The sequence below is a fragment of the Pelodiscus sinensis genome, chromosome 1 (assembly GCF_052426305.1).
Source record: "Pelodiscus sinensis isolate ZL-2025 chromosome 1, ASM5242630v1, whole genome shotgun sequence".
Classification (NCBI taxonomy): Eukaryota; Metazoa; Chordata; order Testudines; family Trionychidae; genus Pelodiscus; species Pelodiscus sinensis.
Genome location: NC_143052.1, coordinates 269437932 through 269582110, shown reverse-complemented (window position 1 = coordinate 269582110; position 144179 = coordinate 269437932). Strand labels below are relative to the sequence as shown.

The 144179-nt window shown below is 42.8% G+C and overlaps 2 protein-coding genes across 5 annotated transcripts; both read right to left on the bottom strand.

Moving 5' to 3' along the window:
* Positions 1-649: 649 nt before the first annotated feature.
* On the bottom strand, positions 650-3143 carry LOC149525739 (endogenous retroviral envelope protein HEMO-like). The gene has a single exon (XM_089775431.1). The coding sequence runs from the start codon at positions 2419-2421 to the stop codon at positions 766-768; it is 1656 nt and encodes a 551-aa protein (XP_089631557.1). The 5' UTR covers positions 2422-3143; the 3' UTR covers positions 650-765.
* A 25502-nt stretch (positions 3144-28645) lies between these two features.
* On the bottom strand, positions 28646-129075 carry RBM26 (RNA binding motif protein 26). 4 transcript variants are annotated; one of them, XM_075918835.2, is made up of 22 exons: positions 128683-129073; positions 112200-112318; positions 104786-104922; positions 103543-103631; positions 102431-102648; positions 99208-99468; positions 95400-95639; positions 93683-93823; positions 93148-93288; positions 91918-92029; positions 91144-91303; positions 85733-85897; positions 83062-83193; positions 78666-78737; positions 77295-77423; positions 74290-74364; positions 71419-71589; positions 66055-66159; positions 52026-52235; positions 47376-47462; positions 41521-41634; positions 28646-30690 (listed from the first exon to the last, which is right to left on the bottom strand). In XM_075918835.2, exons 1-22 carry the CDS (start codon positions 128751-128753, stop codon positions 30601-30603), a joined length of 3039 nt encoding a protein of 1012 aa, XP_075774950.1. In that variant the 5' UTR covers positions 128754-129073; the 3' UTR covers positions 28646-30600. The 4 variants fall into 4 exon arrangements, 3 of the variants coding, with proteins under 3 accessions (XP_075774950.1, XP_075774951.1, XP_075774952.1); XM_075918836.2 differs by lacking the exon at positions 66055-66159 and having other exon boundaries at positions 29771-30690; positions 128683-129075; XM_075918837.2 differs by lacking the exon at positions 77295-77423 and having other exon boundaries at positions 29771-30690.
* Between the last annotated feature and the right edge of the window lie 15104 nt (positions 129076-144179).

The window sequence follows — 144179 nt, the reverse complement described above, 5'->3', positions numbered from 1 at the left end:
AGACACTACAAAGGACAGGACAGAAATTACACTAATAAGTCACTTACAGGTACCATGAAACCCTTTGGTTCTCTGAGCTCTTATTAAATGCATGCAAAATAGACACATAGCAGGTATATATTCTCACCCCTGCGTTCCAGACTTGGCGTGGCCAGCGTCTTTCTCTCAATCCCTCGGGAAGAAGTAGGGCGAGGTTGGGCGTCCCACAGACCTCGGGAGACAATCAATACCTGCCAGCAGGTATAGATGATTGGAGCTCAAATAGGGTGGGCTGCTGAACCTCTTTTATACCCCTTGGGTCATGTAGGCTTCTTCCTGGGCTCAAGTGGCCATTAAGGAAAAATGGCTTTGAACGCCAAGTTTCCCACGAAGGGTGCAAAGCATAATTTACACCTGGGAAAATGCAGACAATGGGCACCTCTGGTATGTGATGGGCGAAGATTCCTCTCCCGAGACAGTGCAGGCGTGTCAATTACTGATACTAGCCATCACGGCGACGGGAGGCCTCCCAGTCGTCAGCTAGCCCATCTACTGTCTGGTTTCTGTTTATGGTAGAATAAGGGACAGGCACCACACCTGCGTTCCCAGGGCATCAAAGGCTGACTGCCTTTCTCTTGCTCTCTGGGGGGGGAAAACAAGATGGGGCTCGTGGAAAAACAAGATGGGGTTTTGTCTGGCTACATTCCACCCCCTTGACACGCCTCACTATGTCTCAGAACGCAAGATGGCGGTGATGCCAGCACCTTTTGCCCTTCTTGGAGGAAGCTAAAATCGCCCTATCGGCAGGGTCTGATCAGATAATTTTGGATCAAGGGATTGATTAGGATCGCTTCCCAACGCCATATATCGGACCTGTACAGAGGAGGTAGCAGTGTACACCAAACGCTTAACAATACATAGAAGCATGCAGCAAGCAATTACAACAAGTAAAACGGTTAATATAGTATTTACAATAGAGTGAAGGAATGGAGTTAACGAAAATCCTAGGTGTTGGGCTAGCCAATCTAGCCATGAGGCTTTTCCATCCTCAGTTACAGCATGTAGTACCTTAACAGCGCCCTTTATAGCGAGTACATCTTGTTCAATTTGTCCTGATTTATTTACATAGAAGCAGCAAGATTGGTTGATTACCGCACATACTCCCCCCTGTTGGGCCAAAACTGCATCCAAGGCTATTCTGTTCTGCAGGGCAAAACGGGCTACTGATTGAATTTGCTCGTTAAGCAAGCCCAGAGCATCTGCAGTGTGGTTGAGTGCCTGTTCTATTTGCCCAGATACATTTACTATTGCCTTCTCTAGCTCAGCTACTCCAAGCCAGGGCAGGAGCGCACGGACGAACTGGTGGAAGCCTGTGGGACGTATTATAAGGGGATTAGTGGAAAACCTTCGTGGTGACCGGTGTAAGAAGCTCCCAAGATTAGTAATACCAGGAGCCATAATGTGAGGGTGTACAGTGAGTCCCCCAGGGGCAGCGTGCCCCATTGAGCAGCGCCCCATCCAATTCAGTGGCAGATACTTGTAGGCTTTCTGCCCGCAAATGAAAAAGAGTCCTGGCTCCTCCTTCAGAATGGGGGAGTAGGGTCCCTTATACCACCCTGTTCCAGTGGGTCCTTTCTTTGGGGTATGGTGGGTAGCACAGTAACTATCATTAGCAGCTGTGCAATGTAAGGCAAGCAGCAAATCCTGTAGGACCTGGTCCGCTGCAAAAAGCTCTGTCCTAGCGCACTGGTTTGGGAGTAGGGTATTACTGGTTACCAGTGTGGGGTTGTATATTTGACCGGTGTTAGGAATTATGAATAATGACTGATTGTACCAGGCTTTTCCCTCCAGGTATTGGCTGAAGTTTAGGGGAATAATGGTGACATTGCTAGATAGTGGTGTGCCACTGTGGGAGATATTATATCCCCCGCACCTTAAGGGTTTTTGGTGGGTTGCACTGGGATAGACATCCCAGACCTTTAATTTCTTATTAAAACTTACTATGTGGGTGCACTGCTGATCCCCTAACCACCCGAGGTGAGGTCCTGTACCATTTTTGTTCTCAAAGCAGATGGGGTATACTTCCCTAGAGGTTCCTGTTATATACTCCAGAGGTTGACCCCATAGTGTAGGTTGCCATTGTCCATGCCACCCCCAAGTTCCCTTCCCAGAGTCATTTAAAAGTTTGTAGTCGCTGGAGCTGCTGTCATCAAACCAGGCTGGTCCCCACTTGAAAACGTTGCTCTTGTTCCACCAGTCATTTAAGTTTAAAGGGACAAATTCAACTCCCAGTCCTGTGGGGGAACCTAGCAGGGTACATATCCAGCAGTTTGTAGCATCGGCTGCAGAGGCAATAGTCTGGATAGCATTCCTGAGAGGGTGCTCTGGTACAGCGGAGATCGCAGTGATTAGGAGAAACAGCAAAGCTCGATCCGGAGTCATGCTGCGTCTTGAGTTGGGTAATGAGGTATTGTTCTCTTGTTAACTCCTTCCCTGCAACAAAACAAAAAGTCAGCCGGTCTTGGATACAATCCAAGCCTCAGAAATGGTTAGTGGCAGTTTGTTGGGGTTTGCAATAATCCAAACGCCCTTGTTTTTATAAGACTGAAGTACACAGGTATGTGTGCCCAGGCTGGGGTGTTTGACCACAACAGTATCCCCAGGGGCATATTTGGAGTCCGTTAGTGGTGTCCCTGGAGTCAGAGAGGCTTTCCTTGTTGGGAAAAATCCTTTGCTAATTGGGCTACCCGTAGGGGTTTGCCGATTGTTTAGCCGTTGAACCACGGCATCCAGTCTGCCTCCCCAGGTTCCCTCTGTAGGCTTAAGGTGGTATTTTAGCAGTCCATTCCATCTCTCAATTATGCCATTGGACTGAGGTCGGTATGGGAGGTGAAAGGTCCATTGGACTCCATTCTGGAGAGCCCACTCCTGGACAGGCTTGTTTTTAAAATGTGAGCCATTGTCAGATTGAATTTCCTGAGGTGTTGGGACAAGTGCAATTAGGCGATTCAGTCCCATAATTGTGGATAGTCCTGTTGCTAAACGAGTAGGGTAAGCGAACCCTATACCTGAGATGACTTCCACTCCTGTGAGAATGTATTTCCACCCTTGCCTGGTGGTGGACAATGGACCCACATAATCGATCTGCCAGGTCCCCCATAGCGTTTTCCCATCCTTTAGTTTGGCAAACCGTTGTCCTTCCGTGATATGCCTCCTGGTCTCAGCACATGTAGTGCAGGCTTGCACTAAATCCCTAGCCTGTTGGTGGGTGATGGGCCACCCCCTGATATGTGCCTGCCTCACCAGCTCCTCACTCCCCGTGTGTCCCAGATTTTCATGCAGCCAGATGTATAGGCGTTCCCAGTCCACCTGGGTAACAGAGATCTGTGCTGCTTCATCAGCTAGGTTATTCAATTGTGCAGTCGGGGTGTTATTCTTTTGGTGTGCTGACACATGTCCAATACTTAGGGGTTGCTGGGTGGCATGGTGGTATATCCACTTCCAGTACTCTAATCCCCATACGGATTTCCCTCCTATTTCCCAGTGGTTATTTTTCCAGTTAGTTATCCACTGGGTGGCTCCTGCCCATACAGCATAGGAGTCCGTATAGATAGTACTAGCACCTGCTTCACAAGCCAGCTTGATTGCTGCTAGTTCTGCAAGCTGAGCTGATCCGTCCACATCGGTGGTTAAGGGTGTGGTGGAATTGTCTGCTGGAACGGCTGCAGCCTTTCCTTTCCATCTCCCTTTAATCAATTTAGCACTACCGTCTGTGAACCACACTCCCTCAGGGTGAGATGGGTCAAATGCAGCGGCGTTTTGAATGGGAGAGGGCTGTGGGGGCAGGTGATATTCATTGGGCATTCCTACCCTCCACAGAGACTCCTTAATCATAGTGGGGTTCTGTGCGGAGTCTGCACCACCCACCCTGTAGTGTATGTACAGTGCCCATTTCTGGGTGGTCATTTTCTGTGCTACTCCTGGCGGCAGCTCCTTTCCTTCCAATATGGGCTTAATAATTGGAAGGGGAGTGTGTATGGTTATAGCGCGATTTTGTGTTAGCTCCTCAGTCTCCCTTAGAGCAGTATAGGCTGCCAGGAGCACTTTCTCATAGGGAGTGTAATTGGCTTGCGATCCCTGCCATGACTTTGAGCCGAATTGTATGGGGCGGCGGGGTGCAGTTTCACTCTCTTGCCATAGGGCATAAGACATTCCCGTAGCTCCTATGGTGAGATACACGTGGAATGGAGCATCGGGATGGATTGGACCCAGAGCTTGGTATGTGTGTATTTCGTTTATTAGCTGCCGCAGCGCTTCCTCATGTACAGGGGTCCATTCCCAAACAGAACTTTTCTTTAGCAGATTATACAGTGGTCGGGCAATTACAGCAAAACCGGGCACATGTTTTCGCCAAAACCCTAAAACTCCCAGAGTTTGCCTTAGTTGGGACTTGTCCCCAGGTGAAGGTGCCTGGCTCAGTTCCTGTACAGTGTCATCAGGCACAGACCTCCGCCCTCCCATCCAGACAGCACCCAGGAACTTCACCTCATGAGAGGGACCCTGGCACTTATCTGGGGGTAAAGCTAACCCAAGATTTTCTAAGGCAGTCTTTACTAAGTCCACAGCTTGCTGCACTTCTTCAGTAGTGTCCCCTCCTATTAGGATATCATCTATATATTGCAGCATTTGGATACTAGGTGGCATGGTTAAACCATCTAGGACCTTTGACAGTGCCCCATGGCAAATAGTGGGGGAATGTTTGAACCCTTGGGGCATACGTGTGAAAGTGTATTGGACACCCTTCCATGTAAAAGCAAATCTGTTCTGGTCTGCAGGCTGTAAAGGGACCATGAAAAACATGTCCTTTATATCTAGCACAGCTAGCCATTGCTTGTTCCAAGTTTGTATGGTATTTACAATGCTTGCTATGTTGGGGACTGCTGCTGTTAGGGGTCCTGTGTTACTGTTTAATTTTCTGTAATCAATTGTGAGCCTCCATTTACCATTAGGTTTCTTTACTGGCCATACCGGGGAGTTGTAAGGGGAGTGAGTGCGAATTAAGACTCCCCTTGTTTCCAGATCTTTAATTAGCTCAGTGACAGGCACTACAGCTTCAGCTGGGACATTGTATTGTTTTACATGAGTCACAGCTGATGGTGGGAGAGCAGGAGCTTGGGCTAGTAACCTGACACTATAAAGAGGAACTTTCCCCTCCTCCAGGATTGTTGTGCTGGGTTTGCAGCCAGCTCCGAATGCCCACCTTTCCCCACCAATGATTCCTTCCTTGCCCTTTAGGATGTCCATGCCCAGTATATTGGCATTCCCAAGTATTAACTCATGTTTCCTGGGCTGCTGGTAGGGGTTTAAAGGGATATCCAGTTTTACTTTGACCAGCGGGTAAGACACAATAGTGCCGTTTACTCCTGTAACCAAAACCTGCTTTCGGCCAGAAGGTGGAGGTCCAAGAAAGTTTTCTCTTTTAATCATGGATAATTGGGCTCCAGTGTCTACCAGGAAAGAGACAGCAGTCTTATCATTAACTGTTACTAAAATCCGGGGGTCGTTGTTAGGATTTTCTCTCTCTGCCTGCTCAAGTTTACTTATACAGAGAGAGATTGGACCCCCGCTTGTTAGTTTCCCTGGTCAATTTCAACAAGCGGCAGCAGCTCATGTAGTTGCTGCCTTAGCTGTGCATGAGGAGGGTCAGAGCTGATGTGGGGAGCACTAGGAGTTACTGCTGCTTTCTCCTGCTCAACTCCCTTTGAGGCAGCCAGAAGCTTTAGCTTATCGGTTGCCAGCCCATGTAATAGATCTCGGGTGAACCCTAGATCCAAGCACCGTTTCCACAATTTAGTCCTAAATTCCCTCTCCTGTGGTGTTACTTCGCGTCTAGGCCTAAAGCCTTCCTGCTTGCTTCTATAATCTCCTTTTAAATTCCGCACCTTAACTTTAACCTGCGGTGCCTCAGTTTCCCCAAATTCTCGGAGATCCCGCAGCATAAAATCAAATAAGTCTTGATAGGTCATGCGGTGGTCCTGAGCATGATTTCTTGTGGCTAGTGCTATAGCCTTATAGGATCCGGGAGCCCCTTTTAGCACTGGTCTTAAATCTCCTGTCACTACCTGTTGTTCCCATGGGCTCTCTTCCTGCCTCCCATTTTGGGGACCCCCTTGACGGAGCATAGCTATTATAGCAACAGTTTGTAGGGCTCCTCTAAGTTCATCCCCATTAATCCATGGGATTCTAGTGGGTTCACCTCTGTCAGCGTGGTGAATTCCCCGAGCCCATCTACAGGCAAAGGTCCAGATAGACTTTGGACCCTCCTGATTCCTGGGGCTAAGGAATACTCCTGCACCCAGATTTACCCTGCCACACTCCCGGGAGGACAGTTGGGTATGGCCAGCTCCTGTGTCCCATATCCTAGCTAGCCACTCTATCACCCCTTCCCCAGGTCTCTTGGCAAATTCGTCCTGGATCTTTCTCAACTCTGCAGGCTCATAACTGCGAGTAGTAATTCGGGTGGGTCGGGATTCTGTCCTTTTGCTAGTGGAGGGGTTATCTTCATCAACCTCACTCTCATCTTTCTCAGTTAGGTCCTTTTGGTATGTGATGATGGGTCTCATGTGGACAGGGGGATTCCCTAACTCAGGGGAGGTGGGACACTCATCATCGGAGGAGTCCCAGATGTCTCCATCCCAATCCTCCGGATCTACCCAGAGAGCAGCCTCTACTTTGGCTTGATTAATTTTTCGGGGCTTGCTCTCTAATCTCGCTCTCCTTTCTGCTCCCTCCCTTTTTATTATTGGAGCAAGACGTTGTTCTAATTGGTGCACATCATTGCTCAGCAAGCGCGCCCGGGTGTCTAGGTTCTGGCAGCGCCGCTCTAGCTCATCCCTCTCCTTCTGTACCCTTTCAAGCTCCATTTCCAATTTTAAATGGCTTTTACATGCTGTCTGCAGGGCACCTTTAAATAGCCAAATGCATGCTCCTTTCCCCTTTCCCCTTTTCATTTTACAAGCAGTTCTCCAGTTACAGAACTGCAACCACAGTTCCTCAGGGTTTCCCCACTCCTCTTCTAACATTTCTTTATCCCATTTAGGGTCAGCCCAACCTTCCTGGGCGAAGCTCTTTTCTACCTTGCTAAAATCAGTGACAGGCTTCATGCTGCTGTATTTTGAACCGATATCACAAATCCTGCCGACTACGCCAATTCTGTCAGCCGACGGTCAGGGCAGTGTGTGCGTGTGTGTTATACCCAAGTCTTCAACTGCTGAGACAGAGTCTCGTTGCAGCGGGCAGCCTAGGAGGCTGGAGGGCACCCTGAAAAGTAGTTTAACGTCCGTGACTTTACTGCTAGGACCGAGGTCCCGTCGCAGAGGGTAGCCAAACAGGCTAACAGACGCCCCAGTGTGTACAGGAAGAGCTTATTACGCTTCAGATTTCAGCTGCTAGAATTTCATAATTCCTTCGCAGCGGGCAGCCTCGGGGAGACTGAGAAGCGCCCCAACTGAATTTTGCCACCTGGGTGTGACACAAATTCAAACGCCCAAGCTCTCCCTATATCTGTCCCTTTATGACCGGCTGAAGTTCTTTTGTTTGTGTTCGGTTCGGGTACAGCAGCACGGGTTCAAGTCAGAAGCTTGACACGCACTGGCTTATTTATAGGAGAAAGAAAGAGAAAAGAAATAAAGAAACTTGGTTCAGTGTATATAGATATATATATTTTATAAGTGAATGAGGGCACCCCACTTGTTCCCAAAGTTTATAGCAAAATCACCTTACCAAAGGTGATTTACAATAGAAATGAAGCAGTTTGACTTTAAGAAACTATAATAAAGTAACTAACTTACAACAGAGAGACAATTAGAGTGTACACATAAAGAAAAACACATTGCAGGTACAATTCTCACCCCTGCGTTCCAGACTTGGCGTGGCCAGCGTCTTTCTCTCAATCCCTCGGGAAGAAGTAGGGCGAGGTTGGGCGTCCCACGGACCTCGGGAGACAATCAATACCTGCCAGCAGGTGTAGGTGATTGGAGCTCAAATTGGGTGGGCAACTCAACCCTCTTTATACCCCTTGGGTCACATGGGCTTCTTCCTGGTCTTAAGTGGCCAATCAGGAAAAATGGCTTTGAATGCCAAGTTTCCCACGAAGGGTGCAAAGCATAATTCACACCTGGGAAGATGCAGACAATGGGCACCTCTGGTATGTGATGGGCGAAGATTCCTCTCCCGAGACAGTGCAGGCGTGTCAATTACTGATACTAGCCATCACGGCGACGGGAGGCCTCCCAGTCGTCAGCTAGCCCATCTACTGTCTGGTTTCTGTTTATGGTAGAATAAGGGACAGGCACCACACCTGCGTTCCCAGGGCATCAAAGGCTGACTGCCTTTCTCTTGCTCTCTGGGGGGGGAAAACAAGATGGGGCTCGTGGAAAAACAAGATGGGGTTTTGTCTGGCTACAGACGCCCACCTCGTATTTTCGTCTTTCCTAGGAATTGAGGGACCGGCCCTGGCCTGACATGCTGGAGTCGAGAGGCACAGAAGGGGGTAAAAATGGTACCTGGATGTGGTCCTCTGTCTTAAGTGTACACATAGAAAGAGTAAGCTGTTACTTGGTACCATTATTTCTATTTTTCTATCTTTATCTTCTTTGTAACCATTTTTAAGACCTATATTTTGCTAATAGTTAAGAAATAGAGCAATAGCCATTGTAACCATATGATTTATAAGCTTCTTTAATAAACCTGTAACTGTTTAAGCTTTAACCTGACTCCTTCAGTTGCTGTAACAGAACCAAGCACAATTTAAAAGAACTTCAGCCGGTCTAAAGGGACAGTTATAGGAAGAGCTTGGGCGTTTGGATCTGTGTCACTCCCAGGTGACAGGACCCACTGGGGCATCTTTCAGTCTTTCCTCAAGGCTGCCCGCTGCGAAGGAATTATGAAATTCTAGCAGCTGAAATCTAAGATGTAATAAGCTCTTCCTATATAACGGGGCGTCTGTTGGCCTGCTGGCCACCCTCTGCGATGGGACCCCGGTCCTAGCAGTAAAGGCACGGACGTTAAACCTTTTCTCGGAAACATACACACACACACTGCCCTGACCGTCGGCTGACAAATGGACAGGAGGCAAAAATACCAGACAGTCCGGGTCAATATCGGACACCTAGCAACCCTATATCTATGCCATCTTTGCACTTGTCTTGTCCTTAGGATGCTACAGACTGATCCAGGACCCCATATAAAGGTACTATAAATTATATCACTTCACAATGACACCTTGTAAGAATGCTGGTGGGGATTGCTCAAATGCAGTATGGGTTTGACCACACCCTCAACATGCCCTCTGCAATAAGAGAGGCTAGTAGAGCCAGCTATGCCAGATTCAAACCACACTGGGATTTTCATAGCAGGGATATTCCACAGCTGCCCATTTGAGGAAGCATCCTAGTGTAGCCCAAGGTCCAGTGTGTTTCAGCAGCAGCCCTGGGAACTACAAGTTGTGGACTACAAACTGCGGCATGTTGGGAGAACTTCCTGGTTCCCACCAGAATGTGCCCTCTGCCCCAGCAGGGTCTCAGCAAGGTCTGTGCTAGAAGCAGCACACAGGCTGCATGCTGAGAGAAGGGGCTGCTGAACAGTTTTCCTCTTTTATGTTTTTTACAGAATAAAGCCTGTTCCTGGTGATTTGTTGGAGTGGGTCTGGTCTGAGGTGCACTCACACATACACAACGCAGAGCACACCAAGCAGCCTCAGGCCTACCCCTCCCCACCCCAACGGTGTAAGAAGTCACACGCTTCCCCTATGCTGAATAACCTCACACTGGGCTAGCCAACAGGAGGGGTTACACTAGTTTTTTTGTTAATCTGGTGGAAGTAGGTTTTAGCACAGGGAACGCTCAAGCCTATAAAAGCTATACACCAATTTTTAATTAGTCTGACCCACTCGCTTTGTATTCATGGGCACTGGCTAAATGTAGGACTGGGAGAGGTAAGCCCCTAACCCCAGACCTTCTGCCCACAACTCCACTCCCACCACAGGGGCAATCCTCCAGCCCTCACACAGGAGCCTCCCCAGCCCAGAGAGGGCATGTGGCCCCAGCCTCCCCAGTGCCCATAGGGAAATTGCACTGTCCCAGCATCAGCATAGATGAAGCCGGGCAGTTTTGCAGACACAGAAAGTGTTCTGGGGATGGTGTGTGGGCAAGGCCACACCTGGCAGTTTGAGAAGGCATTGTCGTTGCTCCAGCAGGGGTCATACGTAATGCTACTTATAATTCTCCAGGCTTAGACTCTGCACTAGCACTTTCTACAAGTTATTTTGATTGTTTTGTCAATTATATCCAGTGGGATCTTAATTTCAAAGCCATTGTCCTGAATCAGCTTTACTAGATGCAGTCACAATTTTAACAAAATTATTTGCTGTTCATATTTGATCATTACTTTTTTAGACATCTGGACATAGTTTACAACATTTCACAGGTCCCGACGATATTTATAAGAACAATTATGTGCAACACTGAGTCATTGTTCACATGTACAGTCTGTTATTAAATATAATATGCTCTACAACTATTGTGATAGTGAAATTCTATGGCTTGTGTTATGCAGGAAGTCAGGCTAGATAATCATAAGCCCCTTCTACCTTATAGTCTATGAATTTCAGGGACTTAAAGTTATGGTTTAGCATACCTTCAGCTTGAATTGCCTTATTACTTAACAAAAAGGGAAAAAAGGAAGCAGATTCACGCTCACAATATAACCCAATCAGTTGACCAACATTTTATCTGTAGGATGTCTTTGTTAAACCATTTCTTTAATTTAAAAAAGTGAAGACAATTACATCATACCTATTTATTTGCTACACACAGATCCAGAGAGAACATATATGACCAATCTCTACTGTAATAATCTTTTTTCAATATTTGATAATATGATTTTTCCCTTTGCATTCTTGGATTAAGCTGTAACCAAGACTTATAAAAGTGGAGGGACAAAAAAGGCCTTATATCAGTGAGCATGTGGTGTTTGGCAGGGAATTGTTTTTCTTTTACATACTAATTAATTTCCACAAATGGATTTACCATCTGTAGCAAAACAAAAGTGCAGTTAATGGAAGTTTGTTTATTCTGCTAGCCCGCCGCAGAGACTGAGCAAAGGGACAATGGTTATTTTCCCAGGTGGACCTGGGAAAATGAGAAAATCCCTGTGAAATACACAAAGGTACTAACAGACGCAGAGGAAAGAATTGTTGTTAACCAAACATCAATAGCTATCTAGTAGCAGGATAAATGAAAGTGGTACATTTTATTGGCGCTAAGGGAAAACTGCACAACATCTAATACTTTTCCAAAATTTTAAACAAATTATTTTAGGCTTTGTTCTAAATCTTTGTGTTAGATTTCTTAAAACAATATAGCAAAATTAGAAGCAAGAATGTTTAAGGAAATAGTTTAAAAATGAAAAATAGGTTTGTTTGTTTGTTTTTTTTCAAAAACTAAGTACAATGTCGGTCCACCCACGGAACAAACAGAAAGAAGCTCAAGCTCTGAATGTCTTTTGTCCCCCACCTGGCTCTCGGTTTTGTCCCCAAATTCCAACTTCCAATTTTTTTATTTTACAAACTGGATATTTGCCTTAGGTTTCACTGACCCAAAGATGTCACTAGTCAAAATCTTTTCCAGATTTATATTATAATCTTGCAGGGAAGATAAACGGCTGTTCCTTTGTGAGAATGTGAGAAAACCTCCAAGTCTGTTACTTGGAGAAGAACCTTATCCTATTTCTCAGCATTCATTCCCCCCACCATCAACACAATGTATTCTTTAGACTTGTCACTATCCCTAAACTCAAAGAAAAATGCTTATAATCTATGGTAGTCCTGGGGGACTGATCCTTCCCCCATCTTGTGTCTCTAATATCCTGGGACTGATACAACTACAACCTTGAAAACTGGAGTCTGATCTCATTTTGTAAGCTACGAGACTATCAGAAATGACAAATTCCATGATTTTTTGTGACCTTTGTGAGTTCAGAACTTCAGCCCGTCAGCCATGGGCAGCAGGTTTTAGACTGTCAGACTTCTCCTTCCCCAGGAAGGCAATGAGGCTTGGGATCTGCAGGACAGATCAGCTACAGATATTTTAATTGGATTCCTAATCTTCTCTTGGTCCATTTAAATAGGCCTAACATTGCTCTAAAAAGCTTTTGGGACTGGGAATATGTTAGATCAGAGACCACCTCTACCCAATCCACGATCCACAAAAATTTGTTCATTCAGGAAATTGCAACTACCAGGAGTCAGGTTGAAGCTGGGAAGACCAGGGAAGCAAGGTGCTCACTATAAAGAGGCTAGACTAGGGAATAACTTTTAAATGAATATCAGACTGATCCAAAATCTAATCTTCAGGAATAATGCAAGCCAACTTTTTGTGAACAGCTTTCCCACAATTATGAGATTTAAAATAGCTGGCACTTCCTAGTTTCTCAGGAGATGAAGGTATAGAGATTGGAATATATTAATGGCTCGCCAGTTCCTCCATTCTGCATTTCTTGTCTAGAATTTGTTCATGTCCTTCAATTTTCTCTTATGGTATTGACATACTATGGTGATTGATCCCTTTTAAACCCCCTAAATATAACAGAATATCTACAGATCAGGAATTACATGGAAAAATCATGTGTGTATTTTATATATTGTAAGCAAATGGTGGAGTCAAGAAAGAGGGCAAGCATGAGCTGAGCAATGGAAAGCTGTTCAGACATGTTACGTTTTGAGGAGGGATTTGAAGGAGACAATTAATATGGCATGACTCACCATAGGCAAGAAAAATGTTTTGGGCACAGGGGATGGTACATCACAAAAGAGAGAGACACATCTGTATGAAAAGACAATCTGGAGTACCAATGTGGCACAAGAAGGACTATATGACTAACAGGAACTAAGTGAGGGGTGCCATTAGCCTCTTGCAGCAGGTCTAGAAAGACACAACTAGAGACCACTCTTCCAGTTTAGACAGTTGAATTATGAGGGTTAAAAGACTTGTGGGCTCTGGTTCCCCAGCGTTACAAGCAATATCATTGCTAAATGGATCTGCTTTCTTCTGCTCCTTCCACAGTCTAGGCCAAATTGTGAAGTTCTTCTTCGGTCCTACTTGGTAACTTTGACCCAGGACTAGTCCCTCTGAACCTTGCTTTGAATTGAAGAAAACAAAGACATAATAAAAAAACTGTTATATTTTCTGTCCACCCAAAATACTGCCACTTTTATCTGTAGGGAATTTGTTTTTAACTATATATACAGACAATTATAAGGTCAGCATGTATCAACAGCTTTACTGAAAACATAAAACAAAATCTTGTGTTACCCCATAGTTGAAGAAACAAAAACGGACAATTTAAAATGTAAATCTACAAAATCAGTAAAACCCATTTTATCCTGCAATACCTTTAACTTTAAGTATATGTGTAAACACTTAAATATAGACAAAACAGAAAAATGTTGAAAGCTAAAAATGCAAAACAAGGAAACGATAGAAGGCAAACACTCCAAAGGCAAATCAGAAAAATAAAAATCCTTATTTTGCCAAATACACACAGATTGTACAAGCCCTAATTAAGGACAATAGTCTTCACATTCAAAATGGGGTGTGTGATTGTGACATTCTTTATAGAGAATTTCCCTACTTTGTTAGATTTTTTAATGATATTCTTAACTATTGGTATGCTACAATGCAGTTTTCCAGACAAAGGCACATTTGAAGTATATCCACTGTAGATACCACAATGATAGATAACGTGGATGTTAATGGCATTTTCACATAGTAAATCTCAGATCACAGCTTTTTACTGATGTTTGCCACCATTTCAATTAAAAAAAAAATCTAACCAGCACTAGAAATTATAGTTTTAATTGGTGACACGGCAACATACAATTATGAGAAGCAAAATATAAACTGTATAGGTAAATTACAATACAGTGAATTAAAACAGAAAGAGACAATAGCAGTTACAAGCATGTTTGAAAAGAGAAGTCACATAACTAATATGATTTAAAAAAAACCCAGATAATACATATAAATACTTGATACAACTCTGTCATACTTCAAAAGGATCATATAACAACAAATTGCTATTTAAGATGAATACAGAACATATGCAATAGCCTGTGATAAATTATCCAAGCATGAGAATTATTTTAAGACACTGTGCAATTGTAAACAGAAAATCTGAAAAGAACTTTCCATTTTGTTACAAAGCATGTTGCAATTGTATGCAATCCAACTCATACACATTTTCAAGGGTTATGGGAAAACAAGATAAGATAGCAAAATACAAAGGCATATGCCAGTACAAGACCGCAAAATCAATTTAAGGAGTGCAACTGCAGTTGTCTTTCCCAGGTTTTTAATTATGTGTTTGTTTGCCATGGTGGCCTAATTTAGTCAAGTAGATGAGCCAACATTAAAAGCTGGTAGGAGAGGTAAGTAATCCCCAGGGTGGGCTGTTTGTGCACAGAGTTTAAAAGCTACATGTACAGAACCAGAAGCCAAGGCAAATTTGAGAAGGGGGTCCCACATGATAAACAGTGAAAAGCCAGCAAATCAAATTTTTCACAATTAGTTGAACAACAACTGTGACAGGTTCAGCGCTTAGCATTTTCATTTGTGTGCTCAAATTTGGTTATCTGTCCTCTTTTATGCAAATGTGATGTGACAGGAGAAGCTGGGAGCACTCATGCAGGCCGATCACTCACAACAGGGGCTAGGTCTGTACAGCTGAGAGGCCTGGATTAAATGGACTGAGTGCTGATGGATAAATGACATGAGCATTGCTGAAAGCCTCATGAACTGATTTAAAACTTCTAAAGGAGGATGCCCAGAACATAAATTACACTTTATATACTGTATCCTAAACTGTAAAAAATACAGGAAAAAACCCATAAACTGCTACCAATGAATACCAGCATTTATATTTTAGTTAAACCCCACATGCTTATTTGCTCATTAAGAAACAAAAAAAGTTATGACAACTGCCTGTAATAATTGTTTATGCATCTTTCTGAGTATATTGTTCACTGTGGAATTTTCTCATATGTGCAGAGGCCCAGAAAGCAAATTATTTAATTAAATCATTAAACGACTTTGATTTACTGGATTATGTCCATTGAAACACATGCATTAGTACACAATACATTCACACCCTGTATGTGTAAGTGGCTTAGCAAAATAAAAGATTGGTCAGTGAATTCTACAGAGCTCCTGATGATACAATAATTAATATGACTCATAATATCAGAATGAATACTTATACATGAAGGGATAAAGAATCATAAAGGAAGGAATTTTCTAGGTATGGCTCCCTCTTGTTGGCAAATTGGAAACTGCACAGCAGTGAATAATTAAAAAATCTTGCTGAGTGCACTGTGGTTTTCTTTATGCTGGGTGAATTTTAAAGACGGCTCATGACTTTTTTTGGTTATCTCCTCTAAGAGGGTGGATCACTAGTGTGGCCTGAGAGCAGAGATTGTCAGGAATTTCCCAACTGTTTTGTTGGAAAAAAATTCATTGGAAGAAACTTTTCACTGGAGCATACTAGTTTACATTGAAATTTTATCAAAAAAGTTCTCAGTTCCAGGGTGGAATTTCTGAGAGAATGGGGATCTTTTTCATCTTTTAGTGAAAAAACTAAAAGATGGCTGGTCCTGATGAAAAATATCTCAAATCATGAAAATTGTCATGCCATGGGGAAACTATTTCCCATTCAACTCTGACAGTCACCCAAGATTAATGTTAAGAACATAAGTAAGGATGGGACAATTTAAATATAATGGTTTGTTGTTTTCACTTCAAATTTAAGTTGTGCATTTAACTTGTCTTCTTCCAAACTAATTTCAAGAAGTTCATAATCCACTTCACACTCCTGATTAAGTGTAATAATGGTTATACTTCTCTCTTTCTGGGCAATTTACATGGCTAATTGCTCTTTGCACATTAGAAAATCTCAACCATGACCATTAAATTTTACTATAGCTTCTGAATATTCACAGTTTCAAAATTGCACATTATCAGCTTCGTGAATCACAAAATGAAAAGTGCATAATACTTTTTTTAATAAAAAGTGGAGTAATTCGATTTTGCCCTCACCTATAGCCATATAAATTAGAAGCAATTCCACTGAAGTCAATGAAATTAAACTGGTGCAAGGCATGGCATATTCAGTGTACTTTGAACAAACTTGAATTCCCTGTCAACTAAATCAGACATGTCAAACTCAATTGTAGAACAAAGAAATTATTTTGTTAGTCATCTATGGGTTTGAGTATATATTGAGCACTCTATTTATCAGAGCTCTCCATAGTCCTGCCACTCCCTCAGCCAGACAGTCACCCATGGACTTCTGAGATCTCCAGAGGCACCCGAGCTGAGATTTTCCTGCAGTCTTTCTATATGGCTTCCCTGGCCACAATTGGTTGCTTCTTCCAGCGGACACTGTAGGCTCCTTGGAGGACTTTTCTATAGCTAGGAGTATTTGCTGGGATGGGGTATGGCAAGGCCATAAGCCTCCACTACAGGGCTCTGAGGTCTGGTCCAGCCCATCACAGGATGTAACAATGCGAAGGGAGAAAAATTGATTTCTGTAACCTCTGATGATAGGATGCAGGAAGGGAGGTTTAGGTTGGACATTAGAAAAAACTGTCAGGATAGTTAAATTCTGGAATAAACTGCCCAGGGAGATTGTGGAATCCCCATCACTGAAGATGATCATCAGGGATTGTTTAATCTAGATGTTGCTTGGTCCTGCTGTGAGTGCGGGGGACTGGACTTAATGACCTCTCAAGGTCCCTTCCAGTGCTAGTAGTCTATGATTCTATGATTGAAAGGTCTAGTCTGCTTCTAAGACTGCACAGAGAACAGTACCCAGTGTCATGGAGATAACTTTGACATTTAAGTATCTGGAAAATATTTGCCCAGGGGCTTTGGGAACTTTTATCCACATTATCAGTGAACTCTGAGCTCTACATTTGGTCCAGACCACAGGGAGATCAACAAGAAACTAGGGGAAACAGATCAGGAAGTCTGGCACCATCACCAAAACTACTGCACCTTATATTTCCAAGATGTACTGGTTTCCTTTCACATGAATCTCACTTTCTCCTCATTCTCTAATTTTTCTTGCATACAGATAGAATTTCTAAAGTTTTATTTCACATTTTCCTTCTGTGAATGTGTCAGAGGTGTCCTAAGAGAGGTCGGTAGAGAGTCACATTTGTTTCAGAGGTAGCAAAACCTTTGTTTCTCAAACAGCAGGATCTTGTAGGTTAGAGGGAAAGGAGAGAAGCCATGGCAGAGGGGGGAAAAAATCCCGAGATGTGCACGTTTTGCTATTTGAGACAGAAAGACTGGGACTGAAAGCAACAAGATACCTTTGAGACACATTCATGAAGACTGAAATTTGCCTCATCAACCTTCCGAAACAAAAAAGGCCAGGAAACCCAGCTCTGGTTTTAGAATGGCAGTTAGCAATTTGATGAGAATAATCTGAGACAAATCTGTGTGCTGCTATGAAAGGGTCTACACTAATTACACACGAACTCTTTCAAAAACTATTAAGCTTACTTGTAGTAGATAAAAATAATCTTGTGGAATTTTTTAAGGAGCTATGATCACCTAGTATTTGTTAATTCAGGATGACTCCAGAGAGCAATTCACAAGTTTCTACATTTATATTTTTAAGGTCATAAAATGTGAACTTTAGTAACTGTTACAGCTAATCAAACTGCCATCAATCCTGCTTCTGACTACTGTAGCACCCGCAATTATCTTTAAGAATTACCTTAAAAAGCTTACTTACAGCTATCACTTAAGTATTCAATCTTATAAAGCTGTCACCGATATCCCATACATTGTCAATTTTAAAATATTCCACTTTGTTTTCCTGTGTTACTTGCTTATGCCCATACTATTTAAAATCTGAACATATTAAAACTAAAGCTCTTTCTCTCTCTAAAATAACAAGATCTCATAAAACTTTGTATATAATTTAGTGTTTTAGGGGAGGAGAAGAAGGGAAGGAGAAAAGAAAGAGATAAAAAGGCAGGCAAACTAAAAATACAAAGTGTCCTGAAAGATGTAGTGACAAAACAAAGTCATATGCGGACACACGACATAGGGGATACACAGTCATACTTCAAAAATAGAGAAATGTTTACATAGCTTTTAAATATTTATTTAATATAAAAATAACAAATATCCCAATATCAAAATAAAGTGATACAAGCACTTTAGTAGTAAGTTAATACAAGGTTGCAAATGCTAACTTATAAGTGAATGACATTGTAGTAACAAATTGCAATGGTGATTTCTCATGTAAATTACATTTTGTGATTAAAAATATTCAACTATAAAAATGTTACCTCATTTTATCATGTTTTAAAGATTCTGGTGAGGACAGCCTCCTACACCCAAGTTGTTTTCCTGCAATTCATAGCAGGAAACATCTCTTCCTACCACTAGGTTCACTAATTGGCAACAGTAGCTAGCTTTCTGTTACCCTCATCACGGAAGACAGAAATCAGCACCATTCTTATTGCTCTGATCTCTCTTTCACTACACTTTTATTTTCAGAAAAAAGAATCTGGAACCACTCACTTCTTCTAGTATCAATAAAAAAATAAACAAGTGTAAATACACAATATGAGGCCAGATTATGAAAACTGGGAAATCAAAATTTCCAGGCCAAAAATTACATCTTTTAGGTTACCAGATTAAAAAATTCCATTCAGGTGGGTTTTATAAATTGACAAAGCAAAATTTTGTTAAAAGAAAAAATGTCAGTAGTTTATAGACCTGTGCTCAGATTTCTTTACATCAGAAAGATACTAAGAATTTACTTCGCACCTTAGTGAAAAAATTTTTTTTTCAGAAACATCGCTAGAGACAGAAGCAGTGTTAGCTCCTTTCTCCATTCCATATAAACATTCCTTACCAACTTTGAAAGACTACCAGTAGATCTAAAGACTAGGCTCAGAATCTACAGTAATTGAATCCTTTACTTATTTACTGAAACTTCCAACAAGAATCTCATTTATGTTTTTTAAAATCACAATAAAAGTATGATATAATATTCCTTTGGTCAGCAATTGTCAACTTTTTCCATTTTGCAGTCTTATGTCAGGAGAAGAAATGCGCTTCTGTCCATTTAGCCACAGAAAAGAAAGATAGTCATGACCTCCTGGTTAAGAAATCAGCGTGCTCTGGGCACTGGAGCCATACAGTAAGGTATCAAGCCACTAGACAGTCTCAATACAGCTGAACATAGATTCTGAACACTGGGCCATCTTGATTTTATTCTGGCAAATATTAGGGCTGCAAGATATAAAGTATGATCCAACATTCTCCTCAACTGTATGTGTATGAGCGATTTATTACCAAGAGCAAGTTATTCGCAAGATCTTCAGGACTGCAATTACTGAACCATGGCAAGTCAAACATTTGTTTGTGGGAGATTATACAGGAAATTATTTATGTCACATGAAACAGGCTCTCAAGTAGGAACAAACATTACCATAAGGATTCCCAGGCATATTTATTAAAATGGAAATACCATATGATCACAGAAATGTGGGAAACTCGCTAGTGAACTGACCTCTGAGAACTCCAACTGCACTACATATAATGAATGTTATCTGTGGTGGTCTTTGGGAGCAAATAAGGCAAAGTCAAAAACTCAAATCAGTGCAGTGAACAGAAATGCTCTGTAAGCAGAAATAAGCGTTACCAGGGAAGCTCGTTATTCTTGGACACCCAAGCTGAGATCACCTTTTGCCATACAAACTTTATTACTAACAGTACATCTTACTGAGGCATCCAATCAACTTGCTGGATGTTGTAAAATAAAATAAAACAGATAAAACATATTGAAGCCACCTTACAATATTAACTAGAATACCAGATTATTTTATCCCTATAGTTTGGTAAATTAAATAAATACGTTCTGCTTCACTACTGATGGATATGGCAGGAAAGGAGACTGACAGGAGCTGGGTACTTCTACAACATCACCTAGCACTGTTCCAGAGAACTCTGACTAGTTTAGGCATTAACTACTCCCTCATGGAATCTCTGAGCAAGGTTAGATTGTGGAAAAAATATCTTAGTTCTGTTTATATTACACCTAACCCTTGCCATCAGTGGTGCTGTTGCTTTGGTGGTGTATTATACATTCAATTTTTGCTTTAACCCTGGGGCATGTATTGCACAAATGAAGAGGCGATCTTGAAAAGACGCTAACACTTAATGAATGTGTACATAAATATCTACATACCTGATTTATTTGGATCAAGAAAAATATCACCCTGGTGATGAATCTACAATTTCATGCCCAACAGCAAAAGGTAAGAAAACTGTAACTGAAAGATGAGATCACTCATGACTCCTTTAAAGACAATCTCTATTCTGTAACTCTAGACAGATTTTCAAACGTTCTGAGGTCATGTTGCATGGTACATATTTGGAACTTAAAGGTTAGAGATCAGTAGAGACCCAGGTTACATAAAAACAGCACCATCTGAATGAATTCATGTAATCTTACAGCATAGTGCAACTCCAGTAGAAGAATCACTAGTTAATGGTCATTTAGTAACTGGTTCTTCAAGATGTGATACAGATGTGTATTTCCACATAGAAGTGTAGAGGCAACTGAAGAAAGGGCTAATGGTACTAGAGGTCTCATGTTCTTTGGTCTTCTGTAGAGATAAAGTACTAGGAGCAGAGGCTTTGTTAGACTCTATTGCAATCAATGTAGAAGAGCTGGTTCTCTCTTTACCACCTCTGTTCAACTGACAGTACTGATTTTCTGGAGCCTGAACTCAAGGTTCTTAGGTATAGTGGTGGGAGAGATTCTTGAGGAACCTGCAGCCTTGTTTGTACTGAGCCGAATACTCAGTGAATGCTGAGGCTCTAGACCTGGCCTGGGATGATGTCTCTATGGTAGATTCTCTACCTAAGGGATCTGAAACTCATTCCTAGAGATTATTTGAAAGGATTCCAGCAATTTCAACTTTGAAGCTCAAATGCAGTGTTCTGCTGAGGAAGTTGATGTGGTCAACCTACCTAGGAGCCATTATGCAGGAGAGAGATTCCTGGTCTGAAGTCAGAAACTACTCAGAGAAAACTCTCCATCCAGAACTAGAAGAAGTTTCAGTTCCTGGTTCTTTCTGACCCTCAATTGTAATTTGAGGCAGAAATGACACTTTTGAGGGACATGTGATTCCTTGAGAGAGTAAACAGTGGGAATGTCCTTCATTGACTGGGACAGTCGCTTGATATGAAAGAAAATAAACCCAATTTCAATTCCCCTGAAGAAATAAAAAAAATGGATGGCAACAGCTGGTATCCAAAAAAGAAAAACATGGCTTTTAGATGGGGGAAGAGGGAGAGAAAAGGTTTAGAGTTAAACTAAAAGAGAAGAGAGAAGGGATTACTACAACTATGGAAACTCTAGGTACTAAACCCTATACAAACAGGGGAAAGTATACAGCTGATATAATATAAAATTGGATGCTGCTCAAGTTCTGTCTCAGACTGACAGTTTAGAAAGAACTGATTGGTTCATCCATGCAACATTATATAGCTCTGGTTAAGGACATGGGACCAAGAGAACTCATGCATGGCCAAATGGACACTGCTACCCAAAATCTCTGACACGTAGGGCACGAATACACCTTCAGTGGAACATACCTAGGAACACTACCTGAAAAAAGAATCACACTAACAGTAACTGATCTTTCTTCCTTTTTCAAGTAAATGCAACTATATATTCCATATAGATAATGCACAAGCAGTACCATCCCTGGAGACTACCTAACTGCAGGACTGTCTTACCAAAACTTTCATCTGCTCTGGCAGATGTGATAACGGCACAGTGGTGCGAAAATATATGTATGGACAGCCACTCAACAGCCCTGCAAATGTCCAATATTAAGAAATCACTGAGGAACATTATGGACATTGCTTGCACGTTCATAGAATGAGCTTATACCTGCTGAGGAGGCAGAGCTGAAACTATTTCATATGAAGTCTTGATACAAAATATTATCCATGTAAAGTACTGAGACCACTTGAGCCGCACATCACACGAACAGGCCAAGCAAAGCATGCAACAGTTTAGTCCTGTAGAGATAAAAGGATAGACATAGCATGATATATCTCTGGAGATGAATGCAACTTAGGAGAGAACACAGGTAACGATCACACCTGGTTCAGATGTAACTGACAAACCACTTACGATAATTTTGGGTGAAGTCATAAAGTCACCTTGTCCTTGGAGAATCACATGTAAGGAGGCTATGCCATCAGTCTGTAACTCTCACTCTGCCCTACAGATTACTGTTACCAGGAACACAGTATAGAGGAACCAGCTCTCAGACTGGAGAATGGCAACATTAGGCACTGAGCCAGAGACCCCTGTACGAACTGCTAGATGACTACCAATCAAGGCATTCCCAGAGCTCCATTAATAGCCCTTAATGTGGGTCAGGTGATGGAGAGCAGCAGGAGGAGGAAGATACTAACCTAGACATCAAGGAGTCCCAGGCTTCAGAAGATAAAGGTTGGAGCCAGCCTTGAGGCTGCGAGCAACTGCTCTGCCTAATCCATAGCCCAGAACTAAGAGAACTGTCACTGATGGCAGAACTGGTACTGCTTGGCATCAAGTACACTTCATTATTTCAGGGGCAAGAAGCAGTGCTGACCCCAAAATCAGCAGTGGTACTGAGGTGACTGTTGACAATGAAGTGAAGGGTGGTGATTTCTCCACAGTAACATCAGCAATACCAACAGTAGGATAGTGAGCAAGTTTATGGTGCTAATGTGGTCCTATGGGCCTGACACCAGCCACATTTTCACTGACCGGAAGGGAAACACTGGTGTGCAGTGCTGACAGATCCACTGGTTCAACAGTCCATCCAGACAATGGTACTACAAACACAGCCTTGGAAAAGTCCTGGACCCAGGAAGGGGCCAGGGCAGAAAAGCAGATGTCCATCGCCTCCTGGTACATTATTAGCACAGAAGCAGATAGCGCTGACATCGCCCTCATAGGTACTGGACTCCACAGACATGTCAGGGCTGCAGCCAGAGTTGATGAAACAAGGTGACACACACCCGTTGTACAGTACTGGGGCAGCAGTTAACAGGACCTGTTCCATCCTGTCAGCATTCACACAGTTCCATTCTGCACTTCTTCTGGAGGAGGCAGGCAAGTCTTCACACACACTGAAGCAGCCTCAGTTGGTCCTGAGAAACCTTTTCCTTGGCACACTCAACAGAGTGACTCCACTTCTTTGAAGAGATGCTGGATCCTGAGCACAAAACAGCAGTACTCCCAGAACCCAAGACTAGCCTCCAATCCAATGGAAAGGCCAAAGCAGACTGTATTGTTTGTTCAAACAGGTGCTACTTAGATGAAGATTCCTCATCATCAGAATCCATTTTATGAATGAAATCAAACTCTACTCCTTGTTATGTGGCTCATTGTTGAGTATCTTCTAATGACAATCTTTAAAAACTGATGAGGGCATCACCAGGGAATAAACTAATTCCAACACTCCACTAATGAAATGTATAAAATTTAAAAAGTCATCAGAGAAAAGAGAAAAATTGGGAGGTTAGGAAATAGAGCTCCAAATCCAACCCTGGATACACAAGGAACTAAAGGAGGTCAAGGCTGGGACCACCTATAGAGCCAGAGGATGGAATATGAGAATGATGCCTGGACATCACTTCTTACAGGTACTGCTAGGTGAAGTGCTTCAGTGCACTGGGCATGCACACCCCTAAATGAATTCAAGACAGCATCTACTAAAAAAATTGGTATTTCATACCTGAAAATTTGGTTCCTGTAAATTGCTTTGCCCCAGTCCCAGCAAATAGTTTAAAAACCAGCTCCCCTCGCAGACTGGCTGCCTGTCACCCCGTGCTGCTTCCTCTTGATAAAGAGGCAGCAGCGCGGGGTGACAGGAGCCCCTGTCCAGGGGGAGTCTGAGTTCCCGGACCTAGCGTGAGCTGGAACTGAGCCTACCCACCTGGCTCCTAATACACTTTAAATGCAGAGCTGCAGCGCGGGTAGGTCCCAGATCCTATGCAAGCCGGGACTGAGCTAGGCTGCCTGCCTGCCCAGCTCCTAACACACTTTAAATGCAGAACTGCACCAGTGGTAGGTCCCAGAGCAGGACTAAACCAGGCTGCTGACCAATTTGCTAAAAATGTACTGGCAAAGGGCGGGGGTGAATGAGCACAGTGTATAGCATTTACCGATAAACTTTTGCTTAACGGTTAATCAACTATACTATTACGTCCCTACTTGAAATGTGTGTGAATTATTTATGCTCAACTATCTGTTCCACCTTGTATTTAGGTCTGGTTCTGAGTACGTTTCACAAAGCCGAAGAAGAGATCTGTGTAAACTTAACAGCTTGTCTGTCTCACCAATAGAAGTTGGTCAAATAAAAGATATTACCTCATCCACTTTGATTCTCTAATTTCCTGGGACCAACATGGCTACACCAAACTGCACATATAAACAGATCATATTTCTGGCTGGGATGTGACTTTAGTTCTGCACTCCCTGAATATGTACCCATTCCAGAGCTGTCTGACAGCAGATGAAATAATCTGTTTACAAAAAGCCTGGACAAATGGGAAGCAATAGCTTAACCTATTATCTTACTGCAGTCTTCATCAAAGTCTCAAGAAAAATACAATAAATTAATTTACAGAAAGGAAGAAGGTGAGTGGAGGGAAGGCAGTGTGGGTCATCCTGACAGATGGAAATGCTTCTCAATCTTATCCAGATTTAAGTGTGTAGGACTACACTCTATCCTTTGCTTTACAAGCACGAGTAACCAGTGCTCATTCACAAAAAAAAATTCTGTTGCCCTGGTAGCGATGGACACACTCTTCTGCAAGAAATGCAAATATTAGCACGAGCAAGAAAAGCTTGAAATGACAGCACATTGCTTTCAGTTTTTGGCTGTTTCACTTGTGTACACATAGTGCCCTCTAGCATTCAAAGGAAAAAGTGCTGCACCTCATCAATCCAAAAAATAAATATATAAAAAAGTTTCACAATCTCAGAAGGAAACTTGAAAATGTTTTGAAAGAACAGGATGCTGTAATGGAAACAACATTTTCCCAGCTTTTATACAGAATTGTCCTGCAGAGCTGTTCCCTGAAGGCATTTCAGAACTTTTCTATACCCTACCTATAGCAGATCTGAACTAACAAGATGCATATTCTTGCCATAAGAATATAGACTTTTAGATGCAATCTGAACGCATTACATAAAGACAAATGTGTGTCAAATGTCTTGTATTTCCATACACAGAAGAGAAAATTTAGTCCAAACATTTTTTTATTAAATAAAATACCGTATAAACTCAGGACTAATCTGTGGTCTGTACAATATGTGAAACATGGTTTACATCACTGGAGAGCAAATTATTGTATAAAGAGGTTTACTTTGCCTCAAAGAGAGGTGACCTTCCATATATCTTAAGATGATTTATCCAAATTCTTTTCCTAATCTGGAAGTACTTTCTTCTTCCTTTACAGTTAGAAGGGGGCATTATAGAAGCCTATGAAAACCATGAGTCACCATTTATTGATAAAACAGACAAATTGCTTTGATGCTCTTCCAAGGTCTGAAAAGAACTAGCTTCACAAATGACTAAATATTAGATATGAAACGCACTTCACAGTGAATTGTTAAAGAAAGTCCTACCATTGCTTATTAAGAGGGCTCTCACACCTCTAATTCAATGGTCTCCCTGTTTTTCGTTATGAGATTTGGTGATATGAACACCCTTCCTCTGTAGCATTGGGCACAGATCACAGCTGAAGGACTCTCTGCATGTTGGGTCCTTCAAAGTATTTGAATGCTTCAATATCTTTGATATAGGTGAGAGGATTACTCTAAGAGGGGTGGTTGAGATTCTGTGGCCTGCACTGTGCAGGGGGTCAGACTAGATGATCATAATGGTCCCTTCTGACCTTAAAGTCTATGAGTCTAAGTCTATGAGTCTATGAGAACAGATCTGCGTTTTAGAAGAAAATAAATTGTGGTCAAGCTTCCAACACACACACAAAAAATCACATGTGAGTAAGCAATCTACAACAAAGAGGTGTTGTGAGAATTAGTCTTTGTAAATAATACTGAATAAATGAAGTAAGTACTATTAGTCACTTCACAATAAACATTTTTCCAATATATGTACTAAAAAGGCTGAAGTAGAAGGGAAATAGCTGCAATATACACTTCATTTTAAAAAGAAATCAAGTCTGAAGAATTACTTCCTCCATTTTGTGCATTTCCATCTGTTGATAGGAAAGGGGTAATATACTGTTCATACACCTGTGCAGTTAACATTGTAGGATGTAATCTTGCACAATCGTGGTCACAAAAAAGAAAAAAGGTGAATTACTCTATTGGAGTGTGATGGAAATCAGGAACACAACGTTACGTCAATAACACAAAGTAATTCAGGTTCAGGTAATATGCAGTTTCCAAGACATCACCAGGCTCTTGGCATTACAAGCCCACTAGAAAAATGAAATCCTGACTCATCTGGACAAAGAAAAGAAAAAAAAATGCAATATTAACTTTCAAGTTTAGGTGCTGATTATGTAATAATAATAGTGCCAAAAAGCTTGCACACTGTGAATTTCAAAGCAATTATCTATTGGAGAAAATATAAACTTAAACGACTTGCAAAACGTTTGTTTGACAATTCATTCACTAATGATTCAGTTAGTTTTAAATGGTTGAAGTGAAATTTATAAATGCAAATTCCATGATATTTGGTGGATAGATTCAAAATATGGTTAAGAATAAAATGATAGATGCAGAAAGAAATATTAAAGATAAAATCTTGTGACACAGAAAAGTTTCAATTTCTTTGACATTCATTTCCTGTTACCCAACTTCAATAGTTTTCCCATTTTCTTTCTTTTAACTCAAAATTTGCATTGAGTTACATCTTTGTATTTTTCTGCCGTAAGTCCTTTGTTGTCTAACATCTACAAGAAAGAAAAGTTTACCTTTTCCTTTAGAAGTTGGGAAAAGTTTCCTGGAAAAAACTAGGCAATCATTCTTGGTGTTTCAGATTAGCAAAATCCATCTGTAGAACTGTTAGATACAAAATAGGGCAATTTAGCTAAGCACACATGCATATATGAGCAGAATCATATTCAGGAGGATCAACCCAGTACGGAAATGAAAATTGTGAGACTGCTGGGTTGTTTGATGTAAAACACAAGGCTGCTCTACAAGAGAGAGACTTCTAGTGATGACTTTCAACAGTTATCAGACTGTGTAAAGGGACAAAGAGGACTCTGGTGGTAGGCAATAGGCAGGAACCAAGAAGATGGCAGACATACATGGTATATAGGTTGGAGCAAACTATAAGGTGTCTTAAAACTAAAAAGGACCACTTCAAAAGGATTCAGAAATAAACAGGAAACCAATTTAGATTGTGGAAGGGTCTATCTTCTTTTATGCTAAACTATACTTATTATAAGTTGTACCTCTCTGGTTTGACAACATCCATGGGCCACTAGGACCACAGATGTTGCTGGACCAGAGAGCCCAGCAGCTGGAAACAGTGACCAGCTGGGAGTTTGGTGGCAGAGGAGTGGCAGCCAGGAGCCTAGCCTGGGGCCAGGAGTACAGCTGGGCCAGAGCTGGGATCAGAGCTGGATCTGCTCGGGCCAGGAGCAGAAACCAGTAAGCCAGGGTCAGGAGCCAGGTCAGCAACAAAAAGGGAAACCTGGATGCTCAACTGGGAGGCTGGCAGCCCGCTTGAAGAGACTGGAGACTAGTAGCAGAGGGGCCAAAATTGATCTCCCCTGGTCCAGCAAACTCCCTTGTTTAGGACCAGTCAGGTCCCAAGGATGCCCGACGAGGGAGGTCCAACCTGTATTATAATTGGGAGCTGCTGGGCACTAAACACAAACAGTGGCATTCTCTAGTTGGGGGATGAAATAGCGGTGCTTGTTTCTTTAATGTGTGTGAAAGTGGGCTGAAGCTCTGTTACCCTGGTATAATTCAGGAACTGGAAGGAATGTGACAGAAAGGCAGAGTACAAATACACTACAGCAACAATTTTTTTCAACTGCATTCTAGTTCTGGAGGCACAACATTCTAAGTTATTCACAGGAAGACTATATGTCTAAAGGGATTAATAGGAAATGGAATCTCACACAGACTTGTAACTCAAATGAAGTCACTCCAACTGAGCAATAACCAAAAGTCCTGACCATCAGATAATTAGGTGAAATAACAGTTTCAGCTTCTTTGAAAATGGATCAATATAAAAAAAAACTACACCGTATCACCATCACTAATTTGCATTATGGGTGGAAGTCAATAAAGAGGAAGATTATACCATCATAGAACAAACTACTCAATCTAAGGAACATGCACACTCCTCAATCTGTAGTACCTGATATGTAGAAAAACACAAAACTTGAGTCTCCCAACATTTCAGTCCAGCATCCTTCAGACTGGGACTCTTCAGAAGTACTAAATTTAAAAAGTAAAAATTAAAAAGTTTGTATATACTCAATGAAGTAGAATAGCTCATTCAGTGTGCTGGAGAGAGAGAGATCTTAAATTACTTTATTTTGCTTGAGGCTCAGTAAAAAAAAAGTTATGACAAACATTAAAAGTTATCAGAAATCAAAGCAGACAATTATGAAATTTCTGTATAAATTTAAGTTCTATAAAAAATGATAGAACACATTTTTGCAACGTGTGCATACAGAGTAAGAGAGCACACATGCATGCAGTATGAAAAAGAACCGGAATTCAGGCTTACAGAACTAACCCATTTCTCCCTTCAAAAAAATACCCTCAGAACACAGAACTAGACAGCTACTCTCAGAGACCAGACCCTCTTACCTCAGAAATGGTACTACTTCTACTTCCCTTCAACTCTTATCTTATGAATAAAAAGGCTCCTGGAAGAATAATGATGTTCCAAGAAAAGTCTTACAAAGTGGTAATTTGCTCCCAATTAAATGAAGAATATACAGTGGAAAAATATTATAAGATCCCAACTACCACCTCTGCACCTGTCTGATGAGGTGTATTTATATTACACTTATTTGCAGGCTCATCGATACACAAGGATTCCAATAGCTGATATGCGTACAAAAGACCTAAGGAGGAGACAAAAATCTACTTCAAGGGATGTGAAATACTTTCTTTTTGGGTGTAGGAGTTTACTTATTTCTACAGGGTTAAGTCTTAGGGTGTTTCCCCTTTCGAGAAGAGAAGGGCTGCAAGCCTATGAAATCAATGCAGAACATAAGCTCAAAGTTCTATTAACATTTCCCATATTTATAAGTTTTAAAAGCTAATTGAACAGACCATAGTATGGACTGGTCATTTGCCAAATGTAGTTTTAAATACAAAAATTATTTACAAGGTCAAAGGAGATTAATGTATAGGCTTAAAATTCTTAACACTATAATACCTACCATTCATTTTTCTTAATGTATTGTTCTATGTTACATTTCTTTAGTGCATATATCTTCATGGGATCAAGTTTTCTTGTACAGGTCCATAGTATATGCATACAAATGGTCTTCTTATTCGTGAAAAGTTATTCTATTTGAAGCAGTTTTGATTTGAATTACATTATCAGTTTTAAAATTTAAAATAGGTTTCCAAGGTTTTTACGCAGCAAAATACAATTATATAATCACCTAAACAGGAGACTTCGCAGTTCAAGTTATTGTTTTTTATATATTCAATATAATATAGTTGTAAAAAAAGACAGTGATTATAGCTCCTTTTGTGAATATGGGGGTGGGGTCACACCATTTGGAATGGTCTTTCTTTCCTTTTTTTTTTTAAACCATTATCAAGGACCATTGTCTTAGCTTTTTTGGTTATTGCTTTTTTTTTTTCTTTTCTTTTTCTTTTTTTTTCTTTTCTTTTTTGAAGACCATTCCATTTCTTTATTTTTTTAAACATCTTAAAGTCATAAGGACTTATATGCAAAGCAGTCATACACTGTATCATTAAAACCCATACGTAAAATACGTACACAAATCCAACAAAAGGCTAGTACATAGTAAAGCCTAAGCATACTACTATGCAATATTATGAATACATAACTTTAGAGACTTCAGTTTAGTACTGTTATCTATTCATTTCTGAAAACATTCACAAAGATTTTAAATGCAAATTTTCATTCCATATCTGGAATGGAACAAAAATTACCTATGTTATAACAACTCTTGGTCTTTTTTTTTTTTTTTTTGACCAATTCATTAAATTACAAAGAATCCAAAGAATTCTCTAACTCTCAGTAGAAGTATGTAATAAAAACATTGCATATGTTCCTAATAAGATGTCTTTAGCAATCATTTACTGAAACAACTCAAACATGAATCGCGCAAAATACAGGATTGATCAGCTGCTTTTCATCTATTTCTGAAATCCAACTTCATCACATTTACCAAAAAACTTTTAGTACAAACACGCAAAAGTACATTAGGTAATACTAATGCAATGCAGGTACAGTTCCAGCACTTTCTCTGATCAGCTGAATCATCTTCTCCATGAACGAGATTCATTATCCTCTTCCTCTTCATCATCATCTTGAAGCAATGAGTCATCAACCAAGGATTCTTCCTGAAACTTTAAAAGAAAAATTTGTTAGGCTTCTTTTCAGAGAAATGAAAACCGACTTCTGCTACACAGAGTTTAATGTGAACAAAGATTTTATGCAGACATTCCCTTTCTTAATGTGAAAAAGAGAAAACAAATATTTACTTCTAACCCTTTTTTTCCCTTCAAGATGAGTTCATGAGCACGCTCATGGTACTGCACACCAGGTGGCACCTAAAGGTTGAACCTTCTTTAAGCAGTGCCTGCTGATGTACATGTGCCCTCCCCTCTTTCTTCCAATCCCTCATTCTTTGATGGGTCTAATCTTTCAGAGGATGAGGCTACATAAGCTGCACTGAGCCCTGTACTACTTCAGTTCTGAGGATATGTCTACACTGCAATGTAAGCTGAAAGTTTAAGCTCAAGCCTAACCCCCTTTACATCTAACACACAAATTGCACTAATCCAAGGCTCACATGAGGATGGAGAGGTAGAACCTGTGTCAAGGGTTCAAGTCCTACTGTTTTGCAGTTTGGAGACAGTCCCACTGGACTCACATTCTAACAGTTAAACAAAAACATCCCACAGCCTCAAGGGGCGACTGCCTTTGTCTCTCAACAGCCAAGTTTGGTAGACAGTCAAGTGTTCCCACACTAACCAACAAAAAAAGGCTAGAGCTGACACATTTTTGACGGTACTAGGAAGCCTTGGATATGAGTGGCTGACATAGTGACCCACAATGCAGTACAAAGGAAGGAGTCCCAGTTTGGGACCCAGAGTTCAACATTTCCTAATTTCAGTTTACGAACGAATGTTGACATCCTATCCCTATTTTAAGAAATCCAGAGTCTGGTAACTCTAATTCTACTAACAGTGAGCTTACATTACAGTATAGCTATAACCTGAGAAAGAAGAAAGGTGGGGCTGAATTGTGACTGTGAAGAATTATAGAAGTCTGGTAACAAGTAAGTAAACTTCATTTCCTCTTTGAGGGATCTGCATATTCCTACTTAGCAGAAGTTTGAAAAGTAATGCTGAAAAATTCTAGTCATAGGAATGGAGTCTTAATCAAGTAATAATTGAAACACTGCTCTCTCAAATTTGGCAAAGCTCCACAAGAAAAATTAAGTGTTTAGTGAAAATGTGCACTGGCTTGCAAGCAGTAGCCTTGCAAATTTCCCAAAAAAGAATATGTTTGAATAAAGCAAAAGATGCTACTATAGCTCTAGCAGAATGAGACACTACAAACAGCTTAGGAACTTCAGGTAACTCATAACACTGAAAAATTCCTCGTTTAACTCACATGGAAAATCATTTGAATGGACATGCTATGATTCATAATCATTTGCCTAAGAAACACTCTAGATGGATTCCTAAGACTTTTAGTTCTATCTAAATAGTATGCAAGATCCCACCTAGCATCTCAAGCATGAAAAAGACTACCCTTTATTAACATGAGCTTTCAGAAAGAAACTGCTCAGTCACTATCATTACATTCTTAGAGTGGGTTCAAGAACATTTGTAAATGTCAGGTTAACTATCAAGGCACGTGCCTTTCTGCATGTGATTATCAGTGATACAATTAAAATAAAGAACATGGTTCAAAGGATGACTTCATAAGCACAGATGAGTCCAAATTAAGATCCCAAAATGGACAGGATCCTTTCGAAAAGCATGTGTTATATAACTCAGACTCCTAAGGTCAGAAGAAAGCATCATGATCATCTAGTCTGACCTCCAGCACATTTGCAGGCCACAGAAGCTCATCAACTCCTGAAATAGACCCCTAACACCTGGCTGAGCTACTGAAGTCTACAAATAACGGTTTAAAGATTGGAAGTTACAGAGAATTCACCATTTATACCTGTTAAACCTTAAAGTGGCCCATGACCCTGCTGCAGAAGAAGGGTGAAATATTGCCCTCCTGCCCCCCCCCCTTGCTCCCCAGGGATGCAATCCATCTGGCCTGGGGAAAAATTCCTTCCCGACCTCAAATAATGGCAGTTAGACTCTAAGCATATGGGCAAGACTCATCAGACAGATATCTGGGAAAGAATTCTCTGGAGTAACGCAAAGCCCTCCACACCTAGTGTCCCATCTCCAACAGTTGGCAATTTTTGTTACTGCCAGTCATTGATGGCATGTGATCCATTGGGGACTCTCTCATCATACCATTCCCTCAATAAACTATAAGCTCAGACAGGGTGCTACCCCACTACGCCCCTTGGAAGGCTGTTTCAGGACTTCACACCTCTGACAGAGAAACCATCATCTAATTTCAAGCCTAAACTTGTTTATAGACAGTTTATAGAAGTTAGTTTTTGTATCCACAATGGGGCTTAACTTAAATAACTCCTCCCTCCTTCCTATTTATCCCTCTAATATATTATAAAGAGCATCATCAGCCTTCTTTTGGTTAGGCTAAACAAGCCAGTCTTGTTACATAAGGCAGGATAATCTCAAGAATGAAAAATCTAAGTAGCCCTTGTCCACACCTGTTCCAGTTTGAATTAATTTATCAAACATAGGAGACTGGAAGTGCACGCAGTATTCCACATGAGGTCTCACCATTCCTTGCATAATGGTACTAACCCTGTCTCTCCCTTGATACATCCTAGGACTGCATTAGCCTTTTTCATGGCTGTATCACACTGATGACTCAGTTTATCCAGTGATTAATCAATACATCCAAGGTCTTTCCCCTCCATCACTTCCTCTGGTTGTAAAGAGGCAAAGTGACCACGAACATAAAAGTTTTTCAGTATATTGTCTTAAGATTCATGGCAGCATAATAGTATGGACATATTGAAGAATCGTTAGAGCTATTAAAACATGAGGGCTGCGTCTAGACCAGTGGCCCCACCCCGGGCATGCAGCACAGTTGCGGCGCCAGTCCCGGGAGTGCGGCGCCTGGGTGGCCCGGCGCCCAAGCACGTGCGCGGCCCCGCCCCCGGGTGTTCGGCCTGTGAGAAGCCTCGCCCCAGGTGCCCGGCAGCCCCAAAAGGTTGGGGACCACTGGTCTAGACTGGCATGATTTTGGGCAAATATTTTTAATGGAAAAGTTTTTCCGTTAAAAGTATTTGCGCAAGAGAGCGTCTATACTGGCATGTGCCTTTGTGCAAAACATTTGTTTTTGTGCAAAAGCATCCATGCCAGTGTAGATGCTCTCTTGCGCAAGAAAGCTCCGACGGCCATTTTAGCCATTGGGCTTTCTTGAGCAAGAAATTAACGTTGCTGTCTACACTGGCCCTCTTGCGCAAGAATACTTGCGCAAGAGGGCTTATCCCTGAGCGGGAGCGTCAGAGTATTTGCACAAGAACCACTGATTTTGTACATTACAATGTCAGTGTACTTGCGCAAATAGTCGTGGCCGGTGTAGACAGGCGGCAAGATGCAGCGGAAGGCGTACATCTTCTGGTCTTCAAAGTATCTCTATTTTTATGTTGTCAGCTATAGAGAAAGTTAAACTTCTTAAAAAATAAATTACATTTCAGAGCTTTTGCTCAAGTGGCTCTTCATATTTCCATATAGGGATACTATCCCACCTCGTGACACCTCATGTAAAACCTTCTTCAAACAGTATGTGCTGAATTGCACTTGTGTTCCATGCTATTTCTCCGTATCTGTGAATGTTCTGAGAATGAAGCTATGTAAGCAGTGCTGTGTCCTTATACCACCTCAGTTCTTTTCAATCACAGTGGGAAAGAGAAGTGAGCTGCCCTGATCCTTCAGATGCAGGGCATTCTAAATTCCTTGTTTGATTTATAGTTGTTTATCTCTAGTACAGTTAGTGGGAAATATGTTACAATATAGATAAAGTATACACATAGCAAGGTAAGTTCCTTTGTGTTATGGAAGAACTGCAGAACAAACACAAGAAAGATTTTAGATTCGTTTGGCACTCTGCCGTTTTCTGGATATTGTACAAAGCACATAAGGCTTTTGAAATGTCTGGGCAAGGTACACTAGCTCTCTGTTGTCCACCATTGCTAAACTAACTTCAAGAACCTATAAGAATAGGCAGACCATGCTGTCAGTTACTGTTGCTCAACAAAGCTCTGTCCACTAAACCGTACAGCTCTGGAAGTTCATCAGAACAGCAAAATGACTGATTTGGCTTTGGTAGATTTCCCAGAAAGGAGACCTCAACCTGTGCAGGGCTCTGATCCTCTGAAGAAAGCAACGCAAGCTTCAAAAGGCATTGGAGAGAGCCTGTCAGGCCAGTCGAGGAACCTAAAGCTGTGATGGTTGCAGATGCATCAAAACAGAAGTTCATCAGTTCTACAAGTGACCTCGCCTCCTGAATGAAAAGAGGAGTGAAGGGGAAGAAGAATTCTTTCTCCAGATCCACGTATGCCTTCTCTCAAGACTCTAATAGGATCTCTGGGAAGATCTCTCATCCTTTGTTCCCTCTTCAAACTCCATTTTCCCTAACCAATTTGATGATATCCATACCCAAGAACCTCTTGCTTCTCCTTCCATGTATGTGTTCCCAGATTCAAGCTACTGGAGAGTCTAGCATCTACCGTCTTCCTATCCCTATTGAGCTCTGCCAAAATAATTTTCAAATTATTCTCTTCACAAACAGAGAAGTGAAGATTCCTTTGAAAAGGATCCAGTGGCCTGTTAGTCCTCTGATCTGGTTCCTCCATTCATCAGTGCAGACAGGAGTACCTGATTCCACAAAAATTGAAATTCAAAACAAGAAAAAGGGGCTCCTCTTTTGAACTAGAGCAATTATATTTATCACCGGACAAGCACATGTGTGTGGCTTTGGTATCCTCCCCTTCTGAGGATGCCTCCATGCTTTTGAGGCCTGTATGGTGGACATGCTGAACTTGCCTTGGGTGACTGTGGAATAGATCTTCCATACTGTATTTTAGGAGTTACCTTCATGAATAAGAGATCACTTCATATTTTGGATGGCTGGCAGTAGCCTGCTAAGGCCATTTGGTCAACTGCTGCTTCACAGAATCATAGAATTACAGAACTGGAAGGAACATCGAGAGATCAAGTCCTGTCTTCTGCACTCATGGCAGGACAAATCTGTGTCTAAAAAGGTAGTCTACCAGACGCCACACAATGCACTCTTATTTCCACATTCATATTTACAATATGCAAAAACACAAATCACGGATGGGGGCAGCTGCTAGTAACAGGTTTATGTCACGAAAAGATCATTCTACCCTACCGGATAGAAAGGGAAGGACGATATCTGCATTTGGGAGAAAAGTATTCTCTTCCTTTTCTCTGGAAATCAAGAGTACCTAGTTACCACGCAGTGATAGCTTGCTATCACTTCCACCTGAAGAGGAAATAAGACTTTGTGCAAGAGCTGCAGAGAACAAATGGAGACTGGCTAAAGCTTTTCTTACAGAAGGATATGTAGTAAAGCATGACCATAGGGCAGTGGTCTCCAATCTTTTTGCACCCAAGATCACTTTTTAAATGTCAGGACAAGCCAAGATCTACCTTACCCCTTCCCCAAGACCCCACCCCTTCCTTGAGGTTACACATTCTCAGGGTATGGCTACACTGCCGCTTTTTTCTGATCCTTCTGTTGTAAGAGGTTTTTCGACATTTGGCCCATCTAGATCTAGAAAGATAGAATACCAAAATTAAAATGAAAGAGTGAGATGAATTTCAGAGAAAATGTAATGATTCAAATGGGGGGTATGACTAGAAAACTAGTGTCATTATACCTACTCCAACAAAAAGTGGACATTAATAATCTCATGACAAAGTCGACAGGATCTATATTTAAGTCTCATCCAACAGACTAAAACTATTAAAATCCACTGCCTAATGTCATTCTGGGGTGCTGGTTCAGTACTATCTATGGAATCACCTAACCACCTTTTTTGTCAGATAGGGTATTATTTGTGCCCTCCAAACATTCAACTTGCCTGGCCCTCTTAAGTCTTACATGAGCTGAAGTCAGTCATGAGGCAAAACCGGAGGTTCGCTATATCTGTTATGGATAATGGAGCTTGTAAAAAAAGTCATGAATAATTTGGTGAACTGAGTGTTCATACATACAACTGAGACAGTCAGGTATTTTCAGTTTACATGAGATGTGTGCATGGAAGTGAGAACCATTTATTATAGAAACAACTAACAATTTCTATTATTGGTTGGGATAATTCCGAAATTGAAAGGAAAATGTAACGTAGAATCTTTCATGCAATTTGATGACCACTGCATTTTCTGAAATGTTATTCTAGATTTTGTCTACTTAGGAATACAGCATTATATTTCAAATACCCATAAGTGCATAGGCTAGAAGTAATACAGAAGTTCTCTCAAAGGAAAAGCTGACATTTAAGGAAAACAAAATGCTCTAAAGATTTTTGATTGAAAATCCATTATTTATGGGAATTTATTAAAGGAAAGAGGGGACTAGTTCAGTAATCACTGGAGAGAATGTAAATTAATGCAACCTGGTTAAGTAAAGAGGATAAAAGGGCAAGTTAAGAAGGGATGGGGGGGCGGGGGGAATGGCATAAGAAGTTAGATTGCTTAAAACATACATATACCAAAATCATCCTGGTATGGATATAATATGGGTAAAAGACTACCCAGTTGGAAAACTGAACAGAAGACACTGAATATAAGATTTCACGAACTATTCCAGCAATGGATAGTAGAAAAATTTTAGGAAGCATACAAAAGCAATGAATCAGAGCAGCAATGGGAAATCTAAAGTATTGAGTAGGCCACATCAGTGGCCTTCCTTTGTCTCAGTAGATTGCAGCGGTGGGCAACCTGCTGCCCGTGGCCCATTGGGATTTCACCTGCAGCCCACACACCCCATTCTTGCTCTTTTCTCCCATGCCTTTTGTGCACTGGGGCACTGAAGCCACACACTGCCTGCTCTTCCCTCCCACTTCCAGAGCACCATCAATCTGCTGAATGGCGCTCCATTCCTGCTCGTCCTCCTCCTCCCCTCTCCCACAGCTTGAACAGCCGAGAGAGAGAGAGAGGGAGGAGTAGTAGTAAGTGAGGGGCTTCAATGCCCAAGAGATGCATGGGGGAAGAAGAGCAGACGGAGTATGCAGGCTACAGGTAGAATCCCAGTGGGCTGCATGAAGCTTGCACCAATGAACTAGAGCTTATGTAAGAACAGATTTGATAGAAGACATGCCTCTAACTTCCCTTCTATATTGGACATTGGATTGATGTCCAAAACAGGACTTAATGTCAGACTTAAAGGGAATATTGGGGAAAAAACTTTGATTAAAACAATAACACTGCAATGGATGGGAGGGATACTATGGATGTTAAGTAAGTAATTCATTAATAGTGCAGCAGGGGTAGCTCCCGGGACACAGCACAAGCCAGGACTGAGCCAGGCTGCTGGCCCATTGGCTCCTAAATTACTTTTCATGCAGAGCCGCAGTGGGCGTAGCTCCCAGGCTCCGGCGTCAGCTGGGACTGAGCCAGGCTGCTTGCCTGCCGGCTATCAAATTACTTCTCATGCAGAGCCACAGCGGAGTAACTCCCAGGAGCTAGTGCAAGCTAGGACTGAACCACGGTACTGGCCAGTCCACTAAAAAATTTACTGGCAAAGCCCGGGGAATTGGGAGGCTGTGTGAAGCCAGTAGCATTAACAAATAAGCATCCACTTATCAGTTAACTGTTTAGCTGGCTACACTATTACATCCCTAAGGGGTACTACCCTTTTCTAAACATCCTGGCATTCAGTAACTAAAGGGTTAAACCCAGAATAGAGGGTAGCCAGAAAGTGCTGACAGGGAGCCAGGAGAGCCAATGGGAAAAGAGGGAAAGATTTTTTAAATGAAATAGATTTTGCCTGTTTCAATTTTCCCTTTGTGTGTGAGTTTAGAGCAGGAGCTGGGGAGAGAAAGATGGACTGAACCAAGAATAAAGGCATGCATTTTTTTAGTGATATCTATGCCTAAGGAAAGACTGAACCCTGGAATAAAGGTTATGTAAGTGGGTCAGGTTATTTTCTTTGTATTTAGTTTGGTTAAACTCATCTACTTAACGTCTCTGTACAGTGTAACTGAAAGTGAATCCCAGAGAAGCAATTCTCTATACTTTAACTTTTTTTAGTTGCTCTGTAACACCTAGCAAGCAAGTATGATTTACCAAATATATCTTTTTTGTTTTGTTAATAAAATCACCTTTTTAAGTCTACAATCTAATTCCTGTGTCCATATGGCTAAACTGATGGTCACCTATTAAGATATTACAGTTTGTTTTCAAACTCTCCTAAAGGGGAGTTAAGTGCTCAGGGTTACCCCACAGGGAGAAGTTCTCAAGAGCAACTTCCTGACTTAAAGGGTTTTTTTGCATTTGCATGGTGCCACCGTCCATCCAAGGTCAGGGAATCCGTGGCCTTGGGTAGTTTTAAACAGAAGCCTTTAGTGGCAAAATATTTCAAGGTCTTTTGCGGGCTCCCACCTTTTGTACTTGAAGTGCCAGAGTGGGGAACAACCTTGACCAATGCAAAGGATCACCAAAAATTAACTTCCAAGTTGTTAGTTCAGACCCAGGAAAATGAATATCCTGCATCACACCTTCTCTACTTTTGACGATGATAAGTTAGAGAAATCTCACCCATTCACTAAGCTTTCCAACAGTTTGTGAATTATGTTCACAGGAAAACACCAACATGTAGCTAGCTGGTCTCAACTTTTTTTCCCTACCAGTCACAAAGTAGGTTAAAAAAAATATATATAAGAAAAAAAAACTGCACCTTTACAGGAAGCAAAATTCTAGTAGCTCTCCACAACAAATCAGTTTTGGAGGAAAGACATTAATCAAGTCTCACATTATACTTTTTAGTTATAATGTATCAGAATATTTAAAAACAGAAATGGGAAAGATCTAAGACAAAAATAACTGAGTTGGTGGAGTGTTGAAACAGACCTAATTTGAAGGAAAAAAATAAAGTAAAGCTTAAAAAAAATCAAAATTCTAGAAAGCCAAGAAATGCAAAAAGAGATTACTTCATAATTCAGGTGGCTTATAATTATCTCCAATTATTGTCTTGAGCATGAACCATGAGTTCCCCTGAATGTTTGTATGCAACAGTGCTGTTTTGATAAATTCCTAAATAAAGCATCAACATTTTGTTCTTTGCTGTGAAAGACATTACTCCTGATAGAAGAGGATGGAGGATTTAAACCAGTGACTAGCAACCTGTGACACCCCTGTCTGCCCCTCTTGTGCACTAGGGCACTGGACCCCCCTGCATTTCCTACTCCCCCTCCCCCTGCACTTTCGGAGCACCAGGATTCCGCTGATATGCTTTCTGTTCCCACTCCTTCTCCCTCCCAAAGTTAGAAACTCATAAATTAGCTGTTCCACTGTAGAAAGTGCAATGGCGCTCCAAAAGTGCTGGGAGGGAGGAGGAGGAGGAGGACATGTGGGGTTCCAGTGCCCCAGTGCACGAGAAGTGTGTGGAGGAAGGGGAGCACACAGAGGGTCCCATGGGCCTCAGATGGAGCCCCAATGGGCCCCGGGCTGTTGAAGCCCTGTTATGATCAGAAGGAGTGCTGACCAGCACCCAGTGACTAAGTGGTTAACTCAGGTACTTAGAAAAGGTGTCAGCTAGGGTAATCAGTAGGGCAATCAGCCAATAACAATGCAGGTAGGAATTTCAAACAGGAAAAGATGGTTTTTTCCTCTCTCTCTCTCTCTCTCTTTCCTTTGTTTGAGAGCAGTTTTCTCCAGGTATTGAGGGAGACAGGAGATGTGTTCCGTCTCGAAGAACTGACTTATTGAAATGTGTAAATAGGGAAAAGTTCAGACAGTCAGGGTTTATTCTTTTCCTTGTTTGGAAATCATATCTGAGCTAGCTAATTGTTTTTCTCTATTATAACTAAGGCTTACAGCTCAGGGAATTTCCCTGAGACAGAGTCGGAGACAGAGACACACAGACAGAGAGCAAGCGACTGACTATCTCAAATTGTGGCTATTTTCCACCTAGCCAATTTTCTATGCTTCCAGCAATAGGTATCTTTTAATAATAAAAGTTTTCTTTTTATTCTAATTAACCGGTATTGGTTGATTGTTGTGTCCTTAGGACTAAGTAACTAGTTACAAGGACAAAGTCCATTGTTGTCTGTGGATTCCCTCTGTTTTTCCCAACTCCAAGCAAAGCGGAGGTTGGGGGCAGGGAAAGAGCTTTACCTTAGGGAAGGGATTCCCAAGTGATCTCTTCCCTGATTTTCTTGGAATCACTTGGGTGGTGGCAGCAAAGAACCAGTCTTGGGTTTTGTGTCTTTTTTTTTTTAATCTCAGGACTGAGATTGAATACATTGTCTTTGGGAATTACGCATAGTGTCAGGTTGGGGGATGGAGCTGTGTCAGGCCCACTGAGATGAAAGGCCACTCACTATTCACGGTTGCCCATGACTGACTTAAATGAACAATAGCAATGGCAGTATGGAGAAGGCTAGCTTAATAGTAGTACAGACAAGAAAATATGTATTAGGTGATCAAACTAAAAGCTACATCTCAATGTCAAGTGACAGAAAATAGACGGCACAGCAGAAGTTGGCAACCTTCAGCACTTGGCCCATCAGTGAAATCCACTGGCGAACGGAGAGATATTTTGTTTATGCTGACCACCTGCAGGAATGGCCTCATAGTTCCCAGTGGCCACGGTTTGCTGTTCCTGGCCAATGGGAGTGCAAAAAGTGGTGGCCTTCAGCCCAGGCAACTTCTCTCATGATCTGCCAATACATTACTCTAATGGGTTACAAGCTGATTGTTACCAACCTCTGTGGTACAGGAACAGACTTGAAATCAACAGATGATGTCTACATTTAGAAAGAAATATATATTTATTCATCTTGTCAGAAAAATCAAAAGAAAAGGCTAACTTACTTCCTCTTCATCTGGTTCAGTTTCTTCTGTTTCAACAGCAGACATATTGGTAACTGGCTTATTCCATGCTAACTTCAAATCCTGTCCTTTGAATCGACATCCATGAAGAGCAGCCTGAAGCAAGTTAGAAAGTTGTTAGTTTCACATTATTTTATTTCCCTTTCAGTTGATCAGAGATCAAAAGTAAACAAACACTAAGCATTCACTGGAAAAAAAGTTACTTTTATGCATTTATAAAACTGATCTATGAGCAATTAAAGAGTTTAAAATTACATAAATTTAATAAATACACCATTACAGTGTACAGATGTAGTGTTAATCAAAATGCAAGTAAACAAAATAAGCTTAGCAACTAATTAATCAATTCACAATGTAGATAGCACAGTTATGAACACCCTACTGTATTGTGATCTGTGTTTCACACCCTTTAAAGATTGGTACAAATTGAAAAAACATTTAATTCACTTACTACAAGAACTCAAGCATTCCACAAACACAAATGATTCAATGTAACAAAAATTAAACTTTGTGATTATAACTTATTCTACTGGAAAATGTTCCACTTTGTCCAAACCTTTGTAATTGAAATGTAAAAATTTTATCTTATGGGATATTCATGCCTTTATTCATGCCTTTCTAAGTACCAGATGCATTAAGTGGCTGCTTTGGAAATAGTATGTTCAAATTAAAGTAACATGAACTAGCATAAATCAGCGTTAGCAACATTCCAAAATAACTGTCATGGTCACAAAAGATTTATAGTACAATCTGAAAGTACAGCATAATGTGAAATGTAGAAACAATTACATGTTCAATGACATCTGAACATGAATTGTGTGATATTGAAGTCCCCAGGTATAAATTTTAAATCTGTACATATAAATTTATGATAAATTTAAAAGATTCCATGCCTATTAAAATGCAGCTCAGGAGTTTTTTGTTCATGGTCTCATCACAATGTCACCCAACTAGAATTTTTATAAGTACTTATACATGACATTTAGGTTCAGAAACAACTTGTAATCTTTTGAAGAAATTACTGCTACATAAAAATGCAACATTTTACAGCTAGGGAATCCTATACTCGCTCCCAGACTATAATGTCCACCACCATAAAACTTAAGCTTTTTTTCTGTCAAATGTAAATTATTAGTTACATTTTCTTCTGAATAAACTGCAAAGCTTTTTTGATTCAACTAGTTTTGCAACTAATCTTCATTACTAATCACTACACTTAAAACCTGATTTACTAACAAGCACCAAACAATCTGAAATCCAACATGTTTTTGAATTATGAAATTAATCTGATTGTCTTGGAAAGTTCTAGATTTAGTGAATGTGGGAGGGAACTATGCAACAGCAAATTCCTATTTCAATAAGTTCAAATGTCTTCTTTCCATCATTATGTAAGAATATTGCCATATGAGCTTACAGTGAAAAAGGCTCATAATGTTTACTGTACGGGTGGAGTTTATGTTCAGTTAACATTATATGCACTTTATATTGCTTACATATAAAAACGGTGTTAAAAGAACATTAACAGTACCAAATCAAGCATTCAAAATTAAGGCTGTGAACAATCTGGCTCCCTTGTGAGTATACTTTATGATATAGACTTTTGTTACACGGTGATATACTTTTTTCCCCACTGGATCCTTGCTGTGTTCAGTGGACAGCTGCATGACATGAAATAAATGAACTATTCAATATTTATTTTTATCATCAAGGTGATAAAGTGTCTGAATTCCAATTGACTGAAGCAACTGAATCAGGTGGTTGTACATATTGTTATTGTATATAAAAGTATAACAAGATCTTTTATTGGTCCTAGTCTAAAGATTAAACTTGAACTGGATAGTCATTTTGAACTATGTGTACAGATCATGGTATATGTTTACATTATAGTGTAGAAATAAAGCTGTGCTCATAATCTGTACTATAATATTCAGCTCCACCTTGCAACAGGCAGTTGGTCAGCTACACAGGGAAAGGCTAGCTCTAAGCACCTAGCAACTTTACACTCCAGGAAAGCACAGGTGACAGGACATTAAGTTAATGCAAAAACACTGAAACAATTTGATACTGAAAAGAAAACCCCAGTCTGGGAAAATGAAGAAAGGATGGAATTTCCCTCACTACAACTCACCATAATCTGAGAAATTTAAAACATAACAAAACACCACTGTTGAACACTGCTAAAGGGAAAGAGGTTTGAAGTGAAAGCCCCTCCAGAGCTGAAGAATAATTTCAAAAATGTCTTATTGAACCCTTGATCTCTCCTTTGGCCTATGGCAGGGATGGGCAATAATTTTTGACAGGGGGCCATTTCAGAAAATTTTAAGTGGCCCTGGGCTACTCCAGAAGGGGTAGGGGTAGGACTTTCCCGTGCTTCCCCGCCCACAGACCCTAACTGGTCTGCGGGTGGGGAAGAACATGAAGTCTTTACCCCTGATCTCTCAGACAGAACCACCAGTTGTTCAGAACAGCTGGCAGTTCCCTCTAGGCACCTATGTCCCTGGCAATGGGAGGAGACTTTGTACGCTCTCCCCACCACCCCCATGTCAATCAGGGCCTGGGAGCAGGGGAAGCATGTGAAGTCTGCCCCCGCCCTGCAAGGGAGCACTGCACTTACGGTCATCCACCAGCTGAGCAGCAGGTGGCAGTTGACTAAGTGTCAAGGCCCTTGCAGGGCGGGAGGAAACTGCATGCTTCCCTCTCCCCCAGGATTTGGGGGCGAGGGGAACATGCAAAATCTCCTCTCGCCATGCCCTAACCCTGCAAGGAAGTTGAGATTCAACTGCCAGGGCTGACTCTAAGCACCACATACTCCTCCATCCCTAGGCCCTGATTGGCAAGGGGGTGGCAGGACCTCCGTGGGCCAGATCAACCCACTTGGTGGCCTGAATCTAGCCCATGGAGGCCCTTTTGCCCACCCCTGGGTTATGGGGTAATTTGTGAACCTGAGCAAAAGCAGTAAATAACTTGTATTAGAAAAGGGATATTAATCTACTAGGTAAATGTAAAATATGAGGCTGTGTCTATGTTTAGTTTCTCTACAACTTGAAAGTGTTTATTTCCTTTCTATCTTCATCTTTGAACCTGTGATTTTTCCATTAAATAAACATTTATTTTTACCCCAATCGGGCCCATGTCGGGCAAATGGTGCATAGGGTGTCTCCAAAAGAGAAACAACAACTGGGGTGCAGGTTTCATTCCTGTGGGAATGACAAACAAGATGTGAAAAATCAGCCTCTGGTACTTAAGAGCCTGAGGAAGATGGATCTTGAGAGATTCAGAACTGGAAGGGCTACTGAAGTCATGCCGTGGTGAGTATTTAAACCACAGAAAGTTATATGACAGATGGTAAGCACACACCTGGACTGGTTTGAGCGATTCCCCAAAACCTCAAAAATGCATATGTCCCTAGATTTGTCTCTTTGGCAATCTCATTGTGAACATTTCCTAACTTTTGAACACTTGATTTTTACTTTACAGGTCATTTCCTAAATTTTTGAAACAACAACATTAGATCCCATTACATAGAATCATATTTACAATATATAGGTCATCACTAAGTGCGCTTCCTATACATTCTAACATACATACCAGTCCTATGCATTTCTATAGCTCTATTATAATATCTAAACGCCTCTATCTTTAATGTATTTATCTTCAACACCAGCTAGGTAAGGAAGTACAATCATCCTCATCTTACAGTTGGGGAACTGAAGCACAGAGGGAACTTGTCCAAGTTAGGGATGTTGAAGATTAATTGACTATCCAATAAGCATTTGATTATCGGATAGTCTTTTTACTAGTCGAGTAGTCAATTCCCCCTGCCTTTGCTGCCTCTATGAGGCAAAAAAGGGGGGGGAGGGTATTTCAAAGTGGTAGTGCTGCACTGCCACTTTGAAACCCCAAGCCACCATTTCAAAGGGGCAGCCGATCAGCTGTGCGGTGGCTGCTCCTTTAAAACGCCGCCTCCACGCATTTCAAAGGAGCAGCAGAGGAGCCCAGGGTCAGCTGGGGACTCCCCAGCTGATCCTGGGTTCCGTGCAGCATTTCCCCAGAACCCGGAGTCAATTGGGGAGTCCCCAGTTGATCCCTGGTTCCAGTGCGGAGGGGAGCCCAGGATCAGCTGGGTTCCATGGCAGCTTCCCTTTTGAAACGCCAGGGGCAGCATTTTAAAGGGGCAGCTGCCGTGGAGCCCAGGGTCAGTTGGGGACTCCCCAACTGACCCTGGGTTCTGGGGAAATGCTGCATGGAGCCTGGAATCAGCTGAGGGATTCCCCTGCTGATCCTGGGCTCCATGGCTTTGAAATACACAAGAGCCCCCGCTGGGGACCAGTGTGCATATCAAAGCAGGCATCTGTGTGCAGACGGGAGTCAGTGGGCTTTACCTCTGGCCCTGGGATGTAGGTGAGTTCCGCATTCCTTCCTTGAAATGTACAAGAGCCCCAGCTTATTGACTAGTCGACGGAAATTCCATCGACTAGTCAATTAACCACATTTTAACATCCTTAGTCCAAGTACAAACAGAACATTTGTGGCAAAGAGGAGAACCTTACTTTCCTGATTCTCGTTTCCTAAAGCACTACCCTGGCATGCTTCCTCCCATTTAGTTAAATTAACATTTAGTAATTTCATTACATGTTTAGAAAACAGTAATATTTATGAACAACTTTCATACTGATGCGTTACTCCCTCATCTGGCACCCTTGGGACCTGATTGGTCCCAAATAAGACGATTCGCCGAACGAGGGGAAGTCCCTCCCAATGTGGCCCCATGTTGCCCCCAGCTAGGATTCCAGTCCAGCCCAGCCCAGCCACTGCCTACCCGGCTGTGGCTGTTCAGGTTGGAGCTCTGTGCCTTCTGCCGAGGCCAGAGCTCTGTAGCTGTTGCTCCTAGAGCTCTGCGGCTGCTGCCAGCCTCCTGCTATCACCCAGACACAGGGGCCAGAACTCCCTGCTGTGCCACCTTTCCCTCTGTCAACACGGGGCTCCTGGTTGAGTCGCTACTTCTCTCTCCCCCTACCACTCCTGCTCTGCAGCCCAACCTCCTTATACCTATTGGACCAAGGATGTTGCCACACTAGAGTCCCTGTTAAGAGAGGGACAACCTGTACCATAAGCAAGCATTATAATTTCATTTTAAAGTGAACTTTATATTCTGAGTGTATTAAATGTGAATGCATGGTAAACAAAGAATAATGCATTCGTTCCCACATTAAATTTCAATAATCACAATATGTATAATTTTTTAGAAATGTTGTCAAATTAAGAAATCAATTATATATATCCAAAACAAACTTCTGGGACTGGATTTACCCTACAAATTCCCAAGAAATCAAATTTCTATAAAATAAGGGTCATGGGAAAAAGTACATAAAGAAAATCCATTCTATAACTTGTTTCATGATTCTGCATTTCTGATATAAACTAGTGAAAAACAATCAGGCTGTTTGGATCTGAGCTAACTCTTGTGGGCAAAAATAGGAAACAATGAACAGATAGGGTCCTGTCAAATCAAGACTAACTCATGAATTTGTCACTGAGGGGGATGTCTTGACTCATGCAATATATATGTTATACTTTTAAGTAGGTCAGAATTTCCTTCTTCTTAAAAGATTTCAACTAATATGCTGGTTTGAAGATTTTTTGAAAAATATGTTACTCAATTTCATCTAAAATCAAGCCTCTGTGTTTGTCAGCTGCCTCTTTGATAAATAACTTAAAAGGAGTCACCACGAACTTCAACTGCTTTGAAATTACGCTTAATTCTTAAACTGAATTAAATTTAAGTATAGCTACTATGAGATCTTTTTAAAGTATGAAAGTATGAAGAATATACTTACGGCTTCTGCTTCTGCTCTTGTCTTAAAAGTAATCACTGCATGAAGAGAAGAATCATCTATCTGGCAATCTTCAATTTCACCATATTGCTTTCAACAAGAGAAAATGTAAATTAATTGAACTGTCCCTCTTCTACAAAAATGCTATATTAAAGGATCACGTTAACTTGAAAATTATATAGAACCTGAAATGATGCACACTTAAAAGACCTTAATAGTTAACTTATCTTTGTGAGAAACACTATATAATTTTTATATTCTCTTCTAAAACACTGAACACTATAGTATTTGGACTCCCTTATACTAATGTAACGTATAAACATGAATCATAGCTCTCTTTCTTCATCAGAGCCGGAGACTCAATCAATCTCTTAGAAAAATGTCTGCATGAAGACTCAAGTCACAATGTTTCCAGGTGAGAAGACTCAAATTCCGTCCTTATTTTCAGTGACAGCAAGTTCTAGAATGGAAGGTAATCTACCAAGAAAGCTCTGTGCTGGTGCCTAATTAAGCGTATCTTGGGGCTCCATCACAAACATCTCAAATGATCAAATCTGAGAAGATGGTGTGCATCTAGATATGGTCTCAGATTACGGATATCAGGCCTGCTCAAGGATTTATAGAAGAGCAGATAATATGCATACTAACACAAACTACATGACAAACTTAAAACAAAAAATTGCTGAGCAAGTGAAATATGATCTCACCATATTTTCCCTCAAGTGGAAGTATTCTGGTCTGAAACAAAGTTTCAAACACATACGAAAAAAAATAAACACTTATGTAGAACTCCATCGGCTACATGACCAAATTCCAAAGGATTATGCACTATTTTTTTAAAAAATATCATAATATTGATGTGTGTGTGTGTGTAAGGATTTTTAAAAATAGTGTATATGCCTTTAAATATTCAGCAGCACAAAAGGATGGATTTTAAGGGGTTTTTCCCCTTCCAACTGTTATCAAATTAAATTGTTACAGTTTGCAGGAACTAAAAGGGGGACAGAGGTCATAATATTATTTATTGAGTGGCTGTTGAAGTTCAAAATTCAACTGTTATAATGCTTAAAATGCAAAATGTCTACATTGCTTGTCAAAAATATACAAACCAATATCCTTACATAAAACAAATTCTCAATCAGTATTTTTCTTCCTTAGCCTAATTTCCACTGGCTCATACGTATATGGTAAAACTGATGTTTACCTATGTTTACATATAAAAATCTAATTCTTCCAATCAGGTATTATCATGTGCTGCCTAGCACCAGCAAATTACACTCAACAACCAAAATTAGACCAAAGTATTATGATATATGTGAGATTAAATTACTACGTGTACAGGCAGAACACAGTAGGGTCCTAATGTACACTAAAGCCCAAAATCTCTGCCATGGCAAGGAACTGATTGAGATACATCAAAAAGAAATTGACAAGTGAGTCACATCCATGCTGCCTAAGGAGCAAGAAAACATCCAAAGTCAATTGCCAATCTGATACTGGAGAAAATTCCTTCCAACTCTCTATATTCCTGAAATACTTTTATTAAGAGAAATTTAAATTAGTTATAGGTGACACTATCAACAATTAAATCTTTTAAAACAGAGAAAAGCCAAGTGATAGGAGATGTGAACAAACCAATGCCCACACAGCATGTTTCCACGGTCAGATGCAGACTCCACCTCTTTACAAGGAGATTATTTTTGTCCCCAGATGAGGAGACACTAAACACAGTACATTAATCTACCCCGTAGAAGAAGGCAAAATCTTAAAGGTGACCTGGCAAAGGTTTTTTTTGTTATTTTTTTTAATAGCACTCATGTCCACTTATATTTTTAAGTCCTAATAGATTTTTACCCACCACCGCCCAAAACAAGTCTTTTCTTCCATCTTTTATTCTGCCTTGAAGTTGGTACTTTTCAAATACATGCCTTTACTTTGGCAGTTTGTGTAACTTTTTTCTGTAAAACAATGACATGACAAACCCCGGTTTAAAGATATGTTCATTACAGACTACAGAGTTCTCTCCTCCTGCCCCAAACTATCTGTACAGAGAGGCAGCAATTTATCTGTGTTAAAAATACAATCTAGCAGAGTGTAAATTAAGTGAAATTATTATTTGCATCTGCTTGCAATACATATAGCACTGATGTAAGAGGGGTTGGCACTCAAGTTCTCTCACTGGTTTCTCCAGAGGAAAGGGGCAGAGTTTTTTAAAGTATGATAAAAACAGAGGCAAACACAGCTCTTCATAGATATTAGTTGGAATTAGTTAAAAAAGAAAAATCAAACAAACTTTAGAGGCCAACTATAACCACAACTCCAGTAATATCAGCAAATATTCAGCCTTAACATATGCACACAGGTTAAATATGAGGCTAATTTTCCAATATATTAATACCAAAAGTGGTATAATCATTATTAATTCTGATTCATATTTGTTTTAATGCTTAGGAGAGGGATTTAAAATACTTTGTTTTAACTGAAAATCTAAATGTAATATTGACTAAAGAGTCTTACCAATGATCCCATAATAGCCAATGTTCCAATAATAATAAAAAGTAATTTCAATACATCTTGTATTCAAAATAATTGTCTGGACTCATCTTTGAGAGTTCTGTAACACTGATATATAATTCGTTTCACAAAATGAGCATGTTTCTCCTTCATTGCAGGCTTGAAGAGAAGAGACATGGACGCTTTTTACCTCTTGTTTGACTTACAGTCCACCTACATTGTATGCATATGTAACATACTACTGACAAATATAAACCCAGTATCAAATTTTGAACTGCAGACCTAAAATTAAGAAGCTAGTAAAAGGCTGTATTAAAGGAATTCTGGCTCGGCCTGCATGCCATTTTGGTGACAGAGTTTTGGGAGAGGTACTAAGATCCTGAAATAGTTGTACAGTTCTGGTCTGTACTGTCAAACTCCAAAACTCCAAAAAATTGGGCACAACTCACTGGAACAGGACTGTCAGGCATAAATGAAGTTGAAGTAACTGAATCTCAAAAAAGGATATTTTTGCTCTGTTTTGTTGCAAAACAGATGTCAGTTGAAACCAAGACATTGTAGCTATGGAATTCCTTGTAGCTATAGTGTTCTGTGGTTTAGACTACCTCAAGAATTGGTCCAAGATTTTTTTCATTCTTTTCTCCTTCAGTTCTGGCAAAAGCACATTATCAGTTATTTTTCTTACTATTACTACCTCTCTAGTAGTAGCTTGCTAGGGAACTGAAGAATGGACAATCGATAAAAAAAAATACCCTCCAGATTCTCTCCCCGGTGTGCACAGCATCCACATAAACAACAGGAAACAAGTTAGAATCACTTCTGATTCTTTCCTTTTTCTCCTATGCTGCTTTTTTGTGCACAGGCATATTATGTTATTCAGCTGTTTCTAAAGATATCACCAGATTGAGATAAATTCACTTTTTTCCTTTCCTCACCTTGTCTGAAGACCTTCCATAGTTTAGAAACAGGATGCTCTTTTAAAAGAGAATCTACAGGCAGTCCCCGGGTTACGTACAAGATAGGGACTGTAGGTTTGTTCTTAAGTTGAATTTGTATGTAAGTCGGAACTGGTACATATTGTAGGGGAAACTCTAGCCAAACATTTTTTTTAGTTTTGGATAGCATAGGGAAAGGTTAACTCCCCTCTAATGTTTGTTTTGCTGTCTGTTCCCCTGTTCAGAAAATTTCACATCTATTTCTGTCCCTGTGACAAACTCAGGACTAAAGGAGTAACTCATCAAATACCAAACAGCTCTGCACCATGCTTTTAGCTAATAGCTTTATTTCCACACACCACCCAGGGTTCTAGGAGGAGGGTCCTTTTTTGTTAACACAATGAGGCCAGCACTTTGTTTGTTTTGGTGGAGTCTTTGTTTGCCCAGGGAGCCCAGTATGTATAGGGGGAGGAGGGGCGGAGAGGCTGCTTTTGTCTGCTGTTCGGCAGCCTGTTGCTCAGGGGAGGGGGCAGCCTGTTGCTGGCAGGGGGGGAGGGGGAAGGCGTGCAGGATGCGAGGCCGCGGGGTGGGGGGCAGCGGGCGTGGGGAGGCACTTTTCCTCTGCCCGGCAGCTCTGTGGGATCCCTGTCCCTGTGGCCAGCTGCTGCAGGCAGAGGCCAGTTGGAGCCAGCTGAAGAGGAGGAGGAGGTGGATTCTAGGACCCAGGTGAGTGAGCCCCGGGGACGCTGCTGCGCTCCGGGAGCCCGGGGCATGTATAGAGGGGAGGAGGGGCAGAGAGGCTGCTTTTGTCTGTTCGGCAGCCTGTTGCTCAGGGGAGGGGGCAGCCTGTTGCTGGCAGGGGGTGGGGGGGGCAGCGGGCGTGGGGAGGCACTTTTCCTCTGCCCGGCAGCTCTGCAGGACCCCAGTTGGAGCCAGCCCGAGGAGGAGGAGGATCCTAGGACCCAGGTGAGTGAGCCCCGGGAATGCTGCTGCGCATGTGCGGGAGTTGCCTCACCCCGTTCGTATCTAGGGATCCGACGTAAGTCGGATCCACGTAAGTCGGGGACTGCCTGTACTTTAATATTCCTTGGGGTTAATTAAATATTGGATTCTAGTTCATCAGAATCAGCCGTAAGAAATTTTCCCCTACACTAACTCAAAATACCTACATCCAAAGAGAATAAATACTCAAGTTATTACATACCGCAAAATGAGGAAGAAGATCTTCTCTGTCACTTTCTGTGAATGCAGAAATTTCCAGTGCCCTAGGTCGATGATCCACTACTGCATGAACTGAAACCCCTCTTCCACGACCCCGACCTCGTATTCCTCTGCCTCTGCTACGTGATGCACCTCGACCTCGTGCATTAATTCCTCGACCACGACCTGAAGAAAGAATTCCTCGTTTGGCAGCCTAAAAAGTTTAAACATGTATTATGTACATATTAATATGCAATTAAAATATAATCCTGTTCCAATCACAACCTTTGCTTAATGTCAAATTCTGAAGATTATACTTAGCAAGAGTAACTGACCTAAGGTGTGTGTGTGTTTTTTTTTTTTTTTTTTTTTTTAAGATGACCCTCTTCAAATTAAAATCACATTTGTCCTCAGAAAGCATTGTGAATGCCTTTATGATTTTGAAAAAAAGAAACCATTCTCTGCATTGTAACGGTTACATGAGATGTGCTGCAAATGGCTTTCACTTAAGTATGTGAATGTACTCCATGTATTTCATACAGAGAATCCCATGTAGCAGCAGCTATCACCATGTACCCTTTATTGCTTCATGCTAAAGGTATGGAGCTGCCCTGACACTCGAGCTCCTTCACACCAGCATCATGAAGAATACAATCTAATACAGACATGCAGGAGAGAAAGTCGTGAAACAGACATGTTCAACACATCGTGAAGAACAACACTTACAATGCAGATAAGTAATAATTTTTTCTTCATTGAGTGCTAGTACATCTATTCCTCTTAGGTGGCTCCCAAGTGATGTTGGGACAAGGAATCTGAAGAGAGACTGCAGGACTGTTCTTCCAAAGTTTGAGTCAATTACAAGAGGCCCCCTACTTGCGACAGCCTGAATTCTGACTCTCCCCACTCCCTGCACTTACAACCATTTTTGTAAGTGCGGAAGGGGCCCAAAACCTCTTACATCCTCAACCTGTGTTTACGACAGCGCATGGCGCCTATTGTAAATGAGGGCTCAAGTTACAATGCCCCCGACTTGTGACGCTTCTCCAGGAACCAATCGCGTCACGAGTCGGGGGCCTCCTCTATACAGGTAGCAATAATCACATGATACTTGGTAAAAGTATGCACGGATGCCCAGGTTGTTGTCTTACAGATGTCTTCTACAACTCTCAAGAAGGCAAAGGAAGTTGCTTGAGCTGTGGTGGAATGAGTTGACACCTTTGAAGGAGATACAGTATTTGTTAAATCATAACTTCTTGTTATAAACTGTTATCCAGTAACAAAGTCTCTGAGCTGATGTCATCTGCCCTTTCATTCTATCTGTACAAAAAGACATGGAGATTAGCTAAATGATTTAGTCCTGTCTATATAAAAGGACAACACACATCAGATGTTTAACATATGGAGCCTTCCCTTGTCTTATGAGTATGAGGCTTAGGGGAAAAATGTCAGTAAATGGAAAGCTTGATTAAGGTAGAAGTTAGACATCACTTTTGGAATAAATACTGGGTGTACCCTGATGAAGACTTTAAAAGGAAACCGTATACAAGTGATCCCACCATTAAAGCCTGCAGCTCATCTACTCTTCTTGTTCGTGTAACAGCCACCAAGAAAGAAACTGGCTGACCGGTAGGTTAACAGGCAGGCTGTTAAAGGCTCAGCGGTCCCATTAAAAACTGTCAATACAAGGCTCAAATATCAAGGTGGAATCAATTGTTTAACTGGAAGATGGGGAGCGGGAGGAAGAGGAATACATTCTGTTTACCTCCTTCAAATATTGAACCACCAAGAGTCAGAGAATTCCAAAGACATGTATAGGAGGATGGTCAGTGAAGACAGCAGTTAAATGTTCTCTTAATGAACTAACAGACAGGTCAGATTCTTTAAGATGAAGAAGGTAATCCAAAAATTCCTGTATATTTCTGAGGGAAAGTGGTTATGAGCCTCTGCTCAACATGAGAAAACTCAATTTAAAGAAGTAAGCTCCCCCAATAGACAGTTTACAGCTGGTCAAAATAATATTTTGGACTACGTTAGACCAACTCTTTTCCCTGTTGTCTAGATAAGCTGTCATATGATCTCTGCCTGGATTTGGTTGTTAATAGTGATTGTACAGAGAGTCTGTGTAGATATGGGAAAAAATATATTGCCTCAATCAAATATGGGCTACCTCTACCCAATTCTGTTTCATTTTGAGTAGGAGTGGTACTTGAGGAACTGCATACTTCAGAGTTGATTTCCAATGAAGGAGGAAATCACGTGAAAGCATATGGACTCAGACTTCCTCTAAAACAGAGCTGAAGGCTCTTTCTGTTCTGTATTTTTGTGAACTGGTCCATATGGATAATCGAATACTTGCAAAAATTAAATCTGAGTATGTTACGCCTCTCATGGCCAGTTGTGATCCTCCTGAAAAGTCCCAGTGAGGTGGTCTGCTAGGACATTCTGAGCTCCAGGAGAAATGCTGACAGAGTGATTTTATTCTGGATGCAGGAGTAACATACAACAGTATGGATATGTAACTTCCTTGCCTCTTGACATACTCATCCATGTCGTCTCATCTTGGAGGAGTTGGATAGTGTATGCTTTGATTCAAGATAGGAAGACTTGAAAAGCTTTGTGTACGGGTCATAGCTCTAATATATAGATGAGAAGTGATGTTTCTTTCTTTGACATACAATTTGGTTACGTCTACACTGGCCAGTCTTGCGCAAGAACATATGGAAATGAGATGCAGCAATGAATCTTGCCGTTCCTCATTTGCATACTTAATGAGCCACCATTTTTGTGCAAGAAAAAAACCTAGACTACCCTGCTCCTTCTTGCGCAAAATGGTGGCTCATTAAGTATGCAAATGAGGCATGGCAATATTCATCTGGACAGTGTAGATGTAGCCTTTATGTTTGAGGCTTCCAATGAGATCCTTACTCTAAGAGGGAAGCATCAGTAGCTCAAGTCATGGATGGAAAAGGAATTGAAGAGAACAGCACTGCTCTATAATCACTAGTGGGATTCTTCCACCTCTTCAGTAAGGTAAGCATCCTAGAAGTTATGCCAGCTATCATGTCCAACAGATGATTGGTTGGGGGTTAAACAAACAACAGCCAACACTGTTAACATCTGAGAAAGTCTACAATGCCAAGTCAGTACAGGATGTGGTGTACTCCAAGTCTCATACAAGATGTCATTGATGTGTTGGGGTAAGATTGTAGACTCCTGCACAGGCCCAGGATGACTTGAAATGTGTTGTGAGGCAGGCATGCCATTGCCATTATAAAATCAACATTTCCTCCTTCCGCCACACAGTAAACTAGATTATTTGAATGGAAATGGAAAGTAATTTGTTTTGGTTTTTTAACAGGTCCTGCTGAACAAATAAAGATTGAATCTGCAAAATGCTGATTTCCATCTGATGCCTAGAACTGCTGCAGACCAACTTACTGTCCAGATAGGTGACTAACTTGATGTCCAGCCTCCTGAGGTGCCATGCCACATGTTTTTTCTTGGGGCAAACGGAAGGACAGTACATTAGAAAAGTTGGTCCAAAATCAAAAGTCACAGAGACTTTCTGTGGTCTGGTTCATTTGCCACATGAAAAAAATATCTTGGACCTCAACAGCTATTAGGATGTAGAAATAGGACAATTACTGCGAAGGAGGATATGTGAAACAAGTTTGTCCCTGAAGAGAGACTTCAACTGGACTGTGTCACTGGGACTTGTCTACATGAACACGTAGCTCATAGTGCTGACATATAAATCTCCCCTGAACAAGCCAATCTATTTTGCTTTGATACAAAACAGATTAACATGTACTGTAAAACTTTTAATGCATGGCAATAGGAACCACATCAACACTTACAGCCTAGCAGGATAGCGAGGGGTGGGGTTACAACCCCGTTTACTGTAAAGTAAGTATTTGTGTAGATAAACTCCCTGCCCCCTAATACTTAGGAGTCAGTGTTGTGAGGTAATGGATTTCCAAGCACCAAGAAAATTGCTCAATTTGTCCCCAAAAGGAAAGGGAAGAAAAAGACAGACCTTATATTACTGGTATGTTTCTATCTTGCTGGCAGTTAAATGGACTGCTTCAATCCTGCTAACTGCTGTTTAGTCAATTACTAAGAAGCATATTATCATAAGTCACCTCCTCCTTTATGATGTGAGATGCTTTTTGGCAGAATATCTGGGTTGGTAGAAATGTTGCCATAGTTGTTGCTGTGGTCTATATTGCTTCATTCAGGGGTCTGCCATATAGATCCCTATTGAACTGTCTGTCAAGTGAGTCCTTAAGGCTATGTTAGACCTAATTTCCACTCTTATCTGTCAAAAAGACTGAGGACTTGCCCATTGAGGAATATGCAATGATCTCTTGCACTTCTGCAGAAATGCCCAGGTTCTGAGGCCAAATCAAATCTCTTCATACCATCGTGAAACAGTTTTTAGGAACAAGAGCCCTGAATGCATCCAGAAGTCTGCCCACTAGTTTACTCATGGAGTCCCTCTACATATACTCATATTTAAATAGACGGAGCTAGTGGTTAGATATGTACAACTATAAATTCAAGTAGGACTATATTTTCCTGCTAGTTTCATTAGTGTTTTTTCTTTTGGTACAGTGAGCAAATGACTTGGGAACCAGCATTTATGTGAGTTGTGATTACCAGGAAGCACAAGGTGAAATGTAAATAAAATTGCTCATAAGCCTAAACAGGGACCTAAAAACATTCATCAGACCTCTTCGCTATCAGTTCAAGAGTCTTGGCAAGTTTTTATTAGCGCCTCATTAACAGGCAGGATATTCTAGACACCAGCAAAATATCACAATTTGCTCTGCTTTTCTAATAAAAACAATAAGAGAGGTAGCTGAGGTAGTCTGATCTTACTAAAACAAAAAGAAAAACTGTGTAGCACTTTAAAAACTAACAAGATGGTTTAATAGGTGATGAGCTTTCATGGGCCAGACCCACTGGCCCATGAAAGCTCATCACCTATTAAACCATCTTGTTAGTCTTTAAAGTGCTACACAGTTTTCCTTTTGTTCTAATAAAAACAGGCATTTATCTCTGGATTATCACAATATTTAGTGCAATTTCCCTATACCTGTGTTCATAGAGTAGAGACTGAAATTGTAATGTTTCATACAATTGAAATTCCCTCCAAACCACTCGGCCCTAATAAGCTCAGTCACTATGGCTGGGTGTGGAGGCTAATATGTGCAGAGGTGCTTCAAAGCTGAAGCATCAATAAGCATATTTTACCAACAGTTTTTATGGGAGTAAGGCAAGTAATTTTTTTAATGTATCTTTTCCCTTCCCTTTTGGTAGTAAATCTACTGGGACATCAGTCTGTTTTTATTAGCAACTGCTGCCATTGCAGCCTCAAGTGGTGCCCCCTCCACACCAATGGAAGATAGAATCAGACACTATGAAAACTGGAAGGATCTTGAGAGGTCATCAAGTCCAGTCCCCTGCCCTTATGGCAGGACCAAGCACCATCTAGATCAGCAGTGGGCAATGATTTTTCAAGGAGGGGGGGGCCACTTCATGAATTTCAGAAGTGGTCACGGGCAGCTCCAGAAGAGACGAGGCCAGAGACTTTGAGTGCTCCCCCAATCACAGACCCTGACTGGCCAGGGGTGGGGAAGTGTGTGAAGTCTTGTGCACAGCACCTAGAAAGAATAGCTGGCAGTTCCTTCTAAGTGCCGTGCACCCCGGCGGTGTGAGGAGATTTCCCGTGCTCCCTCCAGCCCTAACTGGCCTGCAGGTGGGGGAAGCATGTGAAGTCTCCTCCCGCCCCTGGAAAGGAGAAGAGACTTTGTCTCTCAATTAGCCTGGGGATGTGGGAGCGGCAGGGTGGCCTCGGGCCAGATCCAGCCCTCCGAGGCCCCTTTGCCCAACCCTGATCGATGTTGATCTAACCTGCTCTTAAATATCTCCAAAGATGGCGATTCCACAATCTCCCTGGGCAATTTATTGCAGTGTTTAACCATCCTGACAGTTGGGAAGTTTTTCCTAGTGTCCAATCTAAACGTCTCTTGCTACAATTTAAGCCCATCGCTTCTTGTCCTATCATCTGAGGTCAGAAGAGCAATTTCTCTCCCTCCTCCTTTTAACACCCTCTTCGGTTCTTGAAAACAGCTACCATGTCCAACATTCCCTCTAAGCTGTATGACAGCTTAGAGAAGATCCAAAGAAGAGCAACAAAAATGATTAAAGGTCTATGTCACGGGCTGACTCTCCAGCCTGGTGCCCCCAGCCGTCCGCCCTGTGAATTAGCTCTCTTCCCTCGCTGGACGCCTCTCTCTAGGTGGTGTCTCCCTGCATTTCTCCTTGGTCACAGCGTCCTCCTCCAGACACTGCCCTCCAGCAGTGCCCTCTCCGGTCTCTCTGCATCCCCTTCCAGGGGTGGGGTGGACTTGCTGCCCCACCAGGAAGCCTCCTGCTTCCCCAGCAGTCAGGTCCCTGCTACTCTCTGTCCAGAGCCACAGTCAGTTCTCCCACTCCCTCCAGGAGTCCTTCATTATACAGCACCCAGCTGGGCCCTAATTGGCAAGACCTGCCTCAGCTGGGGCTTTACTCTCAGCCCTTGCTCAGGGCTGGGGTTTGCCCTTAAAGGGCCAGTGCAGGGCAAGTGCCCTGTCCCAGTCTAGAAAACATAACCTATGAGGGAAGACTGAAAGCATTTGGCTTGTTTAGTTTGAAAATGAGAAGACTGAGAGGGGACATGATCAGTGTTCCCTCTAAGCTGCATGGCAGCACAGATTCACAGGTGATAAATCAGCCCTGCCTAGTCAGGCTCAGGGCTCCTGCATGGAGCTGACTGACTAGGCAGGGCTGATACAAATCCTGTGAATCTGTGCTGCCAAGCAGCTTAGAGGGAACACTGATCATGTCCCCTCTCAGTCTTCTCTTTTTCAAACTAAAAAAGCCAAATGCTTTCAGTATTCCCTCATCTAGACCTTTAATCATTGTTGTTTCTCTTCTCTGGACCTTCTCCAATTGCTCCACATCTTTCTTGAAATGTAGTGCCCAGACATGGACACAGTACTTCAGCTGTGGAAGAAGGGAAGAATGACTTCTTGTGTCTTGCTCACAACATTCCTGTTAATGCATCCCAGAACCACATTTGCTTTTCTTGCAACAGTGTCACACTGTTGGCTCATATTTAGCATCTGATCCACTATTTCCCTTAGATCCCTTTCAGCAGTATTCCTTCCTAGACAGTCACTTCCCATTCTGTGTGTGTGCAACTGGTTGTTCCCTCCTAAGTGGAGTACTTAGCATTTATCCATAATAAACTTCATCCTATCTCAGACCATTTCTTCAGTTTTCCTAGATCAGTGGTCATCAACTTCTCAGCCCAAGATCACCTTAAGATAATCTTGTAGATAAACAGTCTATTTTTTAATTTATGCTAGCTACATCTAAAACTATGTATATACAGTAATAAAATATGTTGAATTTATACTACGCAAATCTTAAATCAAGTATTTATAATTATACATTTTGTTCTCTATTCACCAAGTCTCAGTGTGACACCTATAACAGAACATTAGCTGCCAGTGCCTTGAAGTCTGGGTTGTAGTTTGAGATTGCTAGTCATATATAGTCCGTCAGATGGGCATCTGGCACATAGATGTGATGCTTGGATTTGATTACCTTCATATGGGAGAATGTTGCCTCACAGAGGCATGTGGAGCCAAAATAAGCCTTCACTTTGAAAGCATATGATGACAGAAGCAGGTATTTTTCTCTGTTTACAAGTCTCCAAAAATCCCTGTCCTTTGCTCTGACTTTCAGTTCAATATCATTTCACATAGTAATTATCTCAATATCAACTCACTGCTTTGTGAATCTAACACCTGATGGAATTTGGTAGCCAACCTGCCAATGTCTTCTACTTGAAGGAATGGATTCAAGACAAAAATGACGATTTGTTTCAGCACATTTAATTCCTGAAATCACCTCTGAATTCCTCTGCTAATTTCCTCAGATGTGCACAGAAGTTTTCTGGGTGGAACCATTTGTGTCTCTGATTTCTTCCAGTATTCTCTCCAGACTCCGGAAGTGATGCAGAATTTTATTCTTAAATTGGGAAAACCGCAGGCCCAGATTCAATTTCAACACATTCACAGCACTGACCATATGTGCTAAGTCTGTCCTTTCCCTGCAGTTCACATCTCAGCTTGTTCAGTTTTGATGTTGTGTGTGTTAGGAACCTGAAGTCTAGCAACCATGCACTGTCTGACAGCTCACTGCACACTCCATTCCTTGATTTAAGAAAAGTGTTGATTTCAGGCATCAGATGTAAAAATCTTTGCAGGACTTTCCCTCGACTTAACCACTTCACATTAGCATGGAGGATTATTCACCGTAGGCAGCATCGAGTTGGTCGAGTAAGGATTTAAAGAAGTGATGTTAAAAGGGTCATGCTCAAATCGAGGTTAAAATCTTAACTTTCATTACATGACAGAAGTCTATAACTTTACTTGCTAATACTTGCTGGTGGATTATAGTGTGATACATATCCTCACTTCTTGTTCTCTTTAAGAGGCAAAAGGGTGGGAAGACCCTCTTTAGCTGTCATATACTTAAAAATCACACACACAAAAACAATCAGCTGGGTTTTGTTGGTCATGTTGACAGATTCATCGAACAGCAGCGAGAAGCATTTGCAGTCCTTCAGGTCCTGCTGTAGTTGTTGACAGACGTCTTCAGACAAAGATCTCACTTGTCATGCTACTATGGAAGTACCAAATGACATGCTTGGAACTGCTGTCATTATTTCTTCTTTGTTTTTAAAATCTTTGAATAAAGAGTCAGAGGCCACAGTCATTGTTTCTTTAATTACTTTGCCATCTGTGAATGATTTCTTGTGTTTTGCCAGCATATGGCAAATGTGAAATGATGCTTCTGTGCAGGCCTTGCCTTTTGCTGCTAGTTTAAAAAATGACTGTTGAGCTTTCAAAATGGCCTTCAATTTGTTAATTTTCTTTGTACGAAGCATGCTGTTCAAGGGAAAATGGTCTTTGAATGTACTATGGATTGTTGTGTGGTATCACTTCAAATTATCCCTTTTACTTAGTGATAAACCGACAACATATAAGGCTTACACTCTTATCTTTCACATTTGCAAACAGAAATTAATTTTCCCATTCCATGTGGAAGTTGTACATTTTCGATTTCTTAGGTGTGCCAGGTTCGTCACTCATATTATCGCCAGCCAGGGATGTATAGCTAAAATAAAAAGTAAGATAGCACTTTCTACCAAATTTGGGGTATTTGTGTTTTGGTACAGTGTGGTGACAGTATTGTCAGGGTCAGACTGAAGACAGCTTTTTAAAGCTGATTGGATTTAAAATTTAAATTTTTCGTGATTTATTTGTGCATGGTAGTCAGTAAGGTCTGTTGGAGCTGGAACCCAGCAGGGACTGCTTCACCACACCCTGGCTCCAGCTGGAGCAAAGAGAGGCAGCCACCCACTGTCACGTGGCCCAGCCAGCTGGCCACAGCATTCATCTCACCGAGGCTCTCCCAGAAGGGACAGCCTCACTGCGCCGTGTTCCAGATGGGCTGGAGCAAAGAGAGGCAACAGAAACTTGACTCCAGCCCATCTACTTCGGGTCATCAGGTTCCAAAATTGACAATCTCCCCTGCAATCAATCAGAGAAGCACTGCCCTGAATGATTAATTGATTTTTCTCCACTAAGCTGATAAAATTAAATTGATGAAAAAGAACTCAGCAATCATAACTTCCAATTTCAGGGCCTGATCCAAAGCCTTTTAAGATGCAGATGTCGAAGACTGGCCACAAGAGCACTACAGAGTCTCACTAGCACTGTGGACAGGGCTAGTCAGGCCCTGGTTTCAGGACTTTGAAGGCGACTGGACAACCAGGCAAGGACCTTGCACGGTGCCGATTAACCACAGCGGGGCGCTCACCAGCAGGTGGACCCATTACACACTTCCTCAGACCACATTCATTTCTAAAAAGGCACTATGATCCAAGCAACCTGATAACAGAGAATTTGACCTTATTCTTAGATAGAAGATGCAGAAACACAGAGAGATTTAGAGACTGATAAGAGGCCCAGAAAATCAGAATAACCAGAATTGATACAGCCAAAGAATTCAGTCAAGTATAAGCTTGCTCCCTCTCTTTGTTAATACAGGCTGAACCTCTAAAATCTGGAACTCTCTGGTCTTGTAACATCGGTGGTCCTGCTGTACCAAGCCCTGTCAGGCCAGGTTCAGCAGCACAGCCTGGGCTGAGCTGGCAGTGGGGAGTGCAGCCCTAGCCGACGCTGGAGGCAGCAGGGCTAAAAAGCCAAGATCATAGACCTGGCTAGTGCAGTGGGGAGGCAGACCCAGCCGGAGCTGGAAGTGGGGAGTGCAGCCAGACCTGGAGGCAGTAGGGCCGTTCCCCGGGATTGGGCAGATGCCATGAAGGGCTGGAGACAGCTGGTCTGGTGACGGAGCTCAGCTGCAGCTGAAAGCAAAGCCTACAGCTGGGTGGGGAGCTCTGACCTTACCTGGTTGGTCAAACTACATAACTGGTGACCACTCAGGTCCCCAGGGTGTTGTACTCCTTGCGGATATAGGGAATGGAAATAGAAGATAAGCTTTATAGAAAGCGCTGATGCATATCATACAGGAAGATAACCTTCAGGAAATCTGGATCTCTCTTCACTTAAACTATGCAACAGGATACATATTGAGTGGTCCTTGAAGCCCCAGTCTATTTACCAATCACCCCACTTTCTTAGTAAAGACTATACTACCAACTGGTTTAGAGATTGCAATACTGCTCGAGACTCAGCCTATAAAAGAGTGCCTTTCCCTGATAACTTGAGGGCTGTTAGATAAATCTGAACTCACAGACTTTAAGGTCACAAGGGACCATTATGATCATCTAGTCTGACCCCCTGCAATCTAGTCTGACCCCCTGCAATCTAACTCTAATGCATCAATCCTAAAGTATCACTGCTGAGCAAAAGAGACAATGTGTTCCTTGTTTCCTCATATACAGTCATAGTATTGTTAGTCATAGTATTGTGAGTAAGCAAAGACTTCAGAACCATTCATACCAATTTACTCTACAAAATGTGTAATTTCCCTTTCTAGAAATTCCAATCGTCGTGCTTATAAATCCAAACACCTGGAATAGATCCAACAGTTAAAATGGCTATGTAATTAAGCAAATATGTACATACTGGACATAATGTGTACCTTTTTTGTCTCTGCAATTTAGCAGCACAACATATGGTAAAAGTGGCTTGCTTACTTCCTATTAGGAGAATCTGTTTTCAATAACTTTTAACTTTGCCAATTTTTAAATATTATTTTCCGTGTCAGATGTCTGCTCTCAAGCTAATTTATTTGGGAAGCTTCTTTTTATAGATTGAAAATAATTTTTGTTCCCTAAGACTATCTCTCAGCGGAAATTAATATGAAAATGCTCTCAATCTTGCAATGCAAGTTTCATTCATATCCCTCATATGAGATGTAAATAAGAGTGATAATATGTTTGCCGCAGCGAGTATTTCAGAAGTTTAAGTTTTACAGATTATCAGCAAGGCTTTACACTACCATTTCCAAAAGGAAAATGTAGGGAATTAACAGTATTGTCCCAGCATTCATTAAAAAGAAGCCCACAAATGCTAATTTTCATTTTGGTTATAGAAACTATATTAATAAAAAGGGAATTCTAGTTTACAGAGTACAACTGAGAGCAAAACTTGTCAGAAATAGTTTACATAGTACAAATGAGAGGAAAGCTCTGTTAGTCAGCAATGGAATAATGATCAAGATGCAAGTGAATCATAATAGCCGCCTTCCCTTCAGTTTGGTGAAAATCTAGCATTTTGCATAGTGGTAAGCAGTTATGTGAAATTTGACAGCTTTAATGTATGTTCTTAATAATTTATGAAAGTATATTTATTTTCCTTAGCACTTAAAAATGTATTGTTTGAAAATGGATTCCATTCCCAGGTGGTCTGCTCAGTTTAACTACTGAGGCACATTTTATCAATTGTCAGTGCTGTACACCAACTATAGATGAAGAGCAATCTATATTCTATTTCGATACGCTATCAGCAAAACTTTCCATTAATTTTTGATTGCAGACCATTAAGTCTTGAACTTATGTTAAAGAAAGGGTTACAGTACCTTATAATATATTCAATATAAAGAAGTTTCACGTCCCTGAGCATTTTAATATTTGTCAGAAATCCTGAATGGTACACAAAATTGCTGCATAGTGCGTGATATGAAAAATAAAAAGGTTTTTTTTAAGCTGGTATGATTTTTTTAAACAAGTTTTTTTCTAAAAGGTATGCAGGCACATTTTTTGTACACAGAACATTTATTGAACCAATTCTATTTACATATAGTTTTTGTAACAAATTTAATTTCAGGACAGAAATGAACTGACAGCCTCTTAAAACTACTAGAGAAAAATATTGTTTATCTCTAGCACCCTTAACACTTTGGTTAATATTAGGCTATTTTTAACATGCTGGCATTCCTTTAAAGGAGGTGACCCTATATATGTATAAAATAAAAGGACTCAAAGCTTTGGCCTTTCTTTATATGCATCCACAGCACCACCTACAGACAAATTTTTTAAAAAAAATGCAAACTAAATAAATTTACCTATAGCAAATCTATAAATATCAGGTAACAATACCCTTTAAAAATCTTTAAGTGATTCAGCAGCTGAGCTATCAAAACTGATGACAGCCAGAATGACATACCTCAAGTCCAGAGACTGAAGATGTGAAGTGTCCCTGCTAAATGCCCTAAGATGAAATGTTTACAGTAGTGTTGTAACCACACTGCTCCCAGGATATGAGACATATAAGGTGGGTGAGGTAGTATCTTTTATTGGACCAACTTCTATTGATGGCACAGACAAGCTTTCAAGAGACAAAGAGCTTGTCTTCAGGGCTGGAAAAAGTAATCAGAGTGTTACACATAAATACAAGGTGGGTCAGATTTGCTAAACATATGGGATAAAATGTTTCAAGAGACCAGTTAGAGTGAAATAATTGTTTGGTGATTTCTTGTATGGGTTCTACTGTGGGACGGTATGTGACAAACTCAATTTGTCTGACTGGTGGTTTGCGTTTTTTCCATATTGAAGCCATCTCTGTTGAGGTATTTGGATGACTAGTTCTATTATGTGATCAGCTGGTCTGGTGGAGTATCCTTGTTTGGTGAAAGCAATTTTAAGTGTGTCACAGTGTGTATCCTGGACTTTTTCCTCACAGCATATGCTGTGGTAAGTGACTGCCTGGCTGCAAAAAAAACAGATTTTGGGGGGTCTGTGGAATGGTGCCTGGATATAGGGAAGTAAGCATGGTGATGCTTGGGTGTCTTGGATATAGCTGTCTAGACTTTAAACATACACACTCACACTCTCTCTCTCTCATATCTCTGAGCCACAAAGCAATTCCTCACAAAGCAATTCCTCCACAGTGGATCTCCTTAGTCCTCACCCTCAAACAAAACCTGCCAAAAACCATCCAAAGATGAGTCTGGGGACTTAAATTCATAACTTTGCTAGAGACCAAATTCAGAGGCTTAGAGACACTTGTTTTATGGCTCATTATACCAATTTATATACCACAAATTCTATTCCGCCCTCCACCATGACTGCACAGGTGTTAACTGCCCACTGTCCTTTAACTTGTTTCCAACTAGGTGTCAACCACTACTCATGCTTAATACTTTGTCCTACCTTGGATTTATCTGCAACACACGGATTATTTTTTGCAGATTTGAAGAACCACCTGGTGTAGCTTGGAAGCTTGTCTCTTCCAACAATAGAAACTATTCCCATGAAAGATGCTACCTCACCCACCTTGACTGTAGACAATAGGATTGTATACTACTTACTAAACTAAGATTACACTTGAAACTTTTAATTGCATAACAGATTACACTGTAAACTAACATTCAAACTGAGCAAAATACACTTAATGAAAGCTTTTCTAACACATGATTAACTAAGGAAATAAAAACAAACATACTTCAAGTTGCAGTTCTGTGTACTTTCTTCTTAGTTCAGCCACTTCTTCCCCAGCCTGCATTTTCTTGTACAAATCAAGCTCAGTATCCAGTAATTCTTTCTGCATCTGAGAAATTGCCACGGTGAAGTTATTAGTTTATACATCTTTTACTCCTGAATGGGGAAAATACTCCTCTGATAATTACTAGGGTTTTGATGGCCCAGAACAACACAGTTAATAGTGGGAAGTCAAAACTGGCTATTTTAAAAATAAACAGAGCCTTCAAATGAATTAAACAACACAATGTATCAGAAAATGTACACTCTCTCTCTCTAGCTCTAGCTGGAGAACAGAAATCTAAACCAAGCACTGAAGAAAGGGGTTCAGAAATTATATGACGGGCTTTTCATTTTTGCTTATTACATTATACAAGTGCTGTAACTTAGCACAATTTTTGCTACTATGTTGGGTATTGTGAGCAGCCTCCGAAGAAGAATGCATGAAGTTAGAAGATTAAGAAGAGTAGATCATGACTGCGAGGTAAAATTCTGTGTTTAATAATGGGAAGTCTTAAAAAACTTGGTGTTATTGCCTCCAGTTCTGATTTAATAGATAATAGAATTGGGTGTGTCTTCTTTTAAAGCAGGAGTTATCCCAATAGTGGGTTGCAACTTGTGGGGATGACCTTTCCCCCAAAATCTAAAAAGTTCTGTAAAACATAAGTCAATAGATTTTAAATGACAAATGAATACACTATACACCTCTAATGCCAACCTCCTTTAATACCAAAGTATTTTTGTAATGCAAGAACCCCAAATGGTACGTCACTGCAAATTAAGACAGGACAAAAGTATCAGCACTAGATTACTTGTACTTCTGATAATGAAACAGTCAGTCTCTTTGTGTATGTGGCTTTACCTTCCAGAACATAGTACAGCTGAGGTCAGCCACGGCTTGTGAGCTGCATGAGGGGAAAGTGAGGCTCGCGAAGCCACCCTTGTGCCCCTGAAAATGGCCCCCAGCTCCCTGTGCTCATCGGGGGTCTTCAAGATGGCGACGGTCAGTGGGAGCCTGATGTGGCCAAAAAGCCTTGAACTGCGTTTCTAAAAGGGGCAGTCCTTGTTGTTGCTTGAGCAAACGTGGTTGGGGACTCTCTTTTGTTCAGCCCCCGCCCCCGGCTCTTTGCGCTATATGCACAACTATTTTGACTCTTTGCCTGTAACAGGTTGGCCACCCCGACATAGTACATGAACCATTAAAAAATTATATATGCATCTATTTCAAGTACCTATTCACACAAATCTTGACAAAATGTGTCATTGGACTGAAAATCATACATGTTGGCTGTAATTTTTGAGGCTTAGGAGCACATATGAGTTTCATATGATCATGTACCATTTGTCAATATTTATTGGAGTCTGGGTCTGATTAATGAGTGATTTTGAAGCATGGATTGGTTTGTGAAGAAATCCAGGTCTAGAAATTCCAAATCATGCCTCAAGGAAAAAATAAAATGCACAATAAAAAAAATAGTTTCCAAAGTTATAGGTCATTAGGGGGCTGCGCCCCCTGCTTGCTACACTCGCCAACCCCCCCATCTACCCCTGCTACAGCCAGATTGTGGCCTTCCCTCCTATCTGTGCTGTAGCAGGAGAGGGGCTGCCACCAGCCCTTCCTGCACCTAGATGGGGGCTGGTCTGCAAGGCCTGCCCCAGGACTGGGGCCAGAGACAGGATGCTGAGTCGAGATGGGGATTAGGTCCCAACTGGGCAGGGTGAGAGGTAGGGGGCACAGTGAGAGACAGGAGGCACAAAGAGGGAGAGTGCATGAGCAAGCTGGGGGCAGGGTGTCTGGCCAGGGGTGTGCAGCAGGGGAGAAGATGTGTGAGGTGCTGGAGGTGCAGGGTTTGAACATGAGTGTTGGGGGGAGGGGGCACTTCTTTTCATGTAGTGTGCCACTCCCAGGCACCAGAGGCATGCCACACTGCTCCAATGGGGAAGCCACCTCTGGCCCCACTTCCACTTCTGGGTCCGGGGCCCCAAAGCTCCGCGACCCAGTAGGGAGCCACCACCACTGCCTGATGCTCCAGCCTTCCCCGACACCCTGCCCCCCGCCCCACAAGTTTAGAAAACCAGTGCCAGCTTCTGGGGGGGGAGGGGAGGGAGAGGAGAAAGCCTGGAGGCTCCACACTGGATCCAACTTGCTGGCCTGCTAATCTTGGTGCGGGGGAGAGGCTGGATCACCAGGCAGTAGCCCGAGCTCCTGGCCCACGGCAGTAGGCAGTTCCCCAGAAGTAGAAGCAGGGCCAAAGGCAGCTGGATGGGAAGTGGGGGATAGGGGAGCAACAGAGCTCACTGAGCGCCCTGCAGCCATCCCCCAACATGGCCAGTGTTTCCCCTTCTGACTCTGCCAAGGCTGGGAGGGCAGTGCAATGCAGAGTGACATGATAATGTCACTATCGTCCCGCAGGAAAATTCTTGTCAGAGAGAGAGATGAGACAATTACCAAATTGAAAAACGGTGCTTTTGATAAATATTGTTTTGCAGGCATGTCAGTGATATGGCTGTGAATGTCACAAAAACAACTGTTTTCAAAACTCATGAAAAATGATTATTTAGCAATTCAAACTCCTGAGATAAAGACTCAGTTGCTTCATAACTACTGGAAGTTTCTGAGTGTATTGCTGATGCTTCTATTGAAGACTGTTTTGTAAAGCTGTGAAAGGTCCCTCCAACATCTCAGGAGACAAAGATTTCTACATTTAGCGGGAGCAGTGTAATGTAATCTGCAGAGACTTCATACCAAGGCAAGGGCAAATACAATTCACGGACTGGTCACATATATCCAATGAACTGAATCTAATGTCTTCTGCTTCCAGGACTTCATACATTTCCAAGCTTTAACTACTAACAAACTGCCTTAAAACCTGTGGCTAATACCTTCATGAAATTCTCTAAGCACCTAATGCTACATACTGAATGCTGTTTTTTCCTGCAGTTGCCCAGATGCCATGGGTTTCTTTTATTACCTTGTTCATAATGCAGCACTTTGACAAGGCAGACTGCTAACCTTTAAATTTAAAGTGGAAATGGAGTGCAGTTTTTTCTTCAAGATGGAGTCTCTCTCCTTTCTGATATTGTCAATACTTCTCTTGTTTGACAAAGCTTAACCTGTCTTGCAGACTTCTTTGGGCACCTAGCGAAGTGAACTATTCTCTTCTGGCTTGAAATAAAAAATGTTCTGTCCATGCAAAACAGATTAAAATCATTCAGCAAAATACTTGGAAATAAGTCTTCTTGAAGTGCTTCATCCTGTTTCAGTCTTCAAGGAAAATGAGGCGCTCTAACAAAAACTTATAATTCAGTATTCAATCTTAATTCAGACCTGCTTGTAGAGCTATCTTGTTAATTACTCACAATGAAAGACAAATTAATAATTCTCCTGTAAAAGGACCCTACATTTGACATTTTCTAACCCGGAATTCAGCAGATTTTGTCTATTTTTAGAGTTTTAGTCAGATTGCTTTTCAGCTTTGGTTTAAAAAAAATCCCCAAAAGCGATGCCATCAACTACGTAGCAAAATTATTTAAGACTATTTCTGCAATTCAACTTCATGGAACATCTTTCGTCAGCAATACAATTCAATTTAACAAATATTTTTGTAATTTATCTCCATAACTGAGATCACTTTTCAAAACCTCAGTTATTTCTGGTATGAAAAAGTTCACCCTACTTGTTAGGGAAGGAGATTTTGGGGGAGGGAGGCATAAAACATTTCTTGGTCACCAACTTGGTCACCAATTCCAAAAAGACTAGGAGGCACTACTGCCACCAAATGAATCCTTTTCCTAATAGAGTAGTTTCAGGGGTTTAGTAAAAAGAACTCAGGGTGATAACTAACATTTGTTTCAGGAGCAGTCACACTGAAGCATAAATCCAATTGCCAGAATCAATTATTATTTCAGAGATTAAAGTCTGTCATCATCCCTAAAGAAAAAAAGTGCTGTGTCATAAAATTGTACTAGCATAAGAAAGGGATCAAGTTATAGGATGATGTGCATTTTTCACTTAACACATAAGTTTGCGTGCTAGTATCATTTATTGTATAGATACTACTTTTCATGCTCATATCTATCTGTTAAGTAATAAGTATTTGTATTTTTTTCAAATATGATTGCAAATTTAAAACTGATAATCCTTCAAGATACTTCATGTCAGACTGGATTCTTGAAAAATCATGAAGTCTTTGAAATAACATCCAAAACTAAAACTGTAGACAAGAGAATCACATTCTTCAGGACTGAATTTCTGAACTTAAACTGAAACAGATATAGATTGGCTGTTACCTTACAGAAAAGTACCTAGTAAACTCAGCACAACTAATGAGTTTTTTTCTGTATGCATCTGTATCTGATAATAGGGTAGAACAGAAAATGTGTGATTTACTTCTTTAGACTGACTTGTTTAGAAGATTGTTTTAATTGCTTAACACAGTTAATTTCTAGGAATTCGAAAATTATTCAGTTACTCTAAACAACAGGAACTGAAGATTGTCCTAGAAATAAAGTATTATAAGTGTCTCAAAAAAGATGATGTCAGAAAGCAAAGGTTTACAGGCCAAATCTAACTCTGGGAACAACCAAAATGAGTGATTAGCCTTCTATAGCAACAACAACAACAAAAGAAATCACCGAAAGAAATTTCTCTCCCAGATAAAATCTCATTATGATCAGTGACTAAGAATAAATACAACGACACTGTCTCCAACCTAAAAAGTATGGCATATGGGAGATATTCACAGTGAGAGATCTATAAATACCTATGAAGTATGTAATACTATGATAGCCCACCCAAATGACAATTTAGTTAGTTATAATATTGTATAATTCAATCAAGACGTGGAGACACAAACTTAAGTCTAGTCAATTTCACGAAGTAGTAATTTGTTTCTTGTTCTAAATCAACTCCTACAGTGAAAAATTCCTTTTATTTAAAAAAATTCATTTCCCCTGTTACTGTGTGAAAGACCCACAATAAAAAGGAGAACATGACTGACTATTCAATGGAAGCAGTGAAACTGACTAACAAAGTGCTGTCAAAGATAAGAGAAAGGAAAAAAAGTGGGAAAACATTTTTCTTCTGATATATTTCAGATGTACTAAATTTAGGTATACAAATAACAATAGTAAAAAAACATTTTCAGACAGCTAGCTGGATTATAAATTGACAGCATCCCTTTAAAGTACAGGGAACAAATAGAATAATCTTACTGAATGGTAAACTCAACAGAAACTAAGAGCATAAATCTAGAAAACCTCAGGTTTTGAGCGCAATTACATCAGCAGAATACAATTATATAACTTATAAAAAACAGAAATTGAGTACCTGAGCCTTAGTTTTCATGCTTTTCAGAGGAGGAGCTCCAGATGGGACGCCTTTTAATTCATCTTTTAACTTCGTAATGCTATTAGTCAAAGTCTCCAGTGTTTTCATTATTTCTGCTTTGTCTTCGGCCTTCATCATGGCTTTATTCTTCTCCAACTTTGAAATAAGAATCTGTCCAATTTAAATCAGTTTTATTATAATTTGGAGGGTTAATAATGTATTTTGTATTCTATATGCAATTGTGGGTTTTTCTGAATGTGCTCATTAAAATGACACACCAGAGAACAGATTAGGCTTTCAAAATCAACATGATTATTGATATAGTTTACATTCAAGTAAATGGGTATATTTAGCTATTACTTTTTGAAATGATTAATGAGGATCTTATTAAAAGGGAATTCAAATTCTGCAAAAGAGAGATCAACATGCAACTTTTTCAGTTCTACCCTATCTAAATGTTGACTTGTCCTTTTACCTTCTCCCTCTGATGGTTCTACGCATCCTTTCTTGTACTCATCTCAACAGCTCTTAGGGGAAGGAACTGTCTGTGGCCATGCCATTAATACAAAAAAAGGTATTTTCCTAATTAGAATGATCTAATTCAAGTAAAAATCCTAGTTAAGACAAGACAGTTTGCAGCAGGGATGTAAAATCCTATCTAAATGGTTAACATAACTAATTAAAACATAACTAATTAAAAGGGGACAAGCAGGATGGAGCAGCCCCTCTGTACACGCAAAGCCTGCTCCAGCTGGCTGATGGGCACGGAGCTGTTCTATACCCTACCAGTTCATCAGAACCAGTAAACCTGTCCTGTTAAGAGTGAGGCTTACTCGTTAACCATTCACTTCCCTAGTTTGTAGTCTGCAAATGAGACAGTAGGCCAAGTTAAAGACTATGGGGAAAACTAACTCAACCTGACTATTCATGTACAAACTATTTGGATTATTACCACAATTTTAACTGGAGTCACCCAACTCCAGTTAAAAAACACTGTTTTTTCAAACAGAAGACAAGGGTCAAGTCTGTTTCTACTTAGTGCTATACACATTATTAGTGAATATTTGAGTTTAATAACCTATTACCTCAGTTTTCCTATAGGTCAAGGTTCTATCTACATTCAACTTTTCAGTTTCAATTTTAACCTCAAGAGCTCATATTTGTTAGCACTGATTCACTGTTTGACAACAACTATTTTAGATAAAACTAAGTTTAATTATGATCACTAATGTTTGATCTGCATTCAATTTAGCTCATAACATTTAATTTTAGATCCCTGGTTTACAAATCAGACTCCCCAATAGCAATGGAAATGATTATGTGGGGAAGCAGAATGATGCAGATGATACAAATTCTAAGTTCCTAGGGCTCAGCAAAGGTAACTATACTCAGGTTTTCATTGCAAAGTATTCCAAGCCAGATGTTGGCTGAATTTATGTTTCCTATGAATGTATTTAGGGGTATTTGATGGGTTCTGTAAGAAAGTAGACTGCTCTGCATAGGTTTCCAGGGATACTTGATATCCTTGCATGTCATTATCAACTGTGAAGTAAAGGACACAGCAATCAGGTTAATCTGTAAACAATTTTTTTTCCCCCTCAAGTACAAATCTTGGAGCCACTGTCCTAAAACTTCCCTAGATAAAATTAAGAAGCGCATGAAATGCTCCTTCTTGAAGAAAACATCATTAGAAAAATGCAACAAAGTGCTGAGGAGCAGTGCCAGAGCACGTGAGTGCCAACATCAGGGGTGGGCAATACTTTATTGCCAGGGGCCACTTCAAAAGTTTTTTGAAGTGGCCCCGGGCCACACTGGAAGGGATGGGGCCAGGGTGCTTCTGCCTCACCTCCCCTCTGCTCCCCTCCAACAGACCATGATTGGTCTGGGGGTGGGGGAGACCCTTTGCCCTTCCTTCCTTCTAAGCACCCATACTGGAAGTGGGAGGAAATGTCTTGTGATCCTCTTGTCCCCAGGCCAATCAGGGCTTGGGGGCAGAGGAGCACGCAAAACCTCCTACTGCTCTGCCAGGAGCACACAGTGCTTCAAAGTACCGCATGCTCCTGTCAGGGCAGAGGAAACTTCGTGTGCTTCCTCCCTGCCCCGGACTCTAATTGGCCCATGGGCAGGAGAGTGGGCAGGATCCGGCCCATGGAGGCCCTTTTGCCCTCATCTGGCCAACAAGAAGCAGCATCAACAACAACTGGCCAAGGCACTAAGAAATATAGATGCACCATCAAGAAGAACAGCATGTTGAATACAGTACTCCAAGATACTTAACAATCAGAACAAAATGCCGAACAATTCTGTAGACAAACACAGAGCTGACAGACTCAGAACATGACTAACAAGTAACCAGAGCATGAATAAAAGTACTACAGCATTTCTTCCTCTCTCTTTATGCAGCTGACTACAAGAAAGGACACCAAGAAAGAGATACCTATAGAACAAGGCTGGCAAGATGGTCAGAAGTAGCAACAGCTGGAAATCTGTGTGTGGCTCCTTTGCTGACCACCATCAAGAAAGACCTGGTTGGAAAGTTCTAGGGACTTCATGATAGGGAAAATGCAGGAAACTCAAACATTGGCCCCCACTAACAAAAAATTTAAAGATAATCAAATCCGACACCGTCTAATGATGAAAGCATGAGAACCAGACACCAGAACACAGTGAGACACTGACCTTTTTTGCATTCAGATTTATGGAAGAAAAGCACTATGTAAGAGCTAGTATTATTGTATTTTTATATTCCAATAATTGCAATTCATGATGATAAAATCATAAGAATAGTTGGAGTTTCTAACTCAGACTGTCAACTGTTACTTTTATTATCTCTGCAGAAAGCTTCAATCATAGAGCATCTAAATACTTCACCTTTTGAGTTTCAATGTGTTTTTCTAAGATCTCCTGCTTCTTCTTTCTCACATCTTGCTGAAGTCTTAGTGCTTCCTAGGAACATAAAATAAAATTACCAAAAGTTCATAAGATTTGGAATCAAGAATTCTTCAAGAAAATATCAGGTCACTGAATAAACTAAAATAATAAGTTTGTCTACTGTACTAAGTGATTACAAAAAGAAAAATTCTGACAAAATAAATTCTAGTAATAGAAATAAGCTCACCTAATGTACTAAACGAGGGATATCAAAGCTATCCTTAGGGACGCAGTATATCAAACATCAGGGTTAGTGATGGATCGGATAACCAGACTTAGTTAAACAGTTGCCAAGAAAGCTTCAAATTTTGTTATCACTTACTTAGGACTAGGGTAATCATGTTACGGATCACTACCACAGTGTGAAAAGCAGAATATCATATTACAACATCAGAAGAGGAATTTTGGTATATTTTATAGTGCAACCACGAGTGTATTGCAAGAGTTCAGACATGTAAGGGAACTATCCTAGATTCAACCATATGCTGAGTCCTACAGTAAATTAGACAGATTTCATAGTACAGACTCAGGCCAGAAACTCCAAAGTTGATAGGACTTTAAAAAAAAAAACTTTTAATAACATCACCAAAAGCTTGTTACCTGGAAAGTAACCTTATTACTGATTAATATAACTTATAAGGAACATAACTCAAAGTTTTAAAAGTGGATTCTTACCATATATTTAGGGTCCAAACAAATTCATAGTCCATTATGGCCAATTTAATGGCCACGGGATTTAAAAACTGGTCAATGCCATGTATTCAGCTGTTTAAACCTGAAATTTCAGTGTTGTAACCATGGGATCCCAACCCAAAAGGAAATCAGGGAATCACAAACCAGTTGTAAAGGGGGGGGCATCGGGATTGTCACCATCACTTCTATGATGCCTTCAGAATTGGATTCTGAACGAAGCAAACACAGGAAGTTCCAGAAGGTAGAGTGAGTGTGTGGGTCTGATTCCCACTCCTGCTGACAGGACAGTTTGCAAGGGAGGGACAGCTGCTATCTCCCAGTGAGAGGTAAGAAGCCCCCTTTGATGGGGCCCTCCCAGCAGCACAGGCAAGGTAAGATCCAAACCAACAAGTCTCTTCCAGCTGCAGGAACTTCAGGCTTCCACCAGTTTCAGACAGTGTCCTGCTGCAAGGGGAGGCACCCAGAAGTACGTTTGGTCTGGTCTTCCTCCCCCACTCCCCCTTCTACCACTAGAGCAGTTTGCAGGTCAGATACAGGTCCTGTCCCTTCCCTGCCCAGTCAAAGGTAGGAAGCCCCCTTTGACAGGGCATTCCTAAAAAGACAACATCAGATTTCATGAGGAAGGGCTTACTGCATGGTCCTATTCTGACATGAAATTGGTAGGACCTACATATTTTTATGAATACAGAGGTATAAAAAGGAATATTTGTCCACTTCAGAATTATATTACTATATCTGTAAAATACTAAAATATCTGTACTTGGAGGAGGCAGCAGGGGAAATGCCAGAGCTGTTATTTAGCTTCTGTTGCAGCTTGAAAGAAATCAATCACTTCCTGCTCTCAAAAAAACAGAATGGGAGCAGAAGCTCATGTTTCAGCACATTTTCAAGAAAAGCTAAGGAATTTTATACAAATATACTTCATGAGGGTGAAGGAACAAAAATCTACCCTGCACTTCTGAATCAGCATTTCCAAGTCAGCCAATAGCTGGACTCACGCTGCAAAGTGAATTACCTTATACAGAATGCAAATGTGGCAACAGTTATCAAATACTAATATTAGTGTTGTCTCTTTTTCATCCAGAACACCCACCTGACTTCTGACTGTTCAGAATATCAAAATTGCTTTACAGTGTATGATCATGTTCTCCAGAGGCTGCAGTCCATAAAGGATTATAAACATAGGAGAATGAGGAGAGGGGAAGGGGAGACAGAAAAGGCAGATGGGGAAAACTAAAAGGAAGACAGGAAGAGGAGAGTGTAGGTACATTTGACATCAGTCCCAACAAGCCATCGATTTCTCACGGGTATTGTATTATAATAAATATACATCTCTTCAGATAGCAAAGAGCAGCAGAAAAAGTGTACCAGCAACAGGGCAAAACTTGTTTGTCTTTAAGACTTAATGAGTAAGTCACTATGAAATATGGATGTTCAGGCCTTCTGAAAAATCAGATTAGGTCTGTATAATGTTAGCACTCCAATATCAAAGGCAACTTGAAAATCTGACCTGATTTTCAGGTGGCATGCAGTTGCAAAGGCACAGATCTCTATAGCTAGTGTCTATTATTTACACTCTCTATACACAAGTTATGTCATCCTCATTGCTTTTTATGAGCCTACATTCCATGGATTCAACTTAGTTGTTATGAACTCGACACATTTAATTCTATATTTAGTTGACGTAAATTAGAAAAGTTAACTACATGAGCATAAAGCATTTTTCAAACCTAATGTTATCTGAGATAGTCTGTCCCATTCAGAAATTAGCATGCTTTTTTGCTTTTATTTTTCATGATCTCAAAATAAAATTATGAGAACTTCAAAAGGCAGTCTGAATTAAAGTAAAAAGATGGACAGTTTTCAATCGAGGTGAATATACTTGCTCAATTTAAAAAAAACAGAGGTCAGTTTCTAAAAGGTATGGAAGGCTTGGAAGATAACGTTAGGGTTGTTTTGTTCAAGAATTTGTGTCTTGAACTTGAGATCCTATTTTCATGAACACTGCTTCAGGTTTTGAATTCCTATAGGATCTTATATTCCTAGAAAACATACTAAAAAAGTCAACAGTGGGAACAAATGCTAAAATATTTCCTAGTCCTTCCAACAACTACATTGTTATTAGTGAAGGTCATTTGATTAACTTGTTCCATTTATGCTGTCCTCAAGAAATACGTAGACATTATTTCTACCAAACAGAGAACTCCTAAATGTACTTTACCCCATTTTATGAAGAAGCATATTTACTTTACCTGTTTTTTCTTCTGTGCTTCATTAGAATCTAGCATGGAAGTGGAAACAACAGGCAAAGATTTCTGTGCTGCTTTCAAAGCAGCAGGATTATATACAGTTTTTGTCAAGCCAGTAGAAGTGGACAACACCTACAGGAGGAAATCATTCTATTATCCCCAGTTGTTGATATTTTTTCTGAAGAGTTTTTCAAAATGTACTGGCTTTTCTACAATACAGATATCTTCTGCCTCCTCTAATTATAATTCATTACCATATCAAAATTTGAAGTAAACATGTTCGGAGTAGCTTGGAGCTAAATGATTAACAAAAACATCAACCATCTACTTTAGCCTGTTAAGCTACCTTGGAATTGTCACTTTCAAAATTAAACGAATATCACAAAAATGCAGGTATGACCTTACTTGACTCATCAGCAGGCCATTTATATAATAGGCATTTATATAACTTCAGTATAATTTAGGGTAGTAAAAATTAAAATCTGCATGCTGATTGCTGGCAAGTCCACTGGTCAGCCATGTATTCCACTACACTCTTAATACCAAGAGAAAAAAGCAGCAAAAGAAACAGCAGAAAGGAAGGAATGACAAGGTCAGCTGTAAATTAAAGAGGGATTAACAACTGAAATGTATCACAAAAAGATCTGGATAACTTTATGTTACTATTAACCCTAATCCTTCCACTGGGTAAGGTTTTCGAGAATGGAAGCGTTGAGAGTAGAAAAAAAAAATCAGTGTTATTACCAATGCCAATTGTAAAAGAGGTGCCTTCAAAGGGCATTTACAGATGACCTAAAATCATGTTTTAAAAAGTAACAAAATTTCACACTCTTCTGAACTACATTTCTAAAAATATCTTCAGGACAGTCTGCATCACAAACAGGTAGGGACCCAATGAAAGAAAAAAAACGCTGGTATGTGCCGTAAATCCAGTCTTATCCCCTGAACTTTCTGGCTACATAGAAACAAAGCTTAATCAGCAGCAATAAAGAGACCAGCCCCATTCCTCAAATATTATTTTAAAATATATTTGCAGTTTAAGTTCAACCAAGTAATGGGCCAAGAATTTAGGCTCTAGATTTTGAAAGCCTTTCTGTTCACACAAACTTTTGGTGGTGGAAAGAATATATCCCAATTTCTCAAATTCAAAATGAGCAGTAGTAGAACATGCCCCACTACATTTTATTCCTATTGCAATTTAACCATTCATTAAGCCAAGTACACTGTATACTCTCTCAGACTATTTTTGGCAGTTGTTATAAAATCTAACAAACAAAATTAAGGGCAAAGTTCACACAAAATTAATTTTGTATCAAGGATACAGCTGATAAACCATTTTGAACAGAAGGAATAATCAGGCATGTATTTTCTTACCTTCTCTGTAGCTGAAGTAGGCGATTTTGACACAAAACCCAGTCTATCCTTCACAGATAATTTAGTCACATTCTAAGAAGAAGAAAAAAATTGTTCTTTTTCAACTCTATGTAATCATATTTATGTAAGTCTATAAATAAGTACTCAAGTTTTAACTGTACAATGTTGAATAAAGATTATAACAGATGGGTTCACCCAAGATTTTTTAAGATCTAAAAATTATCAGATTTTAAGTGTAACGATTCAGGTAAAATGGTATTCTATGTTTGACTATAATAGTTGGTCTGGTAAGATAACTTAAGCACTGATTCCAAAACTGGAAGAATGGACATACTGGGTCAGACCAAAGGCCCATTTAGCCCAGTACCCTGTCTTCCGACAGTGGCCAAATACACTCTTTGGCCCGTGGATGCTGCAACTGGATATATCTATAGGCATTTATAAGTAAATCACAATTTAAAAGGAAACCCTGCTCCAGTTGGCACATTATAAGCTGCAGTTTGCAGTCATCAATTGCAAAGAGCCAATTTCAGGACTTGTTCATTTTGTGAATTCTAAACTAAGGTTTTCTTCTTCTTTTGGAGCATCCAGAGAAAAAGTATTGTTCATGTCAGATGGTGAAAATGTCTACTTCTGGACATGGATCCCAGACCTGAAGAGTATTTAAAGGCAGAGATTCATCTTTAAAACCTCCAGGACTTACATTTTGCGTTATGATGCTTGCCTCCTTGTATTAAAGAGTTATATACATTTATTGGAAACCAAACCCACAAGTTGATGATGTGCTTGTAATGCTGCTGGTGAGCTGGCAGAGATATTGACTGCCAAAAGCCTGAAGCATCTATTAGATCTGTTGATTTGTAGCAGGTGAAGATTTCAGTTTCTTCTACAGAGAAGTTAAGTACTATATTAACTAGGTTCTGATCTATCACAAGCATGTGTTAATGATGGAATCCCCTGAAACAGTTCTCCAAACAGTCTAACTGTGAAGGCAAATAGGACAAAACCCATCACAGGATAGTGCCTCAGACCATTTTCATAACTGATACAGTTGAACAACCAGTGTTTCCTATAAGCCGGGTTGGGGAATAATTTTAGAAGGGGGGACCACACCACAAATTTTTCAAGTGGCCCTGGGCCATCCCAAAAGGGACAGGGCCTTGAGACAAAGGGGCAGGGCCAGGACATTTCCATACTCCCCACCCACAGACACTGATTGGCCTGGGAGTGGGGCAGTGCATCAAGTCTTTGCCCCTGCTCCCCGACCTGAGAGAACCGCCAGCTGTTCTGAAGAGCTGGCAGTGCCCTATAGTCACCTGCGCCTCTCGTAATGGTAGGAGACTTCATGCACTTCCTCCTCCCCAGGTCAATCAGGACTTGGGGGAAGTGGAAGAGTGCACCAAGTCTCTTGCTCCCTGCCCCCGCCCTGCAAGGGGCATGCACCACTTAGAGTTTAGCTGGCAGTTCACTTTAAGTGCCACGTGCCCCTGGCAGAGGAAGAGGCTCTGATCAGTCTGAGGGTGGGGAAGCAGCAGGGCATCCACATGCTCGATCATCCCACTTGGCAGACTAGATCAGGCTTGCAGAGGCTCTATTGCCCACCCCTGTCTTTGGACACTTCCATAATTGCCTCATCTATGGGCACTGCAATTCTGTCCTCTGATGATGGGCGTATATTCTTTAGAAGACAGTGCTGTTTCTCAACTAAAGTAATTTTATTTCTTGGGAGGTGGTGACACTCTTAAAAAGATCGTGAAACTGTTTCAGGTCCGCTGTAGTATGTTCATCTTCAGGGGCTATCACCTCCTCAGGAGGGGAAAAGGGGCTACCTTGTGACTGCACCAGTGGAGTGTCGTCCTGATCGTCTGGTAATTGACCATCTTCCTCCTCCAAGTCTGGTATGGATCCCATAGTGTGGGATGGTGAAACTGGCAGTAGCCTTTTCTGTGAGGATGGGGCAGCGGAAAGGTATTTAGGCGGTGCCCAATACTCCCAGGGTGCCCAATGCGGCTGGTAATAAGGAGGTGGATATTACCAGCCTGACTGCAACTCAGGGTAACACTGGCGTGCTGTGTAGCGATGGGGTAGAAGATGAATGCTGCAAGGAGTATGCACTCCTCTGGTCATAACTGATCTCCCTTGAGCACCCGTGTCCATATCGTGGTGGTGAGTAAGATGGGTACGGTGCTGGAGACTGCTCCCTTGATGGGATTGGGGAGGTTTGGTTTTGCTCACTACCACTTTCCCTGAGGCCCCTAAAGTTTGTCTTTCCTTTAGAGCCAGTCTGGTTTGTCTGTGGGCTGAGAGCCTGCAGTGGGGGAGGCACTAGAGAAGCTGCTGTGCTAAGCGGATGTGCCAAAGATCTGCAGGGCTGCTCTGTGGCTGGCTCCACTCCCCTAGCCGGTGCCGCATGTGTAGGCGCTTGCTTTGGTGCCAGGGTTTGTTTGCGTGCTTTCATCATTTTGGAGGATAAGCGCACAGCTCCCGTATTCATGTTCGGTGCCGGAGCAGGTGATTCCAAGGCAGACCTCAGCACTGTTGAGATGGAGATGGCCGCCACATCTTCCCTGGTTATTCTGGGGGACGGATCAGGCAGCAAGGACCTGGCAGGAGAGACCCTGGTCCTCTGACATCCTTGAGGTGTCAGGGAGATTGATCTGTGCTGGGGGGAGGGAGGTTGTCACTTGATCCCCTGAAAGATCTGCCATAGGTTGTAAAGCCTTCTCCAGAAGGGACATGCAGAACCTAAGCTCCCGGTCCTTTCTTGATCTGACTGACAAGCTCTTGCAATGCTCACAGTTTTGTGGGGTGTATGACTCCCCCAAACATCCAAACACAGCAGCTATGACCATCTGAAGCTGGGATGGGTTCGCTGCAGTTACGGCATTTCTTAAACACCTGTGAGCCAGGCATATTTGAGGCATTGGCGGTTGGGGGGAAGGGGAGAGGCTCTTAATTCAACTGTTGGCAAGCTTGTACATAGAGACTGCCATTTTATGAGATTTGATATTTTTTGTCTGTCTGTCTTTCTTTGGAGCGTAACTGACTGGGGCAGAGAGAAGCCACTGAAGTGGCTAGCACTGAGGGAACAGAGTGTCCCCCGGTTGTTTTTGTTTTTCTGTTTGAACTGGAAATAAAGTAACAAGGCGATCTATAATTGAATGAGGTCAAAAGGTTGTGACGAGAGTAAAATCTTTCTGTGAGGAGAGAAGCGGCTGAGGTGGCAGCTGAGCTCCATCTGTGGCAAAGGGCAGTAGAAGAGGAACTGAGAGAAGGGAGTCGGGTCGCACTCAACTGTCAAACCGCCAGCAGTGCTAGATGCTTGCTGTGCATGCGCAGCCCGACTGCTAACTGCTATGAAAAAGTCTCCGATCCTGTGGCTCTGGGGAAGACCTGTCACCTACAGTGGAACACCCATGGGGACATCACCCAAACAAGAAAAATCCATTTCAATGACATGTATTGTGCGCGCACAGATGCAATATAAAATAACATGTGACCTCTTAACATTAATTGCCACAATAAATATGCAAATTATATAATTTCCATAACAAATATGCACGTTTCCATGGCCGTCCGCCAAAAGTTTTTAATGAGTTTGCCAGTCTGCAGTATAAAAAAGGCTGGGAACCACTGGTCTACACTATAGAAGCAATGTTGCAGTACTGCAGCTGTAGCACTTGTTGAGTATAGACATTTTCAACACATTATAAAGGCTATGATGCTTGTACTGATAGTTTGGCTCCAATCCTGCAAGTCGATGAGGCCGTATGAAAGCATAATGAATTGCAAGAAAGCGGACTATTTCCACAGCTTCAGCTGCAGTCAACGAAGAGAGACTGGACGAGTCAATTTGATTTCCTATTTATCTTGATTTCCAACACATATTTTGCCACTTAAAATAAATGAATGATAAACTCAGCAGCTAAAAATTGCTCTTCAAAATGAGTTCAGAGGCACCTCCATATCAACCACTATGTGGAAACTCAATTTGGCAATGCAACAGAGATCACTTTTTTTTTTTTAAATAAAAAATCCTAGCTAACTTCAAAATGCTAATAAAACTAGTTTTTTTCACTGAATATTTAACATGGACAGAATGTTTAAGTTTTTTTAAAATGTCATTGAAAAACTGGCAATATTCCTCTGCAGTGTTGCAAACAACCAAACTAGCCAAATATCATTAGATTTAGAAAGACTCTCCAGAAATGTTACTCATACAAAATTGGATACATTTTAATATGGAACTTTTTAGATGGTGTCCTCTACAAGTACAATGACATTTTTCTCTGTACATATATTTTTGAGCTATGAAAACATTACAAACAAATCATGAGGAATGGTGTTTTTATTCAACTATCTAATGTAGACATTTCTCTAGATAAGCTATACATACCTGAGCAACTTCTGCACTGGCACCCTGAGCCTCTGATGGCTCAATATTACTTACAGGTACAGGACCTAATCGCTCTTTGACCGACTGCTTCACTACTGGTAGACTGGGCTGCTGAACTAAAGGCTGTATTACCTTAAAAAGAAAAACAAATCTTAAATTGAAGCCTACTAACATTTTAATATTAATAACAGAGGACTGCTAGCTATGTACACCAATAAAGACAAAACGAAGTTGTTAATGTTGCTTTTTAAAATTTATAGTATTTCTTTTCTACCATTACAGAATTTTATCCTTGCTACTAAAAGAAGCACCTTCATTGACTAACTGCATAGCATGTAACTAACTGGATTTATCACTGGTGGGATTTTTGTGCATAAATGCATATTCTCACATATATATGACCAAACCTGTGCTTAAATGGATACCCATATACCTCAGACAGCATGCCCAAAAAGGGACCATCATGATCATCTAGTCTAACCTGAACATTGTAAGCACGACATCACTATACCTCTCCTGCTATAGATTGATAGCCACTAGCTGAGTTACTGAAGTCCTTAAATCATGATCGAAAGACCTCAAGTTAGCAAAAAATGACCAAAACAACAAGGAGTCCTGTGGCACCTTAGAGATGAACAGATTTATTAGAGGAAAAAAACTGTTAGTCTCTAAGGCTACGACTGCCCTGCAGCACTATTTTGGGATACTGAAGGTATCCCAAAATAGCTATTCCGCATCTTTTGAGCACGCCCATTACTTTGAAATACCACAGGCTCACTATTCTGATGTCCCTGTTAACCTCATTCCACAAGGAGTAAGGAGTATTTCAGAATAGCAATTTATTTTGAAATAAGTGCTGTGTAGACAGCGCCAAATTTCGAAATACGCTATTTCAAAACTGACTTGAAATAAACTACACGATTTGTGTAACTCAAATTGCGTAGTTATTTCGAGCTATGGATGCAGTGCAGACGCACCCTAAGATGTCACAGCACGCCTTGTTGCTTTTGCAGATACAAACTAACATGGCTACCCAGAGACAAAAAATTACCATTTACTCTAGTTTAAAAGTAGATATTGTCCTAAGCCCCATGTTGCAAAGGAAGCTTGCCTCCCTACCCCAGAGCTTGTGCCAATCCAACCAGGGCATAAATTGTTTCCAAAACTGCAAATATGGAAATCAATTACATCCTGAGCATGTGAGCAAGATCAACCAGAAACACATGGAAGTGTGTTGACTGTAGCAGCTCAGAGTCCTTCCCATCTATTGTCTGGCAGTTTGGGATGTTTACTTCTAGCAGTCAGTAGGGTGGAGTGTCTCCTTTAAGAAGTTCCAGTTCACTTTTTCAAACTGGTCTCTCTGAAGTCTGCTGATTTTATTAAGCAAGATACATTTCTTTTAATATACATTCTTGAGATAATGCACGCACTTTAATTCTACATTTAAGAATAGGTTTTTTTCACCTTATTCTAAGGGCTATTTACACTGCAGGATGATGTCCCTTTGCTGTTTTTAAGTTGTGCTGCTAACTAGGGATGTTAGCATATTGTCCATTACACCATTAACCAATAAGCTGGGAGCCTGCCTCAAAGTCGCATTGGACTGCTGGCTGGGAGGTAGCTAAGATAAGAACCTTCTGGCCAAAGCCTACACCTGGCACCTCACCCCCTCCCACATCCCAATTCCCTGTCCTAGGGCACAACCTAAACCCCTATACTCTCTCCTGCATCCCTCCTCCAGGTCAGATCCACTTTTGCACCCTACCTCTATCCCAGACCCTTAAATTCCTGCATTAGAATCATAGAAGAGAGCAGCCATTGGCCAATTCCCAAATTCCACTAAACAATTAAGTGGATTTAAATTAATTTGACGGCCCTCCCATAAAAATTATTGTGCACCCATGGCTTAGTAGAAACTTTATTAGGTTCATCAGGCTTCTATTAAGCCAAACTGGGCTCCCCTGGTGATTAACAATCTAACAAGGCTATCACTATGGGTTAAGTCTTAGTAAATTCTCCACATACCTGTTAAACTCTGCAGGCCCACACAAACAAGAAACTATTAGCCCATAATTTCTCTCCAAATCCCATGTTCTCTAAAAGCACACCTCTGATGTACTCTCTCCTTGCAAAGGAGAGGCACATTCCTGTGTTTCTACAGGAGCACCTCTGTACAGAAGTATATTCCACTACACTTTCCTACAGGAGTGAGTGCAAACATCAGGAAAGGAAGCAGGAAAAACATGAGATTTTGGGAGTGTAAAGAAGAACAGAGATACTCTCCATAAAAATGAGATGCATACAAGAAAAAGACTATGCCAGCTAAAAAGAATTAAGTCATTTAGCAGAGCAGACACTAGTTTAAATACCTGTTTTATCTCAGAAGAACAGAAATTACACGGATTGAAATATTCCACAGGTTACACAACAACACCTATGTAAGACCACCATGTGAGCCTTATTTTGTATTTTGCTAATCAGCTCTTGAACCTCATGCTTGAGATCCAAGAGCAAAGCTCTATTATATAACTTCTGAATTAAAATCAATTATGCCTAATATTAGTTATTGTTCTTTCAAAATATGTCTCCTCTATTTTCCAATATTTTAATTACAAAGACAAATTTTAACAAAATTAGATGATATTCTAATAAACAGACTAAACCTCTTTACCTTCTGCATAGTAGATGGCATTTGCGGAACACTGCCCTCTCGATGCCAATAGACTTTAATAAAGCGATTATTTAATACTGCTTCTGTGCTTGATATAGCTTTCTTTGCTTCTTCGTGTGTGGCGAACTGGATAAGGGCACCTTCTGGATCACCATGATAGGCAACCTAAGATTTTATATAGAAAAGTCCAACTTAGAACACAGCAGCTCCTATAAATCATAGTGAAACTGGCATGTCACTATCACAATTAAGCCATTATTTTCAGGAGCTCAAAAACTTCCAACTGAAATTCACTATGGATTAGGTATTTGGTGTTCATGACTTTAGCCTGAATTTATTTATAATAAACAGTGTAGACATTAGTTTGGCTGTTTTTAAATTGGGAGACAAAGAAAATTTGGTAATATGAGATCACTTATAAACGTTTAAATTGAAACAGAACAGTTTTTAAACAGAAACCTTTACATACACAAATAATCCTTACTAAAGATCAGTGCAAGCATAATAGCATGAGGTTCATATACATCAGCTTTCTGATTTAACATGATTTCAGTATATATATTTTTATGCAAGGAAAATAAGCCTGTTTTCTTTTCAGTCAGTTAGAAATATATGTTAAGCAATCAAGCCAATGAGAAATGTTATTAGTATCTTCCTATGGTATTATTAAAATTTCACCACCATCACACCTCCCAAGATTTTCATTTATTTATTTTGCATTTTCAATTTAAAATATCCCAAGTTTCGGCAGCATATATAGCTCAGTAATGCCCAAGATACATTAGATTGCAATATAAAAGTAAATAAACATCAGTCACAGTAAACATACACATTTAGAAGAGTGAGTAGAATGTACACAGTCACTTAGAAAAAATTCTGTCTCTTCCAAATAGCGGAGAGAAATTACTCAATAGTCCCTCTTCTGGAATAATACAGTTTATTCAGTGGCAGCATCATAACTATGGTTATAATCAGGGATGTGAACAGATAACCAGGTAAGCATTATCCTTACTGCCTGCAGCAGTAACTTCCTGTGACAGTAGCCCCAAGGCCAGGGCCCTACTGCTGACAGAAGCAGCAGCCCCAGCTCGAGACCAGGGATCCCACTTAGTTGTTTAAATGGCTAACCTAAGGGTACTCAACTTTAGAAGCCCCAAGGGCCACAATGATACTCACAGCACATGCTGAGGGCCACAAATTAAGTGTGGTTGTATATACATGAAATAGTTTCTTTCACACTGACGGGCATGAATATACAGATTAAACCTTAAGCCACGGTGCCAGACCCAAACCTGGCCAGTGTGAATCAGTCAGCCCCTCTCAGTCTCTGCTTACAAAGCCAAGCAGCCAGCACTTCCCACAATGCCCCGGCATTCCCAGCACCTCCTCCCTGAGGGCTAGAAATGCCGACACCTTGTACTAGTCTGTGCCAGCCAGCCCGTCCGCTTGCATCTTTCAATGTTCACTCCACCTGGGAGATGCCTCGCCATTATGGAGCGTATTCCCAGAGGCGGCCATGTTCAAAGGATCCCACCCGCGGACCACGTGGAAACCCAAACCATAATGCGGCCCACAAACAAATGGACCACGTATTGAGTAGTCCTGGGCTGACCTAACATTTAACTAATCAAATGGGATTTTACATGTATGGGTATAATAAGAAAACTGCGTGGAAAACTATATTGGCGAATTAAAACGTTATGCATAGGCCAATTTTAACAAAATGAATTGCTTTGAAATCTGCTTTTTCCAGCACAATGATGTAAATGTCAAAGTGTGCATTAACCATAAGTATAATTTATACATACTATAGTAAACTTCTGATAATCCGGCACCTTTAGGACCCAGAGGTGCCGGATTATCAGATATGCTGGACTATCAGAAGGGGGGGCTATGAGGGATCTGGGGTGGGGTGAGGAGCATGGGGGGGGGGGAGGGGCACTGCGGGACCAACCCAGCAGCACCCCAGCTGCTCTGCCCCAGGCGTCCCCAAGTCAGCCGCGGCTGAAACTGACCAGCGGTTGACTCCAGGAAGTCCGGGGCAGAGCAGCTGGGGTGCTCTGGCCCGGGCTTCCCAGAGTCAGCCGTTGGTCAGTTTCAGCAGTCGCTGACTTGGGGAAGTCTGGGGCAGAGCAGCTCCAATTGTCCGGCTGCCTGGAGCACTTCCAGGTGGTGCCAGACTATCAGGAGTGCTGGACCACTGGATGCCGGACAACTGGAGTTTTACTGTATACAGGAAAAGGAAAGATGGAATCCTTGTAATGGAGAGTGGGAGAATCTTTGTAATTCATGCTCCTGAGAAACCTGAGGAGTTGTGAAAGTTTCCAGAGGCCAATGGTAGGTAACGATATACAGAAGAGCTTCTAAGCACCAAATGGCAAGGAAAAGTGTAGGGACCCAGCAACTATTCAGAGCTCCTACATAATGCAAGCCAAGGAAACATGGAGCTATTGCAGAAGTTCTGAACTCTGTTCCACACCAATATTTTGAAGGCCACAAGGAAATTAAAAGATACACATTTCATGTCAAAAAGCAACTTTATCTGAAACTTGAAATAAATGTACACATAGTAAAGACGGTATAAAATATTCAACAAAAGTGAGGGAAGATTGCTAAATGGTCAAACACCCTAATATTTCACAGTTTTAAATAAATGCACAAAAAGTATAATCACCGGGAAGGCTGAGGGGATTATGGAAAATTCTATACCCAGTCACTACAGGAATTATGTGGAAAAAGTATCTTTACCTGGTGTCATGTCTGACTAGAAGACGATCATTCTGATTTTAATGCTTAGTTATAAATGCATTTTGAACAACTTAAAGAATAAAAGCCAAAGACTTCAAAAGTAACATGGGCACCTAGAAGTACTTTTGTTTATTCACCGTGTTAAATCAATCACACTACTTGCTTAAACTATGGGACCTTTTATATATAGGATTTAAGGAACACAGTTCAGATAAAGTCAGCAGAGTTTATTGTATATATACTAAGGTTGGAGAGGGCAGACTGGGCTGTCTGCCTCATAGGAGAAAGATGGTTGCAGAATGTTTTCTATATAGTACCAGTATACATGAAGATACTGTATTTTGTGGTCTTTTGTTCACAATGTGAAGTTGGGGCAAAGAAAAGTTGGTACATGGAAAAATTTGCCAACACAAGTTAACTTTAGGATGGTCTGTGTACTACACATGGAATATGCAGTGAAACATAACAGAGGGCAGCAATCAGCATCTCCCATCTGTTTTTTGAGACTGGGTTCTAGAGCAGACAGAACTGATATTTCACATGTATATTTATAAACAGTAATGTATGTGACTGTACTTTAATAATCACACATCAACACTCAATTGTTCACATTTTCTATTTTTAAATATGCTTGGTCAAAAAGTCTAACAGTCCTCTGTCTATGTGCCAATGTCAAGAAACAACCATACTTTAATTATGGACATTTATCTGTTTCTAGTTGAGAAATCCAGGACTTGTATACTTTCTGCTTATCTGGAAAAATTGTGGAAGGTTAGGAAAACAGCACTATTGTAACAGCACTATATTATGTACTTCAACAGTTAAGGAGGGAAAGGAACATTAGGTCTCACTGGTTTTTAAGAGTTTTAAATTATTTATCTCAAGTGACAGAAAATATCTGCAGGTCTTACTTAAAATATAAACCTCTGGAGCTTTCATTTTAAAGACTCAGGAATCTATCATTTTAAAAAAAGGAATCGCTTTTTACGCCTTAATCATAAAGCAGCAAAAAAGAGCACAACTGTACTATCTTCTTATTTGTGGATTTCTTTAATATCAAGAAGTTATCCAGAACACTTCGTGGCTCTTACCCAGGCCTGGGCAAAATATGGCCCACCAAGCTGCCGGATCCAGCCACGCATCTGGCCACTGCACGGCTCTGTTTGAACAGCTGAGAGCCCAGGGAAGGGGGCAAGGCTTCACACACTGACTCTGCCCTTAGCACAATCCCACTGGCCCATTTCCAGCCAATGGGAGTTGCATGCTGTCAACAGGCAGCTTGCAATGCACCATCCCTCCTCCCCTCAGGCTCGTAGTTCTTCAAAGACCACATGGCCCCTGAAGCCAATGTGAGGCAGGCAAGCAGTCTGCTTGAAAATGCTGCTGTCCAGGAATCAATCAGGTAAATCTCCTGACCAGAGCCTGCCTGGCATACCAAACCTCTGCCCCCATATCCCCTCCCAAATACTGCACCCCCACTCCATTCCTCTGCCCCACAATCCACAGGTCACAATACACTCTCCTGTCCTAAGTCACAACCCAAACCTTCTGCCTGTCTCCTCCACCCATATTAGGGATGAAAATGATTAGATAACTAGAGACTTAACTAGTCGCTTTGTCCCCACCCTTGCTACCTCTATCAGAGAGTAGGTCTAGACTAAATGCCTCTGTCGCCAGAGGCATGTAGATTAGGCTACCAGACATAGTAAAATGAAGCGGCGATTTAAATAATCACCGCTTCATTTAAATTTACATGGCTGCCGCGCTGAGCCGACAAACTGCTGATCAGCTGTTTGTCCACTCAGCACGGTAGTCTGGATGCGTGGAAGGCGACATCAAAGGTATTTGTCGACCCCCCAGGTAAACCTCGTCCAGACTATCACGCTGAGCCAACAAACAGCTGATCAGCTGTTTGTTGGCTCAGCACAGCAGCCATGTAAATTTAAATGAAGCTGTGATTATTTAAATCGCCGCTTCATTTTACTATGTCTGGTAGCCTAATCTACATGCCCCTGGCGACAGAGGCATGTAGTCTAGACGTACCCAGAGAGAGGAAGCAAAGGGGAGGGAAAGGGGGGAAAGAAGAGCAGGAGCCAGTGCCAGAGGGGGGGATTGGGGAGGGGGGCGGACTTAAAAGCCAGTTGCTCCCAGCACCATCTCTGTGGGGGAGGGGAGGAGGGGGCACAGCGCGGAACTGGCAGTGCTTCTGCCTTTGAAATGTAGCAAGAACCGTCCGTGCTCTTGCCACATTTCAAAGGCAGAGGCACCCTTATCGACTAATCAAATAGTCAATGCAAACTCAACTGCCTATTTGATTAGTTGATTAATCTAAATTTAACATCCGCAACCCATATCCCCTCCTAGATCCTGCACCCCAACCTACAACCCCTTCTGGCCCAGGTCACAACCCAAACCCCACAACCCCATCCTACATCTCAGTTCCGTCCCAGGTCACAACCCCATCTTGCCCCAGGTCACAACCCAAAACCCCTACACTCCAGTGACCCGGGACAGAGAAAACTGCCTCTTTCACACAATATCCACCCCAGACCCGCACCTCCTCAATTAATATCAGGAAGAGTGCAGCCCTTAACCACTGCCCAAATTCTTGGGAGTACCCCTCCCTCCCCATCAAAAATTATTGCCCACCTCCTTGCTCTTACCTGTAAATTGACTAAGTTGCCAAATTTGCTGAAGTGCTCGTTAAGTTTGCTGATATTGTTAAGTTCTGTAGGAACTTTCCTCAACTCAAGCTTTGTATTCTCATTTCCAAACTGCACCTTCTTCTGGAAACCTGGACTGTTCGTTCTGTTAAAGTTTTGCCTGAAATAAAATTAAAAATCAATTCAGACACCAGTTTAAATATATTTTATAGAATTTTAAGCAATAAGTTATTTAAAAGAACTAGCCTTGAATATTTTGCATCTAGTCAATTCAAATTTTTTATTGTATTTCTCTCCCAAGTCTGTAAAATTAAAATCCTGCCTGATTGAAGAAAAATCTGACGCTAATACACTCCTGACATTAAACAGCTGTTTTTGTGAGGAAAAGGTGGTAGATTGGATAAAATTGCATACTGATAAGTTTTCAATGTTTATCTGCCCTAATACTCAAGTCAAAACAATATGTATGGATTAGATTGCATATGTAAAAAAGAGAAGCCCACTTGGCAGGTAACTTTTCAGAACCTCTCAACTTAATCTAACCTTTTAAAAGGCCAGTTATTCTTAAAAGGAAATAAAATTAAAACTCATCCCAAGTTATTACACTTTAAGATAGCTGACCCTCTGCATCACTCATTCAAGCATAAAGGCTCTTAGCTACTAAGTACATCGTAACCTCAGAGACACAAACATTTTAACCAATTCATTTCACAGTAGGAAACAACAGCTCCCTGAAATTCCAGTAGTGCCATTAAACTGATGGTGAGTACTCACTTGTCAAACCACGCCTTCTTTATAGGAACTGCTCCATCACCTGCGCCAATTGATCTTTTCCTGGACTCAGAATCCACCACTATCCTCATACTACTTTTATTAGGAGGTTTTTCTGTATACAAATGGGAGTCAATATTAATTTTTTATTTATATTTCCTGTGAATTTTGTTGTAGTAAGGCTTGTTGTTCATAGCTGTTAACTGACTTTAGCCTGAGATTACAAAGATGCCTTCAGATTTTTGAAATATCAACTTCTGTATGTGTTCAAACCCAAGGTATCAACTAGTCCAGCATTCTACTTAATTCCCATATTGTCAGTTAAAGAATATTCTGCCTATACAGAAAGTTTCCTCCTATCCTCAGTTTATCAATGTATCTTAAAGAACATAAGCTCATTTCTATTGCCTCTATTAGAGAAATGTTTATACAAAGGCTAAGTGCAACAGACAGCATCTGTATTGAACCTAGCCTGATCACAACATTCTGTACCCTGCTCTGATCCTGCCACTATGTTTGTAGGAGCCTTTAGTAGTTGATGAGATATCACATGCTTGGACCAAGGGCTAATGGCAGATAGGGCACTACTGAGCACAAAAAACTAGCCTCTCATTATGAAGGGATCTTGTGACTATGGAAGAGGATCTACACTGGGAAATTCCACCCCAAATATACATACCTAAATTTGGACTGTGTCCATCACCTCCGAGTCTTAGTATTTACTTGTCTTATTGGACTGTAACTTCTTTAAGGCCAGGATTGTGCATTCCTATATGCAGGCAGGTTCATAGTGATTTGCCAGTTTTGTTATTAAATGGCAGAAAATTCCCTGAATTTGTCTCAAGATGTATTAAGTGACCATTTACAACAATCAAAAATGTGAAATCTCGACAGTATTGTAAAAGATTTCAGTGTATTGCTTTTCTTGAACCTGCAAAATAATGGGGAAGACTAAAGGTCCATTTAGCCCAGAAGCTTCCCTTTGGACAATGGCCAATGCTAAGTGTCCCAGAGGAAATGAACAGAGCAGGTAGTCATCTAGTGATCCATTCACTGTTGCTCATCTCCAACTTTAGGCAAACAGAAGTGAGGGACTCATTTTAGTAGAATCACAGAAAGAGTTTTATAATGTTGATAAGATTTCTAACATCGTAACTCTTGTTAGTTACCACAATTTATATTATCATTAATGCAATAACACCAAGACCATGAATAAGAAAATGTTTAACATACCTCTGGGGGGCAAATCCATATCACCTGATGTAAGTCCTATCAAATTAGGCCTTTGGGCATGCACTCTGTGCCTGTACATGGGCCTTGAAGTGTTTGTTATACTTGGAGCTTCAGGATTATAGGCATCTGTGTCATATGTTTCTGATAATAGACAAAGAAACTGTTAAGTTAAAATTACTTGCAGATACAAAAATCCAAGTTCTCAATAGCTTAATGTTAGTGAAGATTAAGATGAGAAATGGCACTCTAGTGAATACCCAAGCCAAGTTTTAGTAAAATGAATTTTAATTTTTTTTCCCCATCCCGATATTCTGAGTGCAAAGTTTCAGGACAGAGTTAATATTCTGAAAGCAGGATTTCAAACATGTGCCACAATGTGACCTTAAGAGTTAAGAACCTACTCTTCCCCCAAAAAATGTAACATCTGAGCACTATCACAAAACTGCATTAACCAATATTTTTCTATTTTGCAAAAACTGAATATAATAAATGCAGAAAGTTGTATGTGATTGGGTGCAAAGGGTCAGTAATGCACCTGTTGCGAAGAGAGAAGGTGGAGCAGGAGGTGGCTGATGATGAATACCAGTTGTAACAACAGTGGGAACGGAACTGGTTGCTGAGTTTGGGGGAGCATCCATGCCAGCAGGTTGTAAAGGTGGAAGCGGAGGGGGTGGTCCTGTCAAACCATAAACAAAAATACTGCATTAATGTTTTTATCTACTTGACAGTGGATATAGCTGTCCCACAGGCACCTATTACATGTACAAAAGAAATATGTTTGAAAGAAGTGATTACAAATAAGTCAAACATTCTACTGAATTGCAGTTAGTAACCTTAAATGCTGTATCTGATATCTGTCCAAACAATTTTTACTAGTCGTATTTTACGTTCCATACAGTCTACAGAAGCTTTATTTTACTGAATCTGTAATATCTAACTTGTCTTTTTTTTTCTTTTATACAACATAATGTTAGGAAAATTAAATACATGAACAGTGGGTGGACAATGAATGTTTGATCTTATGAACACTTGCAGACACACAAAATTTGGAAGTTTAATAAACTATTCACATGGTTTTCTCTGGTAGGTGGATTCCAATAGTTTACGTGCCAGTAACAAATGGTTTTAACATGATGTTGGCCCACCCATCCATTTTTAGTATTAAAAATTGAGTCTGGCAAAAGACACTCATCAATAACGTTATCTTTGGAAAAAGGGGAATAGTAATATTATCATTAACAATAACATCAACAATTTGAAATTGATGTATTTTAACAGTGTGAAATAGGTTGAGCTATTAACTGTTCTTGAATAGTTCCCCAAGATTACTGTGATTTGTACCTCGATGTGTTTTTCCCCTTACTCAATAACAGAGGGAAAGTTACAAAACCAACATTATGCTAAAAGGTGAGTATTCAAAGTTGCCTAAATGGATTGGACACCCAATTCCTACTAATATTACTAAGAAAAAGGCATCTAAATCCTAGGCAGCTTTGAAAATCTCAGCCAAAGCACGTACAAATGCACAAGATTTTTTTTTAATCCCCTCACCCATTCTATAATATTGGGTATCCCTAGTAAGGATGATAGAGTTTAATCAATTAACCATTTAACCGTTAAGTTGATACTATTTGGTTAATGGCCTCAGTTAAACTCAGCCAGCTCCCCAGGAGGTAGCTTTCACTGCAGCAGGGCAGCAAAGCCTCCTCCTTGAGAACTGGTCCAGCAGGGGCTAGCAGCTCCACTCCCAGGGTTTCACTGCAGCATAAAGCTCAGCTGCAGGGCGTGCTGTACACGGAACCATGTAACTACTAAGTTTTTTAGCAGATACATGGTTATTATAACACATGATTTTTAACATCCCTAATAAAAATAGAAGCAACATTTCTCAGAGTTTAACTTCTGAATTTGCCTGTGTTCTTTTTAAACTTAGATAGTTCACATGAAGGGCTCCCAAAGTGCTTTGTGGAGTCTAGAAGTTCTCTCAGAAGCTGGATGCTTGAAGTATGGAGATCAGGTGTTTCAGAAACAGTATCATTATAGCCCTTGAAATTAAAACAGCTTGCCATGAAAAGAATCCATTTTACCCATATTAACACACATAAAGTACAGAGTTCACAGATTAAGATATGCAAATCAGAGTCCTAAAAGCATTAAAAAAACCCTTCTTAATGTCATTTATTCAATTCAATACTGAATACAATCAAAACAACATGAAGGTATTTTGCATCTTAAGAAAAATTATTTATTACCTGTAACAGGTGGAAGACTAGGTGGTAAAGGGCCTGGAGGAGGTACGGGAGGTCTAAGATTCACAGGTGGAGGACTTAAAATTGGTGGTGGGGGAGGGAGTCCAGGAGGAGGTGGTCCTTCAACAACAGGGGGCTGTGCTGGAAAAGGCAGAATGCCAGGCAGATTCACATCTTCTACAACTACTGGGTCACTTCCATGATCAAAAGGACACATGTCTCCTCTCATACAGAAACCCTTTTCTGAGAAATAAAAAAAAATTAAATGCTACTAGCAGTTTAACAGCTGAAGTATGATCTTTAATATACCAAATATTCTGCACATAATGCAGCAGTAAGAAAGTTAAAATCTTTCAACAATATACTTAAAAATTAGCATGTGAACATCTTGTCACTTAGCATGACTTCTATCCACTCAGTTTACAAACGGTCTATGTTTGAGAACAAGCACCAAAGTTTCTAAAGGAACCACCACCATAAAAGCTTAAGAGGTTCTTTCTCCACTTCTGTATCAATTTCTAACAAAGAGGAAAGACAGAAACCTGGATATTATGAAATAGTGTCAGGAACTAGGGATATTAGATATCAGGTAATGGAACAGTGGAGTAATCACATGAATTCTTATCAGTTGTTTGACTATTCTATAGTCCCAGGGTGCGAGGCCAGCAGCCACTGCAATCCAACCCCACTCCCGGGGAACCCCCTGCCACCCTGCACCATTGTATCTGTATCAGTGCCACGCAGGAGCTGGTCCACGAGGGGATCCAGTTTAAAAACCAGCTCCCCACGCAGACCAGCTACCTGCTGCCCCGAGCAGCTGCCTCTGATACAAAGGCAGCAGCCTGGGGAGAGGGTGGTCCTGCTTCGAGGGTAAGGAGGGGGAGAGAGGGAGGCAGTGAAGGAAGCTACTTCAACAGCAGCCCCTGTCCATGATAGAGGCAACAGTGCAGGGCGTGGGGGGAGGCAGCACCATGAAGCTGGTTCTCGGAGGAGCCAGCTTAAACAGCTCCTGCTCCCCACCTTGCTGCCTCTGATTCAGGGGCAGTAACGGGGGGTAGGGGAAATGCGTGTAATCAACAAAATTAACCGATAAACCTAGGCTTACAGGTTAATCATATAGCCAACCACATGCTAACATCCCTATCAGGAACAAGAAAGTATAATCATGGATTTTCTCCATGTAAAACCAGCAAGTTCAATGCAAACTTTATGATGTTTTTTCACTAAGTGCAGAAGAAGCTGGTACAGGTTAGGAATGTAAAATCCCATTTAGTTAACTGGTTAAGTTCAACAGCTTTACCAATTAAGCCAGGGCTGGAGAGCCCCTGCTGGCCACAGACAGGGGCTGCTCTGGTCAGGTTGGAGCGCCCCTGCCCGTAGTGCATTTGGGCTGGGCCCACTGTGGATGAGAGCTGCGCTGGACCCACCACGGACAGGAACTACTCCAGCAATATTTAACCAAAAGCATCAAAATACTTTTTTACAGTTTACTGACAGCTGACCTGAGGGTAGGGGGCAGGAGCAGGCTGGGGGTGCGGGTTCTCAGTGGAAGGGTTGAGTGAGTGGGCTGGGGGTGCGGGGTCTCAGCCAAGTGGGTGTGACACAGGCCTGGAGGTGAGAGGAGGGGGAGAGGTGCGTGGCTTCCTCCCTCCTTCCCTCGGAGCACTGGAGAGGTAGGAGGTCATGCGGGCTCCCACCCCCCGGCGAAGGGTGATGACTTTACTCTATTTTCCTATAGGAAACGTTTTTTTCATATAGAACAAGGGACATTATATACATGTAAGAGTACATAAAATAGTGTTTGGTATTTTTAAACAAGAAGGCACAACATACAATGAAAGCTTTTTTTTCTCCTTTGGTACAATGTTATTGAGTCTAGCAATATTCTCCATAAGAACTGTTGGAACAACTGCTCAACATAAGTAATATCTATGGGCAAAATAAAAGACTCAAGCTTTAAACTTCCATTTTTGCCATTAGCAGATAAGGGTGGAAAACAACACTGTGCCCAGCTTAATTTCAGGGAAACTGATAAAACAAACTAGAAAACTCAGGAATTAGGATTTCATTGTTTCACTAAAGAAGTTAGATTAGGAAGAAGAAATGTGTCTGGTAAAAAAGATAATAAGGGTGTTACAAGCAAGTTCAAAGAAGCAGAAAATCTACTCCAGGTGTTAAGGCCAGTATAACAGAACAATGTACAGTAAAACTCCGATGTTCCGGCATCTGATGGCCCGGCACTATCAAGAACCCGGAAGTGCTCCGGGCAGCCGGACCATTGGAGCTGCTCTGCCTCCAGCTTCCCAGATTCAGCTACTGCTAAAACTGACCAGCGGCTGAATCAGGAAAGCCGGGGGCAGAGCAGCTGGAGTGCTGCTAGGTAGGTCCCGTAGTGCTGCCCCTCGGGGCTGCGGACCCAACCCGGCAGCACCCCAGCTGTCCCCAATTCAACCACTGCTGAAACTGACCAGCAGCTGACTCCAGGAAGCCCGAGGCAGAGATGCTCTGCCCAGGGCTTCCTGGAATCAGCCCCTGATCAGTTTCAGCAGCAGCTGACTTGGGGACACCTGGGATAGAGCAGCTGGGGTGCTGCCGGGTTGCTCTGGCAGCGCCAAGGGTTGGCGCTACCAGACCAACCCGGCAGCACCCCAGCTGCTCTGCCCCAGGCATCCGCAAGAGCAGCTGGGGTGCTGCTGGGTTGGTCTCGCCACGCCAAGGGTCAACGCTACCGGACCAACCTGGCAGCACTCCAGCTGCTCTGTTGCAGGCGTCCCCAATTCAGCCGCTGCTGAAACTGACCAGCAGCGACTGTATCAGGGACGCGTGGGGCAGAGCCGGACTATCGGAAGGAGGAGATATGAGGGGCCTGGGGTGGCATCCCCCCTACCCCAGGCCCCTCATAGCCCCCCCTTCCGATAGTCCGGCAAATCTGATAATCCAGCACCCCCTGGGTCCTAAAGGTGCCCGATTATCGGAAGTTTACTGTAACCACTGAATTAAGTAGTAAGCATTACAACAGAGAATCAAGTCCAAGGAAAAGTATGAAGACTGAGATCCTAGTATCAGATTTTAAAATGGACAAAATACAGGAAGATTAAAATAACAATTACACTGTTATTTTCAGAAAATGATTGGGCTATTATCTGTTATATTGTCAGAAGACTGAAAAGCAATCCCTAGGGGACCACAAACAATGAGAAGAGAAAAAAATTAGGTTCCAGCAGTCATAACTTATTAAGACAATAACTTAGAAGTGAAAGTACACAAATTCATACACCTGCAAATATGGAAGTTGAGTAGAGAATCAATTTCTAGGGCCGCGGTCACACTAAAAAGATATACACGTATAGCTACACTGGCCAACTCCTAGTTCAGAAGCAGTTTAGAGTTACAAAAGCACTTTTTTACTAGGGTAACTGAATATACTCTAGGGCTTTTATCCATATAAAAACGTTGCAAAAAAACCCCACTCCTATATCAGACATTACTATAATCAGAAAGTTTTGAGTGGTAGAAAGTGAGAGAACCAAAGTAAAACTAAAGATCACCAACAATAAGTTCATGTAAAAGAACAATGCCACTTACGCGAAAGGGACAGAAACTATGATAAACCAAGCAACAAGGTTGCTTAAGTGATTAAAAAAGCTGTGTTTCACTTTTGGAATTTTGCTAAGGAAATAAAATTGAAAATGGGATGTAGGAGTCTTTGGAGTGAGTACTAAAAGAAAAAGGGAGTGGCAGCTTGGAAAGGCAAAATTACAGCAGTGATTGGCCATTATTGTTGCATATATGTTTAATTATCTGAACTTACCATCATAGTCTCTGCAGCGTTTCTTTGGCAGCGGGGGTCTTCCATATGAGTTGTGGTCCAACTGTTCTTCATGGAATTCTGACCAACTTTCAGTAGTGTTATTACCATGATGAGTAGGAGCAATTACTGTAATAGTGCTGCTCAGTGTAGGGACAGGGTAATGGCCAGATGAAATGTTTGTTACAGACGCAACTGGAGTATAGTTGTTTTCTAATGGATCTGTTCTATCCAAATCATATTTTGGCTTTCCCAAATCTCTTTCTGTAAATAATAAATAATAATAATAATAATAATAATAATATTCTTAGTGTGTTTTAGATATAGCATTATACTGAATGATGAGGATATACATCATTAAATGGAGAATTGAATTGTCCGTTGGAGTGGGAGTTTTGTGCGCAAATACTGTAAAGTAGAACTTCATGTAGAGTTTTATAATGCGTAGGACCCTACCAAATTTACAGACGATTTGGTCACTTTCACAGCTAGAGGATTTTTAAATTATTCAACTTTAGATGTTTAAATCAGAAATTTCAAGGTGTTCTAACTGTGAGGATCCTAACCCAAAATGGAATAATGGTAGGATTGCAAGTTGTTGTTAGGAAGATTCATAGGACTTCCACCCTCAATTGTGTACCACCGTCAGAGCCCAGATCTGAAGGCAGCAGTCACCAGCCTTCCTAAAGCTAGAGATTGTTCCCAGACATGGACGTTGGAACAAGCTGCTAGGAACACCTCATCTGAGGGCTTCTAGCTGCTAATCCCCTAAGGGATTAACACAGGGGCAGCAGGGTGGGAGCCCCCAATGCAGCGTCCCTAGTCCCAGCTGGAGCTGTGAAGGGACAGAAACCCTTAGACCAGAACACTGAACCTCAGCTGAGCTGCAGGGGAAGGAGGCAGAAGCCCCTAGCACAGGAGACCTGGGCTGGTGGGAGCTGCAAGCTGCATTGCTGCTGAGGCATGTGGCTTCCCCCTCTCTGGTGCTCTGGGGAGAGGTCACTCAACTGCCCAGCTCTGTCCCCTTTCCCCAGCCCATAATCCCCTATTAGATCCACATCGCCAGCCTGAGCATCCCTCCAGCAGCCACCACGTAGGAGGGGGCTGCCAGAATTTGAACTCAATCACACAACTCCTTTGCTGTCCGGGGCAGAGGAAGAGAGGCACGTGGGAGAGACGGGAAGGATTGGGTGGACGGAGGGGGATTTGTGGGAATCCAGGGGCTCTCGAGAGCTCGGGTGGTCGGAGGGGGGGGAAGGGGCAAGGGTATGTGGGAGCCATGAGACCTCTCAGGGGCTTGTGGGAGCATGCAGGAGCCACACAGCCTTGCGGGGGCTCAGGTGGAAGAAGGGGCATGCAGGCGCCATGGGGGCTAAAGTGGGGAGGAGGGGCGTGCAGGAGCCGTGGGTGCTCGGCGGGGGCACATGGGAGCTGCACAGTCTTGCCCCTCACCAGCACAGGGCAGGAGCCACGTGCCCTCTTCACTTGCAGCTAAAACCGCATGACCTCCTCCCTCCCAACCAGAGGAAGAGGCCTGGGTACCAAGGCCCTGGGTACCAGGTCAACCGCAGCCCCGGCTCAGCCCACCCCCCCAGAGGCAAAATAGCTGGGCCAGCCTTGGTCCCATCCAACCCCTCCCCCGGCAGTGGCTGGAGCGGGGAGAGCTGGTGTAGGCCAGGGCTACTATGCCTCGACATGGCCCTCCCTAGTGGCTGGAGGGGAGCCAGGACTGCCTAAGCCCGGAGAGGAGAGTTGGCGAGCATAGCAAACAGGGGGCACCACCCCCTAGTAATTACAAAATAAAATATAGAGGTTCCACTTCATAATCCTCAAATTTAGCTAGATGTGATTTAACCTTCCTATTCACAACCCTGTTTGTAAAATAATTTTGCTCTCCTTTATGGATGTTAAAAACAGTTATTTCAGTGGTTACACACGGGGGCAATGTAAGGGATGGACATTTCTGCAGGAGCTGGTATGTGCAGGGACCCATCAGTTAACCGTGTAAATGGTCACACTTTCACATCTCTGCTCTCCTTTAAATTTTAAGCTTTTCCCACTAAAACTGATACACACCAGTGTAGTACACATAAAATACACAGGAAAACTGAATAGAGCACTTGTATCACTTATGAATTAAACCTGAAGGGATCTGTGTAGCTTAAAAGCCTGTCTCTTTCACCAACAGAAGTTGGTCCAATAAAAGATATTGTCTCCAATATCCCTGAGTAAAATAGGTTAGCACAATAAGATTATGAAATACGACTGAGTACTGTGCTAAGGCAGCAACAAGAAAAATGAAAATTGCTCTTTTCAGTTCAATAGTGATTATATAAAAATGTATTATTTATAAAAATGAGGATGCATTTTCACAACTTGTTAAAGCAAATCCACAAGACAATCAACATAGGGATGTAAGCGACTAGTCAACTAATGGATAAGCAGGAGCTCATTAGTTAGCACTATCAACTAGTCACAACCCCCTATCTGTGGCTCTGCAATATTAAGAGACAGGGGAGCTGGTTCATGAAGACATCAGCACGGTCCCTATTCCGTGGGTCACAGGTCAGCCCACATAACCTGCCCCACTGCCGCTCTGCATTACAAGGGACAGCTGGCTCACCAGTCCCTTCAAATGCAAAGCAGCAGCAGGGGAGGTTATTCATGCTGACCTGACCCATGGGAGCAGGGACTGAGCTGGCATCTTCCCACCCCAGCTCACCTGTCCATTGTAATGCAGAGCGGCAGCAGGGGAGGTCATGCTGGGACCCACAAGCCAGACTGAGTGCTGTAATAGAGATCCTTATTGACTAAGCGAGTAGTCAATTAAAAAATATCTACTAACTACTCCATTAGGAAAATAACCACATTTTAACATCTTTAAATCAAAAGCACTTTCAAAACACAATGGCCAAAATTTCCAAACCTACGGCCTAAAAATTCAGTTTCTAAACCCATTTAATGAAAGTAACGTGAATGTCAAAGGCGCTGAGCACTTATAGTTCTCATTCACTTAAATTTGATATGTTGAAGTACACCAGAGCTCTGAAAAAAAAATCAGGATAGTTGTTGCCTCAAATAAGGATTCTGAAGCCTATCTCTAGGCATCCAGGTTTTAAAGTTTTGACCTACAGATCTGTAGATAAGTAAATTAAGTAAACAGCTGCTGTACTTTAAGATAAATATTGTTCTTCCATCAACCCATATTTTAAAGACCAACACCTACCTCTGCTTCGTGTTCTACTTCTGCTCCTGCTCCTGCTCCTGTCCCTATCCCGGTCCCGCAATCGCTCCTTACTCCAACTTCTGCTTCGACTCCTGCTGTAACTCCGACTCCGCCCTCTTCTTCTGTTGTACCTGTCTCTATATGAATCTCGTCTAGGGGGGTTCCGGTCATAATCTCTCTTGCGAGAACGTTCATCTTTTTTTCTTTCATCACGGCTTCTAAATATTTAGGGAGTTAATCATTATTTTAAAATAACATTTTGTAAAGCTAATTTAAATGCCAACTAAAACCTTGCAATGGTTATTAAAATCTCATCAAAATCACACACAAAGAAACAAAACATACTGGAAAAATTCCTAAATGCTTAGAAGAGGAAAATTAAATATTGAAATTTCCTGCACTGTAATGTAAAGCGTGTAATAAGTGCAGGTATTAAAAAGCCCATTTCCTACAGAATACTCACACATATCTGAAGTTGATGCTATATTTGTTATTGATTTTTGTACATTTCTGATTTATTTTGAATATATGCCTTTAACAGGATATTTAATGATCGGTCCCCTCCTTTCTTCCAAAAAGACTTGTTCAATCATCTATGTAATTTTTGTGTGTATAAAAGCCTGTTACCATATAAAGAAAATTAGGGGAAATACTGCTTTTGTGCCAGAACTTATTTTCTCAGTAGGTCATCTTCACCACAGTAACAGCATCACAACAACTGAAAAGTTGCTGAAGAGAATGTTAGTTCTACATTAAACAGAGTATACAGATTAAACGTCACAAAAAGATGGGATATATGTTGTAATATAACCATTTTAACACTCAAATCTGCTTTGTAAATATTGCTTAAATTGAGTCAAGATTATTTTTAGTTAATAAAAATTGAACATAGTTTGCACTGTTATTTGTAATCTGTACTTTTGTCAGGACTTCATATAAAATCCATAAGAGAGTTTGCTTCTCAAGTACTCTATTAACATTTAAAGATGCATATCACCGGAGAAAAATGAAATTTGATATATCACCACCCCAAAGGAAAAATCTTTCAAAATTTAAGTCAATATAAACTGGTTCTTGATATAAAGCAAGAATCAAACCAAGTTTACTATTACCTAGTTTCTCGGTAACGAGAGCTTGACTGAGGAGGGCTGTGATTTAATCTTCTAGAAAACTTTTTTTCTCTTTCTTCCTCTTTAATTATCTGGATTTTGAAATGTAAACATGAAATCAGAGATAAGCATAACACAAGCCTTTTTTTAAAACAGATAAATAGAATAAATGAATCTGAAATTCAGTTTTGGCTAAGTGAAGCGAGGCCTAAAACTCAATTCAATGACATCTGTCTGTAACATGCTAACTTATGAAGACTGTACCTGATCTATCCCAAAATTTAAGGGAATCTTCTAAGCAAACAGTAGGAAAATCCTATTACTTTGATGACAGCTGGAAACTTGAACACCGGAAAAGCCAGACTCCCACAATGGCTATTTTCATCCCCATTAGCTGAAATGGGCCCAGAAATAACATTACGCATCAGGACTGAGGTGGCTGGACAGGACTGGAGGCACACTGTTTGGGAAATACTATGGACTGCTTCAGATCGGAAACTTATATTTAACAAGTTTAAGAGATCTGCCCTTTGACTCTGTTCACACTACATCGAGCTCAAGAGTAGCTGTTACCTTCGCCCAGTCAAAACTGTTACAAAATGGGCGCTGGTCAAGAGGGAGAGAGAGCCAAAGTAGGCAGAAGTGCCAGAGGTTACAGTTAGGATTACTGGAAGGAGGAGTGGTAACTAGAGATAGATAAAAAATTTTTACAGAAATTTGCATATTTGGGTTGGATAATATATTTCACAAATTCACTTCAATTTTGCCAAATAGTTTCAGTCAGAAGATCATGAAAAAAATCTGGAAAACATTTTGACATTTTCTAAATAAGATGTTTCAATTTCTCTATTTGAAACAACTTTTCATTTTGAAACTGCCTTTAATTTTAATTTTTTTAAGTAAAATTGAAGTTCAAAACTGAAACATTTTGTTTCGTGTAAACCCACTTTTTTCCTCTCTCTCTCTCTTTTCAAAAACACTTTTTGATTTGCTGAAAGTTTTAAAAATTCATTTTCCAGTAGACCCAAATGGTGCAACTGCCTCCTTTACCTCCTCCCCCCCGCCCTTTGCAGCCCTGCCTGCAAAAACAAATGGGAACTGTCAAGAGGAAGTTTGTGACAAGAAATTGATAGAGAGAGGCTGCTTAGAGATCTAAATGAAATTTAGGATTAGTGGAAGAATCCTGTAAAATTGCTACAGGTTGAGAAACAGAGATTGTGTTGCAAAGTATGATTTAAATTCTTACCTCTTCCTTTTTAACGTCTTTTTCTTGATGTTGGAAAAATTCTACTTTTAGGCTTCCTGATGATGGCTGCTCGGGCGGAGGTAGATAGCTCTTGGTATTTACAGCATCAAAAAGTTTTTCAACAAATATCTGAGTCTCTAAAGAATAAGTAAACATACTCAAGTAACAAATCTTTGAAATTAAGAACTTGATATTTAATGCTTTTAGTTTTAACCAAAATATTCACTAAAATGTTTAATTATAACAAATTAACTCAATAAAAAGCAAAATGCTCTTTAAATCGATATACTGTCTAAATACCTGCAAAGTTTAAGGGAAAAACACAAAGACAACTAGAAGCCATGAATTAATTCCTCTAATAAATGGCTATTTAAACACACTGCAATCCATTTAGATATAATGAAACTCTGTCCCTTTGCTTACATTTACAAACCACTGAATACTGGTACTATGCTTTCACTGGCAATGAAAATAATGGATACTAATTAATGTTCAAAATATACAGCTCACCAGGAATTGTTTGATAATAGTGTAAACTACACTGCTGAAGTTACTTAACCTAAATGAAAATATTTTTATGTAGCAGACTGCTTTCCCCCTTTTATTTAATTGCTATAGTCATTAAAATTTAAATTACTTTAAAATACAGAACAATTCAGGCAGTGCAAACTTTGTATTTAAAGAGCAGTTTTGATAGGACCATATATGCACACTGTACTTCAAATAAGGTACTGTAAAACATTTACAGCTGAATTTTCATACCTGGGCATTTATTCTGACCCAAAGAGTTTAAAAAGTAGCACTTTAACACAACAGGTGTAAGAGCAGCAGAACAGATATAGCTAACAGGTATAAACAGGACTCAATGGAAGTTTATAACAGGAGTTTGGGGAATGGGGCATATGTAGTATTCTGTTTTTGTTTTGGTGTTTGTTCGGGTCTTTGATGGGTTTAATTTGCCCCTCTTGGCAGGAATTTAGGGTAAAAGGCTACAACAGGTACAGAGGCTGTGACTAAAACGAGGAATGAGACAATGAAGATGACTGGATATGGAAGCTGCAGAATGTACATGATCCTAGGGCAGGTACCTGAAATAAGCTTCATATGTATGAAGTGCTACTTGATAGAGCTGACGGAATTGAAGACTTGCCGTTTAGAGATGGAGGTAGGAAACTACTGTTGAGTTTCAAAGGGGTTTCAAGCAGATGATGAAGCAAAGGAAAGATAAGGATGAAGGGAAAAGTCAAGACCAACAGGTGAACACTGAAGAACTCAGAGAGGAAACTGCTGGGTGAGGAAAGTGATCAGTAGAAACATGAGACTACAAGAATGAAGGAGAAATAAAGCTCAGGAACAGGTTTGCTGAGCTAGATAATAAAAGAGGGGCACAGCAGACTGCAAATGAAGGAGGGAGGCCAAGGAACAAGAAAAGAAAGAGAAGTTACTCCATGCAGTAACGATGATTCTTTGACATGTGTCCGTCCCCCCCCCCCCCCCCCCAAGGGTGCTCCACTATTGGTGTCAGGCTCATCTCAATGTCATGGATTGGAGATTTCAGAACAGCGTCCAGTCAGAGATGCGCAGTGTTCCCACCTTTGAAGCTAGTCCATGCAGCCCAACTCCTCTGTTTCTTCTTTGATTCCCTCCAGGCAAGTTGTTAGCGCACAAAGAAACAGGTAGAAGGACGGGTAGTGTAGCACCGACGGGGACACAAATCTCAAAGAGCCATTGTTACTGCACGGATTGAGTAACTTCTCTTTCTTCTTCGAGTGATGTCCCCCTGGGTGATCCACTGATGGTGACTTTGTAGCAGTGCCCAGTTAGATGGCAGGTGGGCTTCTTCTAGCTGTTACCAGCTGTGCAGAGGATGGCTGTAGCTACTGCGGCATCTGTTGTTGAGCATGGTGGAATTGCATAGTGCTTCATGAACATGTGGTTAGACGACCATCTGGCTGCTAGACATATTTCTTGGAGTGATACGCCCGAGAAAGGCCTCTAACGTTGTTATGGCTCCGGTGGAATGAGCTTTGGGAGTCATCGGTAGTGCTCTATTCTGGAGTAACACGTGGTAATACACCATGTTATCAGTTTTGATATGCGCTGGGAAGAAAGTGGTTTTCCCTTGGATCTTTCAGCTATAAATATGATCAGTCTCGGAGGGTACGTCTAGACTAGTGTTTCCCAATTTTATTTGGCCGAGGAACCCTTTTCAGCTTTTCAGAATTTCAAGGAACCCCTAGGTTTGTCAAGCAAAAAAAAAGGGGGGGGAGGGACCCACAAATCCATGAAAATCACATTCCTTCCCCAAGCCCCCCCCCCTTCCTTGAGGCATCATCTGCTCTGTTCCTCTCCTCTCCATCACTTGCTATCCCCAGCCCTTATACACTCTCACTAGGTTGAGACAGGAGGTGTGGGGTGGGAATGAGGGATTTGGATGTGGGAAGGGGTGAGAAGTACAAGCTCTGGGAGGGAATTTGGATGCAGGAGAAGGGGATGTTGGCTTGGGGAGGGGGCTCCAGGCTCAGGAGTGTTGGGCTCAGGTGGAAGGTTGGGGTGCTGAGCAAGCCATGGGCTTGTGGATGTGAGGGTGCAGGAGTTTGGGCTGGATATGTGAGGGACTCAGGGCAAGAAGGTTCTGAGTATGACGGGCTCAGGACACAGATTTGGGGTCAGGTGGTGCAGGAGTGTTATGATGCTGCAGTGAGATGGGGGTTTGGCCCCAATTGGGGGCTTGTTGGCCAGGCTTCAGTTTTAAATAAAATATGTCAACCTCAAAAAGTTTTAGCATTGTCTCTATTTATGAGAAGGGTGACGAACCTGTTTTGAGTCAAGGGTCAGTGACCCACAGAAAAGTCTGTTGGGGCCACACAAGTGAGATGCAAAAAAAACCCCAATAACCCTCCAAAGATCCCCAAGCCTCACTAATGTGGTCCCAAATGTGCTGGTGGGAGCAGGGGACAGAGTTCTCATGTATGAAATCAGGGCTTCTTGCGCAAGAACTATGATGCTCCTGCTCAGGAATAAGCCCTTTTGTGCAACTGTTCTTGCGCAAGAGGCCAGTGTAGACAGGCAACATGAATTTCTTGCACAAAAAAGCCCTCTGGCTAAAATGGCCATCCGCACATCCTCGGGCAAGAGAGCATCCACACTGCCATAGATGCTCTTGTGCAAAAGCACAGCTCGCACATGGCAGTGTGGACGTGTTCTTGCACAAGAACTCTTGTGCAAGATGTTCTTGCGCAAGAAACCGCCAGTGTAGACATAGCCTAAGAGTTTCCTCACATGAGCAAAATGAATTTTGTGTTGTGCACCAGTACTGAGTTCATGTGGCTTGTTTGGATGTGCCACTGTGGCACCCAAGTTATTAATAAATATCTCATAAACCTCTACCTTTTCCCTCTGCTGCCATGTCTCCTCCCCTTGTTCCATCAGCTCCCCTGGTGCCTGCTGCCTCCCAACTCCTCACCCTCCTCTGCTGTCCTGACTCCTGCCCTTCTCACAGCCCTCAGCCCTCCTGCAACCTGCACCCCCTCCACCAGCCCTTCTCTCCTCCCTGTTCCCACTCCGATCATGTGAGCTACCCCTCTTCATCCCCTCTTCTAACACCTCCCTCTACACACCTGCCCTTCGTCTCTCCTCTGGTGCTGGTCCCTCCCCTGCAGGTGTCTGCCCTTCTGCTTCACCTCAGAATCCCTTGGCACTTGCACCTTCTCTTACTCCTGCACCCTCCTGTTGCCTCCCCCTTCCCTCACTGCCCTACCTCCTTTGCCCTCTTTTCCCTGATGCCCACCCTCTCATTACCCTCTGCCCCCGTTCCCCTCATGCCTCTGTGCCCTCACACATGACTTGCTCCATCCCGGCCTCCCTCATGCCCACCCCTTCTTTCAAGCCTTCTCCCAGCATCTCCCCGTCCCCTCTCTAGCCCCCGATGCCTTTACCCTCTCCCCATCACCCTGCTCCCCTCCCACTGACACCTCCCCTCCTGCCTTCTTCCTCATTGTCTGGCATTTGTTTCTCTTCTACCCTGTCCCTTTGGTGCCTTCCCCTCTCCTCCCCCTCCGCACAAGCACCTTCCTCTCCTAGCCCTTCCCCTTCCCCTACCTTCTGCCTTCCACTTTGTGGAGCTGGAGTCTGCACTCCGTCCCCGGACTCCGAACCCGCAACTCAGCCATACAGCGCAAAGCAGCGCCCAGCAGTTTTAAAATCCCAGGCCCTTACATTATGTCACTCCCGGGCATCTCCCCGCCTACCGGCTTGAGCACGCCGTGCAGGGCAGCAGCAGTCAGCAAGGGGAAGCTCAGTGAAGGTTGCGCATGGTGGGATCAGTCACAGGGGAGAGATGCTCTGGGACCGGGGTGGGAGGACCGAGGCTCGCTCTAGTTCCAAATATTGGTGGAGCATGGGCACCACGAGCCCATACAACTCGCTGCCCACGCCTCTGCTGGCTAGCCAGTTCTTTGTCTTTCAGAGGAGGCGGGGGAGTGCCAGCTCCTCGTGGAACCCCTAGCTTTGCTTCGCGGAACCACAGGGTTCCCCGGAGCACCAATTGGGAAACACTGATATAGAGGCAGCAAGGGACTAATGTACAGTCTGATGGGGACTAATTTGGCTATGACAAATCAGGAAAGATCTTGGAGTTATCGTGGACAGTTCTCTGAAAACTTCCTCATGTAGGGATAACATATTAAAGTATTAAAAATGATTCCCCCAAGTGGAAGTCACTCCGCATAATTTGTTCCCCACAACTTAAAATCTAAGTAGCATAAGTTTGTTAAGTAGAAGAAGCATGTAAGTGTTTAGATTTATTATTATTTGTTAAGATTGTTAAATGTTTAGATTTATAATTATTGCCCCTCTAGAATATAATTTGTTAGGAATGTAATATTAGCTCATAACTAAAAACTGTTAAATATAATACTATGTAGCCAGAAACAGCTCCCCTCTCTGTGTCCCAGGGCATGCTCAAGCTTTTGCAAGGGGCTGCTTGAAATTGACATTGCAGTGATACATTGTAACAATGCATTGTCAAGCCACTAACTCTGCTCTGGGAGCCAAGCCCTGTAATTGACTAAGGGCCTTGTTACATAATTGACGCTATTTCTCTTCAAAGCATTGTGAAGCAATTAACCTTAATGGTAAAGTGAAACATTGTAACTATAACAGTAACTAACTCAGCACTCAGAGAGAGAATGTTTTAAGAAATGCCACCCAGAAACTTGTGACTTTATGTAACTACAAATCTTGTATATGTACAGTTATTATTATACAAAATACTGTATGTGAAACATTAATTAGGGAATGTATGTAAGAGAGAGAGTGCTTGGACGATGAATCAATGGTTTTGAGAGGTGCCAGCCTGAGAATACAGCAACAAAGGACTGAAGAAGGCATCAGGTGCCAGTGCAACCAAAAGGTGTCAAGTGGAGAAAACCAAGTACTGGAGGTCCACCCTATGAGATCTCTGACAGCCACCCTGGACATCAGCATGATGCAGCAATTAGCATAGACTGGCATAGGAAGAAATTCCTATAAGAACTGGACTAAAAGACTATGGAGTCAGAGTCCAAGGTTCTGCTGCCAGTCCACCAGGGGCTTCAGATGCGCATCTGATCAGGACTTCGCTCCCCACTACCATCACTTGTGTACAGAATACCTAGCCAGTATTCTGTCACAAGCAACTTCCAGGCTGGTAACTATAACAAATACACAGAACCTGAATGAATGGATGAATGATTGAATGAATGCTCATATATATAAGTGTATAAGGGTTAAGTAGTGATAGGAATAAGTAGCTAAACAACGTTGTTTGCTTCTATCTTTTCTTTATTCTTATCTTTACAATAAATGTGGCTTTTTGCCTTATCCCCCTCATAAGATCCTGCTTGCATTTATTGGTACAACACACACAGTGTGGAGCGGCGGTCAAAAAGGCAAATAGGATGCTAGGAATTATTAAGAAAGGAATAGAAAATAAGACACAGAATATCTTACTGCCCCTGTATAAAACTATGGTACGCCCACATCTGGAATACTGTGTACAGATGTGGTCTCCTCATCTCAAAAAAGGTATTTTGGCCTTGGAAAGGGTTCAGAAAAGGTTAACTAAAATGATTAGGGGTTTGGAACGGGTCCCATATGAGGAGAGGTTAAAGCAACTGGGACTTTTCACTTTAGAAAAGAGGAGACTGAGGGGGGATATGATAGAGGTCTATAAATCATGAGTGGTGTGGAGAGGGCGGATAAAGAAAAGTTATGTAGTAGATCCTATAATAGAAGAAATAGAGGACACCAAATGAAATTAATGGGTAGCAGGTTTAAAACTAATAAAAGAAAGTTCTTCTTCACACAGCGTGTAGTCAACCTGTGGAACTCCTTGCCAGAGGAGGCTGTGAAGGCTAGGACTATAATAGAGTTTAAAGAGAAGCTAGATAATTTCATGAAGGTTAGGTCCATAAAAGGCCAGGGGATAAAATGGTGTCCTTGGCCTCTGTTGGTCAGAGGCTGGAGAGGGATGGCAGGAGACAAATCGCTTGATCATTGTCTTCGGTCCACCCTCTCTGGGGCACCTGGTGCTGGCCACTGTCGGCAGACAGGATACTGGGCTAGATGGACCTTTGGTCTGACCCAGTATGGCCATTCTTATGTTCTATGAATCTGGACTCTGTGCGGTGCTGCCCCTTTGAAACACCACTACAACATTATCGGCATCGGCGCCATTTGAGCCCTGGGGAATCTGGGTCAGACTGGCCTGTAAGAGAAGGGCTGGGATTTGTCTGGTGTTTTGTTGGTACCAGAGGCTAAAGCCATGCCAGGGACAGCGACGGTGCCAGCTGCACCGCTGGTGCCGGCAGTGCCTTTGCTAATTCAGGGTCCTTGGTAGGTCCCCTTTTAGATGGCTGGGAAGCTGACCTCACAGGCTGTTTAGAGTGCGTCTTAGAGCCTGTTAATGAGGAGGCTCGCGCTTTTTGAATGCCTGAGGTGCCTGGTTCATCTCCCTTCCTAATTCATGACAGGAGGGAATGGGCTGGTGAGGCCTTTGGTTTTTAGTGCGCCTTTTGCCATGAGGGGCTTGTAAGATTCCCCTGAGGGGAGGTCACCTCCGAGCCTTTATTGCCCCCACCCCATCCCACCCCACCATGCGGCTGGGGGTCTAAGGCTTTGTCAAAAGCCAGCATGTGGATTCTAAGCTTCCTATCTTTGCGAGCTCTCGCTGTCAGGCTGCAACACTGAATGCATTTTTGTGACATGAATCTCTCCTAGGCAGCATAGGCACTCACTATGGCCAGAGGCATATTGCTGTTTTATGGTTAGATTTTATAAATTATTTTCTTTATGCATCTGCATTAATTGCACTTAACAAAAGCTCGTAAGATAAATAACAGGCGAGCCCATGAACATTAATAAGACCTCTTACCCTTTTGAAGAAATACATCCAGCTGATCAACACATAATGCCTTCAGCTCTTTCTCACTTTTATCCTTCTTTACCAATGCAAGAACGTATTTAGCTAGGGCTGATGGATCTGCATCACATCTGCAAATAAATGACCAAAATATAGAATTCAGTAATGACAAACTCAACATTTCCCAAACATAGCACAATGTACATACATGGGACCCAATTATTCTGCTATTAAAGTCAATAAATTCACAGCCATAAGAAATGTATCACAGACTCTGAAATCTGGTGTTATATGTACTTTTACCCTGTAGTGTACAGATTCCACAGGGGAAACCAGCATTTTCCAAACTAAGAGTCCTGACCCAAAAGGGAGTTGTTAATGGATTATAAGGTTATCATGAGAAGTGGTGTCATGGCTTTATCAAGTGTTTGTTACATATGACAGTCTTGTGAATACCTAGCCAAAGAGATTCAATAAAAGAGGTGAGAATATAATATTTCTAATATACCAAACATTCAGAAGTCATGATATACAATGGTGTTCACCATTTTTTGCACGTTTTTGAGTCTCTATTTCTGGACCTTAAATGGTTACTGAGAAAACTTCCAGAACATGCTCACATGCTGCAGTAAATTCTTGAGTCTGCAGAAAAAGCAAGAAGGCTGAAACAACAGCTCTGATATATCCCACATCCATATGCAGTAGATCCTCAAGAGTTACCAACAGCAATATTATGATTGGTCAACTACACATCTCATTTGTAACCATAAGTACTGTGCTAAATGTCAACTACTAATAAAGCAAAGGGAAAGTTTTAAAAGAGATTTGACAATTTAAGAAAATTATTCATTTAAATTAAGATGGTTAGTACAGGATTTTTCTTCTACATAATAAAGTTTCAAAACTATATTAAGTTTATCTTCAGTTATAAACCTTTGAAAGAGCACTTTGTTCAGTAATAACCTCCATTCCTGAAGTATTGTAACTGAGATTCTACTATAAATGAAATGCTAATGCTGAAGGCCGTCAGTTTATATATCGGAATTCAATTCAGATTGCAACTATTCTGAATTGAAAGACCACACTTATGACTTACATAATGCACTAGAGGATATACTGAAAAAAAAACTGTGGTGACACCAAGATCAGAAGGGATACAAGAACTCTGGAGGTCAAGATTAGAACTGAAAACAACCTTGACAAATTGGAGAATTAGTTCACACTAAAGATACCAAGATTAAGTTCAATAAAGACAAATGGAAATTCTTCATTTAGAAAGAAAACATTAAATGCACAGCTACAAATTGGGGAATAAATGGCTAAGTGGCAATAGTGCTGAAAAGAATCCAGTGATTGCAGGGAATCACAAATTGAATACAAGTTAACAATGCAATGCAGCTCTGAATAGGGACAATATTCTGGGGGTTATTATCTGTCAGAGGACGTGAGGGGCCAGACTATAACAGAATTCAAAAAAACTTGATATTCAGAGAATAGGTCCATCAATGGCTGAATCACCAGGATGGGCAGGGATGGTGTTCCTAGCATCTGTTTACCACAAGCTGAGAATGAACAAGAGGGAATCACTGTTCTTTCCTTCTGGAGCACCTGATATTGACCACTGTCGGAAGACAGGATACTGGAATAGATGGACCTTTGGTCTGACCCAGTAAGACCCTTCTTATGTTCTTACTCACAAGTCTGCCATATGGAAGACCTTGGAGATAACAGTTTCTCTTACTAGTACAAAGCAGAGGTGTCGGCTGAAGTAGTGTGTCCAATTCTGGTCAGAACACACTTTAGGAAAAATGTGAAAAACTAGAGACCAGATGAGAACAACAAAAATTATAAATAAATTTAGAAAACCTGCGAGAAGTGAAAAAAATTGGGCATAGTTAGTATTGACTTGAGAAAAGAAGATTGAGGGGCAAGTCAATAATCTTTAATATGTTCAGGGTTGATACAAAGACGATTATAATAAATTGTTCGCCATGTCCACTGAAAATGGGACAAGAAGAAAACGGGACAAGACAAGCCATTATTTCAAAATAACATTACTAGTGTCTACACAGCCAAACTGCTACTTTGAAATTAATTCAAAATAGCAGAGCGCTTATTCGAATTTGATAAACCTCATTCCACAAGAAATAACACCAAATTCAAAATAGCTAATTCGAAATAAGTGCCATGTAGACGCTTATTTCGAAATAGGGGGCCTCCAGCCCTTCCCAGAGTGCCCTGCTGGCCACTCTGGGCACAACCAGGAAAACTCCTCTTCCTCCCCCCTCTCCCTGGAGTCCTTAAAGGGGTAGAGTCTGTCCACAGTGCCTGTGCCAGCTCCAAGCCTGCCAGCCCAGAGCCAGCAGTCACTGCCCCTGATTCAGTGGCCCCAACATGAGCCAGCAAGCCACCAGCAGCCAGCCCTCCACCGCTTCCCAGGACCAGTCCCCCAGCTCCCAGGAGCCTGCCAGGGGCCGCAAAAGGTGGGTGCCTTCCTGGTCTAATGCGGAGATCATAGACCTGACTGAGGTTTGGGGGGAGGCCTCCAATGTCCATGATCTCCACACTAGACACAGGAATGCGGTCATCTACAACCGGATGGCTGCCAGCCTGACCACCAAGGGCCACATCCGCACCCAGGAGCAGGTGTGGATGAAAAGCAAGGTACTGCGGCAGGCCTATGCCAGGGCCACGGGGGGCAGCTCCCAACCAGGGGCTGACCCAGACACCTGCCCCTATTTCAATGCCCTGGACCACATCCTGGGCATGTGGCCCCAGCTCGCTGCCACGCAGGGGCCTTACCCTGTTAGCCACATGCATGTGTGAAGACACATGACATTCTCCTGACTCTGAGGTGGGCACAGCAGGACACCCTCCCTCCACAAGGCCACTCTACACAGAGGCAGGGGACATCTCCCCCTCCACCACCCAGCCACCCACTATATATATAGCACAGGGGCATGGGTGTGGTCTCCAGGTAGCTCCCACTCCCGGGGACAGCAGAACATTCTGAACATGGTCTCTGTGCAAGCACATCGGCTCTGATGGTGCAGGGCTAGGTCATCCCAGCCTTGCAGAGGGGGGCTGGGCTTCACCCACTGTGTTCCCAGGGAGAACTGACCACTTCTCTTGTTTCTCCACAGCCGCACCAGCTGCACATTCAAGGCGCACCACCCCGCCAGGGACATGCTCCCGCACCCGAGGGCTCCGCAGGACCACCCGTACAGTGGAGAGGTACCAGCAGCAAGTGGGGACACTGCAAGCCCTACACCGCACCCTCCAGCACTGGGTGCAAGAAGACCAGCAGCTCCGGCGGGAGTAGCTTGCCCAGGGCTTTGCCATCTGCCAGCACTTGCAGACCCTGGTGCAGAGTGTGCTGCCTCCTGCAGCCTCCCCAGCTGCCCTCCTCCTCCCACTCCTTCTCCCGCTCCCGTTTCTCCCTCCACCTCCTCCATACACTCCACCCCTTCCCCACCCTTCATCCCGTCCCCATACCCCCGGGGACTTCATTTTTAACAGCTGATCCTGGGCTTCCCCCAGAATTTCAAAGCAGCAGTGCCGGACTCAGTGTGGTGCTGCTGCTTCAATGCTGGGTGTAGCCCAGTATCAGCTGGGAACTCCCCAGCTGACCCTGGGCTCCATGCTGCGTGCCAGCTTTGAAATGTACAAGAGTCCCCAGCGGCAGAGCAAAGAAGAAGCACAGCATGGAGGTTGGGGCCAGTGTGGGACTCTGAATCCCCTGTTGTCCCCAGGCTCCATGCGAGTGCTTCCGTGCATGATGTGGAGCTTCTAAAAGGTTTGAAACCTAGAAGCCTCTGTTAATTGGCTGAGCCTCAGTCAGGGGGAGGGGCTACCAGAGCTATATAAGCCGGTGACTCAGCGACCAGGGAGCTTGTGAACAGGAACAGCTAACAGGAGAGTTTGGAGAGGGAGTTTAGAGGGGGAGGTTAGAGGGCACTAGTGACTTCGGGCCTTCTTTAAAACATAACTCTTAGAATAATCTATATTCCAGAGGTTTAAAAAGAATCCCATTTACACCTAAACTTATTCATTAGAAAAATGGAGACAGAAGCCCAGCAGCGGAGTGGGGGCTATCCTGTTTATTGCGTCGAGTGTAACATGTATGATTACCTGCCCTGTGGGCGGGTGGCGTATGTGTGCACCAGTTGCAAGGAGTTCCTGACCCTCAGAGACCAAGTTCGGGCTTTGGAGGCCAGGGTGGCTAAACTGGAGGAGCTAAGGAAGGTAGAGAGATATGTTGATGAGTCTTTCCGGGACACTGTAGTACTGTCCCACCTCCAGTCTGAGAGCCCCAGTGCTCTTAAGGAGGATGAAAGTCTCAAGGGAACAGGGTATTCAATGGGAGCAGAGGGAAACCATCCCGTAGTTGGGACCCTCCTCCCAGAGGACGTTGCGGTATCCTCTCACACTGAGGATACCTCTGAGGAGGAGGGAATGCCAGTTAGGAGGAGGCAGGTGTTAGTAGTGGGTGATTCGATTGTTAGAAACATAGATAGTTGGGTTTGTGATGACCGGGAGAACCGTATGGTCACTTGCCTGCCTGGTGCAAAGGTTGCGGATCTCTCAAGGCATCTAGATAGACTTATGTGTAGTGCTGGGGAGAAGCCGGTGGTCGTGGTACATGTCAGAACCAATGACGTAGGGAAGGGTAGGAAAGATGTCCTGGAGGCCAAATTTAGGCTGCTAGGAAAGAGACTGAAATCCAGGACCTCTATGGTGGCATTCTCGGAAATGCTTCCAGTTCCACGCACAGGGCCAGGTAGGCAGGCAAAGCTTCAGAGTCTCAATGCATGGATGAGACGATGGTGTAGGGAAGAAGGGTTTAGATTTATTAGGAACTGGGGACACTTCTGGGAGAGGGGGAGCCTATACAGGAAGGATGGGCTCCACCTAAACCAGGGTGGAACCAGACTGCTGGCACTAAACTTTAAAAAGGCCGTAGAGCAGTTTTTAAACTAAGAGATGGGGGAAAGCCGATTGGTGTGGAGATGCACGTAAATCGGAGGGAGACTTCTCTTAGAGGAGAATCCATTGATAGAGACTCTCTCAGCTGTAGTCAGAAAGAGAGGAGGGGAGAGGACAAACCATGGGCCAGAGCAGACAAACAACCGCATTCAAAGGAATCCAATGCATCAGGGAAGGGCAGACAAATAAGCAGTGGCAAATTTTTGAAGTGCTTCTACACAAATGCTAGGAGTCTGACTAATAAGATGGGTGAACTGGAGTACCTTGTATTAAATTAGGAGATTGACATAATAGGTATCACTGAAACCTGGTGGAATGAGGAAAATCTGTGGGACACAATCATACATAAATATAAAATATAAATCATAAAATATATCGAAAGGATAGAGCAGGCCGGGTGGGTGGCGGAGTGGCACTGTATGTGAAAGATAATGTAGAATCAAATGAAATAAAAATATTAAATGAATCAACATGTTCCATAGAATCACTATGGATAGAAATTCCATGCTCCAATAATAAGAAATTAGCAGTAGGGATATATTACCGACCACCTGACCAGGACAGCAATACTGACATTGAAATGCTGAGGGAGATTAGAGAGGCTACCAAAATAGAGAACTCTATAATAACGGGAGATTTTAATTACCCCCATATTGACTGGATACATGTCACCTCAGGAAGAGAAGTGGAGATAACATTTCTCAATGGCTTAAATGACTGCTTCTTGGAGCAGCTGGTGCAGGAACCCACAAGGGGAGAGGCAATTCTCGATTTAGTCCTGAGTGGAGTGTAGGATCAGGTCCAGGAAATAACCGTTACAGAACCATTTGGGAATAGTGACCATAATATAATAACATTCAACATTCCTGTGGTGGGAAGAACACCTCAGCAGTCCAGCACTCTGGCATTTAATTTCAAAAAGTGGAATTACACAAAAATGAGAAGGTTAGTTAAACAGAAATTAAAAGGCACAATGACTAGAGCCAAATCCCTGAAAGCTGCATGGAAACTTTTTAAAGACACCATAATAGAGGCCCAACTTAAATGTATACCCCAAATTAAAAAACATAGCAAGAGACCTAAAACAGTGTCACCGTGGCTTAACCACCATGTAAAAGAAGCAGTGAGGGACAAAAAGGTATCTTTTAAGAAGTGGAAGTCCAATCCTAGTGAGATAAATAGAAAGGAACATAAACACCGTCAAATCAAGTGTAAAAATGTAATAGGAAAAGCAAAAAAAGATTTTGAGGAACAGCTCGCCAAAAACTCAAAAAGAAATAACAAAATGTTTTTAAGTACATTAGAAGCAGGAAACCTGCTAAAAAACCTGTGGGTCCCCTAGATGATCAAGCTATAAAAGGAGCAATCAAGGATGATAAAGCCATTGCAGAGAAACTAAATGATTTCTTTGCTTCAGTCTTCACGGCTGAGGACATTGGGGAGATTCCCGAATCTGCACCATCCTTTGTGGGTGGTGAATCTGAGGAACTGTCCCGGATTGAAGTGTCATTAGAGGAGGTTTTGGAACAAATAGAAAAACTTAATGTTAACAAATTTCCGGGACCGGATGGCATTCATCCAAGGGTTCTATAACAACTCAAATGGGACATTGCTGAGCTATTATCTGTAGTTTGTAACCTATCCTTTAAATTGGCTTCCGTACCTAATGACTGGAAGGTATCTTATTTAAGTGACACCAATATTTAAAAAGGGCTCTAGAGGTGATCCTGGCGATTACAGACCCGTAAGTCTAACTTCAGTACCGGGCAAATTAGTCGAAACAATAAAAGAATAAAATTGTGAAGCATGTAGAAGAACATAATTTGTTGGACAAAAGTCAACATGGTTTCTGTAAAGGGAAATCCTGCCTTACTAATCTATTAGAGTTCTTTGAAGGGGTTAATAAGCATGCAGATAAGGAGGATCCAGTAGAGACAGTATACTTGGATTTTCAGAAAGCCTTTGACAAGGTCCCTCACCAAAGGCTCTTGTGTAAATTACATGGCCATGGGATAAGAGGAAAGGTCCTTTCTTGGATTGAGAACTGGTTAAAAGACAGGAAACAAAGGGTAGGAATAAATGATAAATTTTCAGATTGGAGAGGGGTAACTAGTGGTGTCCCCCAAGGGTCAGTCCTGGGACCAATCCTTTTCAACTTATTCATAAATGATCTAGAGAAAGGGGTAAGCAGTGAGGTAGTAAAGTTTGCAGATGATACAAAACTGTTTAGGATAGTCAAGACAGAAGCAGACTGTGAGGGACTCCAAGATGATCTCACCAAACTCAGTGATTGGGCAGCAAAATGGCAAATGAAATTTAATGTGGATAAGTGTAAAGTAATGCACATTGGGAAAAATAACCCCAACTATACGTACAGTATGATGGGGGCTAATTTGGCTACGACAAATCAGGAAAGAGATCTTGGAGTTATCGTGGACAGTTCTCTGAAAACTTCCACACAGTGTGCAGCGGCGGTCAAAAAGGCAAATAGGATGCTAGGAATTATTAGGAAAGGGATAGAAAATAAGACACAGAATATCTTACTGCCCCTGTATAAAACTATGGTACACCCACATCTGGAATACTGTGTACAGATGTGGTCTCCTCACCTCAAAAAAGATATTTTGGCCTTGGAAAGGGTTCAGAAAAGGGCAACTAAAATGATTAGGGGTCTGGAACGGGTCCCATATGAGGAGAAGTTAAAGCGACTGGGACTTTTCAGTTTAGAAAAAAGGAGACTGAGGGGGGATATGATAGAGGTCTATAAAATCATGAGTGGTGTGGAAAGGGCCGATAAAGTTATTTATTAGTTCCCTAAATAGAAGAACTAGAGGTCACCGAATGAAATTAATGGGTAGCAGGTTTAAAACGAATAAAAGAAAGTTCTTCTTCACACAGCGTGTAGTCAACCTGTGGAACTCCTTGCCAGAGGAGGCTGTGAAGGCTAGGACTATAATAGAGTTTAAAGAGAAGCTAGATAATTTCATGGAGGTTAGGTCCATAAAATGCTATTAGCCAGGGGATACAATGGTGTCCTTGGCCTCTGTTTGTCAGAGGCTGGAGAGAGATGGAAGGAGACAAATCGCTTGATCATTGTCTTCGGTCCACCCTCTCTGGGGCACCTGGTGCTGGCCACTGTCGGTAGACAGGACACTGAGCTAGAAGGACCTTTGGTCTGACCCAGTACGGCCATTCTTATGTTCTTATATGCACAATGAGGCTAAATTAAGACTCTAAAGTATTTAGGATCTTATACCACACATTACTGTAGGTTCTGAACTAAGGACGTAAGCAACTAGTTGACTAGCAACTAGGAACGTAATAGTGATTAACCGATAAGCTTTTGCTTATTGGTTAATGCTATAGACTACAACCATTTTCCTCAACCCCCACCAGTGAATTTTCAAGCAGGCTGGCCAGCAGCCCGGCTCAATCCTGACTTGCGCTGGTTCCGGGACCTACCTCCACTGTGTTTCTGCATTTTTAGTGTATTAGGAGCCAGGCAGGCAGCCCAGACTCAGTTCCAGTTCACACTGGGTCCAGGAGCTCAGACCCTGCCTAGAAAGGGACTGCTGCTACCCTGCGCTGCTGCGGATCAGCTCCTGCCTAGCACCCTGCACTGCTGCCTCTGATACATTGGCCACAGGCCCCACCCTTGGTGACTATAGAATTGTCAACTAACCGATAAGAATTAATGAGGTTACTCAACTATTCAATTAACCAGGGCTCGCCGAACCACGACGAGCCCTGCTCACCAGCCAGCTATTCCGGATTACAAGTGCTTTCGGAAGATTGTATTATTTTGTCGAGCCCTGCAGTTAACCTGTATTTAACTCGACTAGTTGCTCCCCGGCCCTCTTGCTGCCTCTAGTATAGAGAAGCAGCAAGGGAGGGAGTAGGAGTCGGTGATGGTGAGGGAAGCCAGCTTAAAAGCAGATTCCCCCAGGACTGTCTCGGGGCAGAGCATGACCAGGGAATCAGATGAGGACCCACTAAATCGAATGCCCAGGACACCCCCAGTTTGCACCGGTATTCCTCACAGTCACAAGGGAAACTGATGGGAGCATTTGCACCCGTTAGCCTCCCACTGTGAAGACAGAGTCAAGCTCAGGTTAAGGTATGTTGACTCCAGCTATGGTATTTACATAACTGGAATTTCATATCTTAAACCGGCCTTCTTGGTCTAGAATAAACCTGGCCTAAAAGTGAAGATAATAACAATTTTGAAGTATATAAGTGATCGTTACAAGGAGAAGGGAGAAAAGTTGTTCTTAGCCTCAGAGGATCAGCTCCTGCCTAGCACCCTGCACTGCTGCCTCATATACTGAATTACAGCAAGGGAGAACATTAGGAAAACCTGTGTGTCAGGGATGGTCTAAATCAGTGTTTCTCAAACTGTGCTCTGTGGGGCCTTCTAGGGGCTCCTTGAGGTTGACAAACTGGAAACATCGATAGGTACAACCAGGGCATGACAATTAGTGTCATCTACTCGCCCATGGCGAGTAGATTACAAGCCGGCACAGCTGCACAGCGCAGTCTGTGCATGTGCAGCATGCTGAACCGTGCAGCTGGCGAGCAGAGCTCGCCGCCGCTTGACGAGCCCTGGGTACAACACATACAATCAGTGGACCGCTGGGGCTCCGCATAAATTTTTCCACATGTAAAGGGCTCCGGAGCCCAAAAAGTTTGAGAACCACTGATCTAAATAATATGTAATCATGCCTAGAAATGTAAACGACTAGTCGACTAGTCCCCCTCTGTTCTTCCCCTAGCCCCCGCTGCCTCTATCAGATCAAGACAGCAAGGGGGGAAGAAAGGGCGGATACTTAAAGCAGCAATGCCGCACAGAGCCCGGGGTCAGCTGCTCTGTGTGGCGTTGCCACTTTGAATGCCACAGGGAGCCCAGCGTCAGGCTCCTCGCAGCGCCGCTGGGGCTCCTGTACATTTCAATGGCAGAACGCAGAAGTGCTTAACAACTAGTTGATAGAAATTCCATTGACTATTGAACTAGCCAACTAATCACTACTTAACATCCCTAATCACGCCTTGAGCGCAAGGGACTGGAATAGATTCCTTCTCAAGGTCCCTTCTTATCCTATAATTCTACGGAAAAACATATGACAACTATTCTGCAGCATGAACATTGTTACTCACTCAGGAAAGTGAAGGAAGAGACAAATTCCTTCATCAAATACTGAACCTGAGGATTACATTTTAAAATTCCAATACAACACACTACCATCATTACTGGTAAGATGTAAAGAACCTTAGCTCAGAAGACAGGGAACAACTGTTGCACACTTCCCATTTTTTCAGTAAGTCTTTTAGAATAGATGCAACATGCCTTTGGTGGCAAATGACTAGGATACATCACCAAATTTGGTCCAATGGGTGGCTCATTAGCTTCCCCAGCCCAAGCCAGGAACTCACAGGGAGTGCAACACTGATCCACATTCCATCAGAGAAGTTACATAAAAACTCAGGTCCCTAATATTAAAAATCCAATCATGCTCAGCGTACCATGCTTTCTTTCTAAGTCACTAAAGCAGTCTCAGTTAACTAATCTACCTCTAACCAACATAAGTCCTACGCTCCCAGAGCCAGTGACAGAATGTGAAACAAGTGGGGAGCTGGGACCCCCCTCACAAACAGTGGCTGCTGCCAACCCACGCTTCTGACTCTGTATCAGAGGCAGCACAGCAGGGTGGCAGGCAGCAGGTCCACGACGGGAGCTTATTTTTAAACTGGCTCTCCTTGCAGTCCATCACCCGCCTGGCACCCTGCAATGCTACCTCTGATAGAGAGGCAACAGCATAGGATGGCAGGGGGCTTCCCGGGAGTGGGGCAGGAGCACACTGGCTGCCAGCCCTGCCTCCGGGGATGATTGAATAGTCTAGTAACTACAAAGATTTCATGTGGTTACCTGACTATTCAATTAACCAATAGCTAACATCCCTAATTAGCAAACTTGATGATGTAATGCAGGCTCACTCAGCTTGCAGCTGCAACCACTCTGAGTTATATCCAATGTCCAGATATCCAAGATCACGTTTTGGTAAAAGAGCAGCGTTAAGACAAAGTAAATTCCCAGTGTTACTGGATACGAGGCCTGGACTACTTTAAAAAAGTTAGATTGACCCTACTCTATCACTTGAGAAACATAGTTAAGCCAATCTGAGGTCCAGTGTACAGCCATTAGGTCAACAGTTAAAATTCTCTGCCAAACTAGCTACCACCTAGTTATGTCTAAACTACATTCCTCTTTTGAAAGAGGAATGTAAATGAGGCCGATTGAAAATTCAAATGGAATACAGATTTACAAATCTCACGCTTTATTTGCATAATCACGTGAAAGCGTTTTTTCAAAAAAGGGGTTTTCAAAAAAGAAGCCACCGTCTAGACGGGTTCTTTTGAAGAAAAAAAAAGCCCTTTTTCAAATGAACACATACACCTCGTTTTTTCAGGAGTATGGGTTCTTTCGAAAAAGATTTTTTTCCCTTCCGAAAGAACCCCGTCTAGAATGCAGTTTCTTTTTCAAAAAACCCTTTTCTGAAAAAGCACTCACACGATTATGCAAATGAAGCACGAGATTTGTAAATCCATGCTTCATTTGAATTTTCTATTGGCTTCATTTTCATTCCTTTCAAAAGATGAATATCGTTTAGAGGTGCCCCTACTGGGGGAAGAAGGAGGAGATTAATTTACACTGTAAGCGCTACAGAAGCAAGTTGTAAAGCCCTAAGACAGACATGCTAATCTTTTGCTAGTATTGATATAAAAACACTGTTTATATTACAGCAGGGCAGGCAAAATGTGGCCCGTGGGTCATAACAGGCTCACCAAGCCACTGGAACCAGCCCCTGAAAGCCTCAGTCAGGCTCCTTGCCTGTCCCACTTCCACACACTGCTCAGAGCATCTTTCTGAAAGCTGTGAGCCAGTGGGGAGGGAGGGAGAGACTCTGTGTGCTGTCCCCACCCCCAGCACAATCTTGCAGCTCCCATTGACTGGTTTCTAGCCAACGGGAGCTGCTTATTTGCATGCCAGGTAGCACAGAAACTGCCCCTCCCCCTTAGGTCTTGTAGTGTTTAGAGCCATACAAGGCCCTTGCAACCGGTGCAGGGCATGGAAGGCAGGGACCCTGGCTGAAAAACCTGCTGGGCTACTGGCTAGGAGCACACCCAGGTTAAGTGCCTCCCAGCCAGAGCCTGCCTCTAGCACTCAACCCCTCCTTCCAGCTCTCTGCCTCTCTTCTTCCTCATTCCCTGCACTCCTGTCCCAGGTCACAGCCCCCTCCCAGAACTTGTACCTCAATCCCCTCCCTCCCAGTAACAACCCAGATCCCTGCACCCCCTACCACACCCTTGCCTCAGATCACAACCCCTTCCAGCCACTGCACTCCCTCCTGCACCATTCTCCAAGTCAAAAACCTCTCCTGCACCCATACCTCCTCCCAGATCCTGAACCCCCTTTCTGCACCACAGTCTCCTGCCACAGGTTACAACGTTCTCCTTTACCCAAACTCTCTCCCAGATCCCACACTCCAAGTTCCCTTCTGCACCCAACTTCCATCAGAGATACACCTCCTCCATTAATAAATATCATGATGGAGTACTGCCCTTGACCACTTACAAATTCTTGGAATGGCCCCTCGTCAAAAATTATTGCCCACCCCTGCATTAGAGCAAAAATATAATGAAGCTGGAGTATATATTGCATTTCAGTATCTATTAGAAATGGAAACAAAAACTTTCTGACATTCCAGAGATAACTGATAGAGTTAAAACATCACAGAAGGGAATACTAAGATAGCAAGGATGTACAAGTCTTTCATTTTAAGACTGTCCAATGTTTTAGGTGGTATCCTGCCACAACCTTAAGGGTCATTAGACCAGGCCTGGGCAAAATACAGCCCGGGGGCCAGATCCAGCCCGCCAACCCACCGATCCAGACCACGGAGGCAGTGGGGAGCCCCAGGAACGCTCTCCTGCTTGCTCTGTGTGCAGTGCAGAAACACGGCTGCAGGGATCCATTTCTGTTTTAAAACTGGATGGAGGGAGGGGGGCGGGGAAAAGTTTCAGAAGCCCAATCCCTTTGGACAGTCTCTGGCCATAAACCAGCCAATGGGAGCTGCTTGTTGGAATAACAGTCATCCAAGAAGAACCACGCCACCTCTTCTCAGCTCAGTTATAGTGTTGACAGGTGTCCAGTTTTGAACCAAACACTCCAGTATTTGAGCTTTCTGTTCAGGAAACAAGTTGAGAAAATATAAATAAGAAAATATAAATGTCCAGTATTTTCTAAATAAGATGTAATGTAGATTGTGATGTAATGTCAAGTATGTCCGGTATTTTTGTTGAGACCATCTGGCAACCCTACTCAGGTATTCAAAGAAGCACATGACCAGGCAAGCAGGCTGTCTCAGAAATGTTTTAAGCTCTGCAAACCTTAGCTCTGCAGGCAAGCTAGTTTGGCTGCTGGCTGGTAAGTCTCCTGGCCAGAGCCTGCTTCTGGCACCCCAGACCTTTCCTGCCCCAACTCTCTGCCCCCCCATATACAAACCCTTTGTCCCCCCTCTTACACCCATACCCAAATCTGGAACCCCTATCTCCTGCCCCAGATCACAGTACCCTCCTACCCTAGGTCACATCCCAAACCCTTGCACTCCAGTCCCGTCACAGGTCACAACCGCCTCCTTCACCCAAACTCCCTCCCAGACTCCAGTCTCCCTCGAGTACCCCAATCCCTTACCCCAAGCTCTCTTCTGCACCCAACCTCCATCCCAGACCCCGCATCTCCTACATTAATATCATGGAAGAGTGTGGCCCTCAATCACTTTCCAAAATCTTGGAGTGGCTCCCTGTCATAAATTATTGTCCACCCTTGCATTAGACAGTTGTTTTGCTAATTCTATTAAACAGCAGTGTGGAGCAGGCCAAACTACTCAACTAATTTATGAATTTACAAGAGTTGTGACTGGGTATGAATTTGAGCAGAGTTAATTGAGAAAAGTGAGCAATATAGAATTGAATGAGAGTAAAATGGGAAAGAAAGACTTGTTTAGACTAATAATGATCAGAGTGCTCTGACGGATTCTTTACCATGAAATATTGTAAAAATGCATGTGTGTGCGTGTGTATGTATGTGTGAGAGAGATTAAACAAACTGTTAGAAATAGTTACAATACTAAGATCCCACAGCACAACGAAAGGAACACTTTCTATTTTAATGAGTCTATGCCTTTATGGCATACGAACTCTATTTTAATTCATATTTAAACAGTAAGCTTTTTCTATAAATCTGAACTAGCAAACCAAACAAACCAACACAACGATTCAAAATCCAAAGGGAAAAAAAATATCTGAGTCTTAAATCTAGTATGGCTGAAGAAGAATTTAATTAATTTCAATTTAAAAAAAAAGATATATTTATGCTATGAATAGGTGAAAATTAAAGAACCATAATTTTACCTAAGTATCACTATAACTGATATTATAACAAGGTTGTATATTTCCAAACTCTGAGACTGCTGATAATAGAAACTCCAACCTTTTTACAAACTGGTTGCTCAGACTCAAGGAAAATGAAAATTTGCTTAGACCAGGGGTGGGGAACCTCAGGCCCAGGAGTTGGATGTGGCTCCCGAGGCTCAGCCCTCCCCTCAGCACTGGCGAGCACACTCCAGGCCCCCCACTGGCCCACCACAAGGGCGGAGTGGAGCACACAAAATCTACTAGGTTGGGCCCCTCCAGACTCTGGTGTGCAAGGGGAATGTGGGGAGTGTCTTTCTCCTCAGTCTGGAGCCACGTCAGTGAGGGTTTATTTGGCTAGATTTGGGGGGGAAGGGGGGTTCTCACTTGTGTGCAGCTCCTGACTAAATCAGCAGCCCCAAGCCCAACAAATGTTCCCCACTCCTACTCTAGGCTGTGTGGCTGCACAGCTGCCTATTAAGCCATGTGCAGGGCTCAGGGCTATGGTGCCGAGATATGCCTATTTCCAAATCCCGGATCTGCAGTGGCTGTTGGAAAGGCACCTCTGCCTGCTGGCCTCAGTGCAGAGCGGCCCCAGACTTGTCACAGCCAGGGAAGAGGTGTCCCTTCCTCAGCCCCCATCCAGATCAGCCCACACATACCAGGGCCATTAAGTGAAGCTTCTCATCTGACCATGAGCTTCTGCATTGAGAGAGCTGGTGGTAAGCCTCTCTCCCTGAGGCAGCTTTCACACCCTACAAATCCCTCCTTCCCATCTGGAGCACTAACCGCCCCCCCACGACCGTGCCTGAGCCTCCTCCTGAACCTCAAACCTTGCACTGCTAACCCCAGCCCAGAGCCCTCAACCCCCACATCCCAAACCTCTGTCCCAGTCCTTAGTCACCTCCCACGCTCTTAACGCCTCAGCCCACCCTCGCCATACAGCATCCATACATGAAGTGAGTTTTGCGATGGGCACCAAGATGGTCACCATGTGTCATAGATCACCACATAACAAAATTCACTGTACACATGGACATAAAAAAATTAGAGGGAACACTGCTGGTGGTCCCATTAAAATGGGATTGTGACCCACTTTGGGGTCCTGCTCCACAGTTTGAGAACCACTGCTGTAGTTCATAAGCAGCTGGAGACAGTCTGCATTAACCACAGGGTAGGTCTGCACTACCGTTCCCTCAAGTTATCTACGCTCAACTTAATCCCCTCATTAGTCCACTTTGAGTGAGCGCCACCATTTCGGGAAACAACTGGATCTGGTGTCCACTCCTGCACTACACTCATTCACCTGTGGCACTATTACCTATTCTACACTACTGCAGATAGTTGATCTAAGTTATGCAACTTCATCAACATAAATAATGTTACCCCTCTGAAACACAATACCCTTCAAACATAAATAATGTAGCTGAAGTCCACATACTTAAATTTATTTACTGTCTTCACTGCAGTAAGTCAACAGCCGATGCTCTCCTGTCCACACTGCCTATGCTTCTGATGGAATACTGGAGTTGACGGGAAAGAATTGGGTGGTCTGGTGGTCGATCTATTGTGACTTGACTCAAAGCAAATCCGAGAGATCCTAGGAGTTACCCTAGTTATTCACCTGGGGATTACCCCAGTCACACACACAGGAGCAGGAGGAGGGTGTCACTTTCCTACGGGTAGTTACCCCATTATTCACGTGGGCTGAGGGAAGTGTTATCCTAGTTATTCACATGGACTGCGGGAGGGGGCTAACCAAACCAGTCAGATGGGCTCTGGTGGGAGGGGTATTTCAGGCCCTGACGGAGGGGTTACCCTGGTGACTCAAACAGGCGGGGGGAGGAAGGTGTCAGGGCCCGGAGGGTTATCCCAGTCACTCACAAAGGCCCCTGTGGGGGAAGTGTCAGCTCCTCAGGGGAGGTTACCCTGGTCACTCACATGGACTCGGGGGGGGGGGGGGGGGGTCAGGCTACAGGGAGGATTACCCCGGGCACTCACAGGGATGCGTCAGGCCCCGGGGAGTTACCCGGTTACTCACATGGGCTCCAAGGTTTTGCTGAGCCAGGATTTCAGCGCCTCGAAGTTTTCTATGATCATTTTCGCCACCATCCAGCGCGGCCCGGGCCCCCCGCCTCCCTGGCGGCAGCAGCAGCAGCGGCGGCGGCAATTCCGCCCCGCCCCCAGGCCGGATCCCGGCGCCTCTGCGCCCCGCGCCCGGGCTCGGTCTAGATCCCCGGGGACGGGACGGGGACGGACAGCGCGGAGCGCTCAGAACCGGGCAGGATGCCCCCTGCGGGGCTCGCTCCCGCCGCCGCCGCCTCCTCCCGGGAGCTCGGCCCAGCGGCCGCGAAGATCCCGACGCGCGAGGAAGCTGCCGGCCGCACGGAAGAGCCGAGCCCGGATCGTGGCTCCCGAAACGCGCGGACCCCGCCCCTCCCCCTTAGCCGCAACACGAACAGGTAAGATGGCGGCCCTGAACTATCGCGAGAATATTACAGCCTCGCGAGGGCAGGGAGAGCGCTGGGATTGCAGAGGGGGCGGCGGGGCTGGGAGAGCGCGAGCAAGCCGGGCGCGCGGGATTGGGGAGCGTGAGTGCGCGCGCGAGCCGTTCGGGGGCGGCAACGGGCCCAGAGGCTGCATGTCATTGGTGCGGCGCTCGGGCTGCTCGCTCAGCTGAGTCCCGCCCAGCGAGTGCTGCGGCTACCGGGCGTGCTGAGTGTAGGCGGGGGGAGCAGGCGTTATGCTGGGATGTGTTGGTGTCCCCAGGATTTTAAATGGGGGGGGGGGGGGGTGTTTGAATTTCCCGTTCAGCAGCTGTAGCTCATATTTGGAAATGATTTTCCAGAGGCAAGTTGGCCACCCCAACTCACTGCGAAACAGCTCCCCCCTTCCTGGTGCCTTGCAGCGTTGCACCCTCCAGTTTGTGACTTGCTCCAGTGCACCGCCTTCGTCTTTAGTGGCTTTTCCTGTGTTGGCATTTCCAAGCCTCTGTGACAGGGCTACTCAACACGCGGCCCATTTGTTTGCAGCCCACAGTGCAGTTTGGGTTTATGCACACAGCCCTTTGAACATGGCCTCCACTGGAACACACTCCATAACAGCAAGGCGTCTCCCAAATAAGGATGTTAAGGGGCAGGTAATTGGCTAATCATGTAGACAATACAATTTGTATCGACTACATGATTATTCGACAAGGGAAGGCCTCCCGTATGTGCACAGCCACCTGATGGGCCTGCCAGATTGTAGCCGTGAACGGCTGCTCATAGGCCCTGCCTGAGTGGTACACCTCCGTCCCCCACCTTGGCAGGAAGGTCTCCCCCTTCCTCTCACACACATTGTTCAGGACACAGCTACCACGTGAGGAATATTGTGCTCCCCGAGGACCAGGTGGGTGAGGAGGCATCTAAAATGTGCCTTCAGGCGGCCAAAGGCACCCTCAACCACCATGTGGACCCTTCTCAGTCTGGCATTAAATGCCTGTCGTGAAGGGTTGAGGTGGCCAGTGTATGGCTTCATGAGCCATGGCTGCAGGGGATAGGCCACATCCCCCACCAGGCATACAGACATGTCCATATCCCCGACCCTGATGTGGTGGTCAGAGAAGAAAGACCCAGCTTGCAGCTTATAGCAGACGCTAGAGTTCCTGAACACACATGCATCATGTGCTTTTTCTGACTACCCACATCCCAATCCGTGCATTGGACCATCGAGCGGCCCAGTATGTTAATCAGAAAGGCTACTTTTCAATGGCGCAGCAGGCCCTAGTCGATCACCAGGGACACTTTACAGACATTTTTGTCGGGTGGTCAGGTAGGGCACATGATACCCAAGTCTTCAGAAACTCCTGCCCGTACCACAAGCTGGAGGCAGGCATATTTTTTTCCTGCCGTGAACTTGCTGTTAGGAACATGCAGATGCTACTCTGCATCATGGGGGACGTGGCCTACCCCCTCATGCTGTGGTTGATGAAGCCGATATCGGCCACCTGAATCCCATCAGGGACCAATTTAATGTCCAGCTGAACTGGACCAGGATTCAAGTGGAGTGTGCCTTTGGCTGCCTCAAGGTGCCGTCTGACCCGTCTGGATGTGGGGGAGCACAACATCCCCGAGGTGGTCGTGGCATGTTGTGTCCTCCACAACATTGTGAAGAGGAAGGGGGAGGCCTTCCTCCTAGGGCTGGGGGCAGAGTCAGAGTAAGAAGTTCTCCAGCTTGACAGTATTTTGACACTATTTCAAAAGAACTTCCTACTGTGTAGATGCGGTCTAAGTTATTTTGGAATAGCGCTAGTTATTTTGAAAGAGTGTTGCAGAATAGACGTGCCCTGTATCTGATACTCATTCTCCGAATAACCAAAAGAGGCCACGTATTCCAAAAAAGTGTCCATATAAGGATTTTCTCTATGCAGACAGACCCCAAGTTACCACACTGCAGAGCTTTAGTTTTAGCATGGCCGTCTACTGGTTACAGACTGAGGCCACTAACTTATTTTGCATAAGCCCATAATGAAAATTATTTAAATGCTACAGACTTTGGATGGATCTGGACTGATGATCTAGAAAACAAAGACTCCATATCCTTTAATGGGTGATCTCCCATTAGTTTATAGTTGACACAGGGGATTCTGTCCCATTCACCTTCTCGGCTGCTTGGGGAAAAGGATAAAAGGTGGCATGGCTGGAGAAATGAGGATGTGGTTAGAATGTCTTTGTGCCAGGCTGATCTTAGGCTGTATTTCAGCTCTTGTGAGGCATATCTAAAGGGGCCTTTCTGCCCCGTCTCTCTGTGGCAGTATTTGGGGTCACAGAGTGTACGAACGCCACTACTACTGTTACTTGGACACGCATAAGGTAACGGTGTTTCCTAATTGGTAACTAGCCAATCACCTAATTAACCTATTGGGAGATTACAGATGCGGACCCTCTCACGTATCTATTCACCGTGTAGTCTGTGGAACTGGTGCAGAAATAAAAACCTACAATTTGTTTAGATTTTAAAACCACAGGACTATATTAACAAAGAAATAATAATTGAACATACACTCCTTAGGGAAGTCCCAAAGAGGAAAGAAAACACAAAGTCTTATGGCGCAGGGACGATTGTTGAGGTGCTGGCGACCTACGAGCCTTTGGTCCTTTCGGGCCTCAGGTGAGGAACAGCCAGGAGTCCCTCGACGGATGTCTCAGGGTCAAAGCTGGCGACCTTAATCTGTTGGTCCTTCGGGCCTCAGGAGAGGAACAGCCAGGCGTCCCACGAAGATCTGAGAAGAAATGCTGACTTCACCTTCCGCGAAGCGCGATTCTTCAGGCTCTTTGGCGCCGCTGGAACAGACGATGGTAGAATACCTATTCTAAGCTACCCTAACCTGACTAAAAGGAAAACTAACTAAGTCGCGACGCGCCCGCCAGACAAGCTCGACGATGGCCGATGTGAGAGGACCGACGCGAACCTGACGGACAGACTCAACAATAGCTAACCTAACTAACCCTATCTAAAACCTAAGGTAGGGAATAGACCTTCCGTCTATCCTTAAGAGAAGAGCCTAGGCTGGGATGCTCAACCTAACTAAGCTCGACGCCCCGATGCAACGCTTCAACCACCATTGCGTGGACTTATAAAAGGTGAGCTAATGAATATTCATGAGCATTCCACTTTGAAATGATTGGTCAAATTGGAATGCTCATATGCATAATTTTAAACCTATTGGTCAGGGGACCATAACAAATTAACATCGAACTTAACAGGTAAATTTCAAATATGAACAGACAGGTAAACATTATACATGCAAGACATGTGGTACGTGACATATCTTACTTGAGCCATGGCTCCCCAATTGATTGACAGTTACCCTTTGATTGACAGATGTTATAGTAATGGGTCTCCACAATTTAAGGCACAGGCATACATATTATGAACTCATCTGAGCAAGGTTGTTACATTTCCACTCAATTACAGTTGTTACATTCAAAACTGATACAGGCACCATATTTCAAGGACAGATACATTTTAATTCTGTTACACTACTATCTATCAGTGACCGAGGTCAGTCTGTCTCCCCTCCCCTCCTCCGAGGACAGTACAGCCTAACAGCCAAAATCCATAAAATAGCCCTCCGTTGAAGGGCAGCATGGCCTAATGGCCAGCACCAAGGGGACTGTTGCTAGACAGAGGAGATAGGACAAGCAAGTGTGGGGAGCAGGCCTACCCCCACTCAGCCAGGTCCTAACTCAGGGCCCTTGCAGTGTTGAAGTAGTCCGCCACTAGCTCAGCAGGAAATCCCATCAAAATATAGCAAGCTCAGTTGGGTGGGAGATGCCACTCACACACCCTCTCTGGATCACTTCCTGTCATCTCTGGCATTGGGGCAGTCCACAAAGCTCCTCGGTGCAAGTCAGTCTTTGGGGCTCCAATGGCTCTGAAGGCTCATTCCAATCTCATAGCTCTCTGGCTCCCACTGTCAGGATCTGCAGATCCTGCTGCAGGTCCTCCATCTCCATTGTCCAGCCAAAACTGAACTGAATTGCTCCCTTTTATATTAGCCCAGCACTTGGAGAACCTCTGCCAGTGTATTAACCCCTTCCAGCCCAGTGTGAGATATACACAATCCGTCACAGGGACCCAAGCACATATGCATTCATTGAGTTAGCCCTAGCAAATGGGGCAAAGTGTGAAGAAGGTAAACTATGTCACTATGTACTATTCCACAGTACGCAGCAAAGCTTCGCTCTCCTCAAGGCTGCACTCTGCCTTCTAGAACTCTCTTGTGATAATGCATATCTATACCACACCCAACATGGGGTCATGTCTTAATTTCACTGTCTGGTCCTCAGGGATCAAGCAAACAAACGTAGGACATGATTGTGACCTGTGCTATATGTATGTGCCTGGGAGGAGGGAGCCTAATGTGCTCCTCCCCGTCCAGTCCACCTGTGACACAAGTGACAATAGTTGAGGGAGAGCACTCTCTGCAAAGCTGTTACACACTATCCAGGTGAATGCACCAGAGTGGGAAGTAGGCAAGGCCTGTATTCTGCCTTCTTTCCCTCCTACCAAAATGCTAGCCATTCCAGCTGAGCTAGTGCAGAGGGAGAAATGATCTTTACAAGGTAGGGCTGGTGCAGATTACATCCTCTCCTAGAGCAAGAGGGACACTGCCAAATCACGGTATGGTCCCTCATCTGCTCCAGGGAGTGCATCTAGACAAAGTCATACTCTAGCCCAATTAAAAAAAATCAAGGATGAACTATCACAAACTGTACTCCATTCATTTACTTCAAAACTACTATTTAACTTTTAAGAATTGATTTTGTAAGTAATTGTTTCTTTGAAATGTATATGGAGAAATCAGCAATCTGAAATGACCATTCAGTTGAGTAGAGCAACATAAATCACTTTTTATCAGATGCAACAGAAATTCCTTCTTTTAATATAGATGGAGAACTATAATCCATACATTTAAGGATACTTTGGAAGAGGTTTTTATTGTTGTTGAAAGTTGCCTGGTAACTGTGAATTCTAGGAGAGATTAATCTCCATTGTATTTCATATTACAATATTTAACGTACAGAATTATAAAATAGTGAAGTCTCGGTTATGAGACTTTCCTACTACACTCTAGAAAGTAGGGTGATTCTTGCCATTTTTTATTTAGATTAGCTGTTTGTGGGAGTTACTGGGTTTGTAAACTAAACACACTGAAAACTGAAGACATTTTATAGTTCTGGCTGAAATATTCTTCATAAGCAATTTGGCAAATTTAGTTCTTTTTTTTTGTTTATAAATTATGCACACAGTTCATGTTGAGAATTTTTACAATGGATTTAATTTTAAAATATTTAAAATTTAATTGAGCAGCCACTTTGCTATATTTTTTTAATCTCAGGGGTTTGTAAAACCTGAAACAAAGCTTGTGATTTTACACAGTTTTATCACTTTTTATTTGATATTGCTTTTATTTTTTCCCCTTCATTTATAATGGAGTTGAAATGATTTCTGATTTATGAACAGGCCCCATTCATCTCTGGAAAGTGTTTGCTTAGTGATCTGCTGCTTCAGAGCCAGCAGAGGGAGCACAAACATTGTTTATTATTGATCATGCATGCTTGCTATTACAATTATTACTATTATTGATCATGCATCATCTGAAGAAGTGGGTTGTGCCCATGGAACCTCATGATATTATCTATATTTTCATTCGTCTCTAAGATGCTACACAGGACCACTGATTTTTTAAGGTTTTTGTATTGATCATGCAGTAGCCTTTACTGGGTTTCCTTGTTTCTCAGGCTCTGTCTACACTATAAGGTTATTTCAAACTAAGCTATTTTGAAATAATAACTTCCAAAATAACCATTTTGGAATAACACATCCACACCGCAAATCCCATTGAAATGGCACAGATCTATATCAGAATAGAGCATTCACACTTATTGGAGGCTGAATCGCATTTAAAGCCCCCTGGAAGCACTCCAGGAAGGGCATCAGGACAGCAGTCACTTCCTGTAGCTGGTGGCTAAGGCTATCTTAGGCTTGTGTTTAAAGGGATTCCCTTCTACAGCTGTGTCTCAGACCCTTCTCCATTGCCTACCTTCTTTGGGGACAGCAAACTCACACTACGTGCTCTGTTTGACCTTGCAGATGCCACAACAGTCCTACCATGGAGCTGGACCTGCTGCAAAGCAGTGACAGACTTTTGGACTTCCTGCTACACCTCCTGGTACAGTTAATGCAGGCTGCCTTTGTGGCACTGCAGGACCAAGACGGGCAGCTGAGACTGGGGCACCTCCTCACCCCAGCCCAGGCGCTCCTCATACTCCATAGTCCCCTCCCTCTTCCCCAGCACAGCATGTACCACCACTTCTGGTGCCAGCACACCAGTTCCGACTGGTGGGACTGCGTTGTCATGGAGCGGTGGGATGACCAGCAGTGGCTCTAGAACTTCCGCATGCAGAAGGACATATTCCTGGAGCTCTGTGAGTGGTTTGGCCCTGCTTTGCAGTGATGGGACACCCTCATGCAACTTGCCATCTCCCTCCAGAAGTGCGTCACCATCACATTTTGAAAGCTCACCATGCTGGAAAGCTACCGCTCTGTGGGGCACCAGTTTGCCATCGGGAGATCAACTATCAGGGGTGTGCGCATGCAGGTATGACTCTCTTGCTATTGTCCTAGGAGGGTGGCAAAGCACAGCAATGGGTTCCTAAAGGAGGGGGGTAGAATCTCTGTCCCTAGAGGTTCTACAGTCCTGGCTTCACAAAGCCCTGCCAGGGAGGGAGTAGTTTGGCTTGTTCCTGCTGTGGGAAGGGGGTTGAGCTCAGGGACCTCCTGAGGTCTCCTGCAACCCTGGGATTCTGTGTTTCTATGTTTTTACAGGTGATAAGCACTATCAATGCCATCCAGCTGTGCAGGGTCATCACCCTGGGTGACGTCAACTCCCTCATCACTGACTTTGCCACCATGGGCTTCCCCAACTGTGGGGGAGCCATTGACGGCATCCACATTCCCATCTGGGCCCCCAGCCACGGGGCCTTCAGCTACACCAGTAGGAAGGGGTACTTTTCAATGGTCCTGCAGACCCTCATGGACCATTTGGGCCACTTCATGGACATTGACGTCAGGTGGTTGGGGAAGGAGCTCTATGCCTGCATAGTCCGGAACTCCAGCCTGTTCCAGAAGATGCATACTGACACTTTTTTCCCTGACCACACCATCAGGGTCAAGAATGTGGACATGCCCATCTGCATCATGGGTGATGCAGCCTCCCCCTTGCTCCCTTGGCTTATGAAGCCCCACACAGAACACCTGGACTCCATGAAAGACTGCTGGAACTGCAGGCGCAGCAGGTGCCACGTTGTTGTGGAGGGTGCTTTTTTACTGCTTCAAAGCGAGAGTCCAATGTCTCCTCACACACTTGGACCTTGGCAACTGAACCATCCCCCAGGTGGTGGTGACCTGCTGTGTTCTCCACAATCTGTGCAAGAACAAGGGGGAGACTTTCATGACAAGGTTGGGGGCAGAGGCAGAGCAGCTCACCAGTGCTTTTGAGCAGCTGGGCACCACTGCCATTCAGCAAGCCCATCAGGACTGTGCGCATCCGGGAGACCTTGAGGGAGAGTTTCAGCTGAGGCCACCTGTGAGACACTCCCCTGGGACTCCCCACGAGGTACCTTTGTGCCTTTCCTCCCTCACCCCTCAATACCCTTCCCCTTTCTTCCCATCTTCCCCTTCCCCTGCAGATAAAATAAACCAGACATTTTGTTTTGGAACAATGAACTCAGTAATTTTTATTTGGGGAATATATAACTGCCCAAGGGAGCAAGCACTCACCCTGCCTTATGTAATGTGTTCCCCTGTGTTTCTCTGCACCCTTCTGCAGGTCGTCTGTGCCATCAATGACATCCTGCTCCAGAGAGACATCTGCCTGCGCGACATGGAGGCTACGGTGGCTGGCTTCACTGCCCTCGGGTTCCCCAACTGTGGGGGAGCCCTGGATGCAACCCACATCCCCGTCCATGCCCCGGAGCATCGAGTGGCCCATTTTATAAACAGAAAGGGGTATTTCTCAATTGTACTCCAGGCCCTCATGGACCACCGTGGCCGCTTCCTGGACATTTATGTGGGCTGGTCCGTCAGGGCATATGATGCCTGCATCCTACGCAACTCTGGCCTGATTGGCAAGCTGGAGGCAGGCACTTACTTCCCCCAGCGGGAATTTACTGTCGGGGACGTGCCCATGTCCACATGTGTTGTGGGGGACCTGGCCTACCCCCTGCTGCCCTGGCTAATGCGGCCCTACACGGGGTGGCTGGACCACAACCGGGCCCAGTTCAACGACCGCCTCAACCGGGCCCACAATCAAGTGGAGTGCACCTTCAGGCATCTGAAAGCCCGGTTCTATTGTTTGCTCACCCGTCTGGAGATGAGTGAGCGGAATGTCCCAGAGGTAATGGCCACGTGCTGCGTGCTCCACAATCTCGTGGAGTGGAGCGGGGAGGCCTTCCTCCCGGCATGGATGGCAGGCGAGGGCCAGGCCTTCGAACAGCCCCGCACAGCTGCCATCCACCAGGCGCACCATGATGGGGTGCACATCCGGGAGGCCCTGATGGAGATGTTCTCCCAGACCCCATAGTAGGGTCGCCTCTGTCTCCCTTTGCATCTCCCTCCTATCCCCAACCCTTTCCTCCTTCCCTCCCCTTACCTCCCAATAAACAACCAACACAGGTTTTTTTGGAACACAACGTTTGAACTTTTTATTTACAATGGAGACGGGGGAGATGTAGGATGGGAGGAGGGGGAGGCTCTCAACTGGGAGAGAAGAGGAGGCTCTCAACTGGGAAGGGGGAGCTACTGCTGGGAGGGGTGGCCCCTGCAACTGCTTCTGTGGGGGCAGACCTGCACATGGGGGTGAGGCCACGTCGGGGCAGGCAGCACAGCGAGGTGGGCAGGAGGGGCAGGAGCAGAGGGGCCATTGCGGGAGCAGAAGGGGTGGGAGCAAGAGAGGGCACGAGCCTTGCTGTGGGAGGGGTGGCGGGTGCATGGCCAATGTGCGTGGTGAGGGTGGAAATGGCATCTGCCATGTGCACTCACTGGGCCTGGAAGGGGCCCCAGGCCTCCTGGCACGACTGCATGTCTGCCTCTGCCCGTTAGACGGCCTGCACATGCCGCCAAAGGAGCTGGTCCTGCTGCCGGACCTGCCAGTTTGGTGGTTGGGCGGCTGGGGGTGCGGCTGCTGGTGCAAGACTGGAGGGTCCCCCGCTCCTGCTTGGTCCTGCTGCAGGGAACAGAAGAAAGCATGGGAATTCCGGAGCTGTCTGCAGGTATGGAGCGTCCAAGTGGCCACTAGGGCTTTTTTCCGTTTAGACTGCTTTTGCGCAAAATGTCTTGGCTGCCTGTCTACACTGGCCTCTTGCACAAGAACACTTGTGCAAGAGAGCTCATTCCTGAGCGGGAGCATCAGAGTATTTGCGCAAGAAGCACTGATTTCTTACATTAGAACGTCAGTGTTCTTGCGCAAAAACTCACGGCCAGTGTAGACAGGCGGCAGCTGCTTTTGCGCAAAATCTTGCCAATGTAGACACAGCCTCTCTGTTATTGAGGCAGGGAGGATAAAGTGTTGTTACCCTGTTTATGTGAATCAAGGACAATGGAATAGTGGAACTGTTTATGACAGAGGGATTAGCCATAAACTAAGTAGCACTCGCTAGATAAGGGGCATGGGTTCCAAATCCAGTCAAGTTGAGAGAGGCTGGGAACAGGTCTTTGTACCTGGTGGTGGGGCCCTGTCTGAGGGCCTAAACAACACTGACTGCACCCCCTCCTAGCTCCACTGTGGAATATCAGAGCTAATTTGGATTCCATTAGGAGTCTAGTTGCGAGCTGCTGAGCTGACTTCACTGTGGGCCAATGGAGCACTAGCACTGAAGCGCCTCTGTTATGAGCTGAACTTGCTTAAGAGCTGAAATCACTGTTGCTGTGGGGAGCCTGGCGCTATACCATTGCGCTACTAGCAGAGCAGCTTGCGGGGACAACCAGCAAACGCAGGCGGCCAGCAGAGCAGTTTTGCAGGAACAACCGGCAAGCGCAGGCGGCCAGCAGAGCAGTTTGCAGGGATGACCGGCGGGCGCTTGTGGTCAGCAGAGTGGCTGGCGGAGACAACCGGCAGGCAGCCGATAGGAGTGGCAGCAGGCAGCCAGTGGAACAGCTGCAGAAGCAACCAGCTGGTGGCCAGGGGTGTGCACTGATACGGCTGGCAAAGCAGGGCAGTTCGTGGGACGGCTGAGGCTGCTCACGGGACAGCACGTGGAGTGTGGCGGAGTGACTCGCATTGCTGGAGGCAGCAGAACCCTACGGAGAGGCGGAGCCATCAGCAGACCATGTAAGGTGTATCAACCTCCGCCCCACTCCAGGTTGCGACGGTAACACCCTGCCAGGTGAACTTTTGAACTCTGGGGCAGCACTGACCCGGGGCATAGACTCTTGGGGTGTTGGACTTTTGGGGACTTTGGGTGATTCGTGCCTGGGGGGGGTCGGTCTTTGCTCATGTTTAGTCTATGAATCCGAGTTGTGGTGTTTTCCCAATTTAATGCTGAGGTCAGTTACCTCGTGTTAATAAAGATTTGCTGCTATACCAAGGCTCTGTGCTTGTGAGAGGGGAAGTACTGCCTCTTCGAGGCACCCAGGGGTGTATGTAAGACTTCCCAGGTCACTGGGTGGGGGCTCAAGCCGGTGTTGTATTGCCTTGTTGGGAGGAGACCCCTAGATACTGAACCCGGCCCTTCCTGCTATTAATTCGGCCTGGCAGAAGGGTTACAATAACATTACTGGTAAAAAAGAAATAATTTTGCGCTATATGCTTAACCATTTTAACTTTCTCCTTATACTTTTATTTTATAAACAAACTTTTAGATATTGGGGACTAAAGGATTGGCACCCACGTTATTGGGTAAGATCTGGCTATGCAGCTGATCTCTGGGGATTAGAAGGACCTTGTATTTGATTAACGTGATTTTAAATAAACATTTATCATAGAATCATAGAATACTATGACTGGAAGAAACCTCAAGAGGCCATCGAGTCTAGTCCCCTGCCCTCATGGCAGAACCAAACACTGTCTAGACCATCCCTGATAGACATTTATCTAACCTACTCTTAAATATCTCCAGAGATGGAGATTCCACAACCTCCCTGGGCAATTTATTCCAGTGTTTGACTACTCTGAGCCCATTGCTTCTTTTTCTATCCTCAGAGGCCAAGATGAACAAGTTTTCTCCCTCCTCCTTCTGACACCTTTTTAGATATCTGAAAACTGCTATCATGTCCCCCCTCAATCTTCTCTTTTCTAAACTAAACAAGCCCAGTTCCTTCAGTCTTCCCTCATAGGTCAAGTTCTAGACCTTTAATCATTCTCATTGTTCTTCTCTGGACCCTTTCCAATTTCTCCACATCTTTCTTGAAATGCAGTGCCCAGAACTGGACACAATACTCCAATTGAGGCCTAACCAGCGCAGAGTAGAGCAGAAGAATGACTTCTCGTGTCTTGCTCACAGCACACCTGTTAATGCATCCCAGAATCATGCAGCCTATGGAAGGCTGACGAATGCCCCAGGGGGTCTGTCCCATGGAGACCAAGACCAAGATGGCTGCACACAAATTCCCTTATTCCCTTTTCCTGCCTCCACGGAGGTGACAGGACCCAACGCCCAGCTCTGCCTGCGTCTGCCCCTATGACCGGCTGGAGTTTTTAATTGTGTCTGGTTCTGCTACAGCAACAGGAGGAGTCAGTTTAAAGCTTAAACAGTTACAGGTTTATTAAAGGGGCTTATAAAGCATGTGGTTACAATGGCTATTGTTCTACTTCTTAACTGCTAGCAAATACAGATCTTAAAATGGTTACAAAGAAAAAAGGAGATAGAAAATAAAGGTACCAAGTGACAGCTTAATCTTTAAAGAGCTCTATTCTATGCATGCACTAAAAACAAAAGGACACAAACAGGTACAATTTTTACCCCCTTATGTGTCTCTTGATTCCAACGTGTCAGGCCAGGATTGGTCCCTCAATTCCTCGGAAAGACTTGGGAGGCAATTACCTAACCCGACCAGCAGGTAGATGGTAGAGTGATGCTCAGAGTGAGTGTGCTGCTGGACCCATCTTTATATTCGTGGGGTCACATATTTCTCTTTCTTATCTATGGTGCCAAATGGTGCTGGGTCGTCTTTGTGATGCCAGTTCTTACAAGGGAGTTGTGAACTCAATTTACACTTGTAAGAGAGATAACTAAATTGGGAGTACTGGGCATTCTTTTCTCAGCGGGAGATTCCTTTCCCAGGGACGGCTGTGTGTGATCGTATCAATATAGGTGCCAACCAAGGGCAGTTCTCGCAGCCTCTATGTCAGCTTATTGGCTTGATCACCGTCTCGTATCTACGTTTACAGTTATCCAGGGTCAGATGAGCCAGCATATCAGGGCCTCTGTCAAGGCTTCAAAGACTATGCTGATTTTATTGCTCTATGCTCTGTATGCTCCAGGCACCTCAGAGGGGCAAGCTAGGGGCAATACTTCTCGCATTTGTATATAGGCATCTAAGATCCTGATTTTCCCTTGCCTCCCAGTTTTGCCCTGACCCTCCTTTCTCTCTGCCATTGTAGCCCATGCTCCCTCCCATTTCTGACCCATCTCCCAGGTCTCCATCTTCTCCACTTACCCGTAGGCTTTGCTCACCTGTCCCCATCGAACCTAATTTAAAGCCCTCCTCACTAGGTTAGCCATTCTGTATCCAAATAGGGTCTTCCCTATTGTAAGGTGGACGCCATCCCTGCTTAGCTGTCCTTTCTGGAATAGCATCCCATGGTCGAGGAAGCCAAAGTCCTCCTGGCGACACCATCTTCGCAGCCAGGCATTAACCTCCAGGATGCATCTGTCTCTGCCTGGGCCCCTACCTTCGACAGGAAGGATCGAAGAGAATACCACCTGCACTCCAAACTCCTTCACCCATACTCCCAGAGCCCTGTAGTCACTCTTGATCTGCTCAGTGTCACACCACACAGTATCATTTCTGCCCATATGGATGAGTAGCATGGGGTAGTAGTCAGAAGGCCGGATAATTCTCGACAATGCCTCTAACATCTCGGATACGGGCCCCTGGCAGACAGCATACCTCCTGAGATGAAATGTCAGGGCAACAGATGGGCACCTCGTCCCCCTCAGAAGAGAGTCTCCGACCACCATTACCCTACGTTTCATTATCATTAAGTTTAGTGTCTGAGTGGTAAAACGGCTGGAATGCCTAAGGAGATTACAATTTGGAATTCTTGGTAACCAGTGTGGTGAAACAGGAGTTTACTTTTGCTACTGACTTGGCATATTTTATGGAAGAATAACAATCATCTTGGGTTGCATCTGCCCTATTTCTCAGCAGTTTCTTCTTATTTTGGCATCCTCACCTGTAACTCACTGTGGCATAGTGACAGTAACACGAAGTCCTGCTCCTGCAGCTCTTAGACAGCTGAATGAGGAATGCAGGAACAGAACCCCAAATCATCCTTGAACTGCTCTTTAAAAAAACTGGATATTTTAAAGTTATGTTAGGTATTTTGATCCTGGTCTTATTCTAGAATGATCAGAAATAACTGCCTCTCTTGCTCATTTAACTTCCCCATATTCTTGCTCCTTACTGCTCCCTTTGGATAAAACCTGGCCCATTAAAGTCAATGGGAGTTTTGCCATTGATTTCGCTGGAGCAAGGATTTCATCATTTGTCTTCTTTCCACACTTTTGGTCTTAAGGCTTCTTTCATATCAAACTTTACATGTTGAAGACTGCTGAGCTTATTCCCTCAGGTGCACTTTAGAAGTAAATTTTCTTTGCAATATTTTCTGTAGGTGATCTAGTCACTGATATCTTCATACACAAAGTTAATATAGTGGTTTTGTTTTTATTTTGTCTAGAGTGTAAACTCCTCAAGGCAATGGCCCAGGTAATCTCTATAAATATAATAGTTCAAAAGAGGACTTTGGTTGACATTACAGAGACTGTTAGTAAGGATGTTACTCAAGGACTTGTTCCTTGTATTTTATTCTGTGTGTGGTATGTAATAAACTATGTATTGAAAGTCATACTGCTGTGAGACTGCAGCATAAACATGTTCACAAACTGTTTTCTTACCTTTGTTAAATTCTCTGGGCCAAATTAATTCCTAGTGCAATTCTAGCACTTGCGGAGTTACATCAAGGATGTATTTTGTTTTGAGTCTATTTACCTGTCTGTAGTTCTATTGCAATGAAATTACACAGTGAATGAATTTGGCCCTGTCTCACTCTCCATCCATGAAATTTAAAAAAACAAACAAAACAAAAAAACATGACAAAGAGGGGATGTAGTACATGGTTATCAAGTGTTATTGTCATGATGAGATCCACTGTCTTCAGCCTCATCCAGTGTTTGGCTAAGACCAACACACAGGAGGAGAACCACTGATCAAATCTAAACCCAAGCATGACGGAGTCTGTTAGTGGAAAAAGGAAGGCATTTTGAGGAGTCTGCAGCTAAAGTGTGTAGTCTTTTTTGGTTGAGAATATACACCCATAACTGATCGGTTGATTCAGTAGTTTAGGAGTACTATTGGATACATTGTGGATGCTGAGCTCTCACACAGTAACTATTCTTCCTGGCCTATGTTATACATGTTTTCATCACCTTCCAGCTGAACTGTCAGAATACTAGCCAACTGATAGTGAAACCATCAGCGATTTAAAAGAACAAACATAATTGTGCAGTGTGGGTTATCATTAGTATATCAAACCTGTGTTGCATTCACTATGTTTACCTTCCCAGGGAATAAGAAGTCAAATTCAAGGCCACAATCTATCTTCAGGGCTGTCAATGACTCAAATACAGGTTACCTAAAAGATTGTCTAAAGACCAAGGACAATGACCATGATCAACAACTTCATTTCTCAAGCATAGTGGAGCTTTCTCAAGGGTAAAGATCATGTATGCTGGAGACAATGCTTAGTTAATACTGGTCTGAGAGTGAACT

Excerpts from the sequence above, each read along its gene's own strand:
- LOC149525739 (XM_089775431.1), bottom strand. The coding sequence starts at position 2,421 with ATGACTCCGGATCGAGCTTTGCTGTTTCTCCTAATCACTGCGATCTCC.
- RBM26 (XM_075918835.2), bottom strand. The coding sequence starts at position 128,753 with ATGGTGGCGAAAATGATCATAGAAAACTTCGAGGCGCTGAAATCCTGG. Across the intron at positions 102,649-103,542 it reads TCTCGTTACCGAGAAACTAG|AAGCCGTGATGAAAGAAAAA; the intron begins GTAATAGTAAAC and ends CTAAATATTTAG. Across the intron at positions 92,030-93,147 it reads TATGGATTTGCCCCCCAGAG|AAAAACCTCCTAATAAAAGT; the intron begins GTATGTTAAACA and ends ATTTGTATACAG.